This window comes from Salmo trutta, chromosome 39, assembly GCF_901001165.1.
Source record: "Salmo trutta chromosome 39, fSalTru1.1, whole genome shotgun sequence".
In the NCBI taxonomy this organism is placed as follows: Eukaryota; Metazoa; Chordata; class Actinopteri; order Salmoniformes; family Salmonidae; genus Salmo; species Salmo trutta.
Genome location: NC_042995.1, coordinates 11498364 through 11642542, shown reverse-complemented (window position 1 = coordinate 11642542; position 144179 = coordinate 11498364). Strand labels below are relative to the sequence as shown.

At 41.2% G+C, this 144179-nt stretch overlaps 5 protein-coding genes, 4 long non-coding RNA genes, 1 other non-coding gene and 1 pseudogene across 15 annotated transcripts in view; 1 reads left to right on the top strand and 10 right to left on the bottom strand.

Annotated features, from left to right (window-relative positions):
• The window catches only part of LOC115179564 (uncharacterized), a 14954-nt gene extending 6319 nt beyond the window's left edge, over positions 1-8635 (bottom strand). The window contains exons 1-2 of the long non-coding RNA XR_003872943.1: positions 7801-8635; positions 5887-6123 (exon numbers count right to left, since the gene is read on the bottom strand). This is a non-coding gene — a long non-coding RNA (uncharacterized LOC115179564). The remainder of the gene's footprint in view (positions 1-5886; positions 6124-7800) is intronic.
• A 5999-nt stretch (positions 8636-14634) lies between these two features.
• Positions 14635-28285, bottom strand: LOC115179544 (gastrula zinc finger protein XlCGF71.1). Its single transcript, XM_029741167.1, has 2 exons — positions 28260-28285; positions 14635-17860 (listed from the first exon to the last, which is right to left on the bottom strand). The coding sequence occupies exon 2, from the start codon at positions 17418-17420 to the stop codon at positions 16599-16601; it is 822 nt and encodes a 273-aa protein (XP_029597027.1). The 5' UTR covers positions 17421-17860; positions 28260-28285; the 3' UTR covers positions 14635-16598.
• A 179-nt stretch (positions 28286-28464) lies between these two features.
• On the bottom strand, positions 28465-29557 carry LOC115179568 (uncharacterized). Its single transcript, XR_003872947.1, has 2 exons — positions 29426-29557; positions 28465-28496 (listed from the first exon to the last, which is right to left on the bottom strand). It is a non-coding gene; the product is annotated as an uncharacterized LOC115179568 (long non-coding RNA).
• Positions 29558-40377: 10820 nt separating this feature from the next.
• LOC115179880 (U2 spliceosomal RNA) lies at positions 40378-40568 on the bottom strand. The gene has a single exon (XR_003873011.1). It is a non-coding gene; the product is annotated as a U2 spliceosomal RNA (small nuclear RNA).
• Positions 40569-54729: 14161 nt separating this feature from the next.
• On the top strand, positions 54730-57065 carry LOC115179550 (zinc finger protein 239-like; annotated as a pseudogene).
• An 18575-nt stretch (positions 57066-75640) lies between these two features.
• Positions 75641-77897, bottom strand: LOC115179551 (gastrula zinc finger protein XlCGF17.1-like; the record flags this gene model as incomplete). The annotated part of the gene is made up of 2 exons (XM_029741181.1): positions 75641-76689; positions 77530-77897. Coding segments are annotated over 2 exons (951 nt in total), but the record flags the coding sequence as incomplete, so codon positions are not given.
• An 18-nt stretch (positions 77898-77915) lies between these two features.
• LOC115179576 (uncharacterized) lies at positions 77916-91180 on the bottom strand. Its single transcript, XR_003872955.1, has 3 exons — positions 90910-91180; positions 86901-87149; positions 77916-78040 (listed from the first exon to the last, which is right to left on the bottom strand). It is a non-coding gene; the product is annotated as an uncharacterized LOC115179576 (long non-coding RNA).
• Positions 91181-97747: 6567 nt separating this feature from the next.
• Positions 97748-110040, bottom strand: LOC115179503 (oocyte zinc finger protein XlCOF6-like). 2 transcript variants are annotated; one of them, XM_029741089.1, is made up of 3 exons: positions 109983-110040; positions 106738-106986; positions 97748-100369 (listed from the first exon to the last, which is right to left on the bottom strand). In XM_029741089.1, exons 2-3 carry the CDS (start codon positions 106838-106840, stop codon positions 98547-98549), a joined length of 1926 nt encoding a protein of 641 aa, XP_029596949.1. In that variant the 5' UTR covers positions 106841-106986; positions 109983-110040; the 3' UTR covers positions 97748-98546. The 2 variants fall into 2 exon arrangements, with proteins under 2 accessions (XP_029596949.1, XP_029596950.1); XM_029741090.1 differs by lacking the exon at positions 109983-110040 and adding an exon at positions 107624-107931.
• A 9778-nt stretch (positions 110041-119818) lies between these two features.
• On the bottom strand, positions 119819-120910 carry LOC115179553 (gastrula zinc finger protein XlCGF17.1-like; the record flags this gene model as incomplete). Its single annotated transcript, XM_029741183.1, has 2 exons — positions 119819-120684; positions 120853-120910. Coding segments are annotated over 2 exons (924 nt in total), but the record flags the coding sequence as incomplete, so codon positions are not given.
• Positions 120911-121422: 512 nt separating this feature from the next.
• On the bottom strand, positions 121423-129442 carry LOC115179572 (uncharacterized). The gene is made up of 3 exons (XR_003872951.1): positions 129199-129442; positions 124688-124936; positions 121423-121479 (listed from the first exon to the last, which is right to left on the bottom strand). It is a non-coding gene; the product is annotated as an uncharacterized LOC115179572 (long non-coding RNA).
• A 9021-nt stretch (positions 129443-138463) lies between these two features.
• LOC115179494 (gastrula zinc finger protein XlCGF17.1) overlaps positions 138464-144179 on the bottom strand; it is a 47470-nt gene continuing 41754 nt past the window's right edge. For all 5 annotated transcript variants that reach the window (XM_029741051.1, XM_029741052.1, XM_029741050.1 and 2 more), the window contains one exon: positions 138464-140602. In XM_029741051.1, the coding sequence (XP_029596911.1) occupies positions 138645-140602 (1958 nt within the window). In that variant the 3' untranslated portion in view covers positions 138464-138644. The remainder of the gene's footprint in view (positions 140603-144179) is intronic.

Here is a 144179-nt window from a genome sequence, read left to right as displayed (position 1 = left end):
CTTGCACCCTCCACAGCAACTTCCTCAAGCCTCCCCATTTCTCCTTCACCTAAATCCAGATAGCTGATGTTCTGAAAGAGCCGCAAAATCTGTACCTCTACAAATCAGCTGGGGTAGACAATCTGGACCCTCTCTTTCTAAAATTATCCACTGCAATTGTTGCAACCCCTATTACTAGCCTGTTCAACCTCTTTCGTATCGTCTGAGATACCCAAAGATTGGAAAGTTGCCGCGGTCATCCCACTCTTCAAAGGGGGAGACACTCTAGACCCAAACTGTTACAGAGTTATATCTATCCTACCCTGCCTTTCTACGGTCTTCAAAAGACAAGTTAACTTCTTATGGATGGTGGCAGTATTGAGTTGCTTGGATGACTGACGTGCCCAGAGTAAACTGCCTCCTACTCACTCCCAGAAACTAAGATATGCATATTATTGGCATATCGGATAGGAAACACTCTGAAGTTTCAAAAACTGTTTGAATGATGTCTGTGAGTATAACGGAACTCATATGGCAGGCAAAAACCTGAGAAAAAAAATCCAACCAGGAAGTGATTTGTAGTTCTATCTAATCCTTATTCAAACTACAGTGTCTGTGGGGTCATTTTGCACTTCCTAAGGCTTCCATTGGCTGTCAACAGCCTTTAGAAACGTCTTTCATGTGTCTCCTGTTACTGGGCAAAGAACAGGAGCTCAGTTTATCAGTGGACTGCCTGGGAGCAGGGAGTTGTTTACTGCGCTTTCACGTTTGGCGCGCCGCTCATTCTTTTCCTCCTGGAATGAATACGCTATTGTCCGGTTGGAATATTATCGACGTTTTAATTTAAAAAGACCTTAAGGATTGATTGTAAATATCATTTGACATGTTTCTATGAACAGTAATGGAACTATTTGACTTTTTGTCTCTTATTTTACGCACACGCGTTATGCCTTTTGGATAGTGATCTGTACGCACGAACAAAACGGAGGTATTTGGACATAAATATGGAGTATTTCGAACAAAAATAACATTTATTGTGGAAGTACGAGTCCTGGTAGTGCATTCCGACCAAGACCAGCAAAGGTAAGAGAATATTTATAATACTAATTCTGAGTTTAGTTGACTCCAGAACTTTGCTGGTATCTGTATAGCTTGCTTTGATGGTTGAGCTCTGTACTCAGAATATTGACAAATGTGCTTTCGCCGAAAAGCTATTTTAAAATCTGACACAGCGGTAGCATATCTATAATTCTTTCAATAACTGTTGTAAATTTAATCAATGTTTATGATGAGTATTTTTGTAAATTGATGTGCACATTCACCGGATGTTTTGGTGGGAATACATTTTCTGAACATCACGTGTCAATGTAAAATGATGTTTTTGGATATAAATATGAACTTTATCGAGAAAAACATACATGTATTGTATAACATGATGTCCTAGGAGTGTCATCTGATGAAGATCAAAGGTTAGTGAATATTTTAGCTGCATTTTTGGTTTTTGTGATGCATGTCCTTGCTTGGAAAATGTCTGTGGTTTTTCTTGTGAAGTTTATGTCCTAACATAATCTAATTTTATGCTTTCGCCGTAAAGCCTTTTTGAAATCGGACAATGTGGTTAGATTAACGAGAAGTTTATCTTTAAAAATTGTGTAAAATAGTTGATTGTTTGAGAAAATGAAATTATGAGATTTTTGCTGTTTTGTATTTCGCGCCATGCTATTTCACTGGCTGTTGAATAGTGTGTCCCGCAGGTGGGACGGTCACGTCCCACCTAGCCCATAGAAGTTAACCAACCTGGTAGACAAGGTGTGTTGAATTAAGGCAATAACTGAACTGATCATATAGCTCAGTAGTTCAGGATTTGGGGGAGAAAAATGAGGATAGGGGAAAGAGAAACAAGGGTTAGGGGAATCTTATCTTTAAAATGGTGTATAGTACTTGTATGTTTGAGAAATTTTAATTATGAGATTTTTGTTGTTTTGAATTTGCCGTCGTGCACTTTCACTGGCTGTCGTCATATCAATCCCGCTAACGGGATCAAGCCATAACAGGTTAACTTCTCTAGGGTAGGGGGCAGTATTTTCACGGCCGGATGAAAAACGTACCCAAATTAAACAGCCTACTACTCGGGCCCAGGAACTAGAATATGCATATTATTAGTAGATTTGGATAGAAAACACTCTGACGTTCCTAAAACTGTTTGAATGATGTCTGTGAGTATAACAGAACTGATATGGCAGGCCAAAACCTGAGAAGTCATTGCCTATCGAACACACAGTGACTTAGGGTTCATTTTGCACTTCCTAAGGCTTCCACTAGATGTCAACAGTCTTTAGAAAGTTGTTTGAGGCGTCTATGATGAACAGAGAGCGAACAGAGGAAGTTGGAAGTTGTTGACTCAGGAAAGCACATGAGTTCATTGGCGCGCAATCACGTGAGAGTTAGCTGTGTTCCAAAACGTTTTTCAAGACACTGGAATCGTCCGGTTGGAATATTATTGAAGTTCTAAGTTAAAAAGGCCCTAAAGATTGATGCTATAAAACATTTGACATGTTTGAACAAACATAAATACAACTTTTTTTACTTTTCGTCGTGACATTTTGGGCGCGCTTCCTACACTTGGAGTAGCTTACGGAACGCGTTAACAACAAGGAGGTATTTGGACATATTATGGAGTTTATCGAACAAAACAACATTTATTGTGGACCTGGGAGTCCTGGAAGTGCCTTCTGATGAAGATCAAAGGTAAGTGAATATTTCTAATGCTATTTATGATTTTAGATGACTCCAAAATGGCGGGTATCTGTATTGCCTAGTGTATTTTTTGAGCACGGTACTCAGATTATTGCAAAGTGTGCTTTCCCCGTGAAGCTTTTTTGAAATCTGTCACAGCGGTTGCATAAAGGAGATGTTCATCTATAATTCTTTGAATAACAGTTTAATATTTTATCAACGTTTATGATGAGTATTTCTGTAAATTGTTGTGCTGATTCACCGGCAGTATTGGAGGCAAAATATTTTCTGAACATCACGCGCCAATGTAAAAGGCTGTTTTTGGATATAAATATCAACTTGATCGAACAAAAAATGCATGTATTGTGTAACATGATGTCCTAGGAGTGTCATCTGATGAAGATCGTCAAAGGTTAGTGCATAATTTTAGCTGAATTTCTGGTGTTTGTGATGCCTGTACTTGCTAGGAAAACGTCTGTGTGGTTTTTCTTGTGTTGGAACTGTCCTAACATAATCTAACTTTATGCTTTCGCCGTAAAGCCTTTTTGAAATCGGACAATGTGGTTACATTAAGGAGACGTGTATCTTTAAAATGGTGTAAAATAGTCGTATGTTTGAGAACTTTGAATTATGACATTTTGTGGTTTTGAATTTGGCACTCTGATTTTTCACTGGCTGTTGAATAGTGTGAACGTGGGTGGGACGGTAGCGTCCCACCTGCCCAAGAGAGGTTAACAAACAGATCACTGACCATTACGAATCCCACCCTACCTTCTCCGCTATGCAATCTGGTTTCCGAGCTGGTCATGGGTGCACCTCAGCCACGCTCAAGGTCCGAAAACGATATCATAAAACAATACTGTGCAGCCGTATTCATCTAACTGGCCAAGGCTTTCAACTGTCAATCACCACATTCTTATCGGCAGACTCAACAGCCTTGGTTTCTCTAATGACTGCCTCGCCTGGTTCACCAACTACTTCTCTGATAGAGTTCCGTGTGTCAAATCGGAGGGCCTGTTGTCCGGACCTCTAGCAGTCTCTATGGGGGTGCCACAGGGTTCAATTCTCGGGCCGACTCTTTTCTCTGTATACATCAATGATGTCGCTCTTGCTGCTGGTGATTCTCTGATCCACCTCTACTCTACTGCTCTTCAACTGAACCTGCCCGTATCACTACTCTGGACGGTTCTGACTTAGTATATGTGGACAACTACAAATACCTAGGTGTCTGGTTAGACTGTAAACTCTCCTTCCAGACTCACATTAAGCATCTCCAACCCAAAATTAAATCTAGAATCGGCTTCCTATTTCGCAACAAAGCATCCTTCACTCATGGTGCCAAACATACCCTCGTAAAACTGACTATCGTACCGATCCTTGACTTCAGCGATGTCATTTACAAAATAGCCTCCAATACTCTACTCAGCAAATTGGATGCAGTCTATCACAGTGCCATCCATTTTGTCACCAAAGCCCCATATACCACCCACCACTGCGACCTGTATGCTCTCGTTGGCTTGCCCTCGCTTCATATTCGTCGCCAAACCCACTGGCTCCAAGTCATCTATAAGTCTTTGCTAGGTAAAGCCCCGCCTTATCTCAGCTCACTGGTCACCATAGCAGCACCCACCCGTAGCACACGCTCCAGCAGGTATATTTCACTGGTCACCCCCAAAGCCAATCCCTCCTTCGGCAGCAGAGAACTGGAAGGAAAGGCAGCCAATGACTGGAACGAATTGCAAAAATCACTGAAGCTAGAGACTCATATCTCGCTCTAACTTTAAGCACCAGCTGTCAGAGCAGCTCACAGATCACTGCACCTGTACATAGCCCATCTGTAAATAACCCACCTTATCCCCAGACTGTTATTTATTTTTTTGCTCCTTTGCACCCCAGTATCTGAAATCTGAGGTTTGTAGTTTTCCAAGTGATTCCCTATGCAGTATACAGTGTCAATGGGATCATTTTGCACTTCGTAAGGCTTCCACTAGATGTTACCAGTCATAACGATGTTTCATGCTTCTACTGTGAATGGGGAGAGAATAAGAGCCATTGGAATCAGATGACTGAGAAAATGATATGAGCTCAGTGGTGCGCACTCACGTGAGAGTTAGCTGTGTTCCTTTTCATTTCTGAAGACAAAGGAATCGTCCGGTTTAAATATTATGGAAGATTTATGATAAAAACATCCTAAAGATTGATTCTATACATCGTTTGACATGTTTCTACGAACTGTAATATAACTTTTTTGACTTTGTCTGAATTCACTGCGCGAGCACAGTGGATTTGGATTACTCGACTGAACATGCGAACAAAATGGAGGTATTTGGACAAAGATTAACTTTATCGAACACAACAAACATTTATTCTGGAACTGGGATGCCTGGGAGTGCATTCTGATGAAGATCAAAGGTAAGTGAATATTTATAATGTAATTTTTGTCATTTCTGTTGACTCCAAAATGGCGGGTATCTGTATGGCTTGTTTTGATATCTGAGCGCTGTACTCAGATTATTGCAAAATTTGCTTTCGCCGTAAAGCCTTTTTGAAATCGGACAATGTGGTTGGATTAACGAGAAGTGTATCTTTAAAATGGGATATAATAGTTGTATGTTTGAGAAATTTGAATTATGAGATTTGTTGTGGTTTTGAATTTGCCGCCCTGCTATTTCACTGGCTGTTGAATAGTGTGTCCCACATACCCCAGAGAGGTTAATTGCTAAATTGTAATTACTTCACCTCTGCGGCCTATTTATTGCCTTACCTCCCTAATCGTACCTCATTTGCACACACTGTATATAGACTTTTCTATTGTGTTATTGACTGTACATTTGTTTATCCCACGTGTAACTCTGTTGTTTGTGTCGGACTGCTTTGCTTTATCTTGGCCAGGTCGCAGTTGTAAATGAGAACTTGTTCTCAGCTGGCTTATCTGGTTAAATAAAGGTGAAATAAAAAAATGTATAAAAAAAAGACTCTGAGCACTCCAGATAGCCCAGTGAATAAAACAAATGCTGACAATACTGGTGTCAAACCATGCAAGCCTCAGTACCATAAAATAATATCTACCTTCTCATTGAAACAGTTAATAATGAAACAGTTCTACAGCAACTTTTCATGCACAGTGGGAAGTTGGAATGAATAACAAACTTAGTTAGAACCTGCTCTTACCATGAGAAACAGATGTCCCAATCTTCTCCTCGTCTTCATCTTTAATGTTAACATTCAGCTCCCGTATTTCACTGCAGTCTTCCAGCTTCACTGATGCCATCTCTGGATCCTGCAGTGCAAACTGGGCTCCACTGTCACAATCAGGACCCCGTGACTGTAGGTTTGGACTCAGTGTGGAAGGAGAGAGGCAGGCTGGGTCTGTCCTCACTGTTGATGTTACCGGCCTCAGACTTAATTCTAGTCGGCCAGTAGTAATAAAGAAAAAAAGACACAGAAGTTAGTCTTGACAGTTCAGGCACTTTCTTTATTCCCTAAAAATATATTATATTTCTTCTTGTTCAATTATCTAATTCAGTGCTTGACTTGGACTGAAATAGGTGCCCGTGCTCATTTTGGGTGCCGGTACTGTTTATATTTAGGGCCAGGAGCTACACAATACTGTTGAGCTAATATTCTATAAGAGGAACATGATCTCAAGCAGTAGAAATGTAAGTACTCTGCTCCGGTGAGCTCCTGTCCAAATCAAGCACTGATCTCATTTCAGTAGATCAGGTAGCTAAGCATTGACAACAAATACAGGACTAACATCTGGACTAAGATCGAATTGTACTACACCAGGGCTGTATTGGAGCAGGTTGATAGCTTCAAGTTCCTTGGAGACCACATCACCAACAAACTAACATGGTCCAAGCACACCAAGACAGTTGTGAAGAGGGCACGACAAAACCTATTCCCCCTCAGGAGACTGAAAAGATTTGGCATGGGTCCTCAGATCCTCAAAAAGTTCTACAGCTGCACCATCGAGAGCATCCTGACTGGTTGCATCACTGCCTGGTATGGCAACTGCTTGGCCTCTGACTGCAAGGCACTACAGAGGGTAGTATGTACAGCCCAGTACATCACCGGGGGCAAGCTTCCTGCATTCCAGGCAGTGATGGAGGAAGGCCCTAAAATTGTCAAAGACTCCAGCCACCCTAGTCATAGACTGTTCTCTCTGCTACCGGACAGCAAGCAGTACCAGAGCACAAAGTCTAGGACCAAGAGGCTTCTAAACAACTTCTACCCCCAAGCCATAAGACTCTTGAACAGCTAATCAAATGCTACCCAGACTATTTGCATTGCCCCCACACACGCTGCTGCTACTACTCTCTTATCTATGCATAGCCACTTTAATAACTCTACCTACATGTACATAATTACCTCGACACCGGTTCCCCCACATATTGACTCTGTAGATTGCTCCGCTATTGTTATTTAGTGCTGCTCTTTAATTATTCTTCTCTTACTTTTTCTAAGGTATTTTCTTAAAAATGCATTGTTGGTTAAGGGCTTGTAAGTAAGCATTTCACTTTAAGGTCTACACCTGTTGTATTCGGCGCATGTGACAAAATGTGATTTGAAAACATTAATTCATTCACATTAAACACAACGTAAGAGCACTTTATAGTAGATTTGATAAATTCACATAAAATTGACAAAAAAACAAACATGTTGTACATTACAAGGTCACTGTTTGTTTTAGGCAGCATTGTTACTATTTTCCTGAACAACCGCGTCATTATTGTATCATTTCAATCAAAAAACAATTGTATTTCCCGTTCACACTGTAGTAACAGACCGAGTGGGCGCCGCCATTTTACCAGCTCGTTAATTTTACACAAAACCAATAACATGCAACAAAAAATGTCAAATAAATGGATTCTTTATGAAATTACCTTGAGAAAAATATGTACATCCACTCAGACAAACCCAAAGTCTCTAGCTATGTGACTTGTAAAATAGTTTACCACGTTCTTCACTCGGTTTGATACAAGAATTACACATCAAACGTGATAATACCTTAATGGATTTGTTACCTAGCATGGAATTACATGTTCGTTCGATATTGTAAAATTTAAACGCGCTATTACATACCTGTAGTAGTAAATTGAAACGGACACACACAACGGTTATTTTCTTGACTGCACCGTTCTGGCGCTTTCTTTATTCTGAAGAATGGTGCCCGCCTGCCGGGAACTTCCTGTTCTCCACTACCACAGTGCAACCTTCCGTGCATTCTGGGATCCTTGGGATGGCCCTTACCCCATTACATGAGAAGGGGATAGATGCTGCTGCCGTCGCCTCCTCAGTGGTGTAAACTAAAGTACTTAAGTAAAAAATTCTTTAAGAGATGACAAAAGCAGTTTTCTTTAAAAAATAAATGACTATTTATTTATAGCACAACTAAATGTAACTCCAAAGGAACGGCAATATAAGGGATAGTTCAATCAAATTACAAATGTACACAGGATTAGGGTACACTGCAGTACATAGCAAAAAAGTGTGATGATGCAAATTACATGCAATAATCATTTGTCATTTTCATATCATCATCATCATCACACTTTTTGCTTTGTACTGAAAGTTCTTGAAAACGTGATTGCAGTGTACTAATGAACAAAATACTACAATAAAGTTTTTTGTGTGAAACATCCTTTCATAGAGCCCACCACTCCATTAAAGGAGTAGTTTACTATTTTACAACTTGAAGTCCTGTATGTGAGATTACTTGATTGGTATTCAGGGGACTAGGTACAGTATGTACTCAGGAGATGAATCTCTGATCTTAGCAGCGCCATTCTTACACCTCCACGTAATGTCACTGTGGTTCTTCAATGTTTCCTGATTTTTTTCTGTAGGTTATTTTGTCTAATAAACCTGGGTCAATGGAAGCCTGTCTACTGATGCCATCTCTGGATCCTGCAGTGCAAACTAGGCTCCACTGTCACAATCAGGACCCAGTGACTGTAGATTTAGAGTGTGGAAAGAGAGAGGCAGGCTGGGTTTGTCCTCACTGTCAATCTGTCAATTCTGAATAGAATCTGAGATCAACTTCCTGGTCCTCCCCTGTGCATGCTACACCCCCTCTCATTGTTACTGTATGTATGAACACATTTTGAACAATGGCTGCCTAAAATGCTGTGGTGCTTACTAACACAATAGGAAATGTTGTGGTAGATGTGGACCATCACAGGTGAGTTCACAGCTCATTCACTCTGAGCATTCATATCAATGACTCACCCTCGAATGGACCATCAGTACCACAGTTCTACAATACTATTTACATAATCAACTGCATTTCAACAGCCTGACCCTCAATATAGTCCCAGTAGTACAGTATAGAAGGGGCAGACGGAGCGGTCTTCTGGTCAGGCTCCGTAGACGGGCACATCGCACACCGATCCCAAGCATACTACTCGCTAATGTCCAGTCTCTTGACAACAAGGTAGACGAAATGCGAGCAAGGGTTGCCTCCCAGAGAGACATCAGAGATTGTAACGTTCTTTGTTTCACGGAAACATGGCTCACTCGGGAATACGTCATCAGAGTCAGTACAGCCACCTGGCTTCTTCACACATCGCACCGACAGAAACAAACATCTCTCTGGTAAGAAGAAGAGACGGGGTGTATGCCTTATTATTAACGAGACGTGGTGTGATCATAACAACATACAGGAACTCAAGTCCTTTTGTTCACCTGACCTAGAATTCCTTACAATCAAATGCTAACCGCATTATCTACCAAGAGAATTATCTTCGATTATAATCACAGTCGTGTATATTCCCCCACAAGCAGACACATCGACGGCCCTAAAAGAACTTCATTTGACTCTATGTAAACTGGAAACCACACATCCTGAGGCTGCATTTATTGTAGCTGGGGATTTTAACAAGGCTAATCTGAAAACAAGGCTCCCTAAATTTTATCAGCATATCGAATGCGCGACCCGGCTGGCAAAACCCTGGATCATTGTTATTCTAACTTCTGCGACGCATATAAAGCCCTCCCCCGCCATCCTTTCGGAAAATTTGACCACGACTCCATTTTGTTGCTCCCAGCCTATAGACTGAAACTAAAACAGGAAGCGTCGTGCTCAGGTCTGTTCAACGCTTCAAGATTGCTTCGATCACGTGGACTGGGATATGTTCCGCATAGCGTCGGACATGAACATTGATGAATACGCTGATTCGGTGAGTGAGTTTATTAGCAAGTGCATTGGTGATGTTGTACCCACAGCATCTATTAAAACAGAGGAAGAACCGAGGAAATCATTTGGGTGAACTGGAATGTAATTGTACAAAGCCGACACTGGGGAACCTTATAATGTTAGTTATGGTATTTCAGTCTATAATGTTATTATCCCTTTCAGAGGAGCTCCGAATGGAACCTATTGGTTGTGTGGAAAAATGGCTTCCTATAGCATTCCATGGAACTGGGGAGGGACATGTACTGTAGGGTTTGTGGTGACAGCTGTAAGAACCGTTCAGAATAATGAGAGGGATCTGAAGGCTTCGTTCACAGACTACAGACCTCCTGGAATGAGGAGAGATAAGAGATCTCTAGCTGGCATCACTCACACTCAGGCGCCTGCCTCCAGGTTCTTTGCAGTGTTTTTTCCTGGGTATGGAGTTGCATATGCGTTAGATCAAATTCGAGACATCTCTAGACACAGAGAGAAAATTGGCAATGCTACTCGAAATGCCCTGGAAGAATTAAATTGGGAAATGAAAGCATTGCATAAGTTAGCTCTGCGAAACAGAGCAATCATTGGTGATGAATGTTGTACTTTTGTCTCAGATCACTCTTCTAATGTGACTGAATACAGTGCCACTGTTGCTAAAAGGTATGGAAACAATGGATAACGCAGAGATTTATTCACTTCTGAATCTACAGATCCCTTGTGTATGTATGTATGTATGTATGTCTGTATTCTTTTTATACACACACACACACACACACACACACACACACACACACACACACACACACACACACACACACACTCCAGTTGGTTATAACTTTTTGATTGTAGATTTTAGCTTTATTATGATTTATTATGAAATAATTTTATAGAACCTCCTTTTGATAGCTCAAATCCAAATGCTTACTTTAACATTTAATTATTGTTATCACACAAGTGACAAAAGGATGGAATGTAATGAATGAAATGTACTTTGTGCATCTTATCTTTGGTGTAATAACCAAGCCTGTGTCTGGTCAAGAGAGGGGTAGGGTCCCTTCCGGAGGAACATCTAGCAGAACGCCCAGAATGTGTTCTTTAAGTTAAGATAGAGACGGAGCAAGTCACATGTGTGAACCAATCCTATGAATCATGTTGATGTAGGTTTAGATAGCAGTATACAAGACTATGTAAGGAAGGCCCTTCTACAGCTCACTTAAGACCGGTACTTATGCATCTACGTTTGACTGTGACCTCCCCAGCTTGCTGACAAAGTGATTCATTTAATATTGACTTTGTCCTGTGTAAGAATTCCCACAACAGTGAAGCAGAAAAATACCTGAAATGAGCATCACAGAGATACATTTGACCTTATGCACTAACAAGCTTTTTCAATATACGCAGCTTTGTCACCGTGTACAGTACTGTAGCTTTATTCATCTACTGTACTTCAGTCAACATGTTCTCACATTGGATGGGTTGATTAGGATTCAAACCATCTCTTAAACCGCTAGCTAGCTAGTTACAAGCTACAACACACATGTCAAGTTGCTGTAGAACTGTTTCATGGGGAAATATATGTCATCAAAACTACTGGATATCTTTATAAGGAAAACTGTTCTACAAGTTTCTTACACTTAGAAAATGTGGAGTAGGTTTTGTAGGTCGGCAGGACAACAACAATATTTAATCCCTATTAAGATTTAAACAACATTTAAAGGGGTGTGTAGGCTTTCACTGGGACTGTATACATACCATTGACTTGCAATGGATTTGTGCCACAAATGCCTCAAAGTTGGCATTTTAAACAGTAGCCAGAAAAACAACATATACCCAGGACTATATTGAGGGTCAGACTGTTGTAATGCCCAGTTGATTATGTAAATAGTCTTGTAGAACTCTGGAATTGATGGTCCATTTGAGGGTGAGTCATTAATATGAATGCTCAGAGTGTAAGACCTGTGAACTCACCTGTGATGGTCCACATCTACCACAACCTTTCCTATTGTGCTAGTAAGCACCACAGCATTTTAGGAAGCCATTGTTCAAAATGTGTTCATACACTCCGTAACAATGGGAGTGGGTGTGGCATCCACAGGGGAGAACCAGCAGGTTTATCTCTGACTTCTATTTAGGACTGGGATCCCTCTGTGGGCCAGGATTTTCAGAATATCACTCGATTCTCTTTTAAACATGCTAGAAATCTGAGGGACAGCCTGGTAAGAGCAGATAAACATGCTAAAAACCTGAGGGACAGCCTGGTAGGAGCAGATAAACATGCTAGAAATCTGAGGGACAGCCTGGTAGGAGCAGATAAACATGCTAGAAACCTGAGGGACAGTCTGGTAGGAGCAGATAAACATGCTAGAAACCTGAGGGACAGCCTGGTAGGAGCAGATAAACATGTTAGAAACCTGAGGGACAGCCTGGTAGGAGCAGATAAACATGCTAGAAACCTGAGGGACAGCCTGGTAGGAGCAGATAAACATGCTAAAAACCTGAGGGACAGCCTGGTAGGAGCAGATAAACATGCTAGAAATCTGAGGGACAGCCTGGTAGGAGCAGATAAACATGCTAGAAACCTGAGGGACAGTCTGGTAGGAGCAGATAAACATGCTAGAAACCTGAGGGACAGCCTGGTAGGAGTAGATGAATATGTTCCCCCTCAGCATTTCCTATCCACCCTCCCCTCAGATCATTGTGAGAACTGTAATATAATGACCAAGGGGGATTTCTTCATCCTCATACCGGGAAGAAAATGTATGTCGGGTAGAATTTCCTGATAAACAACATTTGTGGTATATTTCCGGATGTGCCCATGTGGCTATTATGATGTTGGGAAGTTTAAAAGATAATTGTAGGTTTGTCTTACAGAGCACAAGAGCAACATTCAGAACCGGTGACGAGAAATCCCGTTGCCAGAAACTTTGTGTTCGGACATGATGTAAGACAACTGAGGTTTCCCTGTGGCTCAGGTGGTAGAGCATGGTGTTTGCAACGCCAGCATGGTGTTTGCAACGCCAGGATTGTGGGTTCGATTCCCACGGGGGGCCAGTACAAAAAAAAAATGCATGAAATGAAAATGAAATGTATGTATTCACTACTGTAAGTCGCTCTGGATAAGAGCGTCTGCTAAATGACTAAAATGTAAAAATGTTCCAGGGCTTAGAAGTTGGACAGCCACTTAAGAGAAGTGATAGAGAAGAATTGTTGTTACAAACAGAAACATATTATATCCATGACTTACAAACAGAGAGAGACATTATATCCATGACTTATAAACAGAAAGAGACATATATCTATGACTTATAAACAGAGACATATTATATCCATGACTTACAAACAGAGACATATTGTATCCATGACTTACAGAGAGACATATTATATCCATGACTTACAGAGAGAGACATATTATATCCATGACTTACAGAGAGAGACATATTATATCCATGACTTACAAACAGAGAGAGACATATTATATCCATGACTTATAAACAGAGACATATTATATCCATGACTTACAGAGAGAGACATATTATATCCATGACTTACAAACAGAGAGAGACATATTATATCCATGACTTACAGAGAGAGACATATTATATCCATGACTTAGACAGAGAGAGACATATTATATCCATGACTTATAAACAGAGACATATTATATCCATGACTTACAGAGAGACATATTATATCCATGACTTACAAACAGACAGAGACATATTATATCCATGACTTATAAACAGACAGAGATATATTATATCCATGACTTATAAACAGACAGAGACATATTATATCAATGACTTACAGACAGAGACATATTATATCCATGACTTATAAACAGAGAGAGACATATTATATCCATGACTTATAAACAGACAGAGACATATTATATCAATGACTTACAGAGACCTGGAGGCGATAGAAGCACACACCTGTTTAGGCGAGGTGCTGGCTAGCAGAGTAGAACACTCGAAAAAGGAAAGGAGAGACCCACACTTTAGAAGCTCAGATGCAATCATTTAATTACCTAATATACAACGTTTCCACAGACAAGCTGTCTTCATCAGGGTGTAATGACAAACACTCTGGGTCACTAGTTTATATAGTGTCAAAGGACACACACAGGTGTCTGTAATCATGCCCGGGTGTGCCGATATCATTGGTTAATTCTCAGATATAAAAATAACATGCTAAAAACATGAATGAGAGCATACGATCATAGATACAATTTTGCTACATAGGCCTACAAACATTTACAATGAATAGCACAATCACAAGAATGGCTTCAGATCAAAGTCTACGTTGAGACCGAAGGGAGCAAGGGTCTTTAAATGAAAGATCCAGGCAGCCTCTCGTTTTAATAAATTGTCAGTGTCACCCCCTCTCCTAGGGAGGGTGACATGTTCGATGCCGATATAACGTAGGGACGAAATCGAGTGGTTCGCTTCCAAAAAGTGGATTTCCTGAACCTAATGGTGCTACGATGCTCCGAGATTCACACTTTTAATTCACACTTTGTTTTACCCACATTTTTACCACAAGGAAAAGTTAAGAGACACAAGCAAAAACTCTTTCAAAAATGTAGAAGCCTATACACCTAATCATTTGTGATCTGACATGCTGTATTGTATGGAAACTGTAGGCTACTAACAACAGCAGCTGCAAAATCCAGCTTACTATTACCCTGGCCAGAGGGACAGGGTCAACAAAGCAGTAATGTTGTGTATTGTATATACAGTATTTCACTTCAAACTGTTTATTTCATTTAATTATACACAAGAGAGGTTGCCGAACATGAATACATGTACAGACATTTTTCATTACATTTGTGTAATTTAGCAGATCTCTGGATAAGAGCGACTTACTGGACAAATAAGGGTTAATTGCCTTGCTCAAGGGCACAATGACAGATTTCAAAAAGTGCATGATATACATACAAGCTCTACATTTATCATTAAACAAAATAGTTTAGTAATATAAAATAATCCACCCAAACTAATGCTAAAAACTGATCATCACACCATCTTTATCTGATATACACTGAGTGTACAAAACATTAGGAACACCTTCCTAATATTGAGTTGCACCCCCCTTTATCCTCAGAACATCCTCAAATCATCACGACATGGACTGTCCAAGGTGTTGAGAGTGTTCCACAGGGATGCTGGTCCATGATGACTCCAATGCTTCCTACAATTGTGTCAAGTTGGCTGGGAGTGGATCTACTCCGAAAAGCTTGTTCCATCTCCTCCCACAGATGCACAATTGGATTGAGATCTGGTGACTCGGCAGGCCACTGCAGTAAGCTGAATTCACTGTCACGGTTTCCATGGAACCATTCCTGGACAAGCCTTGTGGCATGGGGCATAATCCTGCTGAAAAAATCTATTTGCAGATGGATACACTGCTGCCATGAAGGGATGCTCCTGATTGGCAATGATGTTTAGACATCCTGCAGCATTCAAACATTGTTCATCTTTTATCAAGGGGCCCAATGTGGGCCCTGAAAACACCCCACGCCATCACACCACCAGCCTGCAATGCCTACACACGGCATGGATGCATATAGTGGTGTAAAGTAATGAAGTAATTTTTTTTGAAGAACTACTTAAGTCGTTTTTGGGGGTATCTGTACTTTACTATTTATATTGTTGACAACTTCTACTTTTATTTCACTACATTCCTAAAGAAAATAAAATATTTTTTACTTCATACATTTTCCCTGACACCCAAAAGTACTCCGTACATTTTTTATGATTAGCGTGACAGAAAGTGGTCCAATTCACACACTTCTCAAGATAACATCCCTGGTCATCCCTACTGCCTCTGATCTGGCGGACTCACTAAACACAAATGCTCCGTTTGTAAATTATGTGTTGGAATGTGCCCCTGGGTATCCGTAATATAAAATTAAAAAAAGACAATTGTGCAATCTGGTCTGCTTAATTTAAAGAATTTGAAATTATTCATACTTTTACTTTTGATACTTAAGTATATTTACAACCAAATACTTTTACTCAAGTAGTATTTTAATGGGTGACTTTCACATGAGTAATTTTCTATTAAGGTACCATTACTTTTACTTAAATATGACAGGTAATTTTCCCACCACTGGATGCATGTACTCGTGGTTTCCTCCATACCCTAGTCCTCCCATCAGCGTGAAACAGCAGGAACCAGGATTCATCAGACCAGGCAATATATTTCCAATTTTCCAGTGTCCAGTCTTTTCATTCCTTAGCCCACCGCAGTTTCTTGTTTTTTGATGAAAGCAAATGGGGATCCATAATAAATACACCACAAATACATCATTAAGGATCATAGCTTTTCACCTGGATTCACCTGGTCAGTCTATGTCATGGTGTCCTTAATGTTTTGTACACTCAGAGTATGTTGTGTCTACCAGCTCATTCCCACAGAAAACTGCAGAGGGAAGCAGTACCACCCAGTCAACCATCAGACTCCATTGTGAGACGTCTCACAGAGGATATTCAACCCTAAGTTAGTTTCTAATGTAAAGTTATTGAGATTAACAAAACTGACAAGGTGCACACTGATCAGTAAAGTAAAGAGAGGCTAACATGCTATAACGCTCCCTTTCCTCGGCACAGTTCTCTCCCAGTGAGAAACTATAGGGTTACAATAGTGTTTTACACTTTCTTCACTGCCAATTATTTAATGACATGATACTTAAGTGGAGTGTCTAATCTTAGCTGGTCTTAGAGAAATGAGGCTTCTCTCCTTTATGTATACATTGGTGTCTTTTTAAATGGCCCAATCTGTAGAACCTCTTCTCACAGTCAGTGCAGTGATAAGGCTTCTCTCCTGTGTGTATACGTTCATGTCGTTTTAAGTTACACAGTAGAGAGAAACTCGCCGCACAGTCAGAACAAGAGTAAGGCTTCTCTCCTGTGTGTATACTTTCATGTCGTTTTAAGTTACACAGTAGAGAGAAACTCGCCGCACAGTCAGAGCAGATGTAAGGCTTCTCTCCTGTGTGTGTTCTCTGATGGACTTTTAGCCTGGTTGATGTTGGGAAGCATTTTACACACTCAGAGCAGGAGTACGGCTTCTCTCCTGTGTGTGTTCTTTGATGAATTTTTAGCTCAGTTGATGTTGTGAAGCATTTTCCACAGTCAGAGCAGGAGTAAGGCTTCTCTCCTGTATGTTTTTGTTCATGTGTTTTTAAGTGGCCCGGTCGAGAGAAGCTCTTTCCACAGTCAGAGCAGGAGTAAGGCTTCTCTCCAGTATGTATATGTTGGTGTATTTTTAAGTGGCCCAGTAGAGAGAAACTCTTTCCACAGTCAGAGCAGGAGTAAGGCTTCTCTCCTGTATGTTTTTGTTCATGTGTTTTTAAGTGGCCCAGTCGAGAGAAACTCTTTCCACAGTCAGAGCAGGAGTAAGGCTTCTCTCCTGTGTGTATGCATTCATGTCGTTTTAATTTGCACAGTAGAGAGAAACTCGCCGCACAGTCAGAGCAGGAGTAAAGCTTCTCTGTGTGTATACGTTCATGTCGTTTTAAGTTGCACATTAGAGAGAAACTCGCCCCACAGGCAGAGCAGAAGTAAGGCTTCTCTCCTGTGTGTGTTCTCTGATGAACTTTTAGCTTAGCTGATGTTGTGAAGCATTTTATACAATCAGCGCAGGAGTAAGGCTTCTCTCCTGTGTGTGTTCTCTGATGAACTTTTAGCCAAGTTGATGTTGTGAAGCATTTTACACAGTCAGAGCAGGAGTAAGTCTTCTCTCTTGTGTGCACTCTCTGATGAACTGTCAGAGCCTTGGATGTTGTGAAATTCTTCCCACCGTCAGTATAGGAATACCGATTCTCTCCTGGGTGTATTTTGAGGTGTATTTTTAGCTTTGATAGAAATGGGAAAATCTCCTCACAATGTGGGCAGTGGTGAGACCTCTTAGCTCTGTGATCTTCCTGCTGTTGCACTCTGGATGTAGAGGATGTCTCAACATAGTCTCCTGTGTGAACAACATCAGAAGAAACATACAGTTGGTGTGATATACATGTCAATCACATGTATTTTATGTAGCCATTATTACATTAAAAGTTGTCACAAAGTGCTTTACAGAAACCCAGCCTCAACCCCCAAAGAGCAAGCAATGCAGGTGTAGAAGCAAAGTGGCCACGAAAAACTCCCTAGCAAGCAGGAACCTTGGAAGAAACGTAGAGAGGAACCAGGCTCAAAGGGGTGGCCAGTCCTCTTCTGGCTGTACCGGGTGACATACGTATTCATATCAGTAGGCTGTACAATACAGAAGGGAATAAAACTATTCTAAAAGTGGGTAAAAGTCGTGAACATTATGAGCCATATCATCCTCCACTCACTATGACAAGGGTTTGTAACCAGGCTGTATCACATCCGGCCATGATTGGGAGTCCCATAGGGCGGCACACAATTGGCCCAGCATCATCCGGGTTTGGCCGGGGGTAGGCCGTCAATGTAAATAATAATTTGTTCTTAACTGACTTGCCTAGATAAAAAAAGGTTATAAAAAGAAGAATAATTTCATAGAACTGTAAAACACTGGCAGTTTGTCTACTTCACTTCTTTAGTCTACTCTGATCACTCCAGATAACCCAGTGAATAAAACAAAATGCTGGCAATACTGGTATGCAAGTCTGAGTAGCATAAAATAACATCTACCTTCTCATTGAAACAGTTCATCATGAAACAGTTCTACTGCAACTGTTCATACACAGTGAGAAGTTGGAATGAACAGCAAACTTCGTAAGATACAACCTGCTCTTACCATGAGAAACAGATGTCCCAATCTTCTCCTCCTCTTCTTCATCTTTAATGTTGACATTCAGCTCCAGTGTTTGACTGCAGTCTTCCAGCTTCACTGATGCCATCTCTGGATCCTGCAGTGTAAACTGGGCTCCACTGTCACAATCAGGACCCAGTGACTGTAGGTTTGGACTCAGTGTGGAAGGAGAGAGGCAGGTTGGGTTTGTCCTCACTATTGATGTTACCGGCCTCAGATTTACTTCTAGTCGTCCTGTAGTAACAATGAATAACAGACACAAAAAGTTATTGTCTTGACAGTTCTGGCACTTTATTCTCTATTACAATATATTATATTTTTTCTTGTTCAATTATCTAAATCAGTGCTTGACTTGGACTGAAATAGTTGTCGATACTCATTTTGGGGGCGGTACTGTTTATATTTAGGTGCAGGAGTACCACAATACTGTTGAGGTAATATTCTATAAGAACATGAGCTCAAGCAGTAGAAAATTGAGGTGTCGGTTCTCAGCTCCAGTGAGCTCCTGTCCATCTCATGTCAATAGATCAGGTAGGTAAGCATTGACAACAAAACATGAATTTATTCAAATTAGACAAAGTACACACTACACAACGTAACTAATCTTAACCTATAGTAGATTTCTTGGATTTACATAAATTAATAAATTACTCAAAAACCATTTAGTACAAGGTTGTAGTATGTTTTAGGCAGCACTATGTACCATTTTCCTGAATAACCTTGTCTTCACTGTATTATGTCAATCAAAAACCAATTGTATTTCCCGTTCACATCATATTAACATTTATAGACAAATATAGAAACTGAATGAGTCTGAATATTACTACATAAAATTGTCTCTCTTTGACGCAGACAGAGTGGGCGCCGCAGTTTTCCCAGCTTGTGAATTTTACACAAAACCAAAAACATGCAAAACGAACTCAGAAATCTCAAATAAATGGATTATTTATGAAATGACATTGAGAAAATTATGTACATCCATTCAGACAAACCCAAAGTCTCTAGCTATGTGGCTCATAAAATAGTTATCACGTTCTTCACTTGGTTTGACACAAAAATAACAAATCAACCCTTTACCAAACGTGATAATACCTTCACGGATGTTACCTAGCATGGAATGACATGTTCTTTTGATATTAGGAAGTTTAAACCTGCTATTCCATACCTGTATTAATAAATAGAAACGGACACAAAGGTTATCTTCTTAACATCACAGTTCTTGCGCTATCTTTATTCTGAAGAATAGTGTGTGCCTGCCTGGAACTTCCTGTTCCCCCACTACCACAGTGCAGCCACAGATTGAACAATGAGACAGATATTTCACCAGAAGAATAAATGTGAAGCATCCGCTTTGCGTTTCCACTCACTACCAAATATGGTAGAGAGAGGAAGCCCGCTGGCCGGCAGTAGGAGAAGATGGAACGAGATGGATTTTTGCCGACATTCTGCAAATGTTCTAATCAATGAAACATCTGATCTTAATATAGTTCTGTTCCCAAAACTAAAATCTGTTATGAACAGAGTGGACTAAGTTTTGTAGACTTTAACTTTTGCAAAGGGTATTTTTTTAAATTGCGTTGTTCAGAAGGAATGTAAAGGCGAAATGAGTTATTGCACACAAGTGCTTCACAGAGGAGGCGGTGGCTAACAGAAATATGCAGATGTGTGCTAGAACGCGGCAATTGGATCTCGGTAGCTGGTGCTTGGCTCTGCCCGCTATGACTCATCTGTTCCCCATCGGAAACGACTGGTTGTGGCCTATCTTTGGTGCAATCGTCCATGCATTCAGGGATCCTTGGGATGGCCCTACCTCATTATATGAGAAGGGCGGTGCTTAATTTGAGCCGGATCCTCTAGCACCTCTCAGTTTTGTAGTCTTTCGTTCTGGAACCCATTTGCCAGGGTCAGGTAGACTACAGATGAAGTTGGAAGTTTTACATACACCTTGGCCAAATACAATTAAACTCAGTTATTCACAATTTCTGACATTTAATCCTAGTAAAAATTCCCTGTCTTAGTTCAGTTAGGATCACCACTTTATTTTAAAAATGTGAAACGTCAGAATAATAGCAGAGAGAATAATTTATTTAAGCTTTTATTTCTTTCATCACATTCCTAGTGGGTCAGAAGCTTACATACACTCAATTAGTATTTGGTAGCATTGCCTTTAAATTGTTTAACTTGGGTCAAACATTTTGGGTAGCCTTACACAAGCTTCCCACAATAAGTTAGTCCCACAATAAGTGGATAGAAAACACTCTAAAGCTTCTAAAACTGTTAAAATAATGTGAGTATAACAGAACTGATTTGTCAGGCGAAACCCCGAGGACAAAACATCAAAGAAAAACAAAATTGAGGTCATAGGATTTTCCAATGGTTTTCTATAGGATAGCCTTATTATTAGGAACCTGGTTGCAGTTCCTATGGCTTCCACTAGATGTCAACAGTCTTTAGAAATTGTATGATGTTTTTCTTTTGAGAAATGAAGAAGGAGTCCTATTCATTTTCAGTGTCACTCCAGGTGGACTCTACTGTTTTGGTGAGCGTGAACAGGAGCATGCTCCATGTTGTTTTTATCCGGTATTAGAAACAGTTTATTCCGTCTTAAATTGTATTGATTATTTACGTTTTAGGGTACCCGAGGTTGGATTAGGAACATTGTTTGAAATGTTTGGACCAAGTTTACAGGTAACTTATTGAATACTTTGTAGGCATGTTGTGCGAGTTTAAACCGGTGTATTTCTTCGTCAAAAGCGCCAAATAAATTGCCATTTTTGGGACATAAAAGGACATTATCGAACAAAATGACAATTTGTGATGTTTCTGGGACATTTTGGAGTGCCAACAGAAGATGATCTTCAAAAGGCATTAATTATATCGCTATTTCTGACTTTTGTGGCGCACCTGCCTGGTTGAAATATCTTTTTCATGGTTTTGTATGCGGGGCGCTGTCCTCAGATAATCGCATGGTTTGCTTTCGCCGTAAAGCCTTTTTCAAATCTGACACAGCGGCTGGATTAACAAGAAGTTAAGCTTTATTTTGATGTATAACATATTTTCAAGAATGTCAAAGATTTGAATTTAGGATTTTTGAATTTCGCGCTCTGCAATTTCACCGGATGTTGGCCAGGTGGGACGCTACTGTCCCACGCACACTTGAGAGGTTAAGCCATTTTGCCACAACTTTGGAAATATGCTCGGGGTCATTGTCCATTTGGAAGACCTATTTGCTTAAATATATCCACATAATTTTCCATCCTCATGATACCATCTATTTTGTGATGTGCACCAGTCCCTCCTACAGCATGATGCTCCCACCCCCGTGCTTCATGGTTGGGATGATGTTCTTCAGCTTGCAAGCCTCCCCCTTTTTCCTCCAAACATAACGATGGTCATTATGGCAAAAGAGTTCTATTTTTGTTTCATCAGACCAGAGGACATTTCTCCAAAAAGTACGATCTTTGTCCCCATGTGCAGTTGCAAACCGTAGTCTGGCTTTTTTATGGTGGTTTTGAAAGGAGCGGCCTTTCAGATAATGTCGATATAGGACTCGTTTTACTGTGGATGTAGATACTTTTGTACCCGTTTCCTCCAGCATCTTCACAAGGTCCTTTGCTGTTGTTCTGGGATTGATTTGCACTTTTCGCACCAGAGGAATGTTCATCTCTAGGAGACAGAACGTGTCGTCTTCCTGAGCGGTATGACGGCTGCGTGGTCCCATGGTGTTTATACTTGCGTACTATTGTTTGTACAGATGAACGTTGTACCTTCAGGCATTTGGAAATTGCTCCCAAGGTGAACCAGACTTCAGGTCTACAATTTTTTTCTGAGGTCTTGGCTGATTTCTTTTGATTTTCCCATGATGTCAAGCAAAGAGGCACTGAGTTTGAAGGTAGGCCTTGAAATACATCCACAGCTACACCTCCAATTGACTCAAATGATGTCAATTACACTATCAGAAGCTTCTAAAGCCATGACATCATTTTCTGGAATTCTCCAAGCTGTTTAAAGGCACAGTCAATTTAGTGTATGTAAACTTCTGACCCACTGGAATTATGATAGTGAATTATAAGTGAAATAATCTGTCTATAAACAATTGCTGGAAAAATTACTTGTGTCATGCACAAAGTAGATATCCTAACCGACTTGCCAAAACGAAAGTAAAAAAAATAAAAATAATATTATTTATTTATTTGAACCCTTTTTTTCTCCCCAATTTCGTGGTATCCAGTTGGTAGTAGTTACAGTCTTGTCTCATCGCTGCAACTCCCGTACGGTCGAAGGTCGAGAGCCATGCGTCCTACGAAACACAACCCAACCAAGCCGCACTGCTTCTTGACACAATGCACATCCAACCCGGAAGCCAGCCGCACCAATGTGTCGGAGTAAACACCGTACACCTGGCGACCTGGTCAACGTGCACTGCGCCCGGCCCGACACAGGAGTCGCTAGTGCGCGACGAGACAAGGATATCCCTGCCGGCCAAACCCTCCCTAACCCGGACGACGCTAGGCCAATTGTGCGCCGCCCCATGGACCTCCCGGTCGCGGCTGGCTGCGACAGAGCCTGGGCTCGAACCCAGTGGTCTCTGGCTGTGCCACCAGAGACCACTGCTCCACCCGGGAGGCCAAGTATAGTTTGTTAACAAGAAATTTGTGGAGTGGTTGAAAAACAAGTTTTAATGAGTGCAACCTAAGTGCATGTAAACTGTACCTCTAGTGGCATAAAAAATAATATCCACTGTTTGCAATGTAAAAATCCTAATTACTTTCTAATTGTCATGCCTCCTAAAAAACGTAATGTGAAAACGTGCCTGATATTCTAAGAATGTATTAATGTTGGGCCGTCCCAGGTTTATGGTTTGTGCAACATTGTAGCCTATTTAGACCAAGGCGTGGCCATTGCTATGGTGAGAGAGAAGCACGCCTGTATCTCTCTCAGAACTAAAATGAGATTCACTTTCTATGATCTCTCTCCCTCTCTGTGCTGTTATAGACATGAGCCAGCAACTCATCTCTCCAGCATTGCACTTCATTTATTTCCTAATAGAATAATAGCTGTGGGAAGTGTGTTGAGGTGCTGCAGCACTCTGCGGTCTGTTCAGAAAGAAATGAAATAATTCCCAAAACTACACCAGGAGTATTTAGCTACAGAGGATCAATAGATAATTTAAATAAAATAGCCTAGCTGTGGATTGTGACTAGCCAAATCAAAAGGCATGTCTACAGTCAGGAACGTGTTGCAAATCTGTCAGTGAACAGCATGCAGCCAAAACAGGCCTTTAGCAATATTTCTAATACAGTCACTGGAAAACACAGGTTGTAAAGCAAATGGATCCCGCTGAAAATAAAATACTACTCTGTCTGTATGTTACCAAGTTTTCAACTTCCAAATAGGCTTATTGAGCGAACAGCATTGTTTTACAAAGTAAAGCAAGAGAAAGATGAGCTTTTGGCCAGTGAGTGAGCTGCACATCATTGGGTGAGTCAGGGAAACTGGAAAGCTTGTTAAGGACTATAACTTCCTCCTCATATTGTACAATGTGTTTCTCCTCATACCTGGACGAGGCTATTGATGGATTAGAGACCTCAGAGTCTCAGTGTCAAAGTAGCCTGTCATTTTGGTCATCAGTCCCAGTCATCTAAAATGATGTAGAACTGCATGAAATCCGTTTGTAAAAGGCCACATTTTTCCTGGACTCCAGGCTACAAAAAATGTACTCCATGTGTGTAACTTCTGTAAGCGGCTCAACTCCACTGCTCCCGAGTGGCACAGCGGTCTAAGGCACTGCATCTCAGTGCAAAAGGCATCACAACAGTCTCTGGTTCGAATCCAGTCTGTATCACATCCGGTCGCGATTGGGAGTCCCATAGGCCGTCATTGTAAATAAGAATTTGTTCTTAAACTGACTTGCCTAGTTAAATAAAATAAAACAATTATATTATGCCAGTATGCAAAAGTCATGATAATGCATGCAATGCTTTATTATAAAAGGTATTTTATTTAATGTGTTCTGGTACCTCAGAGACCCCCAGGTCAACCCTCTCAGGCTCACTTTTGGTTCCAGCACCTCCCAATTTACACAGTAAGCACTGGAGAAGTGGCTAGCTGCTGCTGCCTCCTCCGGGACACATCTCCTTTACATAGAATTGGTGAGGATGTTGATTTTGGCCTGTGGAATAGACCACGTGTAACAACACCTGAACAGGATCGGTACATCCGAACATCACACCTGCTAGACAGGAATGTCCGTGTTTTGCCATGGCCAGCGAAGAGCCCGGATCTCAATCCCTTTGAGCACGTCTGGGACCTGTTGGAACGGAGGGTAAGGGCTAGTCCCCCAGGAAATGGCTGGGATCTTGCAGGTGCATTGGTGGAAGAGTGGGGTAACATCTCACAGCAAGAACTGGCAAATATGGTGCAGTCCATGAGGAGATGCACTGCAGTACTTAATGCAGCTGGTGGCCACACCAGATACTGACTGTTACTTTTGATTTTGACCCCCCCCCCCCCCCTTGTTCAGGGACACATTACATTTCTGTTAGTCACATGTCTGTGGAACTTGTTCAGTTTATGTCTCAGTTGTTGAATCTTGTTATTTACATACAAATATTTACACGTTAAGTTTGCTGAAAATAAACGCAGTTGACAGTAAGAGGTCCTCTCTTTCTTTGCCAAGTTTATTTTTACCTTGTCAGCTCAGGGATTCGATCCAGCAACCTTTCGTTTACTGGCTCAATGCTCTAACCACTAGGCTACCTGTACGTATTCATATGAGTAGGCTGTGCAATACAAAATGGAGAATAAAACTATTCTAAAAGTAACTCATAAGTAAAAAATTATGACCTATATCATCCTCCACTCACTATCACAAGGGTTAGTAACTACACAGACTCATTTCATATCATCCTCCACTCACTATCACAAGGGTTAGTAACTACACAGACTCATTTCATATCATCCTCCACTCACTATCACAAGGGTTAGTAACTACACAGACTCATTTCATATCATCCTCCACTCACTATCACAAGGGTTAGTAACTACACAGACTCAGTTCATATCATCCTCCTCTCACTATCACAAGGGTTAGTAACTACACAGACTCATTTCATATCATCCTCCACTCACTATCACAAGGGTTAGTAACTACACAGACTCATTTCATATCATCCTCCATTCACTATCACAAGGGTTAGTAACTACACAGACTCATTTCATATCATCCTCCACTCACTATCACAAGGGTTAGTAACTACACAGACTCATTTCATATCATCCTCCACTCACTATCACAAGGGTTAGTAACTACACAGACTCATTTCATATCATCCTCCACTCACTATCACAAGGGTTAGTAACTACACAGACTCATTTCATATCATCATCCTCTCACTATCACAAGGGTTAGTAACTACACAGACTCATATCATATCATCATCCTCTCACTATCACAAGGGTTAGTAACTACACAGACTCATTTCATATCATCCTCCTCTCACTATCACAAGGGTTAGTAACTACACAGACTCATATCATATCATCATCCTCTCACTATCACAAGGGTTAGTAACTACACAGACTCATTTCATAGAACTGTAAAACACCGGCAGTTTGTCTACTTCACTTCTTTAGTCTACTCTCTGATCACTCCAGATAGCCCAGTGAATAAAACAAATGCTGGCAATACTGGTATGCAAGTCTGAGTAGCATAAAATAACATCTACCTTCTCATTGAAACAGTTCATCATGAAACAGTTCTACTGCAACTTTTCACGCACAGTTGGAAGTTGGAATGAACAACAAACTTAGATAGAACCTGCTCTTACCATGAGAAACAGATGTCCCAATCTTCTCCTCCTCTTCTTCATCTTTAATGTTGACATTCAGCTCCAGTGTTTGACTGCAGTCTTCCAGCTTCACTGATGCCATCTCTGGATCCTGCAGTGCAAACTGGGCTCCACTGTCACAATCAGGACCCAGTGACTGTAGGTTTGGACTCAGTGTGGAAGGAGAGAGGCAGGCTGGGTTTGTCCTCATTGTTGATGTTACCGGCCTCAGACTTAATTCTAGTTGTCCTGTAGTAACATTGAGAAACAGACACAAAAGTTATGGTCTTGACAGTTCTGGCACTTTATTCTCTAAAAATATATTATATTTCTTTTATTGTTCAATTATCTAATTCAGTGCTTGACTTGGACTGAAATAGGTGCCGGTACTGTTTATATTTAGGTGCAGGAGCTCCATGATACTTTTGAGCTAATATTTAACCTATAGAAGAAAAATGCATAAATTACTCAAAAACCATTTAGTACAAGGTTACAGTTTGTTTTAGGCATCACTATGTGCTATTTTCGTTAATATCCTTGTATTCACTGTTTTACTTCAAAAAACATTGTATTTCCTGTTCACACCATAGTAACGTTTATAGATAAAGACAAACTGAATGTGTCAATATCATTACACACGTAGAAAACCGATAATCATTACATTCAGCATTTAAACAGTAGTGCAACTGGACAGTTCTGACTTAGGTATTTGTAGTTGTCCACATATTCTAAGTGTCTGGTTAGACTGTAAACACTTCTTCTAGACTCACATTAAGCATCTCCAAACCAAAATTAAATCTAGAATCGGCTTCCTATTTCGCAACAAAGCCTCCTTCACTCATGCTGTCGAACATACCCTTGTAAAACTGACTATCCTATCGATCCTCAACTTCGGCGATGTCATTTACAAAATAGCCTCCAACACTCTACTCTGCAAATTGGATGTAGTCTATCACAGTGCCATCTGTTTTGTCACCAAAGCCCCATATACTACCCACCACTGCGACCTGTATGCTCTCATTGGCTGACCCTCGCTTCATATTGGTCACCAAACCCACTGGCTCCAGGTCATCTATAAGTCTTTGCTAGGTAAAGCCCCACGTTATCTCAGCTCACTGGTCACCATAGCAACACCCACCCGTAGCAAGCGCTCCAGCAGGTATATTTCACTGGTCATCCCCAAAGCCAACTCCTCTTTTGGCCACCTGTCCTTCCAGTTCTCTGCTGCCAATGACTGGAACGAATTGCAAAAATCACTGAAGCTGGAGACATATCTCCCTCACTAACTTTAAGCATCAGCTGTCAGAGCAGCTTACTGCTCCTGTACACAGCCCATCTGTAAATAGCCCACCCAACTTCCTCATCCCCATATTGTTATTTATTTTTGCTGTTTTGTACCCCAGTATCTCGACTTGCACATCTATCACTCCAGTGTTAATGCTAAATTGTAATTATTTTGCCACTACGGCCTATTTATTGCCTTACCTCCCTAATCTTACTACATTTGCACACACTGCATATAGATTTTTCTATTGTGTTATTGACTGTACGTTTGTTTATTCCATGTGTAACTCTGTTGTTTTTGTCACACTGCTTTGCTTTATCTTGGCCAGGTTGCAGTTGTAAATGAGAACTTGTTCTCAACTGGCCTACCTGGTTAAATAAAGGTTAAATAAAATAAATAAAACAGTTTTACAGTAACTTTTCATGCACAGTGGGAAGTTGGAACGAATAACACAAACCTAGATAGAACCTGCTCTTACCATGAGAAACAGATTTCCCAATCTTCTCCTCCTCTTCTTCATCTTTAATGTTGACATTCAGCTCCAGTGTTTGACTGCAGTCTTCCAGCTTCACTGATGTCATCTCTGGATCCTGCAGAGCAAACTGGGCTCCACTGTCACAATCAGGAGCCAGTGACTGTAGGTTTGGACAGTGTGGAAGGAGAGAGGCAGGCTGGGTTTGTCCTCACTGTTGATGTTATCGGCCTCAGACTTAATCTGAGTCAGCCAGTAGTAATAAAGAGAAACAGACTCAAAAGTTAGTGTCAGAACTGTCAATACTTTATTTTCTAAAAATATGGTTTATTTTTAGGTGCAGGAGCTCCACAATACTGTTGAGATAATATTCTATACGACGAACATAAGCTCAAACAGTAGAAACTTGAGGTGACTGTCTAATGTGAATTAATTAATGTTTTGTCAATGCTTAGCTACCAGATCTACTAAAATGAGATCTGTGCTTGACTTGGACAGGAGCTCACTGGAGCAGAGTACCAAGTATACACTTGAAATTAGGCTACACAACTCTAAATTAACTTAATCTATAGTAGATCTCCTGAATTAACATAAATGCCTCAAAAAACATTTAGTACAAGGTTGCAGTATGTTTTAGGCAGCACTATGTACTATTTTCCTGAATAACCTCGTCTTCACTGTATTATTCCAATCAAAAACCAATAGTATTTCCGTTCACACCATAGTAACATTTACTGATAGACAGAAACTGAATGTCTCTGAATATCAGTACACATGTAGAAAACTGATAATCATTACATTTAGATCCAAAACAGTAGTGCAACCGTGAAATTGTCTCTCTGCTGCACCCTCACTGCCTGCACTGAAGTACGTTGATGCAGACCGAGTGGGAACCGCCATTTTACCATCTCGTGAATTTTACACAAAACCAAAAACGACATGTAAAACGAACCCAGAAATCGAAAATAAATTGATCCTTAATGAAATGATATACATCCACTCAGACTCACCAAAAGTCTCTATGTAACTTGTAAAAAAGTGATCACGTTCACTCATGCGGTTTGACATAAAAATAGCACATAAAACCTTTATCAAACGTGATAATAACTTGACGTATGTTACCTAGCATGTTATGACATGTTCTTTCGGTATTAGAACGTGCTATTACATACCAGTAGTAATACATTTGAAACGGACACAGAAGTTGTCGTCTCGACTGCACAATTCTGACGTATCCTTTATTCTGAAGAATGATGCGCGCCTGCGCGGAACTTCCTGTTCCACTACCAGTTTCTAAACCCAGAGACGTAACAACGCGAGACTTCAGAGAACGTCTGTGAAGCAGACCAAGCCGTGGTTTGAGAAGTCAATGAGAGAAGAGGACAATTCTGATACTTTTGCAGCGGCTAATGGGGATCCTAATAAATACCACACTTGAAACATGGCCATTATTTTATCAATTTCATAACTGCAGTGGTTTATTCACAATAGCTGACAATGCATATCTTACAGCATCACATGAGTAGGCAGACACTCTTCCAACGAAACTCCAGATATAACACATTTTATCGGTGCCCTGCTCCGAAAAACACAATGCTCTCTCCTTCTGCGACGCATGAAATCAAAACCACTACTGGTCACTCTGACTGACTCAACCTTTGCGCATGCCTCCTTTGCCATCTTCCTGACCTCAAATGATCTCCCAAAAATAGATAATTGTTGATGAATCGCGCTCCAAAAGAAGCCGATATTCATTTACAATTTTTGGTCTGTTTGCTCCATTTTTCGTTGTCTCCGTCTTCCATTCCTTCTTACCAACTTTACTGAACTGGGAGATATCAGACTCGAACAGCACTTCCGCTTCGCCATATTTCCTACCCAAAACCAGACACACCCCGCTACGGACTAACTCCTGCATGTAGAATCCTGCATTGAATAAAACCAACAACTACAGGTTAAAGGGGAATTTCACGCTGGTTTTGCCTTGGCATCAGTGGCGACGTTCATCATAGACTTTATTTCGCCCAAAATTGTCCGTCTGTTTTGATCCAAATATAGCTGAAGGTCAGCCTGATCAGCTTGTACTCATTGAAATGCGTGAGATACACGAATACAATATTGCATATAGTATAAGATTGATTCTTTTTTGATATACACAATGTAATGAAATATATTGATTTAAAATAAAATCAAATAGCTTGTTAGATATTCTGATAGACAGAATGACTGAAAATTACCTGTAATTTCAAATCATTAGTTTACAATATCACAATGGAATTTATTACAATTTATAACCGTCATGTCTCAAAACTGGGAGAAGCAGAAAGAGCAAGTCATTCACCCGACATTTGTTCCTCAAGACGGGTAACAACGACACGCGGATAATTGTAAGCTCAACATTTCTGAAAACGTTTGTAATTTTATAAGGTTGTTATATTATTTATCAGTTTCTGTTAATGTCGCAAACTATTATTTTCTCTATGCTAACATAAGAAACTCTGCCTGGATACTTGCATGCTAGCTAGCTAACGTTAACACCAACTTAGTTGCTAGCTAGATGGGAAAGCAGGGCTAACATATTTGATAGTTGTACTGACAGCTAGCTTACTGTATCGGTTTAGCTGACTACGGTTAGCTATGTTTTCTGGTAACCGGTGTGGAGTCATTGTTTTTTGACAGACATTTTTTTTAATTAACTAGCTAGAGTCCAACATCAACGTTACTCTCTGGGTACCTACCGTGAAGCTGGTTGGTTTGCTAACTAACTGTAGTATGGGTTAACTAACTAGCTAGCTAAGAACGTTAGCTCACAGGAGAGAGGGCGTTAATATGTTACAAATAAGACAGGAGAATGAGTGCAAAATGCATTGACCAAAATTAACTAGCTAAGCAGACTGTCAAACTGTAGTTCAAACTTGCTCTCAGTGTATTCATTACTACAGTTTGTTTACTATTTACCTCTATGAACTTTTTTTCAGAAAATGAAGAGTGAAGATTATAATTATACATCCACAACTGATTAAGACCAGAGCTGTTTCCCCATGAATAATGCCAGTAAGTGGATTGTTCCACAAAATGTGTGCCTTTTGATTCTCTCTGATATTTTATGTATAAATTATGGGTTTTGATGTGCATCTAATGACATTGCATGCATGATTTACTGTATGTCATGTGCTTAAATGTTTGTTGCAGGACTATCCAGAAGTTCACCTGGGCAGTCCCAAAAAAGGCAGAAAAGCCGGTCTTGTTCTCCCTCTACCCCAGCCCAGGATGAATTTAATGGGGACACGCCTAGACAGGGTAAGAGAAACTGAAGAGTCAGTGGGAAATGTCAAACCTTTCACATAGTAGCATAGATGCGATTTTCCTTATTGTATCAGGCATCACTGCCTACCAGGACCATTATTCACACATGATATACAGTACATGTACATTTTCCTATCCAAATCCTTGCTTTTAAGTTGTCCTGATCACACCCAAATTGGGTTTTTATTTGTGTTTCAGGGCAATCCAAGGATTCAGCTGGCCGTTCTAGATGCTCTCCTTCCCCATCTCACTTCACACACAGTGGGTCAAGAGTACAGCTTGCCAGACAAGTCCAGAAATCTTAATCAGCTAACCGGTCAACTACTAAGGAAGGTTTATTCATTGGTTTTGAATGTTGCAGAATTATCCAGGGCTTCTACTAGTCAGTCCCACCTCCAGAGCAGAGAGCACAGACGGTTTCCATATCCATCCTGTTACTCTACCAGACAAGGTCAGAGCAGTTATGTAGTAACTAAAGAGCACACACAGACAATATGCAAACGACAGACATGTGTTTGCTCATCAGTGCTAGTTTCTTTACAATGAGCAGAAATTATACACATCATGTTCAGTCTTGATAACTGAAGATTAAAACTATCCTTAAAATATGTATTGTAGTGTGTAGGTTTACAAAAATCAATTACTATTTCTTTTTGCTGTTTACCTCTGGGTTGACACTGAGTTGGCTTTGAATTCTGCAGATTCATCCAGGACTTCTATTTGCCAGTCCCAACGGAGCCAAGAGCATCGCAGCTCTCACCCTCCCATTCCCTCCGCTAGACCAGAGCTGTTTCCCATGAATAATGCCAGTAAGTGGATTGTTCCACGAAATGTGCCTTTTGATTCTTTGATATTTTATGTATAAGTGATGCACTAATTCAAAAGGTACCTATTTTGTGGAACGACTCAAAATGTACTACAAAATTGAAACTTGTGTTAAAGTTACACTGAATCTATTAGAATATAGAATATTATTGAAATGTTGAACTACATGTATTATTGCAAGTAAAATTTCACTTTTATTTGCAACAACTTGTCTGTCAGAATCCTCTTGCATGTGACAACCCCATATTTCCACAGTGTCAACAAAATGTTCTCATTTCAGAAGTGTGTCCAAACTAAATTGGTGGAGATATTGGAGGAAGTGAAACATGTTGGGAGATCAGAGCCCCAAGACTCTTTGAGTTCCATGTCAAGAGGATCGAGGCGGAGCAAGACTTTGAGCAACAAGAGAAGCAGCTCCAAAGTGTGGATGCACAGAATCTGATGGTGAAATTGACATTTATTTTGACATTTCATTTACACTGTAGATTTAGTCAGCAGTTTTCACACTACCTAAAGCGATACAATTAGTTAATTCCACTCTTACAAGCAATGCCTGTAGAATTGATTATTATTTTTTTAATTAGTCCTACTGAGACAGAGGTTACTGCATAACTTCCAGGGTTTCAAACAGTCTCTTGACACAGATTGGAAGGTTAAGCAAAATTGGTGGTAAGGACACAAAGGACTGTGCCCACAAGGTCATGGACAGGTATGTCATATCTTTAGAATGGATCCAATAAGAAAGTAATTTTAACGGTATCGTTAGTGATACAAACTGTCTGCAACAAAGACAGTAAATCCAAGAGCCTAATCTCCTCAGCTGTTTGAAAGTGTTCAATTCACAAAGAACATCCTATGTGTGCTTGACTTTCAGGCTCTTTACCAACGGCCTGATGTCCTTGTTCAACTTCAACGGCCATCACGCAAAGCAGGGATTAAGAAACACAACTGTGTACTCTGTTGTCAACGGTACCTACAAACATGTCATTATTCTGTAGTATATTTTGTATTAATAACTGGGTGGTTTGAGCCCTGAAAGCTGATTGGCTAACAGCCATGGTATATTTAAGCAATAATACATGAGCCCATGTGTTATGACAATTTTATCATGGCTGTGAGTGTCATAGCCGTAAAACCAAAGTCCTCTGGTTTTTGTGGTACTGTAACCACACAATACATGGTTACAGTCTGTATCCAGGCACGCTGAGTTGCGTTGTGCATAAGAAAGGCCTTTACTACACCCTCCCATTGCTTAAAGGGTCACTAAGGTCACACAATCAAAATGACCTGCTCTGTCTGTTTTAATAGGCTAGATTCTTATTTTGTCTTGTAAACCAATTATTCATTTGAATGGTGGTAATTTGTGTGGTCCCTTTTTGAGAAGAATGGTTTTAGGAGCTTGGCCACTTTGAATGAGGTGATCATGTGACCTCAATGGCCTTTTAACCTATTGACTCGCAAGTTCTAAAAATGTATAAAGGTCTGCCCAATGTGACATTTTATCAAATTTTGTTTTTATTTATTTTGCTATGCTTTAGCCCTAATAAATGCTTTACCATGTTTTTTCTTCATTAGACTCTAGTATGTCATTATGCTGGTTTTGTTCTGCTTTCTGGCCACAGCCTACTAGTCCTGCATTTAAATGCAGTCAAGCATTCTCTTGAATAATTAGCCTACAGTATACAATGGCCTTATTATTATTATTATTATTATTATTATTAAAGGCTTTATTTTTTTTCATTAGTACAGATCAACTCTCTGGTACAGCTATAATTTTATTTTGTGTTGTTTACACTGTACCAAGCAATAAGAAAGATAGCAGAATGCAGCGCTGGCTCCTTCCTCTTTCTATGAGCGCAAGTCAAATGTCTTCCATACATCAGACATTGCCTTTATCTCCTGAGCAACCAGTCGGCTAAACATTCCCCCATTTCAAGTAAAAAAAATTGACTTGCGATCTCCGCATACTGACAAATATATTAAGCTACAGTGTTCAGTTTACCAATAAATGTGATTATAATAGTCTATTAGGGAGGAGTGAAAGAGACAACTTGCGCCATTCCCTCGTGTAACAGTTTAGCTTCCGAAATATATCTATAATTTTGATGGATATAATTAATTATATTCATTTGAACATAACTGTATTTTGTCTTATCACTGTACTAGATAGCATTCTTTGACTGAATGTTTTGTGCAAATACTGGAGTAATGTAATGAGTAGTGTGATTGACAATTTTTTGGTTACTGCGTCCATGTGTATAAGCTACAAGTACATTTAAATTATGTTCTTTGCAAGTCGTTAAAACAACGACCTGAAAAACACTTATTTTCAACTTTCAACCAAAACGGGCCTAGATGGACGTCTTTTCAACGACATGAAAAATACATATTTTCAACTTTCAACCTTCACTTTCAACCAAAACCGAACGGGCATAGTCGTCTTTTCAACGTCTTTTTAAAGACAGTTTGCTGGGTGGGCAGCTTGCTCCGATTCTCAATAAATGTGTGTCCATTTCTTTCTAGCTGGCAAAATTAGTGAGCTAGACTTTGTTTTGTTCTGTTTCATCTGCTGCTGGCTTGATAACGTTTTTCCACATGCAATTGATTAAATGAGATTTGTATTCTCTAAAGATTGTAATTGTGTTCATATCTGATGAATATTGAAGAAAAATCATCACAGCCGTTTTCCACAGCAAAATGTGAACTACAATTTGGTGCGCACCATTTTACTATGTACAGTAGGCAGTAAACTAACCAGGTGTCATCAAAATTACGAGCTTGTGTTAGTGGTTTATATATGCGGGGAGCAAAAATTGTACAATTGTAAATTAATAAATAATGGTTCAAGTTAGAATCCATGTATATTAGTTAATATACTGCACCAACTACATAAATATATGATCGGTCCATTGTCTTCTATTTGGACTTTAAAACGCAGACAGCGGGCGCCGCCATTTTACCAGCTCGTCATACTTTTTTTAAATACACAAAACCAATAACATAAAACGAACTCAAATCTCAAATAAATTGAATATTTTTAAATTACCTTGACGAAATGGTGTACCTTGAGTCAGACAACCCCAAAATATCAAGCTATATGACTTGTAAAATCGTTTTCATCACGACACAAATGTAACATAAGAAACCTGGCAATCCCTTGACGGATTTGTAATCTATCATGTTATGACATGTTCTGTCGATTTTAGATAGTTTAAACGTGCTATTACCTACCTATAGTAATGAATAGAAGCGGAGACAAAACGCATCGTCTTCACAGCACAGATTCTGAACAATGGTGCGCAGCCATAGAGATAGATAGAGGACTCATCTTTGTATCTGTGTCATTATTGCGTCTGTGACAGAATGCGCAGCGGCATTGAGGGGATTCGATTAATCTGGCCTGGGCTACCGGATAGGCGTGTTTTGCATGGGGTGACATTTGAGGGCATTCGTTTTGTTTTTGGCCAGGTGCCACATTCAAAGCCCACAGCAAAGTCGGCTCCAAACAGAAGTGATGTAATTAAGCACTTGGAGTAATGAGTAGGAATCTGTGTTTTCACATGAAAAAGTTATTGATTTTGATAAAAAGCTTTATCTGCCTTCCCAATGAAACCTGGTTTAAGAAATTCAAACAAATATTTGATGGAAAAGAGATGTTTCTGGATGATGCACCATGCTGCCTTGTTGACAAAATGACCGAAAGGTGCAGATTACTGTTGCTATTTGTGAAGGGCCCTTGCCACATTTGCCTGTTCACCGTTTACATCACGGGCCATAGACCTGTGCCCTGTGGCTCAGCATAATCCCTACTTATGAGCCAGTTGGAGATGACTCCAACAGGGTCAGGAGGGATCAGCCAATGAAGTTGGAAGTTCCACCCAGTTGACTACATTAAAATGGTGGAAGCAAGCAATGCATTGAGTTATAATAAGAACGAGAGACAGTCTCCAAGATGGCCAAACGTTGTTTTGAACGTAATCTACTCACGGTCAGATACGCCTATTCAAGGAGGCTGAGATCTTGCTAGTTCCGGTTTCAGGAGCCCATTAGTAAATGCCAGTGGCGGTCGGTGCCTTTAAGACAAGGGAGGACAGGTCTTTTTTTTTATGAGCATGGCCTTATTTCTATAACAGCATATTGGATGACTATCATTCATATGCCATTCACCCAGCTCAATGTAACATCGATAGGTTTAGGCTACTACATGATACTCTAGTTTTCCCTCTACCCATCAAGAGGTTGCTACAACCTAGCCTATGAATGAAAGTTTACAACGTAGGTGCACAGGTTGAGAGAAACTTGAGTAATCAAGGTGACATTGACACATTCAATACCGCCTTGCACACTCTTGCCTGTATCTATCTGATCTGGGGTGTAATCATTCGTCCAACAGTTGCAAACAAGAGTTTCTATTGGACAAATTCCGATATGTTTATCTTCGTTTCGTTTGCTTCCATTTAAGGAACGTTTTTCAACAGAATCGGCGGAATGAATACAGCCCTGATCACACACAAACACAGTTCACTTTCAAAGCAGCCACATACAAACAGCAGATCCTGGACTATCCATTCACTTCAGTCAGTCTGTCTCATCTTCCAATGTCAGGAATCCATCACATTGAATGAGCAGGTCCTGGACGAGAGCACGTGATTGATTTCCATTGTTTTTCCTTCTGCGTGCAGCACAAGCTCTTCCATGTAATAGCATGTATATAAAACATTAATAACTTTAGCTGTGATTTGTGGGGGGTGGAGGGAAAGAAAAGAAAATTGGCCTTGAAGACAATTCATGGACAAATTCCATTGATATGTTTGGCACAAAGGTGATAACGAAACTGTCTTTTTTGGAATTTTGAAAATTGCCTTCTCTATGGTGGCGTCTATTGGAATTATCTTTCTGGAAGGGTGGCATCCTATGACGGTGCCACGTTGAACGTCTCTGAGCTCTTCAATAAGGCCATTCTACTGCCTGTGTTTGTCTATGGAGATTGCATGATTGTGTACTTCGATTTTATACACCAGTCAGGAATGGTTGTGGCTAAAATAGTCAAATCCACTCATTTGAAGGCGTGTCCACATACTTTTGTCAATGTAGTGTATAAACAGTAGCCTATAGGCCTATTTCAATGTTGAAATACATTTAATTGTCAGTCAAGTGAGTTCTGTTTTGCTACTTGTCTGTAATGTGTCTCAATAGACACTGAGTGTACAAAACATTAGAAACACCTTAATACTGAGTTGCACCCCCTTTTCCCTCAGAACAGCCTCAGTTCATCAGGGCATGTACTCTACAAGGTGTCCACAGTGTTCTACAGGGATGCTGGCCCTTATTGACTCCAATGCTTCCCACACTTCCATTCCTGGACAATCCCAGCCTTGTGGCATGGGGCATTATCCTGCTGAAAAAAAATCAATTTTGCAGATGGATAAACTGCTGCCATGAAGGGATGCACCTGATGTGTAATGATGTTTAGATATCCTGTGGTGATGTCTGACATTTACAAACAAGTTAGCTTATTTGTACATTGAAATTATATGTTGATTCATTCCATTTTTATTAATCGTTTAAACTTGTTTTAATTGTAACGTGAAAACATTATCCAAGATGAACTAGATTAAGATTAACTGTTCATTAATTACAGACCAGAATTCTACAATAAAAAGGTGTGAAGGGGATCTGTCACTAATTTGTCTGTGTTTCTGTGTTGCTGTCTCAAATGAACATGACCTTTTAGTCCAGTTGTAATCTCTCTCTTAGTGGTTTTATTTGATTGTCACACTGTCTCAGGATATCATCCATTTAGCTGCTTATCATAATGGCATGCATTACCAATGCAGCCATATGTCTACAGTATGATGGCATTACTGGCCTAATGGACATGTGCAATAAATGTGTCCCTTGTCATTATACATCAGCAGCAGACAATAGCTAAACTCACATCATTTGCTTATTGTTGAGCTAGCTGTATGTTCTACATTTGAAATAGATAATGTATATGAGGTTAACCATAAGCCAGATTTGAGACATGATTTATCTGACAATTTAATGGTTAGTGCAAATCCAACCCTTGTATTCTAGGGACAGGATATTTTAACCCAGCTCACGAGACATGGGACCAACACTTTAAATGTTGCATTATTATATTTTTTCAGTGTATGAGTGTACTGAGTGTACAAAACATTAAGGACACCTCCCTAATATTGAGTTGACCCCCCCCCCCCCCCCCCACACACACACACTTTTGCCCTCAGAACAGCCTCAATTCATCAGAGCATGGACTGGGGATGATGGTGTTGATGTGAGCCATGACCAGCCTTTCAAAGCACTTCATGGCTACAGATGTGAGTGCTACGGGTCAGTTGTCATTTAGGCAGGTTACCTTGGTGTTCTCAGGCACAGGGACTATGGTGGTCTGCTTGAAACATGTAGGTATTACAGACTCAGTCAGGGACAGGTTGAAAATGTCAGTGAAGACACTTGCCAGTTGGTCAACACATGCTCTGAGTACACGTCCAGGTAATCTGTCTGGCCCTGCGCCCTTGTTAATAATGTTGACCTGTTTCAAGATCTTACTTAATGGGGACGGTCTAATTTGTACAATATTGCAGATATTCAGAGATGCAGAGAATGAAGTTGAGTTACCTCTAAGTAACTTTGGTTGACTCCTATGTCATCATCTCCAACATGTGACCTTCCATTCTAGAGCTTTGCTTTGGTGTGGACTGAGGCCCATGCATTCATATCAGTTGTATTCAGCTTAACTTATTTCTATTGTGGATTGTGTTTCTGTACGCCAATGGAAAGTCTACAAAACTATGAGCAAACCAGCCTTTGTATTGAATACATGGAATTGCATTGTGATGATACGATGAATAAATCATGCACACAATGTGCAAATAGGATTCAATTATCAGTAATTAAATATGATGTGCATGAAATTGTTTGGTGAAATATGCATAAAAGGAGAGTAACTGCCCATAATTGTGCACTTTTGTATCTTGTACTTCCAGTTTTGAGCATCATGATTCAGTGACTGCAAAGAACATTTATGGATCTACTGGGATTTTTAAAAGACAGACTAACTTTCTGTTCTGTCTGCTTGCACTACAGAAATAAGTATAGTTGTGTCAATCATTTTGCAGGCAGTCGTGTTCTTTTGATGAACGGATTTGCAATTTTGATTGTAGGCGATTGAGAGAAACTGTAATACATAGGCAGTTGCTCCCTGATTAAATAGTACAAGAGTACACCCTGCTGGACAAAAAAGCTTACTGCACCTGGTATTCCCAGGCAGTTTACCATGCAAGTACTAACCAGGCCCGACCCTACTTAGCTCCCGAGACTGTATTGTGTTTATATGATATGTAATCATGCCGTAAGCGAAGGAATAACTCTTGCTACACTATATCAAGTTTATGTCAGAAATAGAATCAATGGGATAAACAGACATAGTTACTTTAACACAGGCAGATGAGTTAGAAACCTTGTATACATTTGACGACATATATTTGAGTGTTGTGAAAATAGCAGGCCTATCAAATAATGACTTCAGACAAATACATCAGATAACGTTACCGGTATGTGAGGCAGTCCATGTTACCAGTACATGACTTTAGCACATTTCATAGTTTATACTGTATAGTCTTCTTGTGTATACATATCCAAATACATTTTTTTTAAGTACTTTATTACTTAGCTATTTGTGTATATTTTTGATCGTGTGTAATTGCACTGTTGAGGAGAGTTTGCAAGTAAGCATTTCACTGTACCGTTTACACCCTGTATCCCGTGCACGTGACGAAAACTTTTTTCTTTTTTTAAAGATTAACGCACCATTCACATCAGCTATCAGTCAATATAACGGTAACCGACTTGACCAGCACTATCTAGCCATCACTGACACTAAGATGAACTTGCTCAATGTGAAAGTACAATATAGATCATGTTCCTAACAAACTAAAACGAAACATCGCCTCATTATATTTACAACGTCAGGGGGTGCACCGTTCCTGGAGGTACTGCAATACCAGGTCGATGCGTGGAGTGGACGGAGCAAGCCCCTATTCCATCTCCCTGTTCCAAAAATCAATTTAATATATGGTCCCCAGATAGGGGACGTATCAGATATTAAACTGATAAGAACAGATACTACACTTGATCTTAGCCAAAAGGCCGAGAAGCGATACCGCAATGCTTTCGGGAGGAAGTCGCCGTTCTCCGACACGTCAAATTCGACGATGGTTACACCAAAATTAGCTCGGTATACTTTTTTTCCCCATAAAAAAAGATAATGCTTTAAATAAATGGTGGCATGGATTGCGAGTTGATCAACGTCAGGAATAACCACGTTTGACTGTTACAAAGTAACACAGTTGTAGGTTTTAAAGTCACGTGGTCATCCCCCTCCAATCAGAAATTAGAGAAAGCGTTGTTTAATTAAAACCATATTAACAGCTAAATTGGAATAATAATATATCACGAGTGGGGGGGACAATTTGGAGATAATAATATTGACCTCAAATTTGATCTTGTATCAAATATCTCTGCTGCCACAACGGAACAGAAGCAATTGTCCACTTGGTGGCGCCAGAGTTCCACCGACCGTCGCTTTTTCCAAGCTGTCCTGTGTGGTACATCAAACTGCATTTGAATGTTGAAGCACTTGACTTCAATACGTCATCAATGCAAATAATGTGAACAATAAAAATAGCCTGTCTTTTTTCTGTAGAGCATTGTGTGAGGAGGCCTTAATAAAGTTGCCCTCCTAAATTACTCGAGGACAAACTTCAACGATGTCCATCCATGGCACTGGACTGCAGTGAGAGCTTGGCCAGAGCGGCTATGGTCCTGGCTGTCTAAATGTTTCCTCCTCATAATAAAGATGGCACTTTAGAGGCTTACTTTTACAATTAGGCTTACTCAGTCACTACAAGAAATGTCATATCATGGTCATAAAATGCCATTATGGAAATGAAATGGTTGTGCTTTTTGTATTGTTCTGACTTCATGGGGCCTACTGGAATGAATTGGCTGCTTATTCTGTTACATTACTTGATGCTGTGTGTGACTGCTGTCTCCTTCAGCGCCATGGAATGCACAGGTATTACGGTCGCTGTCCTTTCAGCACCCCGAGCCTTTCACCATTGATGTGACACTGTCGTTGTCTCTATTGGTGATTTTGTGATAGTGGTGCTGGCTACCATCAGCAGTCTAAACAGTGAAGAGGCGACTCTGGTATGCTGGCCTTCTAGGCAGAGTTGCAAAGAAAAAGCCAAATCTAAGACTGACCAATAAAAGATTAAGATGGGCAAAAGAACACAGACACTGGACAGAGGAACTCTGCCTAGAAGGCCAGCATCCCAGAGTCGCCTCTTCACTGTTTAGACTGATGTTTTAACTATTTAATGAAGCTGCCAGTTGAGGAAGTGAGGCGTCTGTTGACCTGGACTCAAACAAGGTTCAGAATGTCCGCTGACTACCCTTCTATATCGCAAACCCTTAAGTTTGTCCATTTTCATCTCACATGATTTTACATACATTTTTCAACGTTTATCATTTCAATAGCTCCTTGGTAATGTCACCTACCAACCTCAAACTACTTTCAGAACGGCGGAGACGGGCACCGCGAGGCATCCAGTGCGTTAACGCGACCGATCCCGGAGAAGCTGGCTGGAGCCCCGGGGAGAGTTCTCTTTTCTTTGTGAAGGGCAGGGCGCCCTGGAATGGGTTCACCCCGAGAGAGGGTCCCAAGCCCTGGAAAGCGTTATGGTTTCGGAGGCGTCTGGTGAGCTCTCCCTGGCCCTTGAAAATCCAGGGGAGAGGGTGTAAATCTCACGCCGGGCCGTACCCATATCCACAGCAGGTCTCCAAGGTGAACAGCCTCTGACATGTTATATAACAATGTATGTAAGGGAAGTCGGCAAGTCAGATCCGTAACTTCGGGATAAGGATTGGCTCTAAGGGCTGGGTCGGTCGGGCTGGGGTGCGAAGCGGGGCTGGGCTCAAGCCGCGGCTGGGGGAGCAGTTGCACCGTGGCCCTCCTCTCGCCACCATTGTAAGTTCATTGTGTGGCTCATCTCGCAGTCTCTCGTGCGTGGTCTCGCAAGGAGCTGTGTGCGGGGGTTCGTCGGGGTGGTACTGTCGGCGGACCGGTGGGGGTGGGGGTTGGTTCCGGCGGTTGGAGGCGGAAACTCTGGACGTGTGCCGGACTCTTCTCGTGGATCTCCCCAGCTACGGCGCTCGCCGGCCCCACATTGTAGGTGGGAAGGTCTCCTCTACGCTCACTAGACTTGAGGCGGAGACTAAACCCATTGGCCCCACAGTGATAGGGCATCGCATGGATCTGGCTCATGCCCTACGATGTGGGGAGAGGTTTCTGTCCCGGAGGGCTGAGTGGGCAAGCAAATGATTGAAAGGGGATAATTATTTTCTGTTGCTTCTTCCAACACCCGGTCGATGGGGCCGCGAGATACTGCGATGGGTATTTGGTTCTCAAGTCTATAAGTATTGCGCTGGCACTTGATGTTGATTGGGTGTAAAAACCCAGTTAAAGTCCCCTGAAGGTTAGTAGCGGCAACTGATGTCCAGTTTGTAAGACAGAACAGCCTCTGATGATACCGGGCGTGACTCGAATGGATGTCAATTTGATGATATCTGACCGTAGCATGCTACCCTTCGCGGTCGCAGTCAAACCACCTTCGGGGTGGCTGTGACCCCCTCATGTCAAAGTGAGTAAATTTGATAAAGCGGGGGTAAACGACGGGACATAAGAGTCTCTTGAGGTAGCCAAATGCCTCGTCATAGTGACGTACATGAATGGATGAACAAGATTCCCACTGTTCCTACCTACTATCTATCGAAACCACAGCCAAGGGAATGGGCTTGGCGGAATCAGCGGGGAAAGAAGACCCTGTTGAACTTGACTCTAGTCTGGCACTGTGAAGAGACATGAGGGGTGTAGAATAAGTGGGAGGCCCCAGCCGCCGGTGAAATACCACTACTCTTATCGTTTTTTCAATTACCCGTTAAGGCGGGGAGGCGCGCCCCGGGTGCAACCCGCTCTGGGGACAGTGGCAGGTGAGGAGTTTGACTGGGGAGGTACACTGGTCAAACGGTAACGCAGGTGTCCTAAGGCAAGCTTAGGGAGGACAGAAACTTCCCATGGAGCAGAAGGGCAAAAGCTTGCTTGATTTTGATTTTCAGTATGAATACAGACCGTGAAAGCGGGGCCTCACGATCCCTCTGAATTTATGGCCTTTAAGCAGGAGGTGTCAGAAAAGTTACCACAACAATAACTGGCTTGTGGCGGCCATGCGTTCATAGCAACGTCGCTTTTTGATCTTTCGATGTCGGCTCTTCCTATCATTGTGAATCAGAATTCACCAAGCGTTGGATTGTTCACCCACTAATAAGGAACGTGAGCTGGGTTTAGGCCACCGTGAGACAAGTCAATTTGACCCTACTGACGATGTGTTGTTGCAATAGTAATCCTGCTCAGTACGAGAGGAACTGCAGGTTCAGACATTTGGTGTATTTGCTTGGCTGAGGAGCAAATGGTGCGAAGCTACCATCTGTGGGATTATGACTGAACGCCTCTAAGTCAGAATCCCCCCTAAATGTAATGATACCATAGCGCCGCGGATCTTCGGTTGGCCCGGAATAGCCTGACCCTTTTGGCAGGTGAGTAGATCCGTTCGTGACGGGGTTGGGGTGCGGCCGGATTAGTTGCTGCCCCTCTCCTGATGCGCACAGCATGTTTGTGGGGAACCTGGTGCTAAATCCCTTGTAGATGACCTGATTCTGGGTCAGGGTTTAGTACGTAGCAGAGCAGCTCACTATTGAAAGTCAGCCCTTGATCCAAGCTTTAGTCGGGGACGGAAGGCGTCTTCCTCCACCATCCTCCTTCTTTACTTACGGGTTACCAGGTGCACGGAGAAGGGCCAGGGGCCAGACACAGAGTGTGAGAGAGCCCAGGCAGGCGGGTAGAAGGCATAAGACATTGGGCTCTGGATAGGTAGGGGGCTAGGTGGTGGTCGCCCATCTGGTGGGACTGTGAGTCAGGTTGGGACTCACCGTGGAAGTCAAAAGGTCACCAGGTGCACAAGGAGGCCTCCGCCAAGGCGGGGGGCACTCAGAGCCCGAGCACGGGTGGCCGGACTCAGGTGCTGGGGGCAGCACTCAAGCCGTGGAGGTTGGGTTAGGGATTTAGTCTCTAAGCCGATAAAAGCTCTGTCACCAGGTGCACAGAGCTTGTTTCAGGTTACCAGGTGCACACGGAGGCCTCCATCAAGGTGGGGGGCACTCCGAGTCCAAGTAGGGGCGACCGGACGGACTCTGGGGCTAGGGGCAGCACTCAGGCCATGGAAGTTGGAGTGGGGACTGAGCAGATAAAAGTGGGTGGGTCACCAGGAGCACAGAGCCTGTTTCGGGTTACCAGGTGCACGTGGTTCCTGACAGCGGGACTATAGACGTCTTAGTAATTTCAGGGAGTAAGCTATACTCTAAGGCCAAGGGAGAGGGGTGTTGACCGGGTAAGGAGAGTAGGTGTGGAGGCCTGGAGGTCTGTAGTTCCAGGGAGTAAGCTATACACTCTTAGACCCAGGGAGAGGGCAGGCAGGCATGCAGGAGTGTAGGCCTAGAGGCCAGGAGTCAGAGGTCACCAGGTCAATGGGGGCCTGCCTGGAGGTCAGGAAGGCCCCAAGGAGAAGGCCCAAGTGAATTGGTGTGTGAGTGACACTGTCCTTCAGGGGGGCAGAGCAGGCAAATTAATGTAACATTGTGTGAGATGAAAATGGACAAACAAAAGGATGTGCAATGTGTAGGCACGCTGAGTGGACATTCTGAACCTTGTTTGAAGTCAGTAGGTCACATGACCAAGGAGCTTTTGAAATTCAAATGTAAAAAAAAGTGTGTAGTTTGTTTACGCTGCCTAACTAATTCAACTAGGAATACAAAATGCTGTTCACATTTCCACATGTTTATTAGCTTTGAAAAGCGAAAAAATGTCCAAATCGTGAAAATAAAACCTGTGCAATGTTGTGCGCAATTATTCCAACTTCATGACACTTATTTGGAGTCTGTGGCAAGTGGTTTGAAAGCGCGAATATCCAACCTGAAACTGGCTTTGCCTCGGTCTCCATAAGTAGGGTTTTCAGCTGTTACATTTGCCCATATTTGGCTCTGTGTAAACTACAATTCCGACGCTGTGTTTTAACGTTGAGAAACGTAAATAATCATCGCTTTCGAAACATATGCTGATATGCCCCTTATCTTTCATGTCAACGAGACCTAATGTTTCAAACAGACAGGTGGGTACCTATGTCTTCCGTTAACAAGTGCTGTAACATGGCGATAGGACCGTGTGGGAACACTAACCCTATAAAGGTGTGTAGTAACTTAACCTTGTTTTTTGAAAATGATATTTTGCTGATATGAAAGATACGTTTCTTATGTTTCCAAACAAGTACTGCAAGCGATGCGTGTTAATGTTTAGACTAGTTTTGGGGCTCTTAAAACTCCCCTGGTCAGAAGATACTATCGTCAATAAGCACTAAAGCAGTTAACGTCTACGAATGGGGTAGCGGTGCAGGAGAGAGAAACAATTTCACAGTTGCACTACTGTTTTGAAGCTGAATGTAATGTTTATCAGTGTCTACATGTGTACTAATATTCAGACACGTTGTTTCTATCTTTATCTATAATTGTTACTATGGCGTGAATAAGGAAATACAATTCGTAGTGGTGTAAATGAATAAAGTGTCACGTCCTGGCCAGTATAAGGGTTAATTAGTATTGTAGTTTGGTCAGGACGTGGCAGAGGGTATTTGTTTTATGTGGTTCAGGGTGGTGTGTTTGTTAAAAGGGTGTTTGAATAAGTATTCCTGGGTTTTTGGGCACTGTTTGGTTTTCATGTATTTCTATGTTTAGTCTAGTGTGTGTGGTTCTATGTTGAGTTAATTGGGGTTGGACTTCCAATTGAAGGCAGCTGTTTGGTGTTGCCTTTGATTGGAAGTCCTATATTAGTTGGGTGTGTTTGTCTTGTATTTTGTGGGAGATTGTTCTGTGTTTAGCCTTGTGCCTTACCAGACTGTTTTTTGTCGATCGTATTTCTGTTTGTTATTTTGGTGTTCATTTTGATAGTTAATAAAAGTCAAGATGAGCCTGCACATACCTGCTGCGTTTTGGTCCTCCTTCACCGACGACAAGCGTGACATAAAGTAAAAATACAACCTTTTTTATGTAAATTGCATGTTATAGAAAGGTCCAGACACCATTTTTGTGATTTCACATGTTTAAGAAAAATGTACCCCAAAGAGCAAATCACTTCTTCATCGTCGTTATGTGGTATGGAGGTCCTGAAAAAACGTGAACAAAATGTAATAAAACACCCCAAGATGTCCTTTTAGAAATGGCTCTCAGTATAATGATGTTGTACACATGAAGTTGTTTTATTACGAACTTTACCTGCAAGGTTATATTCCATTTTCTGCGACTCGGGCCGTCTCGAGCGATTCCATTTTCCATGTAGCCTGCTGCTACAGGTAACTGCAGAAATAAAGGAAACTACAACATATAGTGTATTTTTAAGTACGCAGAGGACATGGCTCTGGTAGGACTCTTTAATAATAATAAAAAAGATGCTACGTCAGATGGGGACAGCAATTTTAAACAGACCAACAACCTTCAAGAATGGTGTTTGTCAACGCCCTCCATATCAATGTGGAAAAGACAAAGGAGCTGATCATCAATGGCAACAACTTGCCAATGTCCCAACCACTCTCTCTGAACGACCAACCAGTGGAGGTGGTTGAGTGTTTTAAATACCTAGGGGGACACATTGATAACACGCTGAGTTTTACAGAGAATGCAGACTGTATTTTTAAATTAGCAAGCTAACGCCTGTTCTTAATCAGGAAATTAAAGGGGTTTGGGGTCAGCCAGGATGTTCTGGAGAGGGTGTACTCATGTTCAATATGACAGTCTGGTATGGTAATCTGAGTTGGTGGAGAGCATCCTCACGTTCAATATGACAGTCTGGTATGGTAATCTGAGCTGGTAGAGAGCATCCTCACGTTCAATATGACAGCCTGGTATGGTAATCTGAGCTGGTAGAGAGCATCCTCACGTTCAATATGACAGTCTGGTATGGTAATCTGAGTTGGTGGAGAGCATCCTCATGTTCAATATGACAGTCTGGTATGGTAATCTGAGTTGGTGGAGAGCATCCTCGCGTTCAATATGACAGTCTGGTATGGTAATCTGAGTTGGTGGAGAGCATCCTCACGTTCAATATGACAGTCTGGTATGGTAATCTGAGCTGGTGGAGAGCATCCTCACGTTCAATATGACAGTCTGGTATGGTAATCTGAGTTGGTGGAGAGGGTGTACTCACGTTCAATATGACAGTCTGGTATGGTAATCTGAGCTGGTAGAGAGCATCCTCACGTTCAATATGACAGTCTGGTATGGTAATCTGAGCTGGTAGAGAGCATCCTCACGTTCAATATGACAGTCTGGTATTGTAATCTGAGCTGGTGGAGAGCATCCTCACGTTCAATATGACAGTCTGGTATGGTAATCTGAGTTGGTGGAGAGCATCCTCATGTTCAATATGACAGTCTGGTATGGTAATCTGAGTTGGTGGAGAGCATCCTCACGTTCAATATGACAGTCTGGTATGGTAATCTGAGCTGGTAGAGAGCATCCTCACGTTCAATATGACAGTCTGGTATGGTAATTTGAGCGTGAGGAGCAAAAGCAAATTGACCAGAATATTAAACACAGCCAGCAAAGCAATTGGTCGACCACAGGCACATTTGAGCAGTCTGTTCCACAATGCAACCAAAAAGAAAGCACTGGCTGTCGCTGGCGACCCCTCCCACCGTCTACACCCGCAGTTCGAGAGGTTTCCCTTCTGTCCGGCGCTTCAGAATGCCCACCGCCAAAAATAACGTGTTCAAGAAGAACGTGTTCAAACATTCATTCGTTCCTTGTGTAACCGATGTGAAACGGCTAGCTAGTTAGCGGGGTGCCCGCTAATAGCGTTTCAATTGGTGACGTCACTCGCTCTGAGACCTTGAAGTAATTGTTTCCCTTCATCTGCAAGAGCCGCGGCTTCGTGGGAGGCAGTTGTAGATGTGTGCAGAGGGTCCCTGGTTCGTGCCCAGGTAGGGGCGAGGAGAGGGACGGAAGCAATACTGTTACGCTTGTGCTGTTGGACTACTAAATGCAAAGTAAATGTATCGGTATATGTACTTATCTGTCTAGTGCAGTTGGAACAAGTAGTCCTTGTGAGTGAATGTATGTCCTCTAAGTTGTTATTGTATGCAACATGATGGACTGACTGGTTTAAATGTAAGAGTGTATGTGATTATTTTAATGAAGGTGATGCCAAAGAAAAATTGGACAATAAAGTTTTATTCTATTCTAATAGTGTGTTGGGCCACCAGAACAGCTTCAATGCGCCGCGGCATAGATTCTACAAGTGTCTGGAACTTCCTGTGTGGAAGCACAATATACGTTTAATATACTTTGTATCCCTCATTTACTAAAAGTGTTTCCTTTATTTTGGAAGTTAAATGTGAAATGGACTGTGTTATTGCTCGAGTCGCAACAAAATGGAATAAAACGTTGCGGACAAAGTTCGGGAATGACACAATTTAATGTGTACAACATCTGAAGACCTCCATCACTATACTGAGAGCTTTTCCGTTTTCTAAAAGGATGTATTTGGGTGTTTTTTTGTGGCGCCTTTGTTTGTTTTTTGGGGGGGCCCATACTGCTAAACAAGGATGAGGAAGTGATTCGCTGGTTGGGGTAAGGTTCTCAAAAACATGTGAAATCACAAAAAGTGTTTGAACCCTTTTATAAAATTTAATTTACATCAAAAATAGTGATATAGGACACTTCTCCTTTAATGGGGGGGGGAGACTAGGCATGGTTATAACATGTCTCAGAGATTGTTTGAGCTACTTCATTCAAAATGTGATAGGAACAACTGTCTGCTACAAATTAGTATTGATATTATATCACTAAATCAAACAGGCAAGGTGTGACTGAGTTGTTGTAAAACAGGAAACTTCTCCTTTAAGTCGTTTTTGGGGTATCTGTACATTACTATTGATATTTTCTGGCAACTTTTACTCCACTACATTCCTAAAGAATATATGTACTTTTTACTCCCATACATTTTCCCTGACACCCAAAAGTACTAGTTACATTACAAATGGTCAGGCAGGACAGCAATATGGCCCAATTAACACGTTATCATCCCTACTGCCTCTGATCTGGCGGGCTCACCAAACACAAATACTACATTTGTAAATTATGCCTGTGTTGGAATGTGCCCCTGGCTATCCGTAAATAAAAATTAAATAAATAAAAGAAAAAGAAAAAAATGGAAAATCCTGCCATCTGGTTTGCTTAAAGATGCGCTGTGCAAAAATTCCTCAATATGCTGGTTGCTTGTTTTGCCACAAACTGAACATTTTGCAATCATTGTGTAGATAGTCATTGTACCATCTAAACCGCTGTGAATTATATTTTCCATAACCAACTGGGTTATCTGGAGTGATCAGAGTAGACTAAAGAAGTGAAGTAGACAAACTGCCAGTGAAGAAGTTCTATGAAATGAGTCTGTGTAGTTACTAGGCTTCAGCGTAATTCCGTATATACCAGAATACTTGGAAAAAGCCACAGCATGTTTTTTCAATACCGTTGAAACTACTTTCTACCTGCAGTTAACTTGTGCAATACGTTAGGAGACAAATAACATTGCGTGCTTATTTGCGTCTGTCACATTATTATGTAGTTTACGGTAGTCCCCCTGTTTGATGACAAGCAGACAACGAGAAGAGACCTGAGGGTGCCCGCAAGATGGCGGTCAGTCAGTGCAGATATTTATTTTAGTAGCTGAAGGAATTATTGGATTTCCTCACCCAAACGAGTCGTAAAACAAAATTGAATAAAACGTTGCGGATAATGTTCAGAACGACACAATTTCATGTGTACAACATCCAAAGACCTACATCACTATCCTGAGAGCTTTGCCGTTTCTAAAAGGACGTATTTGCGTGTTTTTGGAGCCTTTCTGTGTGTTTTTGTGGGGCCCTCCATACTGCTAAACAAGGATGAGGCAGCGATTTGCTGGTTGGGGTAAGGTTCTCAAAAATATGTGAAATCACAAAAAACCTTCTATCATTTTTTTAAGTACATAAAAATTTGATTTGTTGTAGGGGATGGTTGTAACACTTTTACATTTTTTTTGTCAACGTCTCATTATTTTGAGCTAGTACATTCAAAATGTGAATAGGAACGTCTGTCTGCTACAAATTGGTATTGGTTTTATCTCTCTAAATCAACCCTGATGCTTGCAGCCATTAGTTAGCTTCAATTTTAGCTACATGTTAACTTTAGCATTGCTAACTTGCATCAAATGTATATTTTTTAACCTTTATTTAACTAGGCAAGTCAGTTAAGAACAAATTCTTATTTTCAATGACAGCCTGTGGTTTAACCTCCTTGTTCAGGGGCAGAAAGACAGATTTTTACCTTGTCAGCTAGGGGATTAGCTCTTGCAACCTTTCGGTTACTAGTCCAACGCTCTAACCACTAGGCTACTTGCCGCCCCATATCTACACAAACTGGTTATAAACCTGAAATAAGTTTGGTGAATCTAACTACAAAGCAGGTGATGCCATCACAAAAACAAATTTGGCCCCAAAAATGTCTTTCTTACGTCAAACTCAGATTTTGTTTTTCAATAAAATCTGCAGAGTTTCACAGGGTCTTGCTTCTTCACATGAGGACCAAACTGAGCATGTGCACAGTGAGTCACATGATTTTAGCTTGTTCCTGATTGGCGATATTAAGTGTTACAACTATCCTGTGTTACAACCATCCCCTAAAATAGGAAACTTATCCTTTAAGTAAACTCAGCAAAAAAAGAAACATCCTCTCACTGTCAACTGCGTTTATTTTCAGCAAACTTAACATGTGTAAATATTTGTATGACCATGACAAGATTCAACAACTGAGACAAACTGAACAAGTTCCACAGACATGTGATGAACAGAAATTGAATAATGTGTACCTGAACAAAGGGGGGTCAAAATCAAAAGTAACAGTCTGGTGTGGCCACCAGCTGCATTAAGTACTACAGCGCATCTCCTCCTCATGGACTGCACCAGATTTGCCAGTTCTTGCTGTGAGATGTTACCCCAGTCTTCCACCAAGGCACCTGCAAGTTTCCGGACATTTCTGGGGGGAATGGCCCTAGCCCTCACCCTCCAATCCAACAGGTCCCAGATGTGCTCAATGGGATTGAGATCCGGGCTCTTCGCTGGCCATGGCAGAACACTGACATTCTTGTCTTGCAGGAAATCACGCACAGAATGAGCAGTATGGCTGGTGGCATTGTCATGCTGGAGGGTCATGTAAAAATGAGCCTGCAGGAAGGGTACCACATGAGGGAGGAGGATGTCTTCCCTGTAACGCACAGCGTTGAGATTGCCTGCAATGACAACAAGCTCAGTCCGATGATGCTGTGACACACTGCCCCAGATCATTTTTTATTTTTTTCACCTTTATTTAACCAGGTAGGCAAGTTGAGAACAATTTCTCATTTACAATTGCGACCTGGCCAAGATAAAGCAAAGCAGTTTGACAACATACAACAACACAGAGTTACACATGGAGTAAACAACATACAGTCAATAATACAGTAGAAAAAAATAACACTATATACAATGTGAGCAAATGATGTGAGATAAGGGAGGTAAAGGCAAAAAAAAATGACGGACCTTCCACCTCCAAATGGATCCCACTCCTGAGTACAGGCCTCGGTGTAACGCTCATTCCTTCGACGATAAACGCGAATCCGACCATCACCCCTGGTGAAACAAAACAGGGAAGAGCACTTTTTGCCAGTCCTGCCTGGTCCAGCGACGGTGGGTTTGTGCCCATAGGCGACGTTGTTGCCGGTGAAGACTGGTGAGGACCTGGTTTACAACAGGCCTACAAGCCCTCAGTCGAGCCTCTCTCAGCCTATTGCGGACAGACTGAGCACTGATGGAGGGATTGTGCGTTCCTGGTGTAACTCGGGCAGTTGTTGTTGCCATCCTGTACCTGTCCTGCAGGTGTGATGTTCGGATGTACTGATCCTGTGCAGGTGTTGTTACACATGGTCTGCCACTGTGAGGACGATCAGCTGTCCATCCTGTCTCCCTGTAGCGCTGTCTTAGGCGTCTCACAGTACGGGCATTGCAATTTATTGCCCTGGCCACATCTGCAGTCCTCATGCCTCCTTGGAGCATGCCTCCTTGCAGCATGCCTCCTTGCAGCATGCCTCCTTGCAGCATGCCTAATGCATGTTCACGCAGATGAGCAGGGACCCTGCTCATCTTTCTTTTGGTGTTTTTCAGAGTCAGTAGAAAGGCCTCTTTAGTGTCCTAAGTTTTCATAACTGTGACCTTAATTGCCTACCGTATGTAAGTTGTTAGTGTCTTAACGACTGTTCCACAGGTGCATGTTCATTAATTGTTTATGGTTCATTGATAAAGCATGGGCAACAGTGTTTAAACCCTTTACAATGAAGATCTGTGAAGTTATTTTTTGATTTTTACGAATTATCTTTGAAAGACAGGGTCTTGAAAAAGAGGCGTTTCTTTTTTGTTGTTGCTGAGTTTAGTTTACTATTGATATTTCCTGGCAACTTTTACTCCACTACATTCCTAAAGAATATATGTACTTTTTGCTCCCATACATTTTCACTGACTCCCAAAAGTACCTGTTACATTTCGAATGCTCAGGCAGGAGAGCAATATGGTCCAATTCACGCGTTGTCATCCCTACTGCCTCTGATCTGTCAGACTCACTAAATGCAAATATTGCGTTTGTAAATGATGCCTGAGTGTGCCCCTGGCCGTCCAATAATAAATATAAACAGTCTGGTTTGCTTAAAGATGCGTTATGCAGAAATCCCTCTTCCATTTCCTGTTTGCATGAATTTGAATAATACGGATTTCAGTTTGTGACAAAACAAGCGGTGTGGAGAATCATTGTACCATCTAAACTGCTGTGAAATAACTTTTCCATAACCACAAATATTGTACGGTGCATTCGGAAAGTGTTCAGACCCCTTTACTTTTCCCACATTTTATTACGTTACAGCCGTATTCTAAAATGTATTAAATAGTTTTTTCCCCCTCATCAATCTACACACAATACTCCATAACGATAAGGTAAAAACTGAAATACCACATTTACATAAGTATTCAGACCTTTCCTCAGTACTTTGTTGAAGCATCTTTGGCAGCGATTACAGCCTTGAATCTTCTGTCGTATGACGCTACAAGCTTGGCACACCTGTATTTGGGGAGTTTCTCCCATCTCCACAGAGGAACTCTGGAACTCTGTCAGAGTGAATACTTATGTAAAATGTTAGTTTGTTTTTAATACATTTGGTTTTTATTATTTGGTATTGTGTGTAGATTGATGAGGAAAACATTTGATTTAATCCATTTTCAAATAAGGCTGTAGCGTAACAATGTGGGAAAAGTCAATGGGTCTGAATTCTTTCCAAATGCGCGGTAGTTATCCTCTATTCAGGTGTACAAAACAAAAAGTGAAAGACGACAACTAAACTAAGGAATGGGAAGCATAGAAATATCACACACAGAACAGATCTACCGGTTCTTAGACTTGCTTTCAATGAGACTGACAGATCTATAACTCACATTTCTATGTGCATTTGGTCAGGTTGCCCAAAAAGTTATATTGTAGCTTTAATATAAGGAATTTGATGTATAGCAGTTACTTTTTACTTATACTGAAATATAACAGTTGAGTACTTTTTTCCACCACTAACCATTGGTTGTGAGTGAAATAATACAGTGAAGACAAGGTTATTCAGGAAAATAGTACATAGTGCTGCCTAAAACATACTGCAACCTTGTACTAAATGGTTTTTGAGTCATTTATATGCATTTAGGAAATCTACTATAGATTAAGTGCACTTACGTTGTGTAATTTAAGGTATGTGTGTCTGATGTGAATTCATGTTTTGTTTTCAATGTTTAGCTACCTGATCTGTTGAAATTAGATAATTGAACAAGAAAAAATGGAAAATATTTTTAGAGAATAAAGAAAGCGCCAGAACTTTCAAGACTAACTTTTGTGTCGGTTTGTCTTTATTACTACAGGCCGACTCTGATTAAGTCTGAGGCCGGTAACATCAACAGTGAGGACAAACCCAGCCTGCCTCTCTCCTTCCACACTGAGTCCAAACCTACAGTCACTGGGTCCTTATTGTGACAGTGGAGCCCAGTTTGCACTGCAGGATCCAGAGATGGCATCAGTGAAGCTGGAAGACTGCAGTCAAACACTGGAGCTGAATGTTAACATTAAAGATGAAGAAGAGGAGGAGAAGATTGGGAAATCTGTTAATCATGGTAACAGCAAGTTCTATCTATAAGTTATCTTAAGTTAGACCTCCATAAGTTATGACCCAGTCTACTGCCAGGTTGAATTCTGTAATTGTGACATCACACATCCCTGAGAAACTCCAGACTGCACAACAAAGTTTGTTTTTCATTCCAACTTCCCACTGTACATGAAAATTTGCTGTAGAACTGTTTCATGATGAACAGTTTCAATGAGAAGGTAGATGTTATTTCATGCTACTGACACTTGCATGGTTTGATACCAGTATTGTCAGCGTAAAAAAAAAAAAAATGCAATTCCAGTTAATTGAACACTGAGTTGACAGTTATTGTCAATCCTTTGAAAAGAGGAACATTCGGAATTGGAATTTGGTTTACTTTCTGAATTGACTCGAATAGAAATGGAATTGACCCCAACCCTGGTGGTTGCTAACTTGTGATAGTGAGTGGAGGATGATATGGCTCCTAATTTTCACTCCTTTTGCCCCTTTTTGCCTTCAACTCTTATCCACTTTTAGAATTAGTTTTATTCCCTTTTGTATTGAGCAGCCTACTGATATGAAGTCATGTATATCACACAAACTGACTGATTCTTCTGATGTTGTTCACACAGGAGAACATGTTGAGACATTCTCTACATCCAGAGAGCAACAGCAGGAAGATCACAGAACGAAGAGGTCTCACCACTGCCCACATTGTGGGGAGATTTTCCCAATTCTATCAAAACTAGAAATGCACCTAAAAATACACACAGGAGATAATCTGTATTCCTGTACTGACTGTGGAAAAAGCTTCAAAACATCAAGGTCTCTGACAGTTCATCAGAGAACACACACAGGAGAGACGCCTTACTCCTGCTCTGAATGTGGAAAAAGTTTCTCTCAACAGAGCAATTTAAAAACACACCAACGTATACATAAAGGAGAGAAGCCTTACTCCTGCTCTGACTGTGGGGTCAGTTTCTCCGGATTGGATACCTTAAAAACACACAAACGTATACATACAGGAGAGAAGCCATATTCATGCTCTGACTGCGGGAAGACATTTTCTCAACTGGTCCATTTAAATGCACACCAACGTATACATACAGGAAAGAAGCCTTACTCCTGCTCTGACTGTGGAAAGAGTTTCTCTCAACAGAGCAGCTTAAAATCACACTACCGTATACATACAGGAGAGAAGCCTTACTCCTGCTCTGACTGTGGGAAGTGCTTCACAACATCATCTGCAATAAATGTTCATCAGAGAACACACACAGGAGAGAAGCCTTACTTCTGCTCCGACTGTGGAAGGAGTTTTTCCCGATTGAATACCTTAAACTGTCACCAGCTAATACATACAGGACAGAAGCCTTACTTCTGCTCTGACTGTGGGAAGAATTTCTCTCTACAGAGCAGCTTAAAATCACACCAACCTATACATACAGGAGAGAAGCCTTACGCTTGCTCTGACTGTGGAAAGAGTTTCTCTCGACAGGGCAGCTTAAAATCACACCAACGGATACACACGAGAGAAGCCTTACTCCTGTGCTGACTGCAGGAAATCCTTCAAAACATTAGCTGAGCTGAAAGTTCATCAGATAACACACACAGGAGAGAAGCCTTACTCCTACTATGACTGTGGAAAGAGTTTCTCTTGACAGGGCAACTTAAAATCACACCAATGGATACACACAAGAAAGAAGCCTTTTTCAGAATAAAACTTTACATTTTGGGTAGATTGACAATGGACCCCTGTTTTAAACTATCCTCCTTTTTAAATGAAGTCATACAGAGTTGGCTACAATGTCATCCTCCAGAAAAGGCAGATCTAATATTACAGCAAATAATATGGCTAAACTCCAATGTACTGATAGATTTAAAAAATATATATTTTCTTGTAAGAAATGTGTATAATATCTATGAAGGACTTTGTAAACAAGAACAGTCAAATGATGTCACACAACTAACAACAGTGTATGGAGGTGTATACACAATACAAGATAACCAACTCATCGTGGCTCTGCCACGAAATTGGAAGAGGCAATTACTTAAGAAATTAAACAATTTGTCTAGTTTTCTCCCATTTAAAAATCAGAAATGGCTAAAAATTATTAGTATAAATTGAAAAATGTATCAGTTTCACTTAGTCAAAATGTTTGACAGCAATACGGTATAAAATGCAAGTAATTTGGAAACAGGTTTTTGAGGTCCCAATACTTTGGCATCGGGTCTATGAACTGACATAAACTATTGACACTGCAGTCCCATTCGCTTCGATATAAGCTATTATACAAAATACTTGTTACAAAAAGAATGCTCAATATATGGGGCATAGAACAGTCAGCCCTGTGCAGACTCTGCCAGGAGGAAACAGAATCAATAGGACAGTCAGCCCTGTGCAGACTCTGCCAGGAGGAAACAGAATCAATAGGACAGTCAGCCCTGTGCAGACTCTACCACGAGGAAACAGAATCAATAGGATATATTTTCTGGTACTGTCCATCGGTGGCTCGCTTTTGGAGTCAGGTCCAGGAATGGTTGTGGCGTCATATTATCAGGGTTAAGATGGACCTGCAAACTGTATTGTTAAGGGATCTGAAAAACCACGATCAGTCAGTGGGTAATATCATTATACTCTGGGGTAAAGTATTTATTTTTAGGGCGATATGGTAGAAATGTTACAAATAGGGATGTTCAGGACCTTCGTATGACATCACAGTAATATGGAGACATGTATTGCCAAGTGAAATGGCACAACGCCATTATAGTGGAAAAAGTGAGTTAATCTGTGGACATTGGAGCGTTGGAGTTCAGATCAGAATGAATGGTGGGTTGGCCGCTGTGGGTGGAAATCCAGACACTTGAGGAAATTGGCAATATATGTATAATATTTATTTACAGGTACCGTAGATGTGAGCGAACATAGCTGTATGTAGCAGTAGAAGTATTGTTGTCTGTTGGTTTACTCCAACCAGGGGAGGGACGGTAGGGTAGTATACTCCAACCAGGGGAGGGACGGTAGGGTAGTATACTCCAACCAGGGGAGGGACGGTAGGGTAGTATACTCCAACCAGGGGAGGGACGGTAGGGTAGTATACTCCAACCAGGGGAGGGACGGTAGGGTAGTATACTCCAACCAGGGGAGGGACGGTAGGGTAGTATACTCCAACCAGGGGAGGGACGGTAGGGTAGGATACTCCAACCAGGGGAGGGGCGGTAGGGTAGGATACTCCAACCAGGGGAGGGGCGGTAGGGTAGGATACTCCAACCAGGGGAGGGGCGGTAGGGTAGTATACTCCAACCAGGGGAGGGGCGGTAGGGTAGTATACTCCAACCAGGGGAGGGGCGGTAGGGTAGTATACTCCAACCAGGGGAGGGACGGTAGGGTAGTATACTCCAACCAGGGGAGGGACGGTAGGGTAGTATACTCCAACCAGGGGAGGGACGGTAGGGTAGTATACTCCAACCAGGGGAGGGACGGTAGGGTAGTATACTCCAACCAGGGGAGGGACGGTAGGGTAGTATACTGCAACCAGGGGAGGGACGGTAGAGTAGTATACTCCAACCAGGGGAGGGACGGTAGGGTAGTATACTCCAACCAGGGGAGGGGCGGTAGGGTAGTATACTCCAACCAGGGGAGGGACGGTAGGGTAGTATACTCCAACCAGGGGAGGGGCGGTAGGGTAGTATACTCCAACCAGGGGAGGGGCGGTAGGGTAGTATACTCCAACCAGGGGAGGGGCGGTAGGGTAGGATACTCCAACCAGGGGAGGGGCGGTAGGGTAGTATACTCCAACCAGGGGAGGGGCGGTAGGGTAGTATACTCCAACCAGGGGAGGGGCGGTAGGGTAGTATACTCCAACCAGGGGAGGGGCGGTAGGGTAGTATACTCCAACCAGGGGAGGGGCGGTAGGGTAGTATACTCCAACCAGGGGAGGGGCGGTAGGGTAGTATACTCCAACCAGGGGAGGGGCGGTAGGGTAGTATACTCCAACCAGGGGAGGGACGGTAGGGTAGTATACTCCAACCAGGGGAGGGACGGTAGGGTAGTATACTCCAACCAGGGGAGGGACGGTAGGGTAGTATACTCCAACCAGGGGAGGGGCGGTAGGGTAGAATACTCCAACCAGGGGAGGGGCGGTAGGGTAGTATACTCCAACCAGGGGAGGGGCGGTAGGGTAGTATACTCCAACCAGGGGAGGGACGGTAGGGTAGTATACTCCAACCAGGGGAGGGACGGTAGGGTAGTATACTCCAACCAGGGGAGGGACGGTAGGGTAGTATACTCCAACCAGGGGAGGGACGGTAGGGTAGTATACTCCAACCAGGGGAGGGACGGTAGGGTAGTATACTCCAATCAAGGTAGGGAGAAATAAAATGGAGAAAATAAATTAGAAATGATGGAAACAATTACAATTATAAATTGTAGGTTCTCTCTGCAATATTAAAGCTAATCTACCAGCTAAGATTAAAGTCACTCCATCACTTAATTCTCATCAGTATGCCCCTTCTGATGCGTTGGGCTGACCGCACCACCCTATGGAGAGCCCTGCGGTTGTGGATGGTGCAGTTGCCGTACCAGGCGGTGATGCACCCCGATAGGATGCTCTCAATGGTGCATCTGTAGAAGTTTGTGAGGGTCTTAGGGGCCAAGACAAATTTCTTCAGCCTCCTGTTGCGCGTTCTTCACCACGTCTGTGTGAAAGGACCATTTCAGGTTGTCAGTGATGTGCACGCTGAGCAACTTGAAGCTTTTGACCCTCTCCACTGCGGCCCGTCGATGTGGATGGGGGCGCGCTCCCTCTGCTATCTCAAGTCCACGATCAGATCCTTTTGTTTTTCTCGTTGAGGAAGAGGCTTTTTTCCTTGCACCGCTCCGCCAGGGCCCTCACCTCTTCCCTGTAGGCTGTCTCGTCTTTTGTTGGTAAACTGATCCACATGGCTCTGTGGGGGCAGTAGGCAAATTGTAGTGGGTCTAGGTTATCGGGTAAGGTGGAGGTGAATATGATCTTTAACTAGCCTCTCAAATCACTTCATGATAACAGAAGTTAGACCTTAGCTTTCTTGGTTACAGGAACAATGCTGGACATCTTCAAGCAAATGGGTACAACAGACTGGGATGTGGAGAGCTTGAATATGTCTGTAAACACTCCAGCCAGCTGGTCTGCGCATGCATCTTGGGTCAACACGCTTAAATATCTTACTCACGTCGGCCATGGAGAATGAGAGCTTACAGTCCTCGTGAGAGGTGGTGACCCACTGTGTTTTCCTCAAAGCGGGTGAAGGTGTTTAGCTTATTTAGCTATTACTTTAATGATAAGCAGGATATGAAACGACTACATGCGTTTATTAAATTGTATTTTAGTGTTGTTATTTTAGTCACGTTGAAAGCAATTAGTGGTGTGCACCAATAATCCATAATTTAATATGATATTGATATCGTTTGATATCTACTCGCCGGCCAGTTTATTAGGTACACGGTAATGGAACGCTCATATAGACGGTGAGTCACGTTGCTTGCTATGTAAAGCAGGCAGACAGGCATCGAAGCATTCCGTTACTGTTCTATTGAATGTTATATTGGGCAAAACCACATCAAAATGTATTTGTCACATGTGCCGAATACAACAAGTGTAGACCTTACCGTGAAATGCTTACTGACAAGCCCTTAACCAACAATGCAGTTCAAGAAGAGTTAAAGAAAACATTTACTAAATAAACTAAAGTAAAATATATTAAAAATGAACATAATAAAATAACAATAACGAGGCTAAATACAGGGGGTACGGGTACCGAGTCAGTGTGCATGGCTACAGATTAGTTGAGGTAATTTTTGTACATGTAGGTAGGGGTGTGTGACTATGCATAGATAATAAACAGTGAGTAGCAGCAGTGTACAAAACAAATGGAGGGGGGTCAACCAGTGACACAAGCGACTTTAGCGGGGTATGATAGTTGCCAGGTACGTGACTTTTAGCGTGGTATGATAGTTGCCAGGTACGTGACTTTGAGCGTGGTATGATAGTTGCCAGGTAAGTGACTTTTAGCGTGGTATGATAGTTGCCAGGTAAGTGACTTTGAGCGTGGTATGATAGTTGCCAGGTAAGTGACTTTGAGCGTGGTATGATAGTTGCCAGGTAAGTGACTTTCAGCGTGGTATGATAGTTGCCAGGTACGTGACTTTGAGCGTGGTATGATAGTTGCCAGGTATGTGACTTTTAGCGTGGTATGATAGTTGCCAGGTACGTGACTTGGCGGGGTATGATAGTTGCCAGGTACGTGACTTTGAGCGGGGTATGATAGTTTCCAGGTACGTGACCATGGCGGGGTATGATAGTTGCCAGGTACGTGACTTTGAGCGTGGTATGATAGTTACCAGGAACGTTACTTTGAGCGTGGTATGATAGTTACCAGGTACGTGACTTTGAGCGTGGTATGATAGTTGCCAGGTAAGCTGGATCCAGTATCTCATGATAGTTGATAGTTGCCAGGTACGTGACTTTGAGCGTGGTATGATAATTGCCAGGTAAGCTGGATCCAGTATCTCAGAAACAGCCACCCTCCTGGGCGAGAGTCGTGCACACTAACAGGCAGGCCACAAACAGACAAATAATCCCACAGCACAACAAGTGTTGTGCAGAACGGCATCTCGGAATGCTGCAACTTGTCGACCCTTGTCACGGATGGTTCTATTGCAGCAGACAACCTCACCGGGTTCCACTCCTATCATCTAACAACAAGGAAGAAGCGGCTCCAGTGGGCACACCATCAACCCTGGACAATTTGAGGAGTGCAAAAATATTGCCTGGTCTGACGAATCCCAGATCCTGTTGCATCATGCTGATGGCAGAGGCAGGATTTGGCATAAGCAGCATGAGTCTATGGACCCATCCTGCCTGGTGTCAACAGTACAGGCTGGTGGCAGTGGTGTTCCGAGGTCCAATCAGCAGCAACTCTGCTACACAGCTGATGCCTGCTGGACTGTTCATTAACACGGTACTTCATTTTGTTTATCTGTTGGCCCCAGCCTCGAACTCAGGCCCTGTGTGTAGCTAACTGACCTTCTCTGCCCATTCATCGCCATTTACCCATTGTCTTAGCTGTTTACCTGTTGCTGTCTCACCCGTTGTCTTCGCTTTCCCAATTAACACTTGTGATTGCTTTATGCCTTTCTCTAATGTCAATATGCGTCGTATACTGTTGTTTAGGGCAGCCCTCATTGTTTTATTTTACTGCAGAGCCCCTAGTCTCGCTCAACATGCCTCAGATAGCCCCCTTGTCCCACCCCCCACACATGCGGAGACCGCACCTAGCTTAACTGGCGCCTCCAGAGATACAACCTCTCTCATAGTCACTCAATGCCTAGGTTTACTTCCACTGTACTCGCACCCTATCGTACCCTTGTCTGTACACTATGCCCTGAATCTATCTTACCACGCCCAGAAATCTGCTCCTTTTATTCTCTGTTCCAAAAGCACGAGGCGACCAGTTCTTATAGCCTTTAGCAGTACCCTCATCCTACTCTGTTCCTGTGTGTCCCCAGGCGCTCTCATTTGTTGACTTCTATAACCGTGAAAGCCTTGGTTTCATGCATGTTAACATCAGAAGCCTCCTCCCTAAGTTTGCTTTATTCACTGCTTTAGCACACTCCGCCAACCCTGATGTCCTAGCCATGTCTGAATCCTGGCTTAGGAAGGCCACCAAAAATTCTGACATTTCCATCCCCAATTACAACATTTTCCGTCAAGACAGAACTGCTAAAGGAGGTCGAATTGCAATCTACTGTAGAGAGAGCCTGCCGAGTTCTGTCATACTATCCAGGTCTAAGCCCAAACAGTTAGAGTTTCTACTTTTAAAGATCCACCTCTCCAGAAATAAGTCCCTCACTGTTGCTGCTTGTTATACCGCCCTCAGCTCCCAGCTGTGCCCTGGACACCATATGTGAATTGATTGCCCCCCATCTATCGTCAGAGTTCGTACTGCTAGGTGACCTAAATTGGGATATGCTTAACACCCAGGCCATCCTACAATCTAAGCTAGATGCCCTCAATCTCTTGCCCTCTAAATACACCTCTGCTGTTTTCAACCAGGATCTCAGCGATCACTGCCTCATTGCCTGCGGTCAAACGACCACCCCTCATCACTGTCAAACGCACCCTAAAACACTTCTGCGGGTAGGCCTTGCTAATCGACCTGGCCTGTGTATCCTGGAAGGATATTGACCTCATCCTGTCAGTAGAGGATGCCTGGTTGTTCTTTAAAAGAGCTTTCCTCACCATCTTAAATAAGCATGCCCCTTTCAAAAAATGTAGAACTAAGAACAGATATAGCCCTAGGTTCACTCCAGACTTGACTGCCCTTGACCAGCACAAAAACATCCTGTGGCGGACTGCACTAGCTTCGAATAGTCACCGCGATATGCACATTTTCAGGGAATTCAGGAACTAATACACACAGTCAGTTAGGAAAGCAAAGGCTAGCTTTTTCAAACAGAAATTTGCATCCTGCAACACTAATTCCCCCAAAAATTGGGACACTGTAAAGTCTATGGAGAATGAGTACCTCCTCCCAGCTGCCCACTGCACTGAGACTAGGAAACACTGTCACCACTGATAAATCCACTATAATCGAGAATTTCAATAATCATTTCTCTATGGCTGGCCATGCTTTCCACCTGGCTACCCCAACCCCGGCCAACAGCTCTGCACCCTCCACAGCAACTTCTCCTTCACCCAAATCCAGACAGCTGATGTTCTGAAACAGCTGCAAAATCTGGATCCCTACAAATCATCTGGGCTAGACAATCTGGACCCTCTCTTCCTAAAATTATCCACCGCCATTGTTGCAACCCCTATTACTAGTCTGTTCAACCTCTCTTTCGTATTGTCTGAGATTCCTAAAGATTGGAAAGTGGCCGCGGTCATCCCCCTCTTCAAATGGGGAGACATTCTAGACCCAAACTGTTTACAGACCTATATCCATCCTGCCCTGCCTTTCTAAAGCCAAGTGAACAAACAGATCACTGCCAAGTTTTGAATCCCACCGTACCTTCTCCGCTATGCAATCTGGTTTCCGAGCTGGTCACGGGTGCACCTCAGCCACGCTCAAGGTCCTGAACGATATCATAACCGCCATCGATAAAAGACAGTACTGTGCAGCTGTCTTCATCGACCTGGCCAAGGCTTTCGACTCTGTCAAGCATCGTATTCTTATTGGCAGACTCAACCGCCTTGGTTTCTCTAATGACTGCCTCGCCTGGTTCACTAACTACTTCTCAGATCGAGTTCAGTGTGTCAAATCGGAGGGCCTGTCCGGACCTCTGGCAGTCTCTATGGGGGTGCCACAGGGTTCAATTCTCGGGCCGACTCTGTTCTCTGTATATATCAATGATGTCGCTCTTGCTGCGGGTGATTATTTGATCCACCATTCTGTATACATCTGGCCCTTCTTTGGACACTTCTTGGTGTTAATAAACCTCCAAACAAGCTTCAACGCCATACAACACTACTTCCGTGGCCTCCAACTGCTCTTAAATGCTAGTAAAACAAAATGCATGCTCTTCAACTGCCCGCACCCACACGCCCGACTAGCATCACTACTCTGGACGGTTCTGACTTAGAATATGTGGACAACTATAAATACCTAGGTGTCTGGCTAGACTGTAAACTCTCCTTCCGGACTCACATTAAGCATCTCCAATCCAAAGTTAAATCTAGAATTGGCTTCCTATTTCGCAACAAAGCCTCCTTCACTCATGCTGCCAAACATACCCTCGTAAAACTGACCATCCTACCGATCCTCAACTTCGGCGATGTCATTTACAAAATAGCCTACAACACTCTACTCAGCAAATTGGATGTAGTCTATCACAGTGCCATCCGTTTTGTCACCAAAGCCCCATATACTACCCACCACTGCGACCTGTATGCTCTCGTTGGCTGGTCCTCGCTACATATTCGTCGCCAAACCCACTGGCTCTAGGTCATCTATAAGTCTTTGCTAGGTAAAGCTCCGCCTTATCTCAGCTCATGGGTCGCCATAGCAACACCCACCCGTAGCACGCGCTCCAGCAGGTGTATTTCACTGGTCATCCCCAAAGCCAACACCTCTTTTGGCTGCCTTTCCTTCCAGTTCTCTGCTGCCAATGACTGGAACGAATTGCAAAAATCACTGAAGTTGGAGACTTATATCTCCCTCACTAACTTTAAGCGTCAGCTGTCAGAGCAGCTTACCGATCACTGCAGCTGTACACAGCATATCTGTAAATAGCCCATCCAACTACCTACCTCATCCCCATATTTGTTTTTCTGCTCTTTTGCACACCAGTATTTCTACTTGCACATATATCACTCGTGTAAATTGCGGAATTGTAATTACTTTGCCACTATTGGCCTATTTATTGCCTTACCTCATTAATTCATTTGCACACACTGTATACAGATTTTTCTATTGTGTTGTTGACTGTACATTTGTTTATTCCATGTGTAACTCTGTGTTGTTTTTGTCGAACTGCTTTGCTTTATCTTGGCCATGTCGCAGTTGTAAATCAGAACTTGCTCTCAACTGGCCTACCTGGTTAAATAAAAAAGACTGCCTGATGCTTTCACATCAGCATGGACCAACATCCCTGTGGAACGTTTACAACATGCATAATCCATGCCCTGAAGAATTCAGGCTGTTCTGCAGGCAAAATTGGTGTAACTAATAAACTGTCCGGTGAGTGGTAAATGAGCAAGGCATACTGTGATAAAAGTTTTGGTTAACAGCATACATGACTGGTTCCCCAGGCACAAAACCCTCAAATAGGCTCTCTATTTAGCATATTTAACAGGCTGCTGATGGGCCATCAACTACGTCCCATTGTATTTACACTGGTTGGGTGGGTTAGGCCCACAGAACAATCACACTTGCCCCAATAGCCGATCAGCAAGCAGTTGTCTGGACTTCACAAAGCTGTGGAAATAAGTCCACACAGTCACAATTGTTATTTATTCAAACTGATATATAGATATCAGTTAGACAAATTACAGTTGAACTCATATTGATAAACTGTAGATTTTCCATATCAGTGCCCATTACTAAAACGATGTAGTCTGATGGTTGACTGGATGGTACTGCTTCCCTCTGCAGTTTTCTGTGGGAATGAGTTAGTAGACACAACATGTATCAGATAGAGATGATTTGATGATCAGTTTTCTGTGGGAATGAGTTAGTAGACACAACATGTATCAGATAGAGATGGTGTGATGTTCAGTTCTCTGTGGGAATGAGTTAGTAGACACAACATGTATCAGATAGAGATGATGTGATGATCAGTTTTCTGTGGGAATGAGTTAGTAGACACAACATGTATCAGATAGAGATGGTGTGATGGTCAGTGTTCTGTGGGAATGAGTTAGTAGACACAACATGTATCAGATAGAGATGATGTGATGATCAGTTCTCTGTGGGAATGAGTTAGTAGACACAACATGTATCAGATAGGGATGGTGTGATGATCAGTTTTTAATACTAAACAAGTATTTAACGATACACAATCTTAGAAATGACTTCATGTATTTATTAAATTGTAATTTTAGTCATTGATGAGAAAAGGGTTTTGGATGAATGCATTGAACTGAATCGATCTGCCAATAAATAAAGTTTGTACATTTTTGCTGGTCAAACTCTTCTCTTTTGTATAATTACATCGGGCCATGTCTCTCAGCTGAAATCAGCTCCTGCATTCATCCCAGTCATCAGAAAAGATATATAACAAACATACTGTCGACACACAGGCTATGGTGTAATGGAATGTTTTGCCATGTGTGGTTGGTTTTGACACACTAGATGTCATAACCAGTCATAAAATAATGCAATATGTCTAAACAGGTAGTGTTAGTGATTATTCTAAATTCTATAGTTAAAATATAATAGTGGGCTCTTTGAATACAGTGTTTGACATGACAAATTTAAATGCCAGGGAGCAGTTGTGACAGAGTAGGAACCAACGTGTTTTCTCTTAGCAACTTCATGTAGCTAACATTCCTGCTTCACATATTCCTCTTTGATTTTGAAGATACTGTTGTCCAAACAACATGCTGATTTAGGTCTACAGCATCACTGGTATTATCAGGCTGTATAGCTAATTACGTTTGCTCTGACTCAGTACATTTATTAGATTGCTAGCTAGCGATTAGCATTAGCGGCTAACAATATTTAGGCCCAACTTGCTAAGAAAACACGAACTAGTAGTGTAATTTTAGAACGCTAGTGGTTTATATTAAGAAGTAAAGAGAAAACAGCATCGTTGTGTCGGGTTGCGTCAATTCGAATCTGGTATTGGAATAAAACAGTTAACTCAATAGAATTCCTTTAGTTATGTATTTAATGAAGCAAACATTTAAATGGTAAATATGAAGTTCGTATATACGGGCTCACTGTGACACCACGCAGGGCAGACAGAGAACTGAGTGACACATCCTTTGCTTTTCATTAAATACTCTGACAGAAATAGTTCCCGCTCACTGCTGGCCTGTCAGAGGGAGGATGAGCGTGGTTTAAACTTACTCATCCTATCGTTGGCGTGCAGGCTGGTCCCAGCCTCTAGACACATATTTGTTGCCAAGCATAGTTGTCTTCTAGCTTATCTTTGTGTGTGTACCCGAGAGTCAGACACCCAAGGACAGTGCCTGTTCTTGTGCCACAGCCATTCTCCCCTCTATTAGTTCCTCACATACACCTGTCCTTGAGTGGCCCCACAACCAGGCATTGTGTGTGTGTGTGTCACGAGTCTACTCAGCCTACACTACTAGTCAGCAACCCTCCAGTTAGTCATATCTATTATATGTTGCTCAATCTATGTTAATACAATATAAACCTCTTATGTTTAGCATTAGTTTTCATAAGTTATGCAGCACAACTAGTTTAAGAAAATATAACCCAACAATCCCCCTTTTCACACCCTCTGGGTGTGAACATTTCCCAGTAAGAAATTTCAGAGAAATTTAGGATTCCCCCTTTTGACACCCACTAGGGTGTCACTCACTAAAATACAATACATACACTTTTATTAATAGGCAATAACGATAACAAAAAACCTTCAGTCCTCCAGCTACACCTAACTTGTACTAGGTTGACTACCAGCCACCCAGGAACTTCAAACCTTCACATAAGGAAAGACAAATAGTACACAGGATAAATTCAGAACATTATTATTTAAAAACTTTTAAAAAGAAGACCTTCTTGCATCAATGGCTACACCTAACATGTGTGGGACAGACTCTTTGTCCCAGAACTTAAAACCTTCACATCCATCTGCCGCTACATTCAACACATATGAGAACATTTCGGATAGGCTTTATTCAACCACTTCCTCAACAGCAAACCAAGGATCATCCTCAGACAGACCCATCTTTTGCCCCGAGCTGGATTCAGTGTCCTCTGGGGTCACTTCCATCAAAGGCATCATTCCGGTTGCCCATCTGCTCCGTTATCAATCTCTCCAGAATCCTGGAAATGAGACCTCTCGCACACGGGACCAAACAACAACCACACAACACAAACACACTCATACAGGTGAAAGCAGCCCATAATACAGTTCTTACAACACTTTTCAATTTTCCAAACATGAGCTGTGTTATCAGGAATGTACGTGCAGCAATGAACCTAATCATTCTACCTACACCGCCCTCTTTTGCCAGTAACATATTGAGAGTCAGTCTATTTTACCAGGTCATGAGGGAGATGGCGGATAATTGGTCAGAGAACCTCTTTACTGCATCCCCAGTTTCATTCATGAATCACCTACACCGCCCTCTTTTGCCAGTAACATATTGAGAGTCAGTCTATTTTACCAGGTCATGAGGGAGATGGCGGATAATTGGTCAGAGAACCTCTTTACTGCATCCCCAGTTTCATTCATGAATCTCTGTTGATTATAAAAGATGCCATTAATCCCATCCACATTTTTTATTTATTGTCAACCACCAAAATAATGTAGTGTTAAAGCCTTCACATATTTGATTCATAGCTTTGTATTCATCTGGAACTTCCCTTAGGATGCCAATAGCATCCCTCTAGACAAAGCTACTCCCATCCTGGTCAAAACTCCTCCTGTGCCCACTTTAGCCTCTTAAAACTGGCCTCTGATGACTAACTTGACTTGGTTGGACCTAAAACCCCAGGGCGCAAGTTCCTAACCACCCTTTGTGGTAATTTCTGTCGTATGCGTCCTTTGCTGGTACTAGCCCACCCTTCATCAGTTATAGGTGCTGTGAGGTTAAGCATTTTCTATTCATCTTTCAAACCTAATTCAGTCACATTAACGATTACTTTCAGCCATTAAAATCATCTAAGTTCTCAGTGCCATTCTTGTATCTATAACACTGGTACTCATCAGGAGTTAAGGTGAACCGAGGTGGGTTGGCTGAGTACTTCAATCTGACCAACCCCAATTCCTGTACAGTTGTCTGCTTCCCCAGGAAATTGTTTAATGTTTTCATTAAATTCTTCATCTTGAATTTCTTTAATGCCTTATTCTGTATGTCACTCATCAGTGTATTATATAGTTTATCTTTTCATTCTTATAAATGACAACGGTGTCGTATGATTGGTGTCGTATGATTAGTACCGGAAGGTGGTGGATCTGAATGTATCAGAAAGATTAGACTATGATGCAGCTCAGAGTCTCTACTCTTCCCAAAAACCGCCAACCCTCTCCTGCCCTTAGTCTCTCTGCTTGGTACCACCCCATACTCACACCTCTAGGAGCACACACAGTGATGAACGGTCGGGATAGGGAATCTTCGTTAAGGAGGTAGCCCCCGGACCCTGTTGGTACTCGGTTCTTCTCCTAACTCTGTGTGTGATCAGCAGTGCTCATATGTGTACATACCTCCTTGCAGTGGATAACGTGGACCCAAGTGACTCTCTCAGCTTCTCTAATGGCAAAGGCAGTGGTTTAACAGAACCTGGTATGGGCCTTCCCAACGGGGCTGCTTCCTGTCTTTTCTCCTCAGGGACTGGATCCACACCCAGTCTCCTGGTTGGATTGAGTGAATCACCTTCTCCTGTAATTCACCTGTTGATCACAAAATCTTGGACATACGGGTTTGGTTAACAAACAGTCTTCTCATGTGTTCTGCTAGTATTTCTTCAACTTCTATGTCTACCTGTTCTGGTCTCTCTATTCTCCCTAACTCTGGCATTCTATAGGCTCTACCTGATTAGATAAAATGTCATCCATCATTTAAAGAGATGGCTCCTAGTAAACCAACACTAGGGATAATATCTTGACCTCATTTTTTAGTTTCCATAATCATGTCCACCAAGTAAGTTGGGAACGCTTCTACCCATTTGCTATACTTATCTATTATTGTTAAATACCCCTTCTTCCCCTCAATTCGGAATAGTTCACTAAGTCCATTTCCAAATGTTGGAATGGATATTCTACAAAATGTTGTTTAAGTAATTATCCTAACCTGTTCTATCGCCTGCTCTACCATACTCCCCCTATTTATACATGGCTCAAGCCATGTATCAATATTGCTGCATATCTAAACAAATTATCCTTATGTCAGCCCTTCTCTTGTAGGATTGCCCCCTTTCATTTTCCACATGTCCAATTCTCCCTGGGGCATTCATCCTTAGCTACCCTGTAACAATTCTCTGTCAAGTGTCTTATTTAAGATTTATCTGTGCTGCTTTGTATGGTTTTAAATGCCTATGTGCTTGTCTGTGTAAATAGTCATATCTCTTCTTAGCGAATTTACCAAACATAAACTTAAAATCAAAACTAAAATACATGCCAAATGGAGCCGATAGTCTCTCCATGAATTAATATCTTAACTAAGCGAACCAAACTAAATTCTCTTCCTATCTTCTATTCTTATTATGTATTTTCTGTCTGTCCCAGTATTATTTCTGTCCTCGCCTGTTTATAATTTAACTATGCTGGTCTCCACTCACTAACTGTTATCTAATTCTTCTGTGTCCCTTTTATCTTCTCTTCCTTGCTTGTGCTCTCCTCCTGCTACTTCCAACCCATCAAGGTCTCAGCAGTGCAGGGGAGTACTAAATGTCTCACTATCTTATTCCAAAGCTACTTAAATTTATCTCGATACCCTCAATGATCCTGGATCACCTACAGATGTCATATATTCCTGTCCCGTTGGCTTTGAATATATCCCGATACTTGACATAAGTCTACCATTATTAAACTTATTCAACAACAAAATATAATAATACTATTATATTAATTCCACAGCCTTGTTGTGTTAAATCTCTTCCACTGAATACAACCACAGCTGACTACCTAGGGGAAAATAAACTTGGCTAGATAATGTACAAGAATACTACTACTTGTCAAAAGATATTCAAATAACATAATCAGATCAAAAATGACTAATCTGAACTACTCCACAAAGGAAAATGAATGTACCCTTATTGTTCTAGGAAAATAGACTTAAGGAAGCCTACCCTTAGTCTAAGGCTTTGCCCTTTTAGTCTTCTCATTGGTTCAAATTATCAAGAACTTTAACTCCATCATAATTATCAGTTCTACAAATTCCCTTAAAGTCAGTATCACAAATGACCTTAAATTCACTATCCAAATGGCTTTTCAATGTGGCTGATCAGACCACACAGGGAAGCCACTAGAGGGGTCAAAAGTCATACCACCCTTTCAAAAATGTGTTTCTTACTTTATTAGACAAATGAAAGCTAAGGACTTTATCTACATTTTGTATCCCAGGTTCCCAGAACATTCCCTATCAAAATAATTTCACGTGTTTAATTAAAACTCAGAAAACAAAACTTCCAAAATGCCATGTGTGTATACCCCTTTAGATATCCTGTCCCTAGGAATTTTTCCCAAAGAGAGCTAAGCGCTCCTTTTTCTGGCTGTGGGCGCCTGACCTTCTCGCTGTATTTGTTTCAACCCCCTCTCTGGCCTCTCTTGCCTCTGTTACTTCCCTCAGATCTGCTAGCCCCCACCCTACGAGGTTCTGTTTGATGGCACGACTTATCTCGGGACGCATTCGACAGAGGAAAGCAATTTTTAATTGCTGATATTATGGGGCATCAAATCCATCCACTACCGGGGATTCTATTAACCCACTATTTGCATTGAACACGTCCTTTAATCTCTCTAGGTATTGGCTTATAGTCTCACTGTCTGCTTGTTTACACTCGTGGACCTTAGAGAAATCTGCATGTCGGTAATGGTGGTCCCTCAGATTTTTACACAGCTGTGTGATTTTCTCGACATACTGTCCATCTGTCGCCCAGGGCACTACTACCAAATCACCATGTCCTGGTACCCAATTTATTTGTTTAACCATTGATTCCAATCTTTCAACATTTAAAAAGCAAATGAAAAAGGTAATTCAAATAACCAAATGCAACCTAGCTAATTTCCAAAGCATATGAAATTGTTTTATTACAGAGGTACCAAAACTATACTTCAAGGGCTCAGAGCGAGTGACCTCACCGATTGAAACGCTATTAGCGCGCACCACCGCGGTTACACTCACCCCCCTTACAGATAGCGCGTCCCCGAGTTAGTTTGCGACTCTACGTCCTACAGGAACGCGCACGCCGGCCAGGCACACGCACAACTATGATTCATTTGCACTGTTCCCGCGAAATAAAATAAACTCAACCTGCATAAAAATAAACCCCATTTCGCTCGGTACTATTCTATCGCAATCACCTATCCGCTCATTATAATTCATTAGATTTTGGTAACTGTCTCTTCAATTTAAACTAAACAAGCCATCAAAACGTTCGATTTAACGCGTTATTGAACTGTTGGACACCCCTCGCAAATAACCCTATTTATCAATGTCTGTAGTCGTAAAATTAGGCACGTACTATCGATACAATTTCCAGAACATAGCCCTAATGTAAATGACTAAGCCTTTCTCCTGCGACCGTTGACTCTGCCTCTCTCTCCTTCTACACTTGCCTTCTTCTGTGGGCTCCAGACAGCCACACCCTGGCTATGTCTCACCCTCGACATGCTGTTTCCCTGTCTTGTCCCCACATAGCTTATGCATCTTCCTTACCATTAGTCCCAACTTTTCCACATCCAAATCTCCATCAAATTCATATTTCCTTCTCCACATTGGACCGAAATAAATATTTATTTTATAGTTATTCTGCTCCTTTTCCCACTCTAGAATTTTTAGGAGTATTCGTATGAATCTTAAATGATCTTTTATTCTATGTGTTTTTTTAAAACTCTTGAGTTATTCTGCTCCTTTAATTGAGTCTCCATTGCTTCTTTAAAGTTGCCTTTTCGCGCATCCCCCTCCTGCTTCCACTCGGAACAGGTTTTGTCTGTTTTTCGTTTTAGCGTTTCCAATATTCTACCGGGCTCCCTATCGACTGGGAGTCCGTTGGGTGCCTACTTTTATCCATTCCCTATATAATTTTTCCCCCTTCTCTTCCATTCCTTACTGTCTCCCCCCCCCCCCCCCATTTATCTCGAGGGTGGATTTCAATGCTTTTAACAACCTCTCCCCATCAGTTTTCATAGCCATTTCTGTTTTGTTGCATGTGCTGCATTGACCCTGCAGACGGAACACAAGTGTCTCATGGTCGAGGAACAACAAATGCCTCCTCGAGTGACAGGGGTGGGGCTAGGTCTGTGTGGAAAGAGGCATGGAGAGAAGCGAAGTAAAATAAAATAAAAATGGATGTTACACAGGGCGTATCCCGTTTAACAAATCAAACATTAACATACCGTTATAGGTAAAGTAAAAACCCAAACCGGTCCGTGCAACAATACCAGTACGTTGTAAAATACGGTATACCGCCCAGCCCTACTTACAAAAAAGTATCATCTTTATCCCACTGGAACGGTGGATTCAAAGAAGTGAAAGGCACTACAACTAAGAACTGGGCTGTATTCATTACGCCTTGCAACGGAAACAATTTACCATTTAAAAAGCAAATGGAACGAAATTGGGAGGGACCTACCTGAATTTGTCCAATAGAAACTCCTCCTTGTCATTGCAAAACTTTTCAATTTGGAGTAAACGGTTTCTGATGCAAAAGGTTTTCCAACAGACAATGTTTTACAACAGAACGGCGTAATGAATCCACCCCTGAGAAGGTTTAAAAAAAATAAATCATACATCTGAAAACCTAAGGTTCATCATGTTACATTATCTGCATTATAGGTATGTGGTCAGGTGTTACATTGACAATTACAGGCTCTATTATTCACTCATCTGTTTCAATACTTACTATTGGGGAATGGAACCTTTTCCATGGTCCATTGTTACAGCTCAGTAAATGCCCAAGACTATATTGAGGGTCAAACTGTTGAAATGTCCAGTTCATTATGTAAATAGTCTTGTAGAACTCTGATGTGGAGAAAGGGAAATGCATTTAACCCAACCTGTGTGTGTGTGTGTGTGGGGGGGGGGGGGGGGGGGTATGCTGCCTTAATTGAAGTCATCTGCACCCGGGGAGCAGTTGTTAGGGGGTTAACTGCCTTGCTCATACTGTCAGATCTAATATGAAGAACTGAATACAACCATAAGAACCATTCATACTGTCAGATCTAATATGAAGAACTGAATACAACCATAAGAACCATTCATACTGTCAGATCTAATATGAAGAACTGAATACAACCATAAGAACCATTCATACTGTCAGATCTAATATGAAGAACTGAATACAACCATAAGAACCATTCATACTGTCAGATCTAATATGAAGAACTGAATACAACCATAAGAACCATTCATACTGTCAGATCTAATATGAAGAACTGAATACAACCATAAGAACCATTCATACTGTCAGATCTAATATGAAGAACTGAATACAACCATAAGAACCATTCATACTGTCAGATCTAATATGAAGAACTGAATACAACCATAAGAACCATTCATACTGTCAGATCTAATATGAAGAATTGAATACTAAAAGAGAAGAAGAGATTGACCAGTACATATTCATGTAACTTTATTTTTCATTGGCAGATCAATAAAGTTTGCTTCAATGCAGTTATCCAAACACATTCATGATCAGTTACTAAAATAACTCATCTAGTTTTAAAGACAATTAATAAACACATGTATTCATTTCATAAGCTGTGTATCATTAAATCAAGTTGTAAAATAATCCCTCCAAACTAATGGTAGCCTAGTGGTTGGAGCGTTGGGCCAGTAACCAAAAGGTTGCTAAGATCAAATCCCCGAGCTGACAAGGCAGTAAGAATTTGTTCTTAACTGACTTGCCTAGTTAAATAAAGGTTCAATAAAAAAGTGTCTACTAGCTCATCCCCACAGAATACTGCAGAGGAACAACCTGGTCTCAGAGCAAAACTTATTATATATTACAAAAACATCCGTGCCACTCCATTTAGTATGTTAGGTTACATTACAACGGCCTACCAATAAAAACTGAACTAAAATATAAACTAAACATGTAAAATGTTGGTTTCATGAGCTGAAATAAAAAATTCCAGCAATGTTCCATATGCACAAAAAGATTATTTCTCTCAAATGTTGTGCACAAATTTGTTTATATCCCTGTTAGTGAGCATTTCAGCCTTTGTCAAGATAATCTATCCACCTGACAGGTGTGGCATATAAAGAAGCTGATAAAACTGCATGATCATTACACAGGTGCACCTTGTGCTGGGGACAATAAAAGGCTACACAACACAATGTCACAGATGTCTCAAGTTATGGGAATGTGCAATTCTCATGATGACTGCAGGAATGTCCACCAGAGCTGTTGCCAGAGAACTCTATTTATATCTCTACCATAAGCCACCTCAAATTTCAATTGACTGATTTCCTTATACGAACTGTAAGTCTTTGAAATTGTTGCGTTTAGATTGTTGTTCATACAATATGTTACGAACTTGTAATATGTATGATATGTTACGAATTCCAATTTGTTGTTGCTAACGTTAGCTAGGTTAGGGGTGAGGCGTTTAAGGTAGAGTTAAATGGGTTTAGGGGAAAGGTAACCTAATATGCTAAGTAGTTGCATGCTAAGCTAACATGCTAACATAGCTAAAAAGTAGTCAGTAGTTGCAAAGTTGCTAATTAGCTAAAATGCTAAAGTCCTCCTTGATGAGATTCAAACACGCAGCCTTTGGCTAGACGTTTGACTTACACGCGCACGACTCCACAGAGCAGGAGTAAGGCTTCTCCCTTGTGTGTACACATTGTTGTGTTAAGTAGCTATGGTGAGAGAAACTCACCCAAAAGTCAGAGCAAAATAAGCAGGCTTCTCTCATTCGTGTGTTCTCTGATGAACTTGTAGCTCAGTTGCTATTTTGAAGCATTTTACACAGGCAGAGTAGAAGTGCGGCTTCTATCATGTATATGTTGATGTGTTTTTAAGGTATCCAGTCGAGAGAAACTCACCCCACAGTCAGAACAGGAGTAAGGCTTTTCTCCTGTGTGTGTTCTCTTATGAACTTTTAGATGAGTTGATGTTTTAAAACATTTTACACAGTCAGGGCAGAAGAAAGGCTTCTCTCCTGTGTGTGTTCTCTGATGAACTTTTAGATCACTTGATGTTTTAAAACATTTTCCACAGTCAGAACAGGAGTAAGGCTTTTCTCCTGTGTGTGTTCTCTTATGAACTTTTAGATGAGTTGATGTTGTGAAGCATTTTCCACAGTCAGAGCAGACGTAAGGCTTCTCTCCTGTGTGTGTTCTCTGATGAACTTTTAGCTCATTTGATGTTTTTAAACATCTTCCACAGTCAGAGCAGGAATACGGCTTCTCTCCTGTGTGTGTTCTCTGATGAGCTTTTAGCTCAGCTGATGTTTTGAAGCAATTTACACAGTGAGAGCAGACGTAAGGCTTCTCTCCTGTGTGTGTTCTCTGATGAACTTTTAGCTCATTTGATGTTTTAAAACATTTTCCACAGTCAGAACAGGAGTATGGCTTCTCTCCAGTATGAATACGTCCATGTGATTTTAAGTTGGAAAGTTGAGAGAAACTAGTTCCACAGTCAGAGCAGACGTAAGGCTTCTCTCCTGTGTGTGTTCTCTGATGAACCTTTAGCTCATTTGATGTTTTAAAACATTTTCCACAGTCAGAGCAGGAGTATGGCCTCTCCCCTGTATGTATTAGTTCATGTGATTTTAAGTGGTAACGTTTAGAGAAACTAGTTCCACAGTCAGGGCAGAAGAAAGGCTTCTCTCCTGTATGTGTTCTCTGATGAACCTTTAGCTCATTTGATGTTTTAAAACATTTTCCACAGTCAGAGCAGGAGTATGGCTTCTCTCCTGTGTGTGTTCTCTGATGAACTTTTAGCTCAGTTGATGTTTTGAAATATTTTACACAGTCAGAGCAGGAGTATGGCTTCTCTCCTGTATGTATACGTTCATGTGATTTTAAGTTGGAAAGTTGAGAGAAATTAGTTCCACAGTCAGGGCAGAAGAAAGGCTTCTCTCCTGTGTGTGTTCTCTGATGAACTTTTAGATCAGTTGATGTTGTGAAGCATTTTCCACAGTCAGAGCAGGAGTATGGCTTCTCACCCGTGTGTATTCTCTGATGAACTTTTAGCTCATTTGATGTTTTAAAACATTTTCCACAGTCAGAGCAGGAGTATGGCTTCTCCCCTGTATGAATACGTTTATGTCTTTTTAAGTGGTAAAGTTTAGAGAAACTAGTTCCACAGTCAGGGCAGAAGAAAGGCTTCTCTCCTGTATGTGTTCTCTGATGAACCTTTAGCTCATTTGATGTTTTAAAACATTTTCCACAGTCAGAGCAGGAGTATGGCTTCTCTCCTGTGTGTGTTCTCTGATGAACTTTTAGCTCAGTTGATGTTTTGAAATATTTTACACAGTCAGAGCAGGAGTAAGGCTTCTCTCCTGTATGTATACGTCCATGTGATTTTAAGTTGGAAAGTTGAGAGAAACTAGATCCACAGTCAGGGCAGAAGAAAGGCTTCTCTCCTGTGTGAGTCTTCTGATGAACTTTTAGCTGAGTTGATGTTTTAAAACATTTTCCACAGTCAGAGCAGGAATAAGGCTTCGCTCCTGTGTGTGTTCTCTGATGAACGTTTAGATCAGTTGATGTTGTGAAGCATTTTCCACAGTCAGAGCAGGAGTAAGGCTTCTCTCCTGTGTGTATTTTTAGGTGTATTTTTAGCTTTGATAGAAATGGGAAAATCTCTTCACAATGTGGGCAGTGATGAGACCTCTTAGCTCTCTGATCTTCCTGCTGTTGCTCTCTGGATGTAGAGAATGTCTCAACATGGTATTCTGTGTGAACATCAGAAGAACCAGTCAGTTGGTGTGATATACATGTCAATCAAATGTATTTTATGAAGCCCTTTTTACATCAGTAGTTGTCACAAAGTGCTTAACAGAAACCCAGCATAAAATCCCCAAAGAGCAAGCAATACAGATGTAGAAGCACAGTAGCCACAAAAAATTCCCTATAAAGCAGGAACCTAGGAAGAAACCTAGAGAGGAACCAGGCCCAGAGCGGTGACCAGTCCTCTTCTAGGCCATACTGGGTGACAGGTAGCCTAGTGGTTAGAGCAACCGAAAGGTTGCAAGATCAAATCCCCGAGCTGACAAGGTAAAAATCTGTCGTTCTGCCCCTGAACAAGGCAGTTAACCCACTGTTCCTACGCCATCATTGAAAATAAGAATTTGTTCTTAACTGACTTGCCTATTTAACCTCTTTGGGCGCATGTCCAAACGCTAGCGGGACACCTACGACAACATCCGGTGAAATTGCAGAGCGCGAAATTCAAAATACAAAAATCGTAATATTAAACATTCATGAAAATACAAGTGTCTTACATCATTTAAAAGCTTCTTGTTAATCAAACTTTGTTGTCAGATTTCAAAAAGGCTTTACGGAGAAAGCATACCATGAGATTATCTGAGAACAGCGCGCCACATCAATATACTTTTTCAACCAGCACAGGCGTCACAAAATCACAGACAGCAATTCAATAAATCACTTACCTTTAAAGATCTTCCTCTGTTTGCAATCCCAAGGGTCCCAGCTACACAATGAATGGTCGTTTTGTTCGATAAAGTCCTTCATTATATCCCAAAAATGTGATTCCGTAATTCACTCGTTCAACGATCACACAAACGAATCCAAAAAGTTACCGGTAAAGTTCGTCCAAACAAGTCAAACGATATTTCGAATTAATCCTCAGGTATTCTAATATCTACATAAATTATAATATTTAAGACGGAGAATAGTGTGTTCAATAGCGAAGATAAATAACGAAGAGCACACTCTCGTTGATACGCGCAACGACTACTTTTCTAATGTGTAAAAACTACAAATACTTGTTCATTTTAAAAAAAACAAGCCTGAAACCCTTTCTAAACACTGTTGACATCTAGTGGAAGCCATAGGAACTGCAATCTGGATCCTATCTATTTGTGTATCCCATAGGCAAGCATTGAAAAAACCTGTGACCTCAAAAAAATACAAATTCCGGGTTGGATTTCCCTCAGGTTTTCGCCTGCCATATCAGTTTTGTTATACTCAGATATTATTTTAACAGTTTTAGAAACTGCAGAGTGTTTTCTATCCAATGGTATCAAGCATATGCATATCCTTGCTTCTGGGCAGTTTACTTTGGGCACATCAGTCATCTGAAATTCCTGACAATAACCAGTATGCTAACGAAGTTAACTTCTCAGGGCTGCGTGGGACGCTACCGTCCCACCCACGGTTCACACTATTCAACAGCCAGTGAAAAATCAGAGCGCCAAATTCAAAACAACAAAATGACATAATTCAAAGTTCTCAAACATACAACTATTTTACACCATTTTAAAGATAAACCTCTCCTAAATCCAACCACATTATCCGATTTCAAAAAGGCTTTACGGCGAAAGCATAAAGTTAGATTATGTTAGGACAGTGCCAACACAAGAAAAACCACACAGCCATTTTCCAAGCAGGAGAGGGGTCACAAAAACCATAAATACAGCTAAAATTAAGCACTAACCTTTGACGATCTTCATCAGATGACACTCCTAGGACTCAATGTTACACAATACATGTATGTTTTGTTCGATAAAGTTCATATTTATATAAAAAAATAAAAATAATTACATTGGCGCGTGATGTTCAGAAAATATTTTTCATCCAAAACTGCTGGTGAATCAGCTCAACAATTTACAAAAATACTCATCATAAACGTTGATAAAATATTCAACAGTTATTCAAAGAATTATAAATAAACATCTCCTGAATGCAACCGCTGTGACAGATTTCAAATAAGCTTCACGGGGAAAGCACACTTTGCAATAATCTGAGTACGGCGCTCAGAAAAATACAACAGGCAATACAGATATCCGCCATTTTGGAGTCATCTAAAATCATAAATAGCATTATAAATATTCACTTACCTTTGATGATCTTCATCAGAAGGCACTTCCAGGAATCCCAGGTCCACAATAAATGTTGTTTTGTTCGATAAAGTCCATCATGTATGTCCAAATACCTCCTTGTTGTTAGCGCATTCAGTAAGCTACTCCAAATGTAGGAAGCGCGCCCAAAATTTCACGACGCAGGCAAAAAAAATCTATTTTTTGAAACATGTCAAACGTTGTATAGCATAAATCTTTAGGGCCTTTTTAACATAAAACTTCAATAATATTCCAACCGGACGATTCCAATGTCTTGAAAAACTTTATGGAACACAGCTACCTCATCACGTGAACGCACGCCACAAAACTCATGTCATTTTCTGAGTCACCAACTTCCCGGCCTTCTTGTTCGCTCCGTGTTCACCGCAAAAGCCTGAAACTAGGTTCTAAAGACTGTTGACATCTAGTGGAAGCCTTAGGAAGTGCAAGTCACTGTGTGTTAGAAAGGCAATGACTTGAAAAGTCTACAAGCATCAGATTTCCCACTTCCTGGTTGGACTTTTTCTCAGGTTTTTGCCTGCCATATGAGTTCTGTTATACTCACAGATATCATTCAAACAGTTTTAGAAACTTCAGAGTGTTTTCTATCAAAATCTACTAATAATATGCAAATATTTGACTCTGGGCCCGAGTATTAGGCAGTTTACTCTGGGCACGTTTTTCATCCGAAATCGAAAATACTGCCCCCTATACCTTGACAGGTTAAATACAGCAAAAAAATGTTTTTTAAATACACTATTATTAGTGGTGAAATAAATGAAAATATTCAAAAGTTTGGGGTCACTTACAAATGTCCTTGTTTTTGAAAGAAAAGCAAATTTTTTGTCCATTCAAATAATGTCAAATTGATCAGAAATACAGTGTAGACATTGTTAATGTTGTAAATGACTATTGTAGCTGGAAACGGCTGAAGATCTCGTACAACACTGAGTACTACTCCCTTCACAGAACAGCGCAAACAGTCTCTAACCAGAATAGTTTCTAGAAGGCCAGCATCCCGGAGTCACCTCTTCACTGTTGACGTTGAGACTGGTGTTTTGCGGGTACTATTTAATGAAGCTGCCAGTTGAGGACTTGTGAGACGTCTGTTTCTCAAACTAGACACTCTAAAATACTTGTCCTCTTGCCCAGTTGTGCACCGGGGCCTCCCAGTCCTCTTTCTATTCTGGTTAGAGACAGTTTGCGCTGTTCTGTGAAGGGAGTAGTACACAGCGTTGTACGAGATCTTCAGTTTCTTGGCAATTTCTCACATGGAATAGCCTTCATTTCTCAGAACAAGAATAGACTGACGAGTTTCAGAAGAAAGGTCTTTGTTTCCATTTTGAGCCTGTAATCGAACCGACAAATGACCCAGATACTCAACTAGTCTAAAGAAGGACCGTTTTATTGCTTCTTTAATCAGCACCACAGTTTCAGCTGTGCTAACATAATTGCAAAAGGGTTTTCTAATGATCAATTAGCGTTTTTAAATGATAAACTTGGATTAGCTAACACAACATGCCATTGGATCACAGGAGTGATGGTTGCTGATAGTGGGCCTCTGTACACCTATGTAGATATTCCATTTTTTTTTTAATAATCCGTTTCCAGCTACAATAGTCATTTACAACATTAACAACGTCTACACTGTATTAATGGTCAATTTGATGTTATTTTAATGGACAAAAAAAACGTACTTTTCTTTCAAAAACAAGGACATTTCTAAGTGACCCTAAACTTTTCAACGGTAGTGTATGTATTCATTTCAGTAGGCTGTATGGGAATAAAACTATTCTAAAACTGGGTAGGAGTCAAAAACTAAAAAGAGGCAAAAGTTGTGAAAATTATGAGCTATATCATCCTCAACATCACAAGGGCGATAGTCATTACTTTAAACATACACATTTTTCTAAGATATTTCACCCTGAAACTGTATCACTCACTGTGTGTGAAATCCATTAGACACATAAGGCTATACGTTGATCATGTGTGCAGCGTAGGCAAGATAGAATTAGAACATTGTGTTCCTTACAGGACATTCTGTCCCCACCCGTGGAGTGGAGAAACTGTTAGGCTTGCAGAAAATTATGAAACATGTTGCAGAATATGATAAACAATGTATGTGTACAGTGGAACAATACAGACTGCCTAAAGCGGGGGTGGGGTTCTCGACTGATGTGTGTATAAAAGATGGGCTCTGAACTTGAGAGGGCAGAGCTCTCTGAATAAAGAACTGATCATGTGTATGCTGGGACTCCATCTGTTTATTAAAACTTAGAGCCTTACAACCTCTAGGATACAGATGGAGTTATAAAATAGTTCAGTTAGAACATTGGGATAGAAATTCTCGTGACAAAGGGTTAGTAACGACACAGACTCATTTCATAGAACTTTAAAACACTGGCAGTTTGTCTACTTCACTTCTTTAGTCTACACTCTGATCACTCCAGATAACCCAGTGAATAAAACAAATGCTGGCAATACTGGTGTCATCCATACAAGTCTTAGTAGCATGAAATAACATTTACGATGCATTCAAAAAGTATTCAGACCCCTTAACTTTTTCCACATTTTCTTACATTACAGTCTTATTCTAAAATGGATTAAATTGTTATTTTTCCTCATCAAACTACACACAATACCCATAATGACAAGGGAAAAAACTGGTTTTTAGAAATAACTGAAATATTACATTTACGTAAGTATTCAGACCCTTTACGCAATAGTTAGTTGAAGCACCTTTGGCAGCGATTACAGCCTTGATCCGGACTAGTCACCCAGTCCCTGCCGCTGAAAATCATCCCCATAGCATACTGCTGCCACCACCATGCTTCACCGTAGGGATGGTTTGCTCCAGACATGATGCTTGGCATTCAGGCCAAAGAGTTCAATCTTGGTTTCATCAGACCAGAGAATCTTGTTTCTCATGGTCAGAGTCCTTTAGGTGCCTTTTGGCAAACTCCAAGCGGACTGTCATGTGCCTTTTACTGAGGAGTGGCTTCCGTAACGGGGACTCTACCATAAAGGCCTGATTAGCGGAGTGCTGCAGAGATGGTTGTCCTTCTGGAAGGTTCACTCATCTCCATAGAGGAACTCTGGAGCTCTGTCAGAGTGACCATCGGGTTCTGAGCCACCTCCCCGAACAAGGCCCTTCTCCCCCGATTGCTCAGTTTGGCCGGGTGGCCAGCTCTAGGAAGAGTCTTGGTTGTTCCAAACTTCTTCCATTGAAGAATGATGGAGGCCTCTGTGTTCTTGGGGACCTTTAATGCAGCAGAAATGTTTTGGTACCGGTCCCCAGATCTGTGCCGACACAATCCTGAATCAGAGCTCTACAGACAAATCCTTCTACCTTATGTCTTGGTTCTTGATCTGACATGCACTGTCAACTGTGGGACCTTACATAGACAGGTGTGTGCCTGTCCAAATCATGTCCAATCAATTGAATTTACCACAGGTGGACTCCAATCAAGTTGTAGAAACATCTCAAGGATCATCTCATAGCAAAGGGTCTGAAAACTTAAAAAACGGTAATAAGCAATTATATATTTTCTTTACATTTGCAAGAATTTCTAAAAACCTGTTTTCGCTTTGCCATTGTGGGGTATTGTGTGTAGATTGACGAAGAAAAACATGTCATCAATTTTACAATAAGGTTGTAACGTACCAAAATGGGAAAAATGGGAAGGGGTCTGACAGTGCCCTCGAAAAGTATTCAGACCCCTTGACTTTTTCCACATTTTGTTCATTTACAGCCTTATTCTAAAATTAAATTAAAAAATATCCTCAGCAATCTACACACAATACCCCATAATGACAAAGCTAAAACGGGTTTAGACATTTTTGCAAATTTATAAAAATAAAATAAAACGAGAGACTCAAAATTGAGTTTCAGATGCATCCTGTTTCCATTGACCATCCTTGAGATGTTTCTACAACTTGATATATAAAACATATTAAATATACACTACTGTTCAAAAGTTTGGGGTCACTTAGAAATGTCCTTGTTTTGAAAGAAAAGCACATTTTTTGTCCATTAAAATAACATTGAATTGATCAGAAATACAGTGTAGACATTGTTATTGTTGTAAATGACTACTGCAGCTGGAAACGGCAGATATTTTATGGAATATCTACATAGGCGTACAGAGGCCCATTATCAGCAACCATCACTCCTGTGATCCAATGGCTAGGTTGTGTTAGCTAATCCAAGTTTATCATTAGAAAATCCTTTTGCAATTATGTTAGCACAGCTGAAAACTGTGGTGCTCACTAAAGAAGCAATAAAATTGGCTTTTGAAACTCTGCCTAGAAGGCCAGAGGCCAGCATCCCATCTCTTCACTGTTGACGTTGAGACTGGTGTTAAGTGACCCCAAACTTTTGAATTGAGCTCAGGTGCATCCTGTTTCCATTGATCATCCTTGAGATGTTTCTACAACTTGATATATAAAAATATAAAATATCTATGTATCAGATATAAATCATCAGGATGTGGTAGTCTACTGGTTATGTTCAACACTTCTCCAATCGTTGTTGAGATCTGATACTCTGTGCAGCGCAAAACGAGACGTAGGCCAAAATCATATTTCTAAAATCCTTTTCAGAATAAATTCCAGCCGAACATGGAGAGAACAGTAATGCCTAACTACACTGAAAAAAATATATAATGCAAAATGTCTCATGAGCTGAAATAAAAAAAACAATCTGAAATTTTCCAACACACAAAAAGCTTATTTCTCTCAAATTGTGTGCACAAATATGTTTACATCCCTGTTAGTGAGCATTTATCCTTTGTCAAGATAATCCATCCACCTGACAGGTGTGGCATATCAAGAAGCTGATTAAACGGCATAATCATTACACAGTTGCACCTTGTGCTGGGGACAATAAAAGGACACTTTAAAATGTCTAGTTTTGTTACACAACACCACAGATGTCTCAAGTTTTGAGGGAGCATGCAATTGGCATGCTGACTGCAGGAATGTCAACCAGAGCTGCTGCCAGAGAATTGAATGTTAATTCCTCTACCATAAGCTGCCACCAACATCATATTAGAGTATTTGGCAGTACATCCAACCGGCCTCACAATCGTAGACTACGTGTAACAACGTCAGCCCAGGACCTGAGGTGGGTCTGGCTGCCAAGTGGGTGGGCCTATGCCTTCCAAGGCCCACCCATGGCTGCATCCCTGCCCAGTCATGTGAAATCTACAGGTTAGGGCCTAATTCATTTCAATTGACTGATGTCCTTAATACATATATATATATATATATATATATTTGAAATTACATTTAACCTTTATTTAACTAGGCATGTCAGTAAAGAACAATTCTTACTAACAATGACAGCCTACCGGGGAACAGTGGGTTAACTGCCTTGTTCAGGGGCAGAACGATAGATTTTTACCTTGTCAGCTCAGGGATTCGATCCAGCAACCTTTCGGTTACTGGCCCAACGCTCTAACCACTAGGCTACCTGCCGCCCCTTATATGAACTGTAACTCAGTAAAATCGTTGAAATTGTTGCATGTTGTGTTTATATTTATGTACAATATACATACAAGAAGCTGGTGAAGAGCTACAAAAATAAGTAAATAGCCCTATTAGACTGAAAGATAAAGGAATTTCATCAAACTTATGAGCTCCCGAGTGGCGCAGCGGTCTAAGGCACTGCATCTCAGTGCTAGAGGCGTCACTACAGACACCCTGCTTAGATTCCAGGCTGTATCACAACTGGTCGTGATTGGGAGTCCCATAGGGCGGGGCACAACTGGCCAAGTGTCGCCGGGTTTGGCCGGTGTAGGCCGTCATTGTAAATAATAATTTGTTGTTAACGGAGTTGCCTAGTTAAATAAAGGTAAATAATAATAATAATAGTTAGGATCTCCATGAGCATTAGCTGCTACTTCACTCAATCCTGTTTTAAAAAGTCTCCCTGTGTGACATTCCTTGAGACCAACCAGAAATGTTTCCTTGGCCAAATATTCCCAGATTTTCATAAAAACAGCCAAACATGTTCTCTCGTTTCTGCGTCACCAAATGTTGCGCGAGGCAAAAGAGTAGGCTAGGTGAGCATCAATCGCTAGTTCGGTGCAGCAGACTGCAGGAGTGTAGTGCTGCAGGAGCGATGAGCCGCCACAATGGTGTTTGTTTAGTAAAGTTAGATCAATGTCTTGGACGATCACCTAATGATTAATTAGTAGTCCACATAACCAAATATTATAGCATAACATTACTGTTACAACAAAAACAACACCTCATTTCTTACGAGATTTTAGGATGGTTTGCTGAATCGTCCCAAACTCAACAGCGCGCGACATTAGGCAGAATGTGCTTTGATTAAAACAAAATACAGGAAGTCTATATAATTTAATACCATCTGCTCTAATTTGCCCACCAAACAGTAATTTAAGAAGATTTAAATGCATATTCACATGAAATTGATTGAGATCAAACGATTGGCCTGCAGACGTAGCTTGGTCATTTCACTGGTAAAACGTGAAGAATTATAATTCAATATTGACAGTGATGATGTCATGGCCTATTTTGAAATGAGACAATGTGTGGGCATAGGCAGGCGTTACAAGTTTTAAAAAATGTTGCTTCGCTGTGAAGTCTTGAGTTGTTCAGGGATGTGTGATGTCAGAATTACAGAATTCAACCTAGCAATAGACTGGGTCATAACTTATGGAGGTCTAATTTATGAAGATAACTTATAGACAGAACCAGCTCTTACCATGATTAACAGATGTCCTAATCTTCTCCTCCTCTTCTTCATCTTTAATGTTGACATTCAGCTCCAGTGTTTGACTGCAGTCTTCCAGCTTCACTGATGCCATCTCTGGATCCTGCAGTGCAAACTGGGCTCCACTGTCACAATCAGGACCCAGTGACTGTAGGTTTGGACTCAGTGTGGAAGGAGAGAGGCAGGCTGGGTTTGTCCTCACTGTTGATGTTACCGGCCTCAGACTTAATTCTAGTCAGCCTGAAGTAATAAAGACAAATGGACACAAAAGTTATTTACTTGACAGTTCTGGCACTTTATTTTGTAAAAATATTTTCTCTTTTTTCTTGTTCAATTATCTCATTTCAGTAGATCAGGTAGCTAATCCTTAACAAAACATTAATTCACATTAGACACAAAGTACACATTTTAAATTGCACAACATAAGTGCACTTAATCTATAGTAGATTTCCTAAAGTCACATAAATGCATAAATGACTCAAAAACCATTTATTACAAGGTTGCAGTATGTTTTAGGCAGCACTATGTACTATTTTCCTGAATAACCTTGTCTTCACTGTATTACTTCACTCGCATAAAACAATTGTATTTCCCATTCACACCATAGTAAGAATGATCAGGGGTCGTACAGTGGCAAGTCAAATTCAAGGACTTTTTCAGGCACTAATATTTATTTACTTTAAGCCCTGTGTGAAAACCCTGAACTATAGATAAATATAGAAACAACTGAATGTGTCTGAATATTAGTACACATGTAAAGAACTGATAATCATTACATTCAGCTTCAAAACTGTAGTGCAACTGAAATGTTCTCTCTCTGATGAGGCACTACCTGCACTGAAGTCCATTGATGCAGACCTCCTATGGTATCATGGTGGTCTTCAAACAAACGTAAGGTTCATGTCTGTCTAATTCAGTACTAACAAAATAAACCAAGAAATCCCTATTAACCTCTACCACACCCCCCCTTCCCCAAAAAACCCTCCCACACCCCTAATAAACTTTATCAATAGATCCCTTTCTGTGTTTGCAAACATTGGGGTTTATATCATGCTGAGACAATCCACCCTTAGGTTATCCAGCTTATCAAAAACCATGCCAACAGTAACATCTGTTACCACCAACAACTCTGCTGAAGTTTACAAGATAACTTTAAACCTGGTATTTCTGCTTTACACAATCCAAGATGTTGATAACCTTACCAATGAATGCTATGAAGTAAATTGTATTCACTATTAAAGTATCCTTTGTCACAGTGCATTTATGGGCACAGTAGGTCCTCTTACTACAGGACCAACCATGGAAGCTCCATCAGTCTGACAGTAGGTCCTCTTACTACGGGACCAACCATGGAAGCTCCATCAGTCTGACAGTAGGTTCTCTTACTACAGGACCAACCATGGAAGCTCCATCAGTCTGACAGTAGGTCCTCTTACTACAGGACCAACCATGGAAGCTCCATCAGTCTGACAGTAGGTCCTCTTACTACAGGACCAACCATGGAAGCTCCATCAGTCTGACAGTAGGTCCTCTTACTACAGGACCAACCATGGAAGCTCCATCAGTCTGACAGTAGGTCCTCTTACTATGGGACCAACCATGGAAGCTCCATCAGTCTGACAGTAGGTCCTCTTACTACAGGACCAACCATGGAAGCTCCATCAGTCTGACAGTAGGTCCTCTTACTACAGGACCAACCATGGAAGCTCCATCAGTCTGACAGTAGTTCCACCAGTCTGTCTTACAGCCACTAGCGGTTCTGCGGGGGGGGGGGGCAGTGCCCCTGTGACAACAATTTTGGACCCCTTAGTGGCCCCCCTAAATGTGGAGTATGAAATAATTTTTACAAAACACATTTTTGCTATCGTTCTTTTTTTACATCCGTTATTAGACAGTGGCAACGCGGAACACTAATGATTATGAACATGGTCTTTTGCCTGCTAATGCAGTGAAGAAAACAATATGATGCCAATAATGTCTAATGTAACTGGCCCCTCTAACAGTACAACTGGCCCCAGCTTGGCCCCCCCAGTTGAAATGGTCTAGAACCACCACTGCTTAGTGTCTGCATATCATACATCATGACGGGTTCTATACCTCTGAGCATCTCTCTGCACCTGGCATCCACCAAATGCTGCACTGTGTGCCCTCCGCACAATTGCAACACTTAACCGTCACATTGCTCCAACATTCACCGTAATCATGTTCCCCACCACACTTGGCACATCTTTCCACTCAACAGCTACATGTCCCATTCTTTGGTATTTAAAAACACTGTGATGATTCACCGTTGCTGCTCCAGTTTCAACTGTTCTGCTATGGAACCCTGACCTGTTCACCGGACGTGCTACCTGTCCCAGACCTGCTGTTTTCAACTCTCTAGAGACAGCAGGAGCGGTAGAGATATTCTGAATGATCGGCTATGAAAAGCCAACTGACATTTACTCCTGAGGTGCTGACCTGTTGCACCCTCTACAACCACTGTGATTATTATTATCTGACCCTGCTGGTCATCTATGAACATTTGAACATCTTGGCCATGTTCTGTTATAATCTCAACCCAGCACAGCCAGAAGAGGACTGGCCACCCATCATAGCCTGGTTCCTCATCAATCAACTAATCAAATGTATTTATAAAGCCCTTCTTACATCAGCTTATGTCACAAAGTGCTGTACAGAAACCCAGCCTAAAACCCCAAACAGCAAGCAATGCAGGTGTAGAAGCACGGTGGCTAGGAAAAACTCCCTAGAAAGGCCAAAACCTAGGAAGAAACCTAGAGAGGAACCAGGCTATGAGGGGTGGCCAGTCCTCTTCTGGCTGTGCCGGGTGGATATTATAACAGCACATGGCCTAGATGTTAAAATGTTCATAAATGACCAGCATTGTCAAAAAATAATAATCATAGTAGTTGTCGAGGGTGCAACAAGTCAGTAACACAAGAGTAAGTGTCAGTTGGCTTTTTCATAGCCGATCTTTGAGAGTATCTCTACCGCTCCTGCTGTCTCTAGAGAGTTGAAAACAGCAGGTCTGGGACAGGTAGCACATCCAGTGAATAGGTCAGGGTTCCAGCAGATCTGGGACAACAGGTCTGGGACAGGTGTACACAAATACATGCACCACTGCTTCCAGTATCCTTATCTCTGTTCTTCCTATGTCTTTCACCTACAGGCCATTCACATTCTAGGCCCTCATCCTCCCGCTCCATATCATCAGAACTGTCCCCCACATTGATCGCATTCCAGCACAGCTGTTGCTTCTCAAACTCTCTCTCCATTTCCATTGTTTCAGGGGTGTCAAACTCATTCCATTGAGGGCCGAATCTCCACTGGATAATTTTTTTTCCCATTTCAATTAAAACCTAGACAATCAGATGAGGGGTGTTCCTTACTAATTAGTGACCTTAATTCATTAATCAAGTACAAAGGTGGAGAGAAAACCCGCAGACACTTGGTCCTCCATGGAATGAGTTTGACAGGTGCTCTGATTCATCTGCATTAATCGACACCATTCCATGCAGTTGGCCTCTCTCTCCAAATGGTGAAGGACAACTTCAGCTAGCTTCCCTCTACTTTGACACTCCATCAAACAGCCTCATGTGGCCATTTCACCACGAGCAAACTCCTAGAAAGACGACCGAAACCGTTGAAGCCGCCATTTGACTAGCCTCGTCCGAACCATCCTGATCTCGCGAGCTTACATTAACGAAACAGTGTATGTAAACTCGCGAGATCAGGATGGTTCGGAAGAGGCTATTTACCAGCTCATTAACATTTTACACAAAACCAAGAACATGTAAAAACGAACTCAAATAAGTGGAATCTTTATCAAAGCTGCGTGACTTGTAAAATCGTTTTTAATCACGTTTTTCACTCACTCGGTTTGACACCAAAATAACACAATTAAAACCTTTACCAAACGTGATAATACCTTGACAGATTTGTTACCTAGCATATTATATATTCTTCCGACATTAGAAAGTTTAAACGTGCTTTTACATACCTACAATAATACATTTGAAACCGACACAACCCCTATCGACATACAAGCACAGTTCTGTCGTTTTCTACCCGGAACTTCCTGTTCCCCACAACGACAATACAACAGCGTCATCTTCTTCTCTGGTATACTGACATTTACACAAATATAACCTGTCTGCCGCCACCTACTGTACGGTTAGTAAACTGTAGAATCAAATACATGTCCATTGTGGATAAAGGGAGGGGGGACAACGACATCAAAACAAAATACAAAAATAGATAAATAACATCCCACTACTTCAGTCACAGTCCTATTCAAATCACATCCCTACACAGTCGCATGGCCTCGTAGGGAGGAACATCTTCAGTCACAGTCCTATTCAAATCACATCCCTACACAGTCTCATGGCTTCGTAGGGAGGAACATCTTCAATCAGTATTCCCTGACATAAGTCGTTTTTTGGGGTATCTGTACTTTACTTTTGATATTTTTGACAACTTCTACTCCACTACATTCCTAAAGAAAATAAGGTACTTGCTACTCCATACATTTTCCCTGGCACCCAAAAGTACTAGTTACATTTTGAATGATTAGCAGGACAGGAAAATTGTTCAATTCACGCATCCCTACTGGTCATCCCTACTGCATCTGATCTGGCGGACTCACTAAACACAAATACTTTGTTTGGTAACTTATGGTTGTGATCTTAAATGTAATCTGGAGTGCCAGAGTGCGCTTGGGCGTTCGTAAATTCAGAGCGTTGTCAGATTGTCAGTTCGTATCGGTCTCGGAGCGTTCAGAACCACACTGGACGCTCTGGCGGAGGAGTAGGGTTGATTCAAGCTTTCTGACCTCACAACGGCAGTCAAGCATCCAAGCTAACTGGTTAACATCTGCTAGCTTGCTAGCTACTTCAAATACAAATGAGAGAACTCCATTTTACTCGCTATAGCAGAGCTGGTTAGGCTGTGTTCATGTTATCCAGAACATTGGTGACTTTAACTGTGCTACAGGCAACAATTTAATTACGCGTTTTTTTGCCGACGTTTACTGACACCGGCCCTATTCAATGATGTTGAGCATTCGTTTTTCATCAATTATTCTTCCCTCTGGCAGCCTCAGACCAGAGTGCTCTGAAATCGGAGTATATAGCCAGAGCAAATTTAGGAACGCACCCTGAGTGTTGGTGTGAGCCCCTGACTATCCGTACATTTAAACACAAGAAATCGTGCTGTCTGGTTTGCTTAATATAATGAAGTTTAAATGATTTATACTTTTACTTTTGATACTTAAGTATATTTTAGCAATTACATTTACGTTTGATACATGTTAAAGAAAATACTTTTAGACTTTTACTCAAGTAGTATTTTACTGGGTGGCTTTCACTTTTACCTTGATAGGAAAGGACTCAAGTATCTTTACTTTTACTCAAGTATGACAATTGGGTACTTTTTCCACCACTGCCTGCAATGCTTCCAATGTTAATTCCTGAACTCCCAAAAACCTTTCAGCTGCACGTACAATTAATCTTTACAATCGGTATCCTTCAACTGGTAAATTACATTATGAATCTCAACCGGCTGCGGGACATCCACTGCCATAGCTTCCTCAGCACCAATCGCTCTTTCAACTATTTCCCGCGCCTCCCAGTAGGAGAACTACTGTACAGTTTCTTGATGTGGATGTTCCCTGATATAATAAAAAATGACACATGCCATTGGTCAGTTCCGGTGTTATGAAACTGATGGAGACTATTATTTAACTAGGCACATAGCATACATAACAGGTTAGGATAATTAAAGTGGCAGGTTAGGATAATTAAAGTGGTAGGTTATGATAATTAACGTGGTGGTTAGGAGACTGAGGTTAAGGTTAGGAAAAGGGTGAGGTTTAGGGATTTGTTTACCATGCAGGTTTGGATAACTAACGTGGCAGGTTATGATAATTAACGTGGTGGTTAGGAGACTGAGGTTAAGGTTAGGAAAAGGGTGATGGTTAGGGATTTGTTTACCATGCAGGTTTGGATAACTAACGTGGCAGGTTATGATAATTAACGTGACGGTTAGGAGACTGAGGTTAAGGTTAGGAAAAGGGTGAGGGTTAGGGATTTGTTTACCATGCAGGTTTGGATAACTAACGTGGCAGGTTATGATAATTAACGTGGTGGTTAGGAGACTCAGATTAAGGTTAGGGAAAGGGTTATGTTTAGCTACAATGCTACAGTTGTCAACAACTGTTGTCCCCAACGCAAAAGAAACGGCCACGGACCAAAGGGGAGCATCAATTAGTGTAAACTTGATATCATGAAACACCCGATATCAGAGAACGCCCCTAACTGTGGTATACAATTACACCCTTCTCGGATCAAGGGGCCAGGCTTCCAGTCTATAAGCATGTTTTCCACTGTGCTCAGAGGGCATGTTCGGTACTGCAGTTCAGCTGAAGAACGACCCAATTCCCATTGACGGCCCCATAGCGAAGTCACTTTTTTTTTTTAAACAAGACAATCAACTTTGTAAACAAAACATCTATTGAATTATTCAAGTAATTGCCTTAGAGTCAGATTTTTTCCCCATCATTCACAACCAAAGTCAACCATTTTAGATTCATGCTGTGAGGTGGGTGACCTTATGTCACATGCAGATGCTGAAGGGAAAACACACCTCTTGACCTGCATGTGCATAATGTAGGTCAAGGAGCAGCTTCGTCTCATAGACTAGACGTAACAGAGTAAACATAAATCCGGGACTCAAAATAGTGTGATATGTTACGGTTTTATGGTTACATAATACAGATGGTTACGTAATAAATGGAATTTGGTGGCGCTGTAATGTAACAGTGAGCTGAGCCAGTTGAAAGTAAAAAAACATGGCTGACTTACTTAAACAAATGTGGTTTCTACTGACAATTGAGATGTACAACCTATGGCATAAGGGGACGACAAGCGGATAAGAGGCAATCCGTAATTTCGATTAAGACGTTAATACTGAGCTAGGACGGACGTTGTCAATATAAATATTTGTTCAGCCCTTTTGAAATGTACAGCAACAGAATTCAGAACATGGGCCGTTCTTAGCGTTCTCCCTGTACGCCAAGTCAGAACCGTAGGATACATAAAAGGGCATATAAGCAGACAATGAAAATTCTTACACTATTTAATGATTACATTTCTCAATAACAGGTTATAGGCTACATGTGAACCACCAAGTCAGAACTGTAGGCAAAATTAAGAGTTGAAAATAGACCAAATTATTAGGATGAGGCACATGGGCTACTAACATCTTCCTACACAACATACACTTAGTATTACTTTCTTAGCTACAGTATACATATCTCCCTGGCATATTACATCATTTATGCAGCAGCATACAAGACATTTTTGGACTCACCTTGTTGTGCTGTGCTCACTTGCACAGGAAGGTGGAGCAGTGGTCCTTCGTGGTCATATTTTGTCATCAAACTTTGTCATCAGTCTGGCATTCTCTAGATTTATGACGCTTTCAAGACAACTGGGAACTCTAGTGATCGCTTTGCAATGCTTACAGTTAGCCACTGATTCCTTCCAAACCTCTCATTGTTGAATTTGCAATTTCCAACTTGTTGTGTAACGTTTATGTCAAATGGCCGATGAGCACCGATACATTTTATCTATAATTTCTCATTATTTCTCTTCATATGACAAAGATTAAAAAGGATTTGCCAGTATAGTCGACTTGATTAATGATGATCACCACCATATATATATATATATGCTAAATAATAATAATAATAATAATGTGACACTTGTCCTACGAACACTGACTAATTGAGGAGAAATGTATTTACTGTGATATGTGGTTGTCTCACCTGGCTATGTTAAGATGAATGTACTTAATGTGCTGGTGACATCACAGGGTCAGAGAGAACTCCTGACTGTAGTCATACAAAAACACTCCCTGCACTCAGCCCATAAGAACCATTCATACTGTCAGATCTAATATGAAGTACTGAATACAACCATAAGAACCATTCATACTGTCAGATCTAATATGAAGAACTGAATACAACCATAAGAACCATTCATACTGTCAGATCTAATATGAAGAACTGAATACAACCATAAGAACCATTCATACTGTCAGATCTAATATGAAGAACTGAATACAACCATAAGAACCATTCATACTGTCAGATCTAATATGAAGAACTGAATACAACCATAAGAACAATTCATACTGTCAGATCTAATATGAAGAACTGAATACAACCATAAGAACCATTCATACTGTCAGATCTAATATGAAGAACTGAATACAACCATAAGAACCATTCATACTGTCAGATCTAATATGAAGAACTGAATACAACCATAAGAACCATTCATACTGTCAGATCTAATATGAAGAACTGAATACAACCATAAGAACCATTCATACTGTCAGATCTAATATGAAGAACTGAATACAACCATAAGAACCATTCATACTGTCAGATCTAATATGAAGAACTGAATACAACCATAAGAACCATTCATACTGTCAGATCTAATATGAAGAACTGAATACAACCATAAGAACCATTCATACTGTCAGATCTAATATGAAGAACTGAATACTAAAGAGAAGAAGAGGTTGACCAGTACATATTCATGTAACTTTATTTTTCATTGGCAGATCAATAAAGTTTGCTTCAATGCAGTTATCCAAACACATTCATGATCAGTAACTAAAATAACTCATCTAGTTTTAAAGACAATTAATAAATATATGTATTCATTTCATAAGCTGTGTATCATTAAATAAAGTTGTAAAATAATCCCCCCAAACTAGTGGTGAAAAGTGATCATCACACCATCTCTATCTGATACATGTTAGGGGTGGAAGGTAGCCTCGTGGTTAGAGCATTGGGCAGTAACCAAAAGGTTGCTAGATCGAATCCCCGAGCTGACAAGGTAAAAATGTGTCCTTCTGCCTCTGAACAAGGCAGTTAATCCACTGTTCCTAGGCCATCATTGTAAATAAGAATTTGTTCTTAAAACCTGTTGGGGCTAGGGGGCAGTATTTTCACGGCCGGATGAAAAACGTACCCAATTTGAACAGGTTACTACTCTGGCCCAGAAACTAGAATATGCATATTATTAGTAGATTTGGATAGAAAACACTCTGAAGTTTCTAAAACTGTTTGAATGGTGTCTGTAAGTATAACAGAACTCATATGGCAGGCAAAAACCTGAGAAAAATACAAGCAGGAAATGAAAACCTTGTGGCTGTACTTTTTTCAAGTCATTGCCAATGGAACACACAGAGACTAAGGATTAATTTTGCACTTCCTATGGCTTCCACTAGATGTCAACAGTCTTTAGAAAGTTGTTTGAGGCGTCTATGATGAACAGAGACCGAATGAGAAGGCTGGGAAGTTGGTAACCCAGGGAATGACATCACTTCATTGGCGCGTGTTCATGAGGGAGGAACCTCTGTTCCAAAACGTTTTTCAAGACACAGGAACCGTCCGGTTGAAATGTTACTGAAGTTTCACGTTAAAATGGCCCTAAAGATTGATGCTATACAACGTTTGACATGTTTGAACGAACGTAAATAGATCTTTTTTTTTTACTTTTCGTCGTGACACTTTCCTCGCGCGTCCTACATTTTGAGTACCTTACTGAACGCGCTAACAACATGGAGTTATTAGGACATAAATTATGAACTTTATCGAACAAAACAACATATGTTGTGGACCTGGGATTCCTGGAAGTGCCTTCTGATGAAGATTATTAAAGGTAAGTGAATATTTCTAATGTTATTTATGCATTTAGATGACTCCAAAATGGCGGCTATCTGTATTGCCTAGTGTATTTTTCTGAGCACAGTACTCAGATTATTGCAAAATGTGCTTTCCCAGTAAAGTTATTTTGAAATCTGTCAATGTGGTTGCATTCAGGAGATGTTAATCTATAATTCTTTGAATAATAGTTTAATATTTTATCAACGTTTATAATGAGTATTTTTGTAAATTCACCGGCAGTTTTGAGGGAGAAACATTTTCTGAACGTCACGCGCCGATGTAAAATGCTGTTTTTGGATATAAATATAAACTCGATAGAACAAAAAATACATGTATTGTCTAACATAATGTCCTAGGAGTGTCATCTGATGAAGATTGTCAAAGGTTAGTGCATAATTTTAGCTGGTTTTCTGCTTTTGGTGACGCCTGTCCTTGCATTGAAAATGGCTGTGTGTAATTTTTTGTCATGTACTCTCCTAACATAATCTAACTTTATGCTTTCGCCGTAAAGCCTCTTTGAAATCGGACAATGTGGTTGGATTAAGGAGATGTTTATCTTTCAAATGGTGTAAAATAGTTGATTGTTTGAGAAATTGAAATTATTAGATTTTTGCTGTTTTGAATTTGCCGCCATGTATCTTGTCAAGCAATACCGTTACGGGGATAATAACGGAAGGGGTGTCCCCAACAGGTTTAACTGACTTGCCTAGTTAAATAAAGGTTCAATAAAAAAATGTCTACTAGCTCATCCCCACAGAATACTGCATAGGGACAACCTGGTCTCAGAGCAAAACTTATTAAATGTTACAAAAACATCCGTGCCACTCCATTTAGTATGTTAGGTTACATTACAACGGCCTACCAATAAAAACTGAACTAAAATATAAACTAAACATGTAAAGTGTTGGTTTCATGAGCTGAAAGAAAAGATTCCAGAAATGTTCCATATGCACAAAAAGCTTATTTCTCTCAAATGTTGTGCACAAATTTGTTTATATCCCTGTTAGTGAGCATTTCAGCCTTTGTCAAGATAATCCATCCACCTGACAGGTGTGGCATATCAAGATGCTGATGAACAGCATTATCATTACACAGGTGCACCTTGTGCTGGGGGACAATAAAAGGCCACACAACACAATGTCACAGATGTCTCAAGTTTAGGGAATGTGCAATTGTCATGATGACTGCAGGAATGTCCACCATAGATGTTGCCAGAGAACTCAATAATTATATCTCTACCATAAGCCACCTTTAATGTCCTTTTAAAGAATTTGGCAATACATCCAACCGGCCTCACAATTGCAGATCACATGTAACCACGACAGCCCAGGACCTCTTCACCTGCAGGATTGCAATTTCAAAGACTTACAAACTTACAGACTTACAAACTGTAAATCTTTGAAATTGTTGCGTTTAGATTGTTGTTCAGTATAATACGACTTGTAGGACGTATCGTATGTTATGAATTACAATTCGTATGTTATTTTACACATTGCTATTCATACAATGTTACGAACTTGTAATATGTATGATATGTTACGAATTCCAATTTGTTGTTGCTAACGTTAGCTAGGTTAGGGGTGAGGCGTTTAAGGTAGAGTTAAATGGGTTTAGGGGAAAGGTTAGCTAACATGCTAAGTAGTTGCATTATAAGCTAACATGCTAACATAGCTACAAAGTAGTAAGTAGTTGCAAAGTTGCTAATAAGCTAAAATGCTAAAGTCCTCCTTGATGAGATTCAAACATGCAGCCTTTGGCTAGAAGTTTGACTTACACGCCCACCCCTCCACAGAGAAGGAGTAAGGCTTCTCCCCTGTGTGTATACATTGTTGTGTTAAGTTGCTATGGTGAGAGAAACTCACCCAAAAGTCGGAGCAGACATAAGCAGGCTTCTCTCATTCGTGTGTTCTCTGATGAACTTTTAGCTCAGTTGCTGTTTTGAAGCATTTTACACAGGCAGAGCAGGAGTATGGCTTCTCTCCTTCATGTATATGTTGATGTGTTTTTAAGGCATCCAGTCGAGAGAAACTTACCCCACAGTCAGAACAGGAGTAAGGCTTTTCTCCTGTATGTGTTCTCTTATGAACTTTTAGATGAGTTGATGTTTTAAAACATTTTAAACAGTCAGAGCAGAAGAAAGGCTTCTCTCCTGTGTGTGTTCTCTGGTGAACTTTTAGCTCATTTGATGTTTTAAAACATTTTACACAGTCAGAGCAGGAATAAGGCTTCTCTCCTGTGTGTGTTCTATGATGAACTTTTAGATGAGTTGATGTTGTGAAGCATTTTCCACAGTCAGAGCAGACGTAAGGCTTCTCTCCTGTGTGTGTTCTCTGATGAACTTTTAGCTCATTTGATGTTTTTAAACATCTTCCACAGTCAGAGCAGGAATAAGGCTTCTCTCCTGTGTGTGTTCTCTGATGAACTTTTAGCTCAGCTGATGTTTTGAAGCATTTTACACAGTCAGAGCAGACGTAAGGCTTCTCTCCTGTGTGTGTTCTCTGATGAACTTTTAGCTCATTTAATGCTTTAAAACATTTTCCACAGTCAGAGCAGTAATAAGGCTTCTCTCCTGTGTGTGTTCTGTGATGAACTTTTAGCTCATTTGATGTTTTAAAACATTTTCTACAGTCAGAGCAGGAGTATGGCTTCTCCCCTGTATGTATACGTTCATGTGATTTTAAGTTGGAAAGTTGAGAGAAACTAGTTCCACAGTCAGAGCAGACATAAGGCTTCTCTCCTGTGTGTGTTCTCTGATGAACTTTTAGCTCATTTGATGTTTTAAAACATTTTCTACAGTCAGAGCAGGAGTATGGTTTCTCTCCTGTATGTATTCGTTCATGTGATTTTAAGTGGTAAAGTTTAGAGAAACTAGTTCCACAGTCAGGGCAGAAGAAAGGCTTCTCTCCCGTGTGTGTTCTCTGATGAACCTTTAGCTCATTTGATGTTTTAAAACATTTTCCACAGTCAGAGCAGGAGTATGGCTTCTCTCCTGTGTGTGTTCTCTGGTGAACTTTTAGCTCAGTTGATGTTTTGAAATATTTTACACAGACAGAGCAGGAGTACGGCTTCTCTCCTGTATGTATACGTTCATGTGATTTTAAGTTGGAAAGTTGAGAGAAACTAGTTCCACAGTCAGGGCAGAAGAAAGGCTTCTCTCCTGTGTGTGTTCTTTGATGTACTTTTAGATCAGTTGATGTTGTGAAGCATTTTCCACAGTCAGAGCAGACGTAAGGCTTCTCTCCCGTGTGTGTTCTCTGATGAACTTTTAGCTCATTTGATGTTTTAAAACATTTTCCACAGTCAGAGCAGGAGTATGGCTTCTCTCCTGTATGTATACGTTCATGTCTTTTTAAGTGGGAAAGTAGAGAGAAACTAGTTCCACAGTCAGGGCAGAAGAAAGGCTTCTCTCCTGTGTGAGTCTTCTGATGAACCTTTAGCTGAGTTGATGTTTTAAAACGTTTTCCACAGTCAGAGCAGTAATAAGGCTTCTCTCCTGTGTGTGTGCTCTGATGAAGTTTTAGCACCGTTGATGTTTTGAAGCATTTTCCACAGTCAGAGCAGGAGTAAGGCTTCTCTCCTGTGTGTATTTTTAGGTGTATTTTTAGCTTTGATAGAAATGGGAAAATCTCTTCACAATGTGGGCAGTGATGAGACCTCTTAACTCTCTGATCTTCCTGCTGTTGCTCTCTGGTTGTAGAGAATGTCTCAACATGGTATTCTGTGTGAACATCAGAAGAACCAGTCAGTTGGTGTGATATACATGTCAATCAAATGTATTTTATGAAGCCCTTTTTACATCAGTAGTTGTCACAAAGTGCTTAACAGAAACCCAGCATAAAATCCCCAAAGAGCAAGCAATGCAGATGTAGAAGCACAGCGGCCACAAAAAAACTCCCTAGAAAGCAGGAACCTAGGAAGAAACCTAGAGAGGAACCAGGCTCAGAGCGGTGACCAGTCCTCTTCTGGCCATACTGGGTGACAGGTAGCCTAGTGGTTAGAGCAACCGAAAGGTTGCAAGATCGAATCCCCGAGCTGACAAGGTAAACATCTGTCATTCTTCCCCTGAATAGGGCAGTTAACCCACTGTTCCTAGGCCGTCATTGAAAATAATAATTTGTTCTTAATAACTGACTTGACTAATTAACCTGTTTGGGCGCATGTCCAAACGCTAGCGGGACACCTACAACAACATCCGGTGAGATTACAGAGCGCGAAATTCAAAATACAAAAATCGAAATATTAAACATTCATGAAAATACAAGTGTCTTACATCATTTAAAACCTTGTTAATCCAACTGCGTTGTCAGATTTCAAAAAGGCTTTACGGAGAAAGCATACCATGCGATTATCTGAGGACAGCGCCCCATGTCAATATACTTTTTCAACCAGCACAGGCGTCACAAAATCACAGACAGCAATTAAATAAATCACTTACCTTTGAAGATCTTCCTCTGATTGCAATCCCAAGCGTCCCAGCTAAACAATGAATGGTGTTTTGTTCAATAAAGTCCTTCATTATATCCCAAAAATATCAGTTTAGTTGGCGCGCTTGATTCCGTAATTCACTCGTTCAACATGCACACAAACTAATCCAAAAAGTTACTGGTAAAGTTCGTCCAAACAAGTCAAATTATGTTTCTAATTAATCCTCAGGTATTCTAATACATAAATAAACAATCATATTTAAGACGGAGAACAGTGTGTTCAATAGCGAAGATAAATAACGAAGAGCACACTCTCGTTGATGCGCGCAACATGACTACTTTTCTAAATGGGGGACACATTGGAAAACTACAAATACTACAAACTACAAAAAACAAGCCTGAAACCCTTTCTAAAGACTTGACATCTAGTGGAAGCCATAGGAACTGCAATCTGGGTCCTATCTATTTGTGTATCCCATAGGCAAGCACTGAAAAAACCTGTGACCTCAAAATATAATAATTCCGGATGGATTTTCCTCAGTTATTCACCTGCCAAATCAGTTCTGTTACACTCACAGACATTATTTTAACAGTTTTAGAAAGTTCAGAGTGTTATCTATCCAGCTATCAAGTATATGCATATCCTAGCTTCTGGGCAGTTTACAGGCAGTTTACTTTGGGCACGTCAGTCATCCGAAATTCCGGACAATAACCAGAAGTTAAATAAAGGTTAAAAAAATAAAAGTAAATAAATACACTACCATTAGTGGTGAAATAAATGAATAAATTCTGAAGATTGTGGTCACTTACAAATGTCCTTATTCGTGAAAGAAAAGCAAATTTTTTTGTCCATTCAAATAATGTCAAATTGATCAGAAATACAGTGTAGACATTGTTAATGTTGAAAATGACTATTGTAGCTGGAAACGGCTGAAGATCTCGTACAACGCTGTGTACTACTCCCTTCACAGAACAGCGCAAACTGTCGCCAACCAGAATAGTGTCAAGAAGGCCAGTATCCCGGAGTCGCCTCTTCATAGTTGACGTTGAGACTGGTGTTTTGCGGGTACTATTTAATGAAGCTGCCAGTTGAGGACTTGTGAGACGACTGTTTCTCAAACTAGACAATATAATGTACTTGTCCTCTTGCCCAGTTGTGCACCGGGGCCTCCCACTCCTCTTTCTATTCTGGTTAAAGCCAGTTTGCACTGTTCTGTGAAGGGAGTAGTACACAGCGTTGTACGAGATCTTCAGTTTCTTCGCAATTTCTCACATGGAATAGACTTCATTTCTCAGAACAAGAATAGACTGACGAGTTTCAGAAGAAAGGTCTTTGTTTCTGGCCATTTTGAGCCAGTAATCAAACCGACAAATGACCCAGATACTCAACTAGTCTAAAGAAGGACAGTTTTATTGCATCTTTAATCAGAACCACAGTTCTCAGCTGTGCTAACAAAATTGCAAAAGGGTTTTGTAATGATCAATTAGCATGTTAAAATGATAAACTTGGATTAGCTAACACAACATGCCATTGGATCACAGGAGTGATGGTTGCTGATAATGGGCTTCTGCGTGACCCTAAATTTTTCAACGTTGGTGTATGTATTAATTTCAGTAGGCTGTATGGGAATAAAACTATTCTAAAACTGGGTAGGAGTCAAAAACTACAAAGAGGCAAAGGTCGTGAAAATGATGAGCTATATCATCCTCCACTCAACATCACAAGGGTTAGAAACTACACAGACTCATTTCATAGAACTTTAAAACACTGGCAGATTGTCTACTTCACTTCCTTAGTCTACACTCTGAGCACTCCAGATAACCCAGTGAATAAAACAAATGCTGGCAATACTGGTGTCATCCATACAAGTCTCAGTAGAATGAAATAAGATCTACAATGCATTCGAAAAGTATTCAGACCCCTTGATGTTTTCTACGTTTTGTTACATTACAGCCTTATTCTAAAATTGATTAAATAGTTTTGTTTTCTTCTCATCAATCTACAAACAATACCCCATAATGGCATCACAATACCCCATAATGACATCACAATACCCCATAATGACATCACAATACCCCATAATGACATCTCAATACCCCATAATGACAAGGGCAAAAACAGGTTTTTAGAAATAACTGAAATAATACATTTACGTAAGTATTGACCCTTTACACAATAGTTAGTTGAAGCACCTTTGGCAGCGATTACAGCCTTGAGTCTTGTTGGGTATGAAGTTTTAAGCTTGGCACACTTGTATTTGGGGAGTTTCTCCCATTCTTCTCTGCAGATCCTCTCAAGCTCTGCCAGGTTGGATGGGGAGCATCTCTGGAAATCTATTTTCAGGTCTCTCCAGAGATGTTTGATCGGGGTCAAGTCCGGGATCTGGCTGGGCCACTCAATGACATTCAGAGACTTGTACCGAAGCCACTCCACGTTGTCTTGGCTGTGTGCTTAGGGTTGTTGTTCTTTTGGAAGGTGAACCTTCACCCCAGTCTGAGGTCCCTAAAATTTCTAAACCTGTTTTCGCTTTGTCATTATGGGGTATTGTGTGTAGATTGACGAAGAAAAACATGTCATCAATTTTAGAATAAGGCTGTAACGTACCAAAATGGGAAAAATGGGAAGGGGTCTGACAGTGCCCTCGGAAAGTAATCAGATCCCTTGATTTTTTTCACATTTTGTTATGTTACAGCCTTATTCTAAAATTAAATTAAAAAATATCCTCAACAATCTACACACAATACCCCATAATGACAAAGCGAAAACAGGTTTAGACATTTTTGCTAATTTATAAAAATAAAAAAAACAGAAAAACGAGAGACTCAAAATTTAGTTCAGATGCATCCTGTTTCCATTGACCATCCTTGAGATGTTTCTACAACTTGATATATAAAACATATTAAATATACACTACTGTTCAAAAGTTTGGGGTCACTTAGAAATGTCCTTGTTTTGAAAGTAAATAACATTTTTCGTCCATTAAAATAACATCAAATTGATCAGGAATACAGTGTAGACATTGTTAATGTTGTAAATGACTATTGTAACTGGAAATGGCAGATTTTTTTATGGAATATCTACAGAGGACAACAGAGGCCCATTATCAGCAACCATCACTCCTGTGATCCAATGGCTAGGTTGTGTTAGCTAATCTAAGTTTATCATTTTAAAAGGCTAATAGATCATTAGAAAACCATTTTGCAATTATGTTAGCACAGCTGAAAACTGGGGTGCTCATTAAAGAAGCAATAATACTGGCCTTTGCAACTCTGCCTAGAAGGCCAGCATCCCGGAGTCGCCTCTTCACTGTTGACGTTGAGACTGGTGTTAAGTGTCCCCAAACTTTTGAATTGAGCTCAGGTGCATCCTGTTTCCATTGATCATCCTTGAGATGTTTCTACAACTTGATATATAAAATATAAAATATCTATGTATCAGCTATAAATCATCAGGATGTGGTAGTCTACTGGTTATGTTCAACACTTCTCCAATCGTTGTTGAGATCTGATATTCTGTGCGGCGAAAAACGAAACGTAAGCCTATATCATATTTCTCAAATAAATATAAACGCAATATGTAAAGTGTTGGTCCCATGTTTCATGTTTCATGAGTTTCATGATAAATCTCAAAAATTTTCCTACACACACAAAAAGCATATTTCTCTCAAATTGTGTGAACAAATATGTTTACATCCCTGTTAGTGAGCATTTCTCCTTTGTCAAGATAATCCATCCACCTGACAGGTGTGACATATCAAGAAGCTGATTAAACAGCATAATTATTACACAGTTGCACCTTGTGCTGGGGACAATAAAAGGACACTTTAAAATGTATAGTTTTGTTACACAACACCACAGATGACTCAAGTTTTGAGGGAGCGTGCAATTGGCATGCTGACTGCAGGAATGTCGACCAGAGCTGCTGCCAGAGAATTGAATGTTAATTCCTCTACCATAAGCTGCCTCCAACGTCGTATTAGAGTATATGGCAGTACGTCCAACCGGCCTCACAATCGTAGACCACGTGTAACAACGTCACCCCAGGACCTGAGGTGGGTCTGGCTGCCAAGTGGGTGGGCCTATGCCTTCCAAGGCCCACCCATGGCTGCATCCCTGCCCAGTCATGTGAAATCTACACGTTAGGGCCTAATTCATTTCAATTGACTGATGTTTTTAAATTACATTTAACCTTTATTTAATAACTAGGCAAGTCAGTAAAGAACAATTCTTACTAACAATGACAGCCTACCGGGTGGGTTAACTGCCTTGTTCAGGGGCAGAACGACAGACTTTTACCTTGTCAGCTCAGGGATTCGATCCAGCAACCTTTCGGTCTAACCACTAGGCTACCTGCCGCCCCTTATATGAACTATAACAAAAAAAAAAGTTGAAATTGTTGCATGTTGTGTTTATATTTATGTACAATATACATACAAGAAGCTGGTGAAGAGCTACAAAAGGAAGTAAATAGCCCTATTAGACTGAAAGATAATGGAATTTCATCAAACTTATGAGCTCCCGAGTGGCGCAGCGGTCTAAGGCACTGCATCTCAGTGCTAGAGGCGTCACTACAGACACCCTGGTTAGATTCCAGGCTGTATCACAACTGGTCGTGATTGGGAGTCCCATAGGGCGGGGCACAACTGGCCAAGTGTCGCCGGGTTTGGCCGGTGTAGGCCGTCATTGTAAATAATAATTTGTTCTTATTAACTGACTTGCCTAGTTAAATAAAGGTTAATAATAATAATAATAGTTAGGATCTCCATGAGCATTAGCTGCTACTTCACTCAATCCTGTTTTAAAAAGTCTCCCTGTGTGACATTCCTTGAGACCAACCAGAAATGTTTCCTTGGCCAAATGTTCCCAGATTTTCATAAAAACAGCTAAACATGTTCTCTCGTTCTCTCTCACCAAATGTTGCGCGAGGCAAAAGAGTAGGCTAGGTGAGCATCAATCGCTAGTTCGGTGCAGCAGACTGCAGGAGTGTAGTGCTGCAGGAGCGATGAGCCGCCACAATGGTGTTTGTTTAGTAAAGTTAGATCAATGTCTTGGACGATCACCTAATGATTAATTAGTAGTCCACATAACCAAATATTATAGCATAACATTACTGTTACAACAAAAACAACACCTCATTTCTTACGAGATTTTAGGATGGTTTGCTGAATCGTCCCAAACTCAACAGCGCGCGACATTAGGCAGAATGTGCTTTGATTAAAACAAAATACAGGAAGTCTATATAATTTAACACCGTCTGCTCTAATTTGCTCACCAAACAGTAATTTAAGAAGATTTAAATGCATATTCACATGAAATTGATTGAGATCAAACGATTGGCATGCAGACGCAGCTTGGTCATTTCACTGGTAAAACGTGAAGAATTATAATTCAATATTGACAGTGATGATGCCATGGCCTATTTTGAAATGAGGTATGCCTAACTAACTGATTGAGGGTATTAAACATTTTTAAGGTTCTCGAGACAATGTGTGGGTAAAGGCAGGCGTTACAAGTTTTTAAAAATGTTGCTTCGCTGTGAAGTCTTGAGTTGTTCAGGGATGTGTGATGTCAGAATTACAGAATTCAACCTAGCAATAGACTGGGTCATAACTTATGGAGGTCTAATTTATGAAGATAACTTATAGACAGAACCAGCTCTTACCATGATTAACAGTTGTCCTAATCTTCTCCTCCTCTTCTTCATCTTTAATGTTGACATTCAGCTCCAGTGTTTGACTGCAGTCTTCCAGCTTCACTGATGCCATCTCTGGATCCTGCAGTGCAAACTGGGCTCCACTGTCACAATCAGGACCCAGTGATTGTAGGTTTGGACTCAGTGAGGAAGGAGAGAGGAGGGCTGGGTTTGTCCTCACTGTTGATGTTACCGGCCTCAGACTTAATTCTAGTCGTCCTGTAGTAATAAAGACAAACGGACACAAAAGATATTGTCTCGACAGTTCTGGCACTTTATCCTGTAAAAATATATTCTCTTTTTCTTGTTCAATTAACTAATTTCAGTAGATCAGGTAGCTAATCCTTGACAAAACATTCACTCACAGACACAAAGTACACATTTTAAATTGCACAACATAAGTGCATATAAAAAAATACTTGGAAAGATCAGTGGTTGGACCTAAGCAAGTGTTTAAATACTTCCCTACATATATAGAATATTTTCTCAACTCACATAAATTACTCAAAAACCATTTAGTAAGGTTGCAGTATGTTTTAGGCAGCACTATGTACTATTTTCCTGAATAACCTTGTCTTCACTGTATTACTTCACTCACATAAAACAATTGTATTTCCCATTCACACCATAGTAAGAATGATCAGGGGTCGTACAGTGGCAAGTCAAATTCAAGGACTTTTTCAGGCACTAATATTTATTTACTTTAAGCCCCATGTGAAAACCCTGAACTATAGATAAATATAGAAACAACTGAATGTGTCTGAATATTAGTACACATGTAAAGAACTGATAATCATTACATTCAGCTTCAAAACTGTAGTGCAACTGAAATGTTCTCTCTCTGATGAGGCACTACCTGCACTGAAGTCCGTTGATGCAGACCTCCTATGGTATCATGGTGGTCCTCAAACAAACGTTTAAGGTTCATGTCTGTCTAATTCTGTACTAAGAAAAACCAAGAAATCCCTATTAACCTCTACCACACCCTCCCCTTCCCCAAAAACCCTCCCACACCCCTAATAAACTTTATCAATAGATCCCTTTCTGTGTTTGCAAACATTGGGGTTTATATCATGCTGAGACAATCCACCCTTAGGTTATCCAGCTTATCAAAAACCATGCCGACAGTAACATCTGTTACCACCAACAACTCTGCTGAAGTTTACAAGATAATTTTAAACCTGGTATTTCTGCTTTACACAATCCAAGATGTTGATAAGCTTACCAATGAAAGCTATGAAGTACATTTTATTCAATATTAAAGTATCAGTTGTCACAGCGCATTTATGGGCGCAAGATTTCTGAACAGGCCTCGAAACCATGTCAGGACTAGTAGGAAGACCAGTTCTGACAGTAGGTCCTCTTACTACGGGACCAACCATGGAAGCTCCATCAGTCTGACAGTAGGTCCTCTTACTACGGGATCAACCATGGAAGCTCCATCAGTATGACAGTAGGTCCTGTTACTACAGGACCAACCATGGAAGCGCCATCAGTATGACAGTAGGTCCTCTTACTACAGGACCAACCATGGAAGCTCCATCAGTCTGACAGTAGGTTCTCTTACTACAGGACCAACCATGGAAGCTCCATCAGTCTGACAGTAGGTCCTCTTACTACAGGACCAACCATGGAAGCTCCATCAGTCTGACAGTAGGTCCTCTTACTACGGGACCAACCATGGAAGCTCCATCAGTCTGACAGTAGGTCCTCTTACTACGGGACCAACCATGGAAGCTCCATCAGTCTGACAGAAGGTCCTCTTACTACAGGACCAACCATGGAAGCTCCATCAAAACCTTCCAACAACTCAACAGCACTGATAAGCTTTCACTTCTTTAACCCTGTTTCCTACTGATCAACCTTTAGGCTTCAACCACTCTGTCTCCCTTCACATGTTCTTTAACAAGATCATACATGGACATTGATACTGGGACCTCAGAGATTACTCCCTTCAATTTAACATGGCTTCTGAGCTTCATCCTATTAAGTTTTTCTATTTGAAGAATCTTCCCTTGCTGAACCTGACTAGCACAAGATATAACAATCTACCATTTTACATTTTTTATTTCATCTTTATTTAACCAGGTAGGCTAGTTCAGAACAAGTTCTCATTTACACGGATGCGGCCCAGTTTAACTTCACCTCTCTTTATGGCCTTGGTGAATCAGATAGGGTGTAAATGAGGCCCTGTGGTCTCCTCAAACACCATCCCAACTTTCCACTGTGACACATTATTACTCTAGCTCCCTACCTTGGGCCTCTTTAGAGTTTCTATACTACATGAGCCACTGCTTCCAGTATCATTATCTCTGTTCTTCCTATGTCTTTCCACTACAGACCATTCACATTCTAGGCCCTCATCCTCCCGCTCCATATCATCAGAACTGTCCCCCACATTGATTGCATTCCAGCACAGCTGTTGCTTCTCAAACTCTCTCTCCATTTCCATTGTTTCTGGGGTGTCAAACTCATTCCATTGAGGGCCGAGTCTCCACTGGTTAAATTTTTTGCATTCAATTAAAACCTAGCCAATCAGATGAGGGGTGTTCCTTTCTAATTAGTGACCTTAATTCATTGATCAAGTACAAAGGTGGAGAGAAAACCCGCAGACACTTGGTCCTCCATGGAATGAGTTTGACAGGTCCTCTGAATCATCTGCATTAATCGACGCCATTCCATGCAGTTGGCCTCTCTCTCCAAATGGTGAAGGATAACTTCAGTTAGCTTCCCTCTACTTTGACACTCCATCACACAGCCTCATGTCGCCATTTCACCACGAGCAAACTCCTAGAAAGACGACCGAAACCGTTGAAGCAGCCATTTGACTAGCCTCGTCCGAACCATCCTGATCTCGCGAGCTTACATTAACGAAACAGTGTATGTAAACTCGCGAGATCAAGATGGTTCGAACGAGGCTATTTACCAGCTCATAAACAACATTTTACACAAAACCAAGAACATGTAAAAACGAACTCAAATAAGTGGAATCTTTATGAAATTACTTTGACGAAATTATGTTCAGACAAACCCAAAGTCTAGCTATGTGACTTGTAAAATCCTTTTTAATCACGTTTTTCACTCACTCGGGTTGACCCCAAAACAACACATACAATTAAAACCTTTACCAAACGTGATAATACCTTGACGGATTTGTTACCTAGCATATTATATATTATTTCGACATTAGAAAGTTTAAACGTGCTATTACATACCTACAATAATACATTTGAAAAGGACACAACCCCTATCGACATAACAGCACAGTTCTGTCGTTTTCTACCCGGAACTTCCTGTTCCCCACAACGACAATACAACAGCAGCATCTTCTTCTCTGGTATACTGACATTTACACAAATATAAGGTGTCTGCCGCCACCTACTGTACGGTTAGTAAACTGTAGAATCAAATACATGTCCATTGTGGATAAAGGGAGGGAGGACAACGACATCAAAACAAAATACAAAAATAGATAAATAACACACCACTACTTCAGTCACAGTCCTATTCAAATCACATCCCTACACAGTCTCATGGGCCTCGTAGGGAGGAACATCTTCAGTCACAGTCCTATTCAAATCACATCCCTACACAGTCTCATGGCCTCGTAGGGAGGAACATCTTCAGTCACAGTCCTATTCAAATCACATCCCTACACAGTCTCATGGGCCTCGTAGGGAGGAACATCTTCAGTCACAGTCCTATTCAAATCACATCCCTACACAGTCTCATGGACCTCGTAGGGAGGAACATCTTCAGTCACAGTCCTATTCATATCACATCCCTACACAGTCTCATGGGCCTCGTAGGGAGGAACATCTTCAGTCACAGTCCTATTCAAATCACATCCCTACACAGTCTCATGGACCTCGTAGGGAGGAACATCTTCAGTCACAGTCCTATTCAAATCACATCCCTACACAGTCTCATGGGCCTCGTAGGGAGGAACATCTTCAGTCACAGTCCTATTCATATCACATCCCTACAGTCTCATGGACCTCGTAGGGAGGAACATCTTCAGTCACAGTCCTATTCAAATCACATCCCTACACAGTCTCATGGGCCTCGTAGGGAGGAACATCTTCAGTCACAGTCCTATTCAAATCACATCCCTACACAGTCTCATGGGCCTCGTAGGGAGGAACATCTTCAGTCACAGTCCTATTCAAATCACATCCCTACACAGTCTCATGGCCTCGTAGGGAGGAACATCTTCAGTCACAGTCCTATTCAAATCACATCCCTACACAGTCTCATGGGCCTCGTAGGGAGGAACATCTTCAGTCACAGTCCTATTCAAATCACATCCCTACACAGTCTCATGGGCCTCGTAGGGAGGAACATCTTCAGTCACAGTCCTATTCATATCACATCCCTACACAGTCTCATGGGCCTCGTAGGGAGGAACATCTTCAGTCACAGTCCTATTCATATCACATCCCTACACAGTCTCATGGCCTCGTAGGGAGGAACATCTTCAGTCACAGTCCTATTACAATCACATCCCTACACAGTCTCATGGGCCTCGTATGGAGGAACATCTTCAGTCACAGTCCTATTCAAATCACATCCCTACACAGTCTCATGGGCCTCGTAGGGAGGAACATCTTCAGTCACAGTCCTATTCAAATCACATCCCTACACAGTCTCATGGCCTCGTAGGGAGGAACATCTTCAGTCACAGTCCTATTCAAATCACATCCCTACACAGTCTCATGGCCTCGTAGGGAGGAACATCTTCAGTCACAGTCCTATTCAAATCACATCCCTACACAGTCTCATGGGCCTCGTAGGGAGGAACATCTTCATCTTCTTTGGCGGGGGAGTAGAGTTGATTCAAGCGTTCTGACCTCAAGCATCCAAGCTAACTGGTTAACATTGGCTAGCTTGCTAGCTACTTCCAGTACAAATGAGAGAACTCTGACCATTTTACTCGCCTTAGCAGAGCTGGTTAGGCTGTGTTCATGTTATCCAGAGCATTGGTGATTTTAACTGTGCTACAGGCAACAATTTAATTACATGTTTTTTGCCGACGTTTACTGACACCGGCCGTATTCAATGATGTTGAACGTTCGTTTTTCATCAATTATTCTTCCCTCTGGCAGCCTCAGACCAGAGTGCTCTGAAATTAGAGAATATAGTCAGAGCAAATTTAGGAACGCACCCTGAGTGTTGGAATGAGCCCCTGACTTTCCGTACATTTAAACTACAATAAAATAGTGCTGTCTGGTTTGCTTAATATAATGAAGTTGAAATGATTTGTACTTTTACTTTTGAAACGTAAGTATATTTTAACAATTACATTTACGTTTGATACATGTTAAACGAAATACTTTTAGACTTTTACTCAAGTAGTATTTTACTGGGTGGCTTTCACTTTTACCTTGATTGTCACGTCCTGGCCAGTATAAGGGTTAATTAGTATTGTAGTTTGGTCAGGACGTGGCAGAGGGTATTTGTTTTATGTGGTTCAGGGTGGTGTGTTTGTTTAAAGGGGGTTTGATTTAGTATTTCCGGGGTTTTGGTTTATGGTCTAGGTTATGTATGTCTATGTAGAATCTAGTGAGTGTATGTCTATGGGTGATTAATTGGGGTTGGGATTCTCAATTGAAGGCAGGTGTTTTCTCTTTGCCTTTGATTGAGAGTCCCATATATTGGGGTGTGTTTGTGATTCGTGGGTGATTGTTCTGTGTTGAGCCTTAGGCTTTGCCAGACTGTTTGTTGTTCGTGGTTTTGTTTGTTTTTGTTATTTTTGTATGTTAATTTTGGAAGTTTAATAAATGTTCAAAATGAACAATCGCATGCCTGCTGCGTTTTGGTCCTCCTTCACCGACGACAACCGTGACATTGATAGGAAAGGACTCAAGTATCTTTACTTTTACTCAAGTATGACAATTGGGTACTTTTTCCACCACTGCCTGCAATGCTTCCAATGTTAATTCCTGAACTCCCAAAAACCTTTCAGCTGCACCTACAATTAATCTTTACAATCGATATCCTGGTAAATGACATGTAAATGACTGGTAAATTACATTATGAAGCTCAACCGGCTGCCATAGCTTCCTCAGCACCAATCGCTCTTTCAACTATTTCCCGCGCCTCCCAGTAGGAGAACTACTGTACAGTTTCTTGATGTGGATGTTCCCTGATATAATAAAAAATGATACATGCCATTGGTCAGTTCCGGTGTTATGAAACTGATGGAGACTATTATTTAATTAGGCACATAGCATACATAACAGGTTAGGATTATTAAAGTGGCAGGTTAGGATAATTAACGTGGCAGGTAGGAGACTGAGGTTAAGGTTAGGAAAATGGTGAGGTTTAGGGATTTGTTTACCATGCAGGTTTGGATAACTAACGTGGCAGGTTATGATAATTAACGTGGTGGTTAGGAGACTGAGGTTAAGGTTAGGAAAAGGGTTAGGGTTATGTTTAGCTACAATGCTACAGTTGTCAACAACTGTTGTCCCCAACGCAAAAGAAAACGGCCACGGACCAATGGGGAGCATCAATTAGTGTAAACTTGATATCATGAAACACCCGATATCAGAGAACGCCCCTAATTGCGGATCAAGGGGCCAGGCTTCCAGTCTATAAGCATGCTTTCCACTGTGCTCAGAGGGCATTTTCGGTACTGCAGTTCAGCTGAAGCACGGCCCAATTCCCATTGAAGGCCCCATAGCGAAGTCACATTTGTTTTTAAACAAGACAATTTACTCATCAACTTTGTAAACAAAATATCCATTGAATTATTAAAGTAATTGCCTTAGTATGATTTTTTCCCATCACTCACAGCCAGAGGCGTAAATCCCGGGGGGGACACGACCCCCCCATCCTGGGAAAAATATGATTTGTCCCCCCCAATATATCACTGAAACATAACTATGTAATTTATATAATATTAATAATACGCAATGAAAGCAATTGTGCTGATTATAGACACTTAATAGCGCGTTTTTTAAGATTCAAAAGATTGCGACCCCCCCCACCCTTTGCCTCACAATGGTTTGATCCACTGCCAGTTCCTTTGTTGGCAAGGTAACAGAGGGGTCGTGTCTACTGTCTGAAAGGAACTCAATGAATGTAACTGACGTGAGGTTAATCCAGTCAATCACGCACACACACTAGCTGAATATGCAGAGCTAGCGCGCAAATATTAATTATTAAGCTAGCTAGTACCTATTCCATTTATGTGGCGTCGTCAAAGATGGAATCTTTGCTATCGTCAATTTATTCCAAGATCAGCATGCAGATGCTGTAAGTTAGTGCTTCAAAGTCCCTGTGATAAGGTCAGCGATAAACTGAAGTCCAAACTGAACAGAACTACACTCTCTTCTACCATTGTCTTAAATATATTTAATGGTCTCGTTGCAAAAGCTAAATTGTCGCAAGGGAACTTTTATTTATTTATTTTATTTCACCTTTATTTAACCCGGGTAGCAAAGATTATAGCAAACACCACTGAAACGGAATTGGTGCTCGCTAGCTTTGCAAATTCAGCTATTGTTGGAAGCCAGCCAATATGAAACAAACTATTAAAATTACAAAAGTTTGCAGCATATGTTGTGTAAATGGTGAACTCATACAGCTGTCAACTCTTGTCATTTTAATCAGTTTCACATTTGCTAGCTACCTTTTAGATCGAAGCCCAAATAGAATGATAGAAGATAAGATGATAGCAGCCCATCTCCTACTGTAAATAACCTACACACTGTGTGTGTGTAGCCAGCCAGCCAGCCAGGTAGAAAAATGGCAGAAAAATAAAAGACGGACATCAGAGTATTTTTCAGTACACCAAAACGCAAAGTAAGAACCCTAGTAGCCTAATATCTCAAAGACTAGTTGATAAAATGTTCATAAGAAAGAAATGAAATTCTAATGGAAATGTTTCACAATGATGTCATTAGGCAGAGCAGACAACAGATGGCACACAGACAGCAGAGTTGGGGACAGATATGCAGGGACAGACTGGCAGAGACAGGGAGTTTCAGGTAAGTTTGTTGAGTCTTTGTTTGGCAACATTAAGAAAGGTTCTAAACATTTTTGACTTGTAAAATAGGAACATAATTGGAAAATGCCATGGATACCCCCACTCTCAACTTAAACTGGTGACTGAACTAAGATTTGTTAAAGGCAATGGTATTGCTGTTGTGATTAGTTGTGTAGTTTTGGGTACCGGTAGTTAGGAGTACGGCAAACACCTTATTTCTTTGGTTCCTCAATATATATTTACCATATTACAATGTAGGCTATGTGTTACAGCACTACTTTTGGTGTCCCCCTCAGGAATTGCTGTTGAGAAAATTTAATGTAATTGTCCCCTCCAAAGTTGATATCAGATTTTTGCCCCTGCTCACAGCCAAAGTCAACCATTTTAGATTCATGCTGTGAGGTGGGTGAGTTTATGCCACATGCAGATGCTGAAGGGAAAGCGCACCTCTTGACCTGCATGTGCATAATGTAGGTCAAGGTGCAGCCTCGTCTCATAGACTAGAGGTAACATAGTAAATATAAATCTGGGACTCTCAAAATAGTATTATGTTAAGCTAACATCAAGTCGGTGACCCGATCCTGTAGGTTCATGCTCTACAACATTCGCAGAGTACGACCCTGCCTCACACAGGAAGCGGCGCAGGTCCTAATCCAGGCACTTGTCATCTCCCGTCTGGATTACTGCAACTCGCTGTTGGCGGGGCTCCCTGCCTGTTCCATTAAACCCCTACAACTCATCCAGAACTCCGCAACCCGTCTGGTGTTCAACCTTCCCAAGTTCTCTCACGTCACCCCGCTCCTCCGCACACTCCACTGGCTTCCAGTTGAAGCTCGCATCTGCTACAAGACCATGGTGCTTGCCTACGGAGTTGTGAGGGGAACGGCACCTCCGTACCTTCAGGCTCTGATCAGTCCCTACACCCAAAGAAGGGCACTGCGTTCATCCACCACTGGCCTGCTCGCTTCCCTTCCTCTGCGGAAGCACAGTTCCTGCTCAGCCCAGTCAAAACTGTTCGCTGCTCTGGCACCCCAATGGTGGAAGAAGCTCCCTCACGACGCCAGGACAGCGGAGTCAATCACCACCTTCCGGAGACACCTGAAACCCCACCTCTTTAAGGAATACCTGGGATAGGATTAAGTAATCCTTCTAACCCCCCCCAAAGAAGAAACTATTGTAAAGTGGTTGTTCCACTGGATATCATAAGGTGATTTGTAAGTCGCTCTGGATAAGAGCGTCTGCTAAATGACGTAAATGTAAATGTTACGGTTTTATGGTTACATAAAACAGATGGTTACTTAATAAATGGAATATGGTGGTGCTGTAATGTAACAGTGAGCTGAGCGAGTTGAAAGTAAAATAACCTGGCTGACTTACTTAAACAAATGTGGTTTCTACTGACAATTGAGATGTACAACCTATGGCATAAGGGGACGACAAGCAGATAAGAGGCAATCCGTAATTTCGATTAAGACATTAATGAGTGAGCTAGGACGGACGTTGTCAATATAAATATTTGCTCAGCACTTTTGAAATGTACAGCGACAGAATTCAGAACATGGGCCGTTCTTAGTGTTCTCCCTGTACACCAAGTCAGAACCGTAGGATAAATAAAAGGGCATATAAGCAGACAATGAAAATTCTTACAATATTCAATGATTACATTTCTCAAAAACAGGTTATAGGCTACATGTGAACCACCAAGTCAGAACAGTAGGCAAAATTAAGAGTTGAAAATAGACCAAATTATTAGGATGAGGCACATGGGCTACTAACATCTTCCTACACAACATACACTTAGTATTACTTTCTTAGCTACAGTATACATATCTCCCTGGCATACTACATCATTTATGCAGCAACATACAAGACATTTTTGGACTCACCTTGTTGTGCTGTGCTCACTTGAACAGGAAGGTGGAGCAGTGGTCCTTCGTGGTCATATTTTGTCATCAAACTTTGTCATCAGTCTGGCATTCTCTGGATTTATGATGCTTTCAAGACAACTGGGAACTCTAGTGATCGCTTTGCAATGCTTGCAGTTAGCCACTGATTCCTTCCAAACCACTCATTGTTGAATTTGCAATTTCCAACTTGTTGTGTAATGTTTATGTCAAATGGCCAATGAGCACCGATACATTTTATCTATAATTTCTCATTATTTCTCTTCATATGACAAAGATTAAAAAGGATTTGCCAGTATAGTCGACTTGATTAATGATGATCACCACCATATATATATGCTAAATAATAATAATAATAATGTGACACTTGTCCTACGAACACTGACTAATTGAGGAGAAATGTATTTACTGTGATATGTGGTTGTCTCACCTGGCTATGTTAAGATGAATGTACTTAATGTGCTGGTGACATCACAGGGTCAGAGAGAACTCCTGACTGTAGTCATACAAAAACACTACAGGCACTCAGCCCATAAGAACCATTCATACTGTCAGATCTAATATGAAGAACTGAATACAACCACAAGAACCATTCATACTGTCAGATCTAATATGAAGAACTGAATACAACCATAAAAACCATTCATACTGTCAGATCAAATATGAAGAACTGAATACAACCATAAGAACCATTCATACTGTCAGATCTAATATGAAGTACTGAATACAACCATAAGAACCATTCATACTGTCAGATCTAATATGAAGTACTGAATACAACCATAAGAACCATTCATACTGTCAGATCTAATATGAAGAACTGAATACAACCATAAGAACCATTCATACTGTCAGATCTAATATGAAGAATTGAATACTAAAGAGAAGAAGAGATTGACCAGTACATATTCATGTAACTTTATTTTTCATTGGCAGATCAATAAAGTTTGCTTCAATGCAGTAATCCAAATACATTCATGATCAGTAACTAAAATAACTCATCTAGTTTTTTAAAGACAATTAATAAACACATGTATTAATTTCATAAGCTGTGTATCATTAAATAAAGTTGTAAAACAATCCCCCCAAACTAGTGGTGAAAAGTGATCATCACACCATCTCTATCTGATACATGTTAGGGGTGGAAGGTAGCCTAGTGGTTAGAGCGTTGGGCCAGTAACCAAAAGGTTGCTAGATTGAATCCCCGAGCTGACAAGGTACAAATCTGTCGTTCTGCCTCTGACCAAGGCAGTTAATCCACTGTTCCAAGGCCGTCATTGTAAATAAGAATTTGTTCTTAACTGACTTGCCTAGTTAAATAAAGGTTCAATAAAAAAGTGTCTACTAGCTCATTCCCACAGAATACTGCAGAGGAACAACCCGGTCTCAGAGCAAAACATACTATATATTACAAACACATCCGTGCCACTCCATTTAGTATGTTAGGTTACATTACATTGGCCTACCAATAAAAACTGAACTAAAATATAAACTAAACATCTAAAGTGTTGGTTTCATGAGCTGAAAAATAAAAAAATGCAACAATGTTCCATATGCACAAAAAGCTTATTTCTCTCAAATGTTGTGCACAAGTTTGTTTATATCCCTGTTAGTGAGCATTTCAGCCTTTGTCAAGATAATTCATCCACCTGACAGGTGTGACGTATCAAGAAGCTGATAAAACAGCATGATCATTACACAGGTGCACCTTGTGCTGGGGACAATATAAGGCCACACAACACAATGTCACAGATGTCTCAAGTTTAGGGAATGTGCAAGTCTCATGATGAGGAATGTCCACCAGAGCTGTTGCCAGAGAATTCAATATTTATCTCTACCATAAGCCACCTCCAATGTCCTTTTAGAGAATTTGGCAGTACATCCAACCGGCCTCACAACTGCAGATCACATGTAACCACGGCATCCCAGGACCTCTTCACCTGCAGGATTGTCTGAGGAGGGGGGGGGGCTGAATAGTATTTTTGTCTGTAATAAAGACCTTTTGTGGGGAAAAACTCATTCTGATTGGCTGGGCCTGTCTCCCAAGTGGGCCTATGCCCTCCCAAGTCCCACCCATGGCTGAGCCCCTGCCCAGTCATGTGAAATCCATAGATTTGGGCCTCATTTATTTATTTCAATTGACTGATTTCCTTATACGAACTGTAAGTCTTTGAAATTGTTGCATTTAGATTGTTGTTCAGTATAATATGACTGTAGGACGTATCGTATGTTATGAATTACAATTCGTATGTTATTTTACACATTGCTATTCATACAATGTTACGAACTTGTAATATGTATGATATGTTATGAATTCCAATTTGTTGTTGCTAACGTTAGCTAGGTTAGGGGTGAGGGGTTTAAGGTAGAGTTAAATGGGTTTAGGGGAAAGGTTAGCTAACATGCTAAGTAGTTGCATGCTAAGCTAACATGCTCAGTAACAGCAAAAAAAGTAGTAAGTAGTTGAAAAGTTGCTAATTAGCTAAAATACTTAAGTCCTCCTTGATGAGATTCAAGCACACAACCTTTGGCTAGACGTTTGAGATACACGCCCACCCTTCTACAGAGCAGGAGTAAGGTGTGTTTTACGTTGGTGTGTTAAGTTGCTCTGGTGAGAGAAACTCACCCCACAGTCAGAGCAGAGGTAAGGCTTCTCTCATGCGTGTGTTCTCTGATGAACTTTTAGCTCAGTTGATGTTTTGAAGCATTTTACACAGTCAGAGCAGGAGTATGGCTTCTCTCCTGTATGTATACGTTCATGTGATTTTAAGTGGGAAAGTTGAGTGAAACTAATTCCACAGTCAGGGCAGAAGAAAGGCTTCTCTCCTGTATGTATACGTTCATGTGATTTTAAGTGGGAAAGTTGAGTGAAACTAATTCCACAGTCAGGGCAGAAGAAAGGCTTCTCTGCTGTGTGTGTTCTCTGATGAACTTTTAGCTCATTTGATGTTTTAAAACATTTTCCACATTCAGAGCAGGTATAAGGCTTCTCTCCTGTGTGTGTTCTCTGATGAACTTTTAGCTCAGTTGATGTTTTGAAATCTTTTACACAGTCAGAGCAGGAGTAAGGCTTCTCTCCTGTATGTATACGTTCATGTGTTTTTAAGGTATACAATTGGGAGAAACTCTTCCCACAGTCAGAGCAGACGTAAGGCTTCTCTCCTGTGTGTGTTCTCTGATGAACTTTTAGCTCATTTGATGTTTTAAAACGTATTCCACAGTCAGAGCAGTAATGAGGCTTCTCTCCTGTGTGTATTCTCTGATGAACTTTTAGCTCAGTTGATGTTTTAAAACATTTTCCACAGACAGAGCAGTAGTAAGGCTTCTCTCCTGTGTGTGTTCTCTGATGTACTTTTCGCTCAGTTGATGTTTTGAAGCATTTTACACAGTCAGAGCAGTAGTAATGCTTCTCTCCTGTGTGTGTTCTCTGATGTACTTTTAGCTCAGTTGATGTTTTGAAGCATTTTACACAGTCAGAGCAGGAATAAGGCTTCTCTCCTGTGTGTGTTCTCTGGTGAACTTTTAGATCAGTTGACGTTGTGAAGCATTTTACACAGTCAGAGCAGACGTAAGGCTTCTCTCCTGTGTGTGTTCTCTGATGAACTTTTAGCTCATTTGATGTTTTAAAACATTTTCCACAGTCAAAGCAGAAATAAGGCTTCTCTCCTGTGTGTGTTCTCTGATGAACTTTTAGATCAGTTGATGATGTGAAGCATTTTCCACAGTCAGAGCAAGAGTAAGGCTTCTCTCCTGTGTGTATACGTTGGTGGGTTGTTAAGGTGCCCAGATGAGAGAAACTCACCCCACAGTCAGCACAGACGTAAGGCTTCTCTCCCGTATGTATACGTTCATGTGTTTTTAACGTATGCAATTGGGAGAAACTCTTCCCACAGTCAGAGCAGGAGTATGGCTTCTCTCCTGTATGTATACGTTCATGTGATTTTAAGTTACCCAATTGGGAGAAACGTTTTCCACAGTCAGAGCAGTAGTAAGGCTTCTCTCCTGTATGTATTTGTTGGTGTGCTTTTAAGTTGGTCTTTTGAGAGAAACTCTCCCCACAGTCACAGCAGAAGTAAGGCTTCTCTCCCGTATGTATATGTTGGTGTGTTTTTAAGGTACCGAGTCGAGAGAAACTCACCCCACAGTCAGAGCAGGAATAAGGCTTCTCTCCTGTGTGTGTTCTCTGATGAACTTTTAGATCAGTTGATGTTGTGAAGCATTTTCCACAGTCAGAGCAGACATAAGGCTTCTCTCCTGTGTGTGTTCTCTGATGAACTTTTAGCTCATTTGATGTTTTAAAACATTTTCCACAGTCAGAGCAGTAATGAGGCTTCTCTCCTGTATGTATGCGTTCATGTGTTTTTAAGTGGGAAAGTTGAGAGAAACTAGTTCCACAGTCAGAGCAGAAGAAAGGCTTCTCTCCTGTGTGTGTTCTCTGATGAACTTTTAGCTGAGTTGATGTTATAAAACATTTTCCACAGTCAGAGCAGTAATAAGGCTTCTCTCCTGTGTGTCTTCTCTGATGAAGTTTTAGCACCGTTGATGTCGTGAAGCTTTTTCCACAGTCAGAACAGGAGTAAGGCTTTTCTCCTGTATGTGTTCTCTGATGAACTTTTAGCTTAGTTGATGTTTTGAAGAATTTTCCACAGTCAGAGCAGGAGTAAGGCTTCTCTCCTGTGTGTATTTTTAGGTGTATTTTTAGCTTTGATAGAAATGGGAAAATCTTTTCACAATGTGGGCAGTGATGAGACCTCTTAGCTCTGTGATCTTCCTGCTGTTGCTCTCTGGATGTAGAGAATGTCTCAACATGGTGTCCTGTGTGAACATCAGAAGAACCAGTCAGTTGGTGTGATATACATGTCAATCAAATGTATTTTATGAAGCCCTTTTAACATCAGTAGTTTTTCAAAGTGCTTAACAGAAACCCAGCCTAAAATCCCCAAAGAGCAAGCAATGCAGATGTAGAAGCACAGTGGCCACAAAAAAATTCCCTAGAAAGCAGGAACCTAGGAAGAAACCTAGAGAGGAACCAGGCTCAGAGCGGTGACCAGTCATTCTGCCCCTGAACAAGGCAGTTAACCCACTGTTCCTAGGCCGTCATTGAAAATAAGAATTTGTTCTTATTTGCCTAGTTAACCTGTTTGGGCGCATGTCCAAATGCTAGTGGGACACGTACGACAACATCCGGTGAAATTGCAGAGCGCGAAATTCAAAATACAAAAATCGAAATATTAAACATTCATGAAAATACAAGTGTCTTACATCATTTAAAAGCTTCATGTTAATCCAACTGTGTTGTCAGATTTCAAAAAGGCTTTACGGAGAAAGCATACTACGCGATTATTATACCTTTGAAGATCTTCCTCTGTTTGCAATCCCAAGGGTCCCAGCTACACAATGAATGGTCGTTTCGTTCGATAAAGTCCTTCTTTATATCCCAAAAATGTCAGTTTAGTTGGCACGCTTGATTCAGTAATTCACTCGTTCAACATGCACACAAACGAATCCAAAAAGTTACCAGTAAAGTTGGTCCAAACAACTCAAACGATGTTTCTAATTAATCCTCAGGTATTCTAATAGCTAAATAAACGATAATATTTAAGACGGAGAATAGTGTGTTCAATAGCGAAGATAAATAACGAAGAGCGCGCTCTCGTTGATACGCGCAACATGACTACTTTTCTAACAGGGGACACCTTGGAAAAACTACCAATAGTTATTCATTTTTCAAAAAACAGGCCTGAAACCCTTTCTAAAGACTTGACATCTAGTGGAAGCCATAGGAACTGCAATCTGGGTCCAATCTATTTGTATATGCCATAGGCAAGCATTGAAAAAATCTGTGACCTCAAAAAAAAAAAATCCTGATGGATTTTCCTCTAGGTTTTCGCCTGCCATATCAGTTCTGTTATACTCACAGACATTAGAAACTTCAGAGTGATTTCTATCCAATGCTATCAAGTATATCACGGGTGATAGTTAAAAAACTCATCACTGTATCTTATATCAACGTGGGTTGGGCCTCTCTATCTGTGAGGCGACAGCAACATGCTCTCTTGTTTATTTATAAAGCACTTCTTTTAAAACTACCTCCATATATATCATCATTCATTTCCACTAGATATACTAATTTTAAAACCAGATCACAGATGTGGATTACATTAGAGACTCCTGCGGTCTCCACAGAGTTGGGTAGGACTGCCTTTAGTTCCTTTGCACCTTATTTATGGAACAAACTGCAGATCCAACTTAAGTTAGACACTCTGGTGTCCCTTGCCCATTTCAAAAATGTTATGGAGGATCGATATGATGTTGTCTGTGATTGTTTCTGTTGAATTGTGTCTTTATTTTGTATGTTTGAAATGTTCTTGTCTGTATGCCTAAAACTGTACATGTCAACATGTTTACACAGGGCACAGCCATAAAAGAGATCCAGGTCTCAGTCTGTTTTCCCTGTTAAAATAAAGATTTAAAAAATATTTATATATATGCATATCCTAGCTTCTGGGCCTGACTAACAGGCAGTTTACTTTGGGCACATCAGTCATCTGAAATTCCGGACAATAACCAGTATGCTAAGGAAGTTAAATAAAAAGTTTTAAAAAAAATATATAAAAAACACTACCATTAGTGGTGAAATAAATAAATTCAAAAGTTTGGGGTCACTTGCAAATGTCCTTTTTGAAAGAAAAGCAAATTTTTTGTCCATTCAAATAATGTCAAATTGATCAGAAATACAGTGTAGACATTGTTAATGTTGTAAATGACTATTGTAGCTGGAAACGGCTGAAGATCTCGCTACTCCCTTCACAGAACAGAGCAAACTGGCTACAATCGTAGACTACGTGTAACAACGTCAGCCCAGGACCTGAGGTGGGTCTGGCTGCCGAGTGGGTGGGCCTATGCCTTCCAAGGCCCACCCATGGCTGCATACCTGCCCAGTCATGTGAAATCTACAGGTTTGGGCCTAATTCATTTCAATTGACTGATGTCCTTATTATACATATATTTATTACATTTAACCTTTATTTAAATAGGCATGTCAGTTAAGAACAATTCTTATTTACAATGAAGGCTTTCCGGGTAACAGTGGGTTAACTGCCTTGATCAGGGGCAGAACGACAGATTTTTACCTTGTCAGCTCAGGGATTCGATCCAGCAACTTTTCGGTTACTGGCCCAACGCTCTAACCACTAGGCTACTTAATGTTTCCTTGGGCAAATATTGCCAGATTTTCATAAAAACAGCCAAACACATTCTCTCGTTCTCTCTCACCAAATGTTGCGCGAGGCAAAAGAGTAGGCTAGGTGAGCATCAATCGCTAGTTCGGTGCAGCAGACTGCAGGAGTGTAGTGCTGCAGGAGCGATGAGCCGCCACAATGGTGTTTGTTTAGTAAAGTTAGATCAATGTCTTGGACGATCACCTAATGATTAATTAGTAGTCCACATAACCAAATATTATAGCATAACATTACTGTTACAACAAAAACAACACCTCATTTCTTACGAGATTTTAGGATGGTTTGCTGAATCGTCCCAAACTCAACAGCGCACGCCATTAGGCAGAATGTGCTTTGATTAAAACAAAATACAGGAAGTCTATATAATTTAACACCATCTGCTCTAATTTGCTAACCAAACAGTAATTTAAGAAGATTTAAATGCATATTCACATGAAATTGATTGAGATCAAACAATTGGCATGCAGACGCAGCTTGGTCATTTCACTGGTAAAACATTAAGAATTATAATTCAATATTGACAGTGATGATGTCATGGCCTATTTTGAAATTAGGTATGCCTAACTTGGTGATTGAGGGTATTAAACATTTTCAACGTTCTTGACACAATGTGTGGGCATAGGCAGGCGTTACATGTTTACATTTTTTTGCTTCGCTGTGAAGTCTTGAGTGATTCAGGGATGTGTGATGTCAGAATTACAGAATTCAACCTAGCAATAGATTGGGTCATAACTTATGAAGATCTAATTTATGAAGATAACATAGATAGAACCAGCTCTTACCACGACTAACAGTTGTCCTAATCTTCTCCTCCTCTTCTTCATCTTTAATGTTGACATTCAGCTCCAGTGTTTGACTGCAGTCTTCCAGCTTCGCTGATGCCATCTCTGGATCCTGCAGTGCAAACTGGGCTCCACTGTCACAATCAGGACCCAGTGACTGTAGGTTTGGACTCAGTGAGGAAGGAGAGAGGAGGGCTGGGTTTGTCCTCACTGTTGATGTTACCGGCCTCAGACTTAATTCTAGTCGTCCTGTAGTAATAAAGACAAACGGACACAAAAGATATTGTCTCGACAGTTCTGGCACTTTATTTTGTAAAAATATATTCTCTTTTTTCTTGTTCAATTATCTCATTTCAGTAGATCAGGTAGCTAATCCTTAACAAAACATTCACTCACAGACACAAAGTAAACATTTTAAATTGCACAACATAAGTGCAGTTAATCTATAGTAGATTTCCTCAACTCACATAAATGCATAAATGACTCAAAAACCATTTAGTAAGGTTGCAGTATGTTTTAGGCAGTACTATGTACTATTTTCCTGAATAACCTTGTCTTCACTGTATTATTTCACTCACATAAAACGATTGTATTTCCCATTCACACCATAGTAAGAATGATCAGGGGTCGTACAGTGGCAAGTCAAATTCAAGGACTTTTTCAGGCACTAATATTTATTTACTTTAAGCCCCGTGTGAAAACCCTGAACTATAGATAAATATAGAAACAACTGAATGTGTCTGAATATTAGTACACATGTAAAGAACTGATAATCATTACATTCAGCTTCAAAACTGTAGTGCAACTGAAATGTTCTCTCTCTGATGAGGCACTACCTGCACTGAAGTCCGTTGATGCAGACCTCCTATGGTATCATGGAGGTCCGCAAACAAACGTTTAAGGTTCATGTCTGTCTAATTCAGTACTAACAAAATAAACCAAGAAATCCCTATTAACCTCTACCACACCCCCCTTCCCCAAAAACCCTCCCACACCCCTAATAAACTTTATCAATAGATCCCTTTCTGTGTTTGCAAACATTGGGGTTTATATCATGCTGAGACAATCCACCCTTAGGTTATCCAGCTTATCAAATACCATGCCAACAGTAATATCTGTTACCACCAACAACTCTGCTGAAGTTTACAAGATAACTTTAAACCTGGTATTTCTGCTTTACACAATCCAAGTTGTTGATAACCTTACCAATGAAAGCTATGAAGTACATTTTATTCACTATTAAAGTATCCTTCGTCACAGCGCATTTATGGGCACAAGATTTCTGAACAGGCCTCGAAACCATGTCAGGACTAGTAGGAAGACCAGTTCTGACAGAAGGTCCTCTTACTACGGGACCAGCCATGGAAGCTCCATCAGTCTGACAGTAGGTCCTCTTACTACGGGACCAACCATGGAAGCTCCATCAGTCTGACAGTAGGTCCTCTTACTATGGGACCAGCCATGGAAGCTCCATCAGTCTGACAGTAGGTCCTCTTACTACAGGACCAGGCATGGAAGCTCCATCAGTCTGACAGTAGGTCCTCTTACTACGGGACCAACCATGGAAGCTCCATCAGTCTGACAGTAGGTTCTCTTACTACGGGACCAACCATGGAAGCTCCATCAGTCTGACAGTAGGTCCTCTTACTACAGGACCAACCATGGAAGCTCCATCAGTCTGACAGTAGGTCCTCTTACTACAGGACCAACCATGGAAGCTCCATCAGTATGACAGTAGGTCCTCTTACTACGGGACCAACCATGGAAGCTCCATCAGTCTGACAGTAGGTTCTCTTACTACGGGACCAACCATGGAAGCTCCATCAGTCTGACAGTAGGTCCTCTTACTACAGGACCAACCATGGAAGCTCCATCAGTCTGACAGTAGGTCCTCTTACTACAGGACCAACCATGGAAGCTCCATCAGTATGACAGTAGGTCCTCTTACTACGGGACCAACCATGGAAGCTCCATCAGTCTGACAGTAGGTCCTCTTACTGTGGGGCAGTGCCCCTGTGACAACAATTTTGGACCCCCTTGTGGCCCCCCTAAATGTGGTGTATGAAATACTTTTTACATAACAAATTTTTGCTATCGTTCTTTTTTTACATCCGTTATTAGACAGTGACAACGCGGAACACAAATGATTATGAACATGGTCTTTTGCCTGCTAATGCAGTGAAGAACACAATATGATACCAATAACGTCTAATGTAACTGGCCCCTCTAACAGTACAACTGGCCCCAGCTTGGCCCCCCCAGTTGAAATGGTCTAGAACCACCACTGCTTACAGTCTCTGCATATCATGACGGATTCTATATCTCTGAGCATCTCTCTGCACCTGGCATCCACCAAATGCTGCTCTGTGTGTCCTCCGCACAATTGCAACACTTAACCGTCACATTGCTCCAACATTCACCGTAATCATGTTCCCCACCACACTTGGCACATCTTTCCACTCAACAGCTACATGTCCCATTCTTTGGTATTTAAAAACACTGATGATTCACCGTTGCTGCTCCAGTTTCAACTGTTCCGCTATAGAACCTTGACCTGTTCACCGGACGTGCTACCTGTCCCAGACCTGCTGTTTTCAACTCTCTAGAGACAGCAGGAGTGGTAGAGATACTCTCAATGATCGGTTATGAAAAGCCAACTGACATTTACTCCTGAGGTGCTGACCTGTTGCACCCTCGACAACCACTGTGATTATTATTATCTGACCCTGCCGGTCATCTATGAACATTTGAACATCTTGGCCATGTTCTGTTATAATCTCCACCCAGCACAGCCAGAAGAAGACTGGCCACCCCTCATAGCCTGGTTCCTCTCTAGGTTTCTTCCTAGGTTCTGGTATTTCTAGGGAGTTTTTCCTAGCCACTGTGCTTCTACACCTGCATTGCTTGCTGTTTGGGGTTTTAGGCTGGGTTTCTGTACAGCACTTTGTGACATCAGCTGATGTAAGAAGGGCTTTATAAATACATTTGATTAGTTGATTGATGAGGCTGGGTCAAATTTTCTGACATTGAAGCTAAGGAATACAATTCTGTACTTTTCCAGACAAAACCTTCTCAAACCTCAACAGCACTGATAACCTTTCACTTCTTTAACCCTCTTTAATACTGATCAACCTTTAGGCTTCAACCACTCTGTCTCCCTTCACATGTTCTTTAACAATATTATCCATGGACATTGATACTGGGACCTCAGAGATTACTCCCTTCAATTTAACATGGCTTCTGAGTTTCGTCCCATTATGATTTTCTGAGCTTCGTCCCATTATGATTTTCTAGTTGAAGAATCTTCTCTTGCTGAACCTGACTAGCACAAGATATTAACAATCTACCAATTTCAATTTTTTTATTTCATCTTTATTTAACCAGGTAGGCTAGTTCAGAACAAGTTCTCATTTACACTGATGTGGCCCAGTTTACCTTCACCTCTCTTTATGGCCTTGGTGAATCAGATAGGGTGTAAATGAGGCCCTGTGGTCTCCTCAAACACCATCCCAACTTTCCACTGTGACACATTATTACTCTAGCTCCCTACCTTGGGCCTCTTTAGAGTTTCTATACTACATGCGCCACTGCTTCCAGTATCATTATCTCTGTTCTTACTATGTCTTTCCACTACAGACCATTCACATTCTAGGCCCTCATCCTCCCGCTCCATATCATCAGAACTGTCCCCCACATTGACCGCATTCCAGCACAGCTGTTGCTTCTCAAACTGTCTCTCCATTTCCATTGTTTCAGGGGTGTCAAACTCATTCCATTGAGGGCCGAGTCTCCACTGGTAAATTTTTTTCCATTCAATTAAAACCTAGACAATCAGATGAGGGGTGTTCCTTTCTAATTAGTGACCTTAATTCATTAATCAAGTAAAGGTGGAAAGAAAACCCGCAGACACTTGGTCCTCCATGGAATGAGTTTGACAGGTGCTCTGATTCATCTGCATTAATCGACGCCATTCCATGCAGTTGGCCTCTATCTCCAAATGGTGAAGGATAACTTCAGTTAGCTTCCCTCTATTTTGACACTCCATCACACAGCCTCATGTCGCCATTTCACCACGAGCAAACTCCTAGAAAGACGACCGAAACCGTTGAAACCGCCATTTGACTAGCCACCTCCGAACCATCCTGATCTCGCGAGCTTACATTAAAGAAACAGTGTATGTAAACTCGCGAGATCAGGATGGTTCGGAAGAGGCTATTTACCAGCTCATAAACATTTTACACAAAACCAAGAACATGTAAAAACGAACTCAAATAAGTGGAATCTTTATCAAATTACTTTATGTTCAGACAATTCTGTTAAGACAAACCCAAAGTCTAGCTGTGTGACTTGTAAAATCGTTTTTAATCACGTTCTTCACTCACTCGGGTTGACCCCAAAACAACACATACAATTAAAACCTTTACCAAACGTGATAATACCTTGACGAATTTGTTACCTAGCATATTATATATTATTTCGACATTAGAAAGTTTAAACGTGCTTTTACATACCTACAATAATACATTTGAAACGGACACAACCCCTATCGACATAACAGCATAGTTCTGTCGTTTTCTACCCGGAACTTCCTGTTCCCCACAACGACAATACAACAGCGTCATCTTCTTCTCTGGTACACTGACATTTACACAAATATAACCTGTCTGCCGCCACCTACTGTACGGGTAGTAAACTGTAGAAAGAAATACATGTCCATTGTGGATATAGGGAGGGGGGACAACGACATCAAAACAAAATACAAAAATAGATAAATAACATCCCACTACTTCAGTCACAGTCCTATTCAAATCACATCCCTACACAGTCTCATGGGCCTCGTAGGGAGGAACATCTTCAGTCACAGTCCTATTCAAATCACATCCCTACACACTCTCATGGGCCTCGTAGGGAGGAACATCTTCAGTCCCAGTCCTATTCAAATCACATCCCTACAAAGTCTCATGGGCCTCGTAGGGAGGAACATCTTCAGTCACAGTCCTATTCAAATCACATCCCTACACAGTCTCATGGGCCTCGTAGGGAGGAACATCTTCAGTCCCAGTCCTATTCAAATCACATCCCTACAAAGTCTCATGGGCCTCGTAGGGAGGAACATCTTCAGTCACAGTCCTATTCAAATCACATCCCTACACAGTCTCATGGGCCTCGTAGGGAGGAACATCTTCAGTCACAGTCCTATTCAAATCACATCCCTACACAGTCTCATGGGCCTCGTAGGGAGGAACATCTTCAGTCACAGTCCTATTCAAATCACATCCCTACACAGTCTCATGGGCCTCGTAGGGAGGAACATCTTCAGTCACAGTCCTATTCAAATCACATCCCTACACAGTCTCATGGGCCTCGTAGGGAGGAACATCTTCATCTTCTTTGGCGGGGGAGTAGAGTTGATTCAAGCGTTCTGACCTCAAGCATCCAAGCTAACTGGTTAACATTGGCTAGCTTGCTAGCTACTTCCAGTACAAATGAGAGAACTCTGACCATTTTACTCGCCTTAGCAGAGCTGGTTAGGCTGTGTTCATGTTATCCAGAGCATTGGTGACTTTATCTGTGCTACAGGCAACAATTTAATTACATGTTTTTTGCCGACGTTTACTGACACCGGCCGTATTCAATGATGTTGAACGTTCGTTTTTCATCAATTATTCTTCCCTCTGGCAGCCTCAGACCAGAGTGCTCTGAAATCGGAGAATATAGCCAGAGCGAATTTAGGAACGCACCCTGAGTGTTGGTGTGAGCCCCTGACTATCCGTACATTTAAACTACAATAAAATCGTGCTGTCTGGTTTGCTTAATATAATGAAGTTGAAATGATTTGTACTTTTTCTTTTGATACTTAAGTATATTTTAGCAATTACATTTACGTTTGATACTTATGTATATGTTAAACTAAATACTTTTAGACTTTTACTCAAGTAGTATTTTACTGGGTGGCTTTCACTTTTACCTTGATAGGAAAGGACTCAAGTATCTTTACTTTTACTCAAATATGACAATTGGGTACTTTTTCCACCACTGCCTGCAATGCTTCCAATGTTAATTCCTGAACTCCCAAAAACCTTTCAGCCGCACATACAATTAATCTTTACAATCGGTATCCTTCAACTGGTAAATGACATTATGAATCTCAACAGGCTGCGGGACATCCACTGCCATAGCTTCCTCAGCACCAATCGCTCTTTCAACTATTTCCAGCGCCTCCCAGTAGGAGAACTGCTGTACAGTTTCTTGATGTGGATGTTCCCTGATATTTTAAAAACTGACACATGCCATTGGTCAGTTCCGGTTTTATGAAACTGATGGAGACTATTTGTTAAAAAAAGTATTTATTTAACTAGGCACATAGCATACATAACAGGTTAGGATTATTCAAGTGGCAGGTTAGGATAATTAAAGTGGCAGGTTAGGACAATTAACGTGGCAGGTTAGGATCATTAAAATGGCAGGTTAGGATAATTAAAGTGGCAGGTTAGGATAATTAAAGTGGCAGGTTAGGATAATTAAAGTGGCAGGTTAGGATCATTAAAATGGCAGGTTAGGATCATGAAAGTGGCAGGTTAGGATAATTAAAGTGGCAGGTTAGGATAATTAAAGTGGCATGTTAGGATAATTAAAGTGGCAGGTTAGGATCATTAACGTGGCAGGTTAGGATCATTAAAGTGGCAGGTTAGGATAATTTACGTGGCAGGTTAGGATCATTAAAGTGGCAGGTTAGGATAATTAAAGTGGCAGGTAAGGATCATTAAAGTGGCAGGTTAGGATAATTAAAGTGGCAGGTTAGGATCATTAAAGTGGCAGGTTAGGATCATTAAAGTGGCAGGTTAGGATAATTAAAGTGGCAGGTTAGGATAATTAAAGTGGCAGGTTAGGATAATTAAAGTGGCAGGTTAGGATCATTAAAGTGGCAGGTTAGTATCATGAAAGTGGCAGGTTAGGATAATTAAAGTGGCAGGTTAGGATCATGAAAGTGGCAGGTTAGGATAATTAAAGTGGCAGGTTAGGATAATTAAAGTGGCAGGTTAGGATAATTAAAGTGGCAGGTTAGGATCATGAAAGTGGCAGGTTAGGATCATGAAAGTGGCAGGTTAGGATCATGAAAGTGGCAGGTTAGGATAATTAAAGTGGCAGGTTAGGTGAATTAGCGTGGCCTGTTAGGTGACTGAGGTTAAGGTTAGGAAAAGGGTGAGGGTTAGGGGTTTGTTTACCATGTAGGTTTGGATAACTAACGTGGCAGGTTATGATAATAAACGTGGCAGTTTAGGAGACTGAGATTAAGGTTTGGTTAAGGGTTAGGCTTAGCTACAACACTAGCGGTTCTGGGGGGGGCTCTGTGACAAGAATTTTGGACCCCCTTGTGGCCCCCCTAAATGTGGAGTATGAAATAATTTTTACATAAGTAATTTTTGCTATCCCCAACGCTAAACAAACGGCCACGGACTAAGGGGGAGCATCAATTAGTGTAAACTTGCTATCATGAAACACCCGATATCAGAGAACGCCCCTAATTGCGGTCTGCAATTACACCCTTCTCGGATCAAGGGGCCAGGCTTCCAGTCTATAAGCATGTTTTCCACTGTACTGAGGGCATTTTCGGTACTGCAGTTCAGCTGAAGCACGACCCAATTCCCATTGACGGCCCCATAGCGAAGTCACATAAAAAAAAACGTGATTTTTTTTTTATCATCAAGTTTGTAAACAAAACATCTATTGAATTATTCAAGTAATTGCCTTAGAGTCAGATTTTTTCCCCATCATTCACAGCCAAAGTTAACCATTTTAGATTCATGCTGTGAGGTGGGTGAGCTTATGCCACATGCAGATGCTGAAGGGAAAACACACCTCTTGACCTGCATGCTCATAATGTAGGTCAAAGAGCAGCCTCGTCTCATAGACTAGATGTAACATAGTAAATATAAATCTGGGACTCTCAAAATAGTATTATGTTACGTTTTTATGGTTACATAAGACAGATGGTTACTTAATAAATGGAATTTGGTGGTGCTGTACTGTAACAGCGAGCTGAGCCAGTTGAGAGTATTGACACCAGAGATATATTGTTGGTGACTGTGTGCTCCTTCATTAGTTTAGTGTTTTTTATTCATTTATCTGAGAGGCATGAGGCCTGTGTGGTGTTGCACTGTTAAAATCATCCCAGTGTGGAGATGAAACACCTATGTGTTGCAAAGCCACATGCTCTGTCCTCTCTGTTCTACCTAGGTGTTTTAATGTGGATAATACAGAGATAATACTAATACAGAGATAACCACTGATCTACCTAGGTGTTTTAATGCGGGTAATACTAATACAGAGATAACCACTGATCTACCTAGGTGTTTTAATGTGGGTAATACAGAGATAATACTAATACAGAGATAACCACTGATCCAACGAGGTGCTTTAATGTGGGTAATACAGAGATAATACTAATACAGAGATAACCACTGATCTACCTAGGTGTTTTAATGTGGGTAATACAGAGATAATACTAATACAGAGATAACCACTGATCTACCTAGGTGTTTTAATGTGGGTAAAACAGAGATAATACTAATACAGAGATAACCACTGCTCTACCTAGGTGTTTTAATGTTGATATTACTAATACAGAGACAATAATAATACAGAGATAACCACCGCTCTACCTAGGTGTTTTAATGTGGGTAATACAGAGATAATACTAATACAGAGATAACCACTGCTCTACCTAGGTGTTTTAATGTTGGTAATACTAATACAGAGATAACCATTGGACATGCATTTTCCATTATGCCATTGTGTTTATCACTTCAGAACCTTACATCTGTAGTTTGAAGCATATACAGGGCATTATATAAGACCCCTTGACTTTTTCCACATTTTGTTACGTTGCAGCCTTATTTCAAAATGCCTTTTTACCCTCGTCAATATAAACACAATACCCCATAATGTTAAACCGAAAACAGGTTTTTAGAAATCTTAGCAAATTTATAGAAATGAATACCTTATTTGGTAAGTATTCAGACCCTTTGCTCTGAGACTTGAAATTGAGCTCAAGTACATCCTGTTTCCATTGATCATCCTTGAGATGTTTCTACAACTTGACTGGAGTCCACATGTGGTGAATTCAAATGATTGGAAAAGCACACACCTATCTATATAAGGTCCCACAGTTGACAGTGCATGTCAGAGCAAAAATCAAGCAATGAGGTCGAAGAAATTGTCAGTCGAGCTTCGAGACAGGTTTGTGGTGAGGCACAGATCTGGAGAAGAGTACCAAAACATTTCTCAAATCTCTGTTGGCTGGGCTCCCCGCTTGTGCCGTCAAACTCCTGCCCCACGTTGGGCGCAAACCTTTTAAGGGCTCCTGAGTGGCGCAGCGGTCGAAGGCACTGCCTCTCAGTGCAAGAGGCATCACTACAGTCCCTGGTTTGAATCCAGGCTAAATCACATCCGACCGTGATTGGGAGTGCCATAGGGAAGCTCACAATTGGCCCAGCATCGTCCGGGTTTTGCCGGGGTAGGTCGTCATTGTAAATAAGAATTTGTTCTTAACTGACTTGACTAGTTAAATAAAGAATACATAAAAAAAGTGGGATGCATGCCAGCAAAGCCACTACACAATACATTACTAAACAATACATTCATTGCACTATAACGGTGAGAAAGGGTTCCCACAAACTGTTACATAAAGCTGACCGAAAAGCATAGTCCAAACAACTTACCACTGCTACACCTGGCTATCAGCGGAGCCTTGTCTGGCAACGAAACAGTTCATTCAGCCACATTTACTGTCTTTTACCAAAACATGGCTGACTAACTTAAACAAATGTGGTTTCTACTGACAATTGAGATGTACAAACAATGGCATAAGGAGACGACAGGCAGATAAGAGGCAATACGTAATTTCGATTAAGACAATAATGAGCGAGCTAGGATGGACGTAGTCAATATAACTATTTGTTCAGCACTTTTGAAATGCACAGCGACAAAATTCAGAACATGGGCCGTTCTTAGCGTTCTCCCTGTACGCCAAGTCAGAACCGTAGGATAACTAAAGGGGCATATAAGCAGACAATGAAAGCTCTTACAATATTCAATGATTACATTTCTCAAAATAGACCAAATTATTAGGGTGAGGCACATGGGCTACTAACATCTTCCTACACAACATACACTTAGTATTAATTTCTTAACTACAGTATACATATCTCCCTAGCATATTACATAATTTATGCAGCAGCATAATATATATTTGGACTCACCTTGTTGTGCTGTGCTCACTTGAACAGGAAGGGGGCGCGGCAGTCCTTCGTGGGCATATTTTGTCATCAAACTTTGTCATCAAAGTCTGGCATTCTCAGGATTAATGGTGCTTTCAAGACAACTGGGAACTCAGGGAAAAAAATGATGACATCAGTGATCTTCAGGTCGTAGCTGTAGAAAGAGGCCTGAGTTCCCAATTTACAATTCTGAGTTGGATGAAAGTTCAAACTGTATTTTCTCAGTCGTTACTTGTTTTTCCCCCCCGAGTTCCCAGTTGTCTTGAACTCACTCAAGTCAGATTTTGCAGTACCGAGTTAAATTGTTTTGAGCGCGGCACAAATCAAGCTCTATTGACAGCATGGCCCATGTTGAATGTTTACAATTTTAAACTAGTAAAAGAGCCACTTCATCTTAGACTTGGGACCACACAGCCACTCCACTGAATAGCAGGCTAATGATTGCTTTGCAATGCTTGCAGTTAGCCACTGACTCCTTCCAAACCACACATTGTTGAATTTGAAATTTCCAACTTGTTGTGTAATGTTTATGTCCAATGGCCAATGAGCACCGATACATTTTATCTATAATTTCTCTTCATATGATAAAGAATAAAAAGGATTTGCCAGTAGATTGTCAACTTGATTCATGATGATGGCGGCTAGCTCAGATTTTGAAAGTATGATGTTGACATGATCAGTCCAATCAAAGTGACTGTAGATATCACATGATTTGATGTTATTTTATCTGTGGACAATGACCTTGAGCCTTCTTGGATGGGCACTTCGAATGTAATTATTTGGCAGCACCCAAGGGGCTTGAATTTTCAAGTTCTACCCTTAGACTTGGCAGTGAAGTATTGTCCCCATGAATGACAGAACACTGAGCCAATCACGGCGCAACGCTCCGTATTTTCTGCTGGCTTGCCCCACCTCCACAAAAAGTACTGAACTAGGCTGAAACGCCTGCATTTTGGAGCTGCCTTACTCAAGAAAACCAAAAAAGAGACCACGTATGTATGCAGCTTTATTAATTAATAACTCAATTGTATATGTTTTTTTTACATTGTTTGCAAACAGATCATTTTTTTCTCTCACTTTTTCATTGCTAAAACTGTGGGGCTCAAAACAGGTGGTCCACCTGCCCTGAATGATGGGTCACCACTGAACTTATCTAGAACACTGCAGTCCGTCTGGGTGTTTAACCTTCCCAAGTTCCCCCATATCACCCTGCTCCTCCGTACATTCCACTGGCTTCCAGTCGAAGCTCACATCCACTACAAGACAACGGTGTTTACTTACGGTGCAGCAAGAGGAACTGCCCCATCTCTACCTTCAGGCTATGCTCAAACCCTATATCCCAACCCGAGCACTCAGTTCTGCCACCTCTGGTCTCATGGCCGTCCCACTGCTACAGGAGGTCAAGCTCCCTCTCAGCCCAGTCAAAGCACTTCTCTGTCCTGGTACCCCAATGGTGTCACCAGCTTCCATCTGCCCGAAAAGGTCTGAAACCCTATATCTTTAAAGAGTATCCCCCCCAAAATACAAATAATAATAATACAAATAGAAACAATAATAATAATAATAATAATACAAATAATAATACAAATAATAATACAAACAATAACAATAATAATGTGACACTTGTCCTACTAACACTGACTAATTGAGGATAAATGTATTTACTGTGATATGTGGTTGTCTCACCTGGCTATGTTAAGATGAATGTACTTAATGTGCTGGTGACATCACAGGGTCAGAGAGAACTCCTAACTGTAGTCATACAAAAACACTCCCTGCACTCAGCCCATAAGAACCATTCATACTGTCAGATCTAATATGAAGAACTGAATACAACCATAAGAACCATTCATACTGTCAGACCTAATATGAAGAACTGAATACAACCATAAGAACCATTCATACTGTCAGATCTAATATGAAGAACTGAATACAACCATAAGAACCATTCATACTGTCAGATCTAATATGAAGAACTGAATACAACCATAAGAACCATTCATACTGTCAGATCTAATATGAAGAACTGAATACAACCATAAGAACCATTCATACTGTCAGATCTAATATGAAGAACTGAATACAACCATAAGAACCATTCATACTGTCAGATCTAATATGAAGAACTGAATACTAAAGAGAAGAAGAGATTGACCAGTACATATTCATGTAACTTTATTTTTCATTGGCAGATCAATAAAGTTTGCTTCAATGCAGTTATCCAAATACATTCATGATCAGTAACTAAAATAACTAATCTAGTTTTTTAAAGACAATTAATAAACACATGTATTCTTTTCATAAGCTGTGTATCATTAAATAAAGTTGTAAAACAATCCCCCCAAACTAGTGGTGAAAAGTGATCATCACACCATCTCTATCTGATTTACATTTACATTTAAGTCATTTAGCAGATGCTCTTATCTGATACATGTTAGGGATGGAAGGTAGCCTAGTGGTTAGAGCGTTGGACCAGTAACCAAAAGGTTGCTGACAAGGTAAACATCTGTCCTTCTGCCTCTGACCAAGGCAGTTAATCCACTGTTCCAAGGCTGTCATTGTAAATTAGAATTTGTTCTTAACTGACTTGCCTAGTTAAATAAAGGTTCAATAAAAAAGTGTCTACTAGCTCATTCCCACAGAATACTGCAGAGGAACAACCTGGTCTCAGAGCAAAACGTATTATATATTACAAACACATCCGTGCCACTCCATTTAGTATGTTAGATTACATTACATTGGCCTACCAATAAAAACTGAACTAAAATATAAACTAAACATGTAAAGTGTTGGTTTCATGAGCTGAAATAAAAAATTGCAGCAATGTTCCATATGCACAAAAAGCTTATTTCTCTCAAATGTTGTGCACAAATTTGTTTATATCCCTGTTAGTGAGCATTTCAGCCTTTGTCAAGATAATCCATCCACCTGACAGGTGTGGCATATCAAGATGCTGATAAAACAGCATTATCATTACACAGGTGCACCTTGTGCTGGGGGACAATAAAAGGCCACACAACACAATGTCACAGATGTCTCAAGTTGAGGGAATGTGCAATTGTCATGATGACTGCAGGAATGTCCACCAGAGCTGTTGCCAGAGAACTCAATATTTATATCTCTACCATAAGCCACCTCCAATGTCCTTTTAGAGAATTTGGCAGTACATCCAACTGGCCTCACAACTGCAGATCACATGTAACCACGGCATCCCAGGACCTCTTCACCTACAGGATTGTCTGAGAGGGGGGGGGGGGGGGGGCTGAGTAGTATTTCTGTCTGTAATAAAGACCTTTTGCGGGGAAAAACTCATGCTGATTGGCTGGGCCTGGCTCCCAAGTGGGCCTATGCCCTCTCAAGTCCCACCCATGGCTGAGCCCCCCCTATTTCAATTGACTGATTTCCTTATACGAACTGTAAGTCTTTGAAATTGTTGCGTTTAGATTGTTGTTCAGTATAATATGACTGTAGGATGTATGGTATGTTATGAATTACAATTCGTATGTTATTTTACACATTGCTATTCATACAATATGTTACGAACTTGTAATATGTATGATATGTTACACATTCCAACATTCTAAGTAATAGCTAAAAAGTAGTAAGTAGTTGCAAAGTTGCTAATTAGCTAAAATGCTAAAGTCCTCCTTGATGAGATTCAAACACGCAGTCTTTGGCTAGACGTTTGACTTACACGCCCACCCCTCCACAGAGCAGGAGTAAGGCTTCTCCCCTGTGTGTATACATTGGTGTGTTACGTTGCTATGGTGAGAGAAACTCACCCCACAGTCAGAGCAGACGTAATGCTTCTCTCGTGCATGTGTTCTCTGATGAACTTTTAGCTCATTTGAAGTTTTAAAACATTTTCCACATTCAGAGCAGACATAAGGCTTCTCTCCTGTATGTATACGTTGATGTGTTTTTAAGGCATCCAGTCGGGAGAAACTCACCCCACAGTCAGAACAGGAGTAAGACTTTTCTCCTGTATGTGTTCTCTTATGAACTTTTAGATGAGTTGATGTTTTAAAACATTTTACACAGTCAGAACAGAAGAAAGGCTTCTCTCCTGTGTGTGTTCTCTGATGAACTTTTAGCTCATTTGATGTTTTAAAACATTTTCCACAGTCAGAGCAGGAATAAGGCTTCTCTCCTGTGTGTGTTCTCTGATGAACTTTTAGATGAGTTGATGTTGTGAAGCATTTTCTACAGTCAGAGCAGACGTAAGGTGTCTCTCCTGTGTGTGTTCTCTGATGAACTTTTAGCTCATTTGATGTTTTTAAACATCTTCCACAGTCAGAGCAGGAATAAGGCTTCTCTCCTGTGTGTGTTCTCTGATGAACTTTTAGCTCAGATGATGTTTTGAAGCATTTTACACAGTCAGAGCAGATGTAAGGCTTCTCTCCTGTGTGTGTTCTCTGATGACCTTTTAGCTCATTTAATGCTTTAAAACATCTTCCACAGTGAGAGCAGGAATAAGGCTTCTCTCCTGTGTGTGTTCTCTGATGACCTTTTAGCTCATTTGATGTTTTAAAACATTTTCCACAGTCAGAGCAGGAGTAAGGCTTCTCTCCTGTATGTGTACGTTCATGTGATTTTAAGTTGGAAAGTTGAGAGAAACTAGTTCCACAGTCAGAGCAGACGTAAGGCTTCTCTCCTGTGTGTGTTCTCTGATGAACTATTAGCTCATTTGATGTTTTAAAACATTTTCCACAGTCAGAGCAGTAATAAGGCTTCTCTCCTGTGTGTGTTCTCTGATGAACTTTTAGCTCATTTGATGTTTTAAAACATTTTCCACAGTCAGAGCAGGAGTATGGCTTCTCCCCTGTATGTATACGTTCATGTGATTTTAAGTTGGAAAGTTGAGAGAAACTAGTTCCACAGTCAGAGCAGATGTAAGGCTTCTCTCCTGTGTGTGTTCTCTGATGAACTTTTAGCTCATTTGATGTTTTAAAACATTTTCCACAATCAGAGCAGGGGTATGGCTTCTCCCCTGTATGTATTCGTTCATGTGATTTTAAGTGGTCAAGTTTAGAGAAACTAGTTCCACAGTCAGCGCAGAAGAAAGGCTTCTCTCCTGTGTGTGTTCTCTGGTGAACTTTTAGCTCATTTGATGTTTTAAAACATTTTCCACAGTCAGAGCAGGAGTATGGCTTCTCTCCTGTGTGTGTTCTCTGATAAACTTTTAGATCAGTTGATGTTTTAAAACATTTTCCACAGTCAGAGCAGGAGCATAGCTTCTCCCCTGTATGTATACGTTCATGTCTTTTTAAGTTGGAAAGTTGAGAGAAACTAGTTCCACAGTCAGAGCAGGAGTATGGCTTCTCCCCTGTATGTATACGTTCATGTGATTTTAAGCGGGAAAGTTGAGAGAAACTAGTTCCACAGTCAGGGCAGAAGAAAGGCTTCTCTCCTGTGTGAGTCTTCTGATGAACTTTTAGCACCGTTGATGTTTTGAAGCATTTTCCACAATCAGAGCAGGAGTAAGGCTTCTCTCCTGTGTGTATTATTAGGTGTATTTTTAGCTTTGACAGAAATGGGAAAATCTCTTCACAATGTGGGCAGTGATGAGACCTCTTAGCTCTCTGATCTTCCTGCTGTTGCTCTCTGGATGTAGAGAATGTCTCAACATGGTCTCCTGTGTGAACAACATCAGAAGAACCAGTCAGTTGGTGTGATATACATGTCAATCAAATGTATTTTATGAAGCCCTTTTTACATCAGTAGTTGTCACAAAGTGCTTAACAGAAACCCAGCCTAAAATCCCCAAAGAGCAAGCAATGCAGATGTAGAAGCACAGTGGACACAAAAAAAATCCCTAGAAAGAAGGAACCTAGGAAGAAACCTAGAGGAACCAGGCTCAGAGCGGTGACCAGTCCTCTTCTGGCCATACCCGGCGACAGGTAGCCTCGTGGTTAGAGCAACCGAAAGGTTGCAAGATCGAATCCCTGAGCTGACAAGGTAAACATCTGTCATTATTCTCCTGAATAAGGCAGTTAACCCACTGCTCCTAGGCCGTCATTGAAAATAAGAATTTGTTCTTAACTGACTTGCCTAGTTAACCTGTTTGGGCGCATGTCCAAACGCTAGCGGGACACCAAGGACAACATCCGGTGAAATTACAGAGCGCGAAATTCAAAATACAAAAATCTTAATATTAAACATTCATGAAAATACAAGTGTCTTACATCATTTAAAACCTTGTTAATCCAACTGCGTTGTCAGATTTCAAAAAGGCTTTACGGAGAAAGCATACCATGCGTTAATCTGAGGACAGCGCCCCACGTCAATTAACTTTTTCAACCAGCACAAGCGTCACAAAATCACAGACAGCAATTAAATAAATCACTTACCTTTGAAGATCTTCCGCTGATTGCAATCCCAAGGGTCCCAGCTACACAATGAATAGTCGTTTTGTTCGATAATGTCCTTCATTATATCAGTTTAGTTGGCGCGCTTGATTCCGTAATTCACTCGTTCAACATGCACACAAACGAATCCAAAAAGTTACCAGTAAAGTTCATCCAAACAAGTCAAACGATGTTTCTAATTAACCCTCAGGTATTCTAAAATCTAAATAAACAATAATATTTAAGACGGAGAATAGTGTGTTCAATAGCGAAGATAAATAACGAAGAGCGCACTCTCGTTGATGCGCGCAACATGACTACTTTTCTAAATGGGGGACACATTGGAAAAACTACAAATACTACAAACTACAAAAAACAAGCCTGAAACCCTTTCTAAAGACTTGACATCTAGTGGAAGCCATAGGAACTGCAATCTGGGTCCTATCTATTTGTATATCCCATAGGCAAGCATTGAAAAAACCTGTGACCTCAAAAAATAAAAATTCCGGAAAGATTTTCCTCAGGTTTTCGCCTGCCATATCAGTTCTGTTACACTCACAGACATTATTTTAACAGTGTTAGAAACCAGAGTGTTTTCTATCCAATGCTATCAAGTATATGCATATCCTAGCTTCTGGGCAGTTTACAGGCAGTTTACTTTGGGCATGTCAGTCATCTGAAATTCCGGACAATAACCAGTATGCTAAGGAAGTTAATAAATAAATACACTACATTACATTACATTACATTTAAGTCATTTAGCAGACGCTCTTATCCAGAGCGACTTACAAATTGGTGCATTCACCTTATGATATCCAGTGGAACAACCACTTTACAATAGTGCATCTAAATCTTTAAGGGGGGGGGGGTTAGAAGGATTACTTTATCCTATCCCAGGTATTCCTTAAAGAGGTGGGGTTTCAGGTGTCTCCGGAAGGTGGCGATTGACTCCGCTGTCCTGGCGTCGTGAGGGAGCTTGTTCCACCATTGGGGTGCCAGAGCAGCGAACAGTTTGGACTGGGCTGAGCGGGAACCATGCTTCCTCAGAGGTAGGGGGGCCAGCAGGCCAGAGGTGGATGAACGTAGTGCCCTTGTTTGGGTGTAGGGCCTGATCAGAGCCTGAAGGTATGGAGGTGCCGTTCCCCTCACAGCTCCGTAGGCAAGCACCATGGTCTTGTAGCGGATGCGAGCTTCAACTGGAAGCCAGTGGAGAGAGCGGAGGAGCGGGGTGACGTGAGAGAACTTGGGAAGGTTGAACACCAGACGGGCTGCGGCATTCTGGATGAGTTGTAGGGGTTTAATGGCACAGGCAGGGAGCCCAGCCAACAGCGAGTTGCAGTAATCCAGACGGGAGATGACAAGTGCCTGGATTAGGCCCTGCGTCGCTTCCTGTGTGAGGCAGGGTCGTACTCTGCGAATGTTGTAGAGCATGAACCTACAGGATCGGGTCACCGCCTTGATGTTAGTGGAGAACGACAGGGTGTTGTCCAGGATCACGCCAAGGTTCTTAGCACTCTGGGAGGAGGACACAAGGGAGTTGTCAACCGTGATGGCGAGATCATGGAACGGGCAATCCTTCCCCGGGAGGAAGAGCAGCTCCGTCTTGCCGAGGTTCAGCTTGAGGTGGTGATCCGTCATCCACACTGATATGTCTGCCAGACATGCAGAGATGCGATTCGCCGCCTGGTTATCAGAAGGGGGAAAGGAGAAGACTAATTGTGTGTCGTCTGCATAGCAATGATAGGAGAGACCATGTGAGGATATGACAGAGCCAAGTGACTTGGTGTATAGCGAGAGTAGGAGAGTGCCTAGAACAGAGCCCTGGGGGACACCAGTGGTGAGAGCGCGTGGTGCGGAGACAGATTCTCGCCACGCCACCTGGTAGGAGCGACCTGTCAGGTAGGACGCAATCCAAGCATGGGCCGCGCCGGAGATGCCCAACTCGGAGAGGGTGGAGAGGAGGATCTGATGGTTCACAGTATCAAAGGCAGCAGATAGGTCTAGAAGGATGAGAGCAGAGGAGAGAGAGTTAGCTTTAGCAGTGCGGAGAGCCTCCGTGACACAGAGAAGAGCAGTCTCAGTTGAATGCCCAGTCTTGAAACCTGACTGATTAGGATCAAGAAGGTCATTCTGAGAGAGATAGCAGGAGAGCTGGCCAAGGACGGCACGTTCAAGAGTTTTGGAGAGAAAAGAAAGAAGGGATACTGGTCTGTAGTTGTTGACATGGGAGGGATCGAGTGTAGGTTTTTTCAGAAGGGGTGCAACTCTCGCTCTCTTGAAGACGGAAGGGACGTAGCCAGCGGTCAAGGATGAGTTGATGAGCGAGGTGAGGTAGGGGAGAAGGTCTCCGGAAATGGTCTGGAAAAGAGAGGAGGGGATAGGGTCAAGTGTTGGGCGGCCGGCCGTCACAAGACGCAAGATTTCATCTGGAGAGAGAGGGGAGAAAGAGGTCAAAGCACAGGGTAGGGCAGTGTGAGCAGGACCAGCGGTGTCGTTTGACTTAGCAAACGAGGATCGGATATCGTCAACCTTCTTTTCAAAATGGTTGACGAAGTCATCCGCAGAGAGGGAGGAGGGGGGGGGAGGGGGAGGAGGATTTAGGAGGGAGGAGAAGGTAGCAAAGAGCTTCCTAGGGTTAGAGGCAGATGCTTGGAATTTAGAGTGGTAGAAAGTGGCTTTAGCAGCAGAGACAGAAGAGGAGAATGTAGAGAGGAGGGAGTGAAAGGATGCCAGGTCCGCAGGGAGGCGAGTTTTCCTCCATTTCCGCTCGGCTGCCCGGAGCCCTGTTCTGTGAGCTCGCAGTGAGTCGTCGAGCCATGGAGCAGGAGGGGAGGACCGAGCCAGCCTGGAGGATAGGGGACAGAG

What these genes read in the sequence shown, in the direction of transcription:
- LOC115179503 (XM_029741089.1), bottom strand. Translation starts at nt 106,840, where the DNA reads ATGGCATCAGTGAAGCTGGAAGACTGCAGTCAAACACTGGAGCTGAAT. An exon ending in TAGGACAACTGTTAATCATG is followed by an intron (nt 100,370 to 106,737) that starts GTAAGAGCTGGT and finishes ATGTTCACACAG; the next exon opens with AATACCATGTTGAGACATTC.
- LOC115179544 (XM_029741167.1), bottom strand. Translation starts at nt 17,420, where the DNA reads ATGTGCAACTTAAAACGACATGAACGTATACACACAGAGAAGCTTTAC.